Raw genomic sequence first — 144,179 nt, 5'->3', positions numbered from 1 at the left:
CCTGAACCAGGTGAGACAGGTTCAGAGTCTCCTGCACCAGGTGGGACTGATTCAAAGACTCCTGGACCAGGTGGGAAAGGTTCAGAGACTCTTGAAACAAGTCAGACAGGTTCAGACACTCTTGCACTAGGGGGGACAGGTTCAGAGACTCCTGCACCAGATGGGACAGGTTCAGAGACTCCTGTACCAGGTGGGACAGTTTCAGAGACTCCTGCACCAGGTGGGACAGTTTCAGAGACTCCTTCACCGCATGGGACAGGTTTGCATATACCTGCACCAGGTGGGACAGGTTCACAGAGACCTCTACCAGTTGAAGCTGGTTCAGCGACTCCTGTACCAGGTTGAGCAGGTTGAGAGACTCCTGCACCAGCTGGAACAGGTTCAGTGACTCCTGCACCAGGTGGGACAGGTTCAGAGACTCCTGCACAATGTTGAACAGGTTCAGAGACTCCTGCACCAGGTGGGACAGTTTCAGAGACTCCTATACCAGGTGGGACAGGTTCAATGTCTCCTGCACCAGGTGGAACAGGTTCAGAGACTCCTGCAACAAGTCAGACATGTTCAGAGACTCCTGCATCATGTGGGACAGGTTCATAGACTCCTGCACCAGGGGGACAGTTTCAGAGATTCCTGCACCATGTTGAACAGCTTCAGAGTCACCTGCAGCAGGTGACACAGGTTCGGAGTCTCCTGCACCAGGTGGGTCAGTTTCAGGGACTCCTGCACCAGGTGGGACAGGTTCCGAGTCTCCTGCACCAGGTGGAACAGTTTCAGAGACTCCTGCACCAGGTGGAACAGTTTCAGAGACTCCTGCACCAGTTGGAACAGGTTCAGTGACTCCTACACCAGGTGGAACAGGTTCAGAGACTCCTGCACCCGGTGGGACAGGTTCAGAGTCTCCTGTACCAGGTGGAACAGGATAAGAGACTCCTGCACCAGTTGGAACAGGTTCAGAGACTCTTGCACCAGGTGGGAAATGTTCAGAGACTCCTGAACCAGGTGGGACAGGTTGAGAGACTACTTCACCAGCTGGAACAGGTTCAGAGACTCCTGCACCAGGTGGGACAGGTTCAGAGACTCCTGCACAATGTTGAACAGGTTCAGAGACTCCTGCACCAGGTGGGACAGGTTCAGAGACTCCTGCACCAGGTGGGACAGTTTCAGAGACTCCTATACCAGGTGGGACAGGTTCAATGTCTCCTGCACCAGGTGGAACAGGTTCAGAGACTCCTGCAACAAGTCAGACATGTTCAGAGACTCCTGCATCATGTGGGACAGGTTCATAGACTCCTGCACCAGGGGGACAGTTTCAGAGATTCCTGCACCATGTTGAACAGCTTCAGAGTCACCTGCAGCAGGTGACACAGGTTCGGAGTCTCCTGCACCAGGTGGGTCAGTTTCAGGGACTCCTGCACCAGGTGGGACAGGTTCCGAGTCTCCTGCACCAGGTGGAACAGTTTCAGAGACTCCTGCACCAGGTGGAACAGTTTCAGAGACTCCTGCACCAGTTGGAACAGGTTCAGTGACTCCTACACCAGGTGGAACAGGTTCAGAGACTCCTGCACCCGGTGGGACAGGTTCAGAGTCTCCTGTACCAGGTGGAACAGGATAAGAGACTCCTGCACCAGTTGGAACAGGTTCAGAGACTCTTGCACCAGGTGGGAAATGTTCAGAGACTCCTGAACCAGGTGGGACAGGTTGAGAGACTACTTCACCAGCTGGAACAGGTTCAGAGACTCCTGCACCAGGTGGGACAGGTTCAGAGACTCCTGCACAATGTTGAACAGGTTCAGAGACTCCTGCACCAGGTGGGACTGGTTCAGAGACTCCTGCACCAGGTGGGACAGGTTGAGAGACTCCTGCACCAGCTGGAACAGGTTCCGAGACTCCTGCACCAGGTGGGACAGGTTCAGAGACTCCTGCACAATGTTGAACAGGTTCAGAGACTCCTGCACCAGGTGGGACAGGTTGAGAGACTCCTGCACCAGGTGGGACAGGTTCAGAGACTCCTGCACAATATTGAACAGGTTCAGAGATTCCTGCACCAGGTGGGACAATTTCAGAGTCTCCTGCACCATCTTGAACAGGATCAGAGCCGCCTGCACCAGGTGGAACAGGTTAAGAGACTCCTGCACAATGTCGAACAGGTTCAGAGACTCCTGCACCAGGTGGAACAGGTTCAGAGATTCCTGCACCCGGTGGGACAATTTCAGAGAATCCTGCACCAGGTAGAGCAGGTTCAGAGACTCCTGCACTAGGTGGTACAGGTTCAGAGACGCCTGCACCAGGTGGGACAGGTTCAGAGACTCCTGCACCAGCTGGAACAGGTTTAGAGACTCCTGCACCAGGTGGGACAGGTTCAGAAACTCCTGCACCAGGTGGAACAGTTTCAGAGACTCCTGCACCAGTTGGAACTGGTTCAGAGACTCCTGCACCAGGTGGAACAGGTTCAGAGACTCCTGCACCAGGTGGAACAGGTTCAAAGACTCCTGCACCAGTTGGAACAGGTTCAGAGACTACTGCACCAGGTGGAACAGGTTCAGAGACTCCTGCACCAGGTGGAACAGGTTCAAAGACTCCTGCACCAGGTGGAACAGTTTCAGAGACTCCTGTACCAGGTGGGACAGGTTCAAAGACTCCTGCACCAGGTGGAACAGGTTCAGAGACTCCTGCAACAAGTCAGACATGTTCAGAGACTCCTGCATCATGTGGGACAGGTTCAAACACTCCTGCACCAGGTGGGTCAGTTTCAGAGGCTCCTGCACCAGGTGAGTCAGTTTCCGAGACTCCTGCACCAGGTGGGTCAGTTTCAGAGACTCCTGCACCAGGTGGAACAGTTTCAGAGACTCCTGCACCAGCTGGAACAGTTTCAGAAGCTCCTGCACCAGGTGGAACAGTTTCAGAGACTCCTGCACCAGTTGGAACAGGTTCAGTGACTCCTGCACCAGGTGGAACAGGTTCAGATACTCCTGCACCCGGTGGGACAGGTTCTGAGTCTCCTGTACCAGGTGGAACAGGATCAGAGGCTCCAGCACCAGCTTGAACAGCTTCAGAGACTCCTGCACTAGGTGCGACATGTTCAGAGACGCCTGAACCAGGTGAGACAAGTTCAGAGACTCCTGCACCAGGGGGACAAGGTTCAGAGACTCCTACAACAGGTGGAACAGGTGCAGAGACTCTTGCACCAGGTGGGAAATGTTCAGAGACTCCTGTACAAGATGGGAGACGTTCAGAGATTCATAATGTAGCTGGGAATGGTTCAGAGACTCCTGCACCAGGTGGGTCAGCTTCAGAGACTCCTGCACCAGGTCACACAGGTTCGGAGACTCCTGTACAAGATGGGAGACGTTCAGAGATTCGTAATGCAGGTCGGAAGGGTTCAGAGACACCTGAACCAGGTGGAACAGGGTCAGAGACTCCTGCACCAGTTGGAACAGAGCCAGAGACTCCTGCACCAGGTGGAACAGGTTCAGAGACTCCTGTACCAGATGGAACAGGTTCAGAGACTCCTGCAACATGTCAGACAGGTTCAGAGACTCCTGCACCATGTGGGACAGGTTCAGAGACTCCTGGACCAGGTAGGACAGGTTCAGAGACTCCTGCACCAGATGGAACAGGTTCACAGACTCCTGCACCAGTTTGTACATCTTCAGAGACTCATGCACCAGGTGGGAGATGTTCAGAGAGTTCTGGACCGGTGGGACAGGTTCCGAGTCTCCTGCACCACCTTGAACAGCTTCAGAGACTCCTGCACCAGGTGGAACAGGTTCAAAGACTCCTGCACCAGGTGGAACATTTGCAGAGACTCCTGTACCAGGTGGGACAGGTTCAAAGGCTCTTGCACCAGGTGGGACAGGTTCAGAGTCTCCTGTACCAGGTGTAACAGGGTCAGAGACTCCAGCACCAGCTTGAACAGCTTCAGAGTCACCTTCAGCAGGTGACACAGGTTTGGAGACTCCTGCACCAGGTGGGTCAGTTTCAGAGACTCCTGCACCAGGTGGGTCAGTTTCAGGGACTCCTGCACCAGGTGGGACAGGTTCAGAGACTCCTGCACCAGGTGGAACAGTTTCAGAGACTCCTGCACCAGTTGGAACAGGTTCAGTGACTCCTACACCAGGTGGAACAGGTTCAGAGACTCCTGCACCCGGTGGGACAGGTTCAGAGTCTCCTGTACCAGGTGGAACAGGATAAGAGACTCCAGCACCAGCTTGAACAGCTTCAGAGACTCCTGCCCTAGGTGCGACATGTTCAGAGCCGCCTGAACCAGGTGAGACAGGTTCAGAGACTCCTGCACAAGGGGGACAAGGTTCAGAGACTCCTACAACAGGTGGAACAGGTGCAGAGACTCTTGCACCAGGTGGGAAATGTTCAGAGACTCCTGCACCAATTGGGAGACGTTCAGAGACTCTGGACCAGGTCACACAGGTTCAGAGACTCCTGTACAAGATGGGAGACGTTCGGAGATTCATAATGCAGGTGGGAAAGGTTCAGAGACTCCTGCACCAGGTGGGTCAGCTTCAGAGACTCCTGCACCAGGTCACACAGGTTCAGAGACTCCTGTACAAGATGGGAGACGTTCAGAGATTCATAATGCAGGTCGGAAGGGTTCAGAGACACCTGAACCAGGTGGAACAGGGTCCGAGACTCCTGCACCAGTTGGAACAGAGCCAGAGACTCCTGCACCAGGTGGAACAGGTTCAAAGGCTCCTGCACCAGGTGGAAAAGTTTCAGAGACTCCTGTACCAGGTGGGACAGGTTCAAAGACTCCTGCACCAGTTGGAACAGAGCCAGAGACTCCTGCACCAGGTGGAACAGGTTCAAAGACTCCTGCACCAGGTGGAAAAGTTTCAGAGACTCCTGTACCAGGTGGGACAGGTTCAAAGACTCCTGCACCAGGTGGAACAGGTTCAGAGACTCCTGCAACACGTCAGACAGGTTCAGAGACTCCTGCACCATGTGGGACAGGTTCAGAGACTCCTGCAACACGTCAGACAGGTTCAGAGACTCCTGCACCATGTGGGACAGGTTCACAGACTCCTGCACCAGATTGTACATCTTCAGAGACTCCTGCACCAGGTGGGAGATGTTCAGAGAGTCCTGGACCGGTGGGACAGGTTCCGAGTCTCCTGCACCAGGTGGAACAGGTTCCGAGTCTCCTGCACCAGGTGGAACAGGGTCAGAGTCTCCTGCACCAGGTGGGACAGGTTCAGGGACTCCTGCACCAGGTGGGACAGGTTCAGAGACTCCTGCACCAGGTGGAACATGTTCAGAGACACCTGCACCAGGTGGGACAGGTTCAGAGTCTCCTGTACCAGGTGTAACAGGGTCAGAGACTCCAGCACCAGCTTGAACAGCTTCAGAGTCACCTTCAGCAGGTGACACAGGTTTGGAGACTCCTGCACCAGGTGGGTCAGTTTCAGAGACTCCTGCACCAGGTGGGTCAGTTTCAGGGACTCCTGCACCAGGTGGGACAGGTTCAGAGACACCTGCACCAGGTGGAACAGTTTCAGAGACTCCTTCACCAGTTGGAACAGGTTCAGTGACTCCTACACCAGGTGGAACAGGTTCAGAGACTCCTGCACCCGGTGGGACAGGTTCAGAGTCTCCTCTACCAGGTGGAACAGGATAAGAGACTCCAGCACCAGCTTGAACAGCTTCAGAGACTCCTGCCCTAGGTGCGACATGTTCAGAGCCGCCTGAACCAGGTGAGACAGGTTCAGAGACTCCTGCACCAGGGGGACAAGGTTCAGAGACTCCTACAACAGGTGGAACAGGTGCAGAGACTCTTGCACCAGGTGGGAAATGTTCAGAGACTCCTGCACCAATTGGGAGACGTTCAGAGACTCTGGACCAGGTCACACAGGTTCAGAGACTCCTGTACAAGATGGGAGACGTTCAGAGATTCATAATGCAGGTGGGAAAGGTTCAGAGACTCCTGCACCAGGTGGGTCAGCTTCAGAGACTCCTGCACCAGGTCACACAGGTTCGGAGACTCCTGTACAAGATGGGAGACGTTCAGAGATTCATAATGCAGGTCGGAAGGGTTCAGAGACACCTGGACCAGGTGGAACAGGGTCAGAGACTCCTGCACCAGTTGGAACAGAGCCAGAGACTCCTGCACCAGGTGGAACAGGTTCAAAGGCTCCTGCACCAGGTGGAAAAGTTTCAGAGACTCCTGTACCAGGTGGGACAGGTTCAAAGACTCCTGCACCAGTTGGAACAGAGCCAGAGACTCCTGCACCAGGTGGAACAGGTTCAAAGACTCCTGCACCAGGTGGAAAAGTTTCAGAGACTCCTGTACCAGGTGGGACAGGTTCAAAGACTCCTGCACCAGGTGGAACAGGTTCAGAGACTCCTGCAACACGTCAGACAGGTTCAGAGACTCCTGCACCATGTGGGACAGGTTCACAGACTCCTGCACCAGATTGTACATCTTCAGAGACTCCTGCACCAGGTGGGAGATGTTCAGAGAGTCCTGGACCGGTGGGACAGGTTCAGAGACTCCTGCACCAGATGGAACAGGTTCACAGACTCCTGCACCAGATTGTACATCTTCAGAGACTCCTGCACCAGGTGGGAGATGTTCAGAGAGTCCTGGACCGGTGGGACAGGTTCCGAGTCTCCTGCACCAGGTGGAACAGGTTCCGAGTCTCCTGCACCAGGTGGAACAGGGTCAGAGTCTCCTGCACCAGGTGGGACAGGTTCAGGGACTCCTGCACCAGGTGGGACAGGTTCAGAGACTCCTGCACCAGGTGGAACATGTTCAGAGACACCTGCACCAGGTGGGACAGGTTCAGTGACTTCTGCACCAGTTGGAACAGGTTCAGAGACTCCTGCACCAGGTGGGACAGGTTCAGAGACTCCTGCACTAGGTGCGACAGGTTCAGAGACACCTGAACCAGGTGAGACAGGTTCAGAGTCTCCTGCACCAGGTGGGACTGATTCAAAGACTCCTGGACCAGGTGGGAAAGGTTCAGAGACTCTTGAAACAAGTCAGACAGGTTCAGACACTCTTGCACCAGGAGGGACAGGTTCAGAGACTCCTGCACCAGATGGGACAGGTTCAGACACTCTTGCACCAGGAGGGACAGGTTCAGAGACTCCTTCACCGCATGGGACAGGTTTGCATATACCTGCACCAGGTGGGACAGGTTCACAGAGACCTCTACCAGTTGAAGCTGGTTCAGCGACTCCTGTACCAGGTTGAGCAGGTTGAGAGACTCCTGCACCAGCTGGAACAGGTTCAGTGACTCCTGCACCAGGTGGGACAGGTTCAGAGACTCCTGCACAATGTTGAACAGGTTCAGAGACTCCTGCACCAGGTGGGACAGTTTCAGAGACTCCTATACCAGGTGGGACAGGTTCAAAGACTCCTGCACCAGGTGGAACAGGTTCAGAGACTCCTGCAACAAGTCAGACATGTTCAGAGACTCCTGCATCATGTGGGACAGGTTCATAGACTCCTGCACCAGGGGGACAGTTTCAGAGATTCCTGCACCATGTTGAACAGCTTCAGAGTCACCTGCAGCAGGTGACACAGGTTCGGAGTCTCCTGCACCAGGTGGGTCAGTTTCAGGGACTCCTGCACCAGGTGGGACAGGTTCAGAGACTCCTGTACCAGATGGAACAGGTTCAGAGACTCCTGCAACATGTCAGACAGGTTCAGAGACTCCTGCACCATGTGGGACAGGTTCAGAGACTCATGGACCAGGTAGGACAGGTTCAGAGACTCCTGCACCAGGTGGAACAGGTTCAAAGACTCCTGCACCAGGTGGAACATTTGCAGAGACTCCTGTACCAGGTGGGACAGGTTCAAAGGCTCTTGCACCAGGTGGGACAGGTTCAGAGTCTCCTGTACCAGGTGTAACAGGGTCAGAGACTCCAGCACCAGCTTGAACAGCTTCAGAGCCACCTTCAGCAGGTGACACAGGTTTGGAGACTCCTGCACCAGGTGGGTCAGTTTCAGAGACTCCTGCACCAGGTGGGTCAGTTTCAGGGACTCCTGCACCAGGTGGGACAGGTTCAGAGACTCCTGCACCAGGTGGAACAGTTTCAGAGACTCCTGCACCAGTTGGAACAGGTTCAGTGACTCCTACACCAGGTGGAACAGGTTCAGAGACTCCTGCACCCGGTGGGACAGGTTCAGAGTCTCCTGTACCAGGTGGAACAGGATAAGAGACTCCAGCACCAGCTTGAACAGCTTCAGAGACTCCTGCCCTAGGTGCGACATGTTCAGAGCCGCCTGAACCAGGTGAGACAGTTTCAGAGACTCCTGCACCAGGGGGACAAGGTTCAGAGACTCCTACAACAGGTGGAACAGGTGCAGAGACTCTTGCACCAGGTGGGAAATGTTCAGAGACTCCTGCACCAATTGGGAGACGTTCAGAGACTCTGGACCAGGTCACACAGGTTCAGAGACTCCTGTACAAGATGGGAGACGTTCAGAGATTCATAATGCAGGTGGGAAAGGTTCAGAGACTCCTGCACCAGGTGGGTCAGCTTCAGAGACTCCTGCACCAGGTCACACAGGTTCAGAGACTCCTGTACAAGATGGGAGACGTTCAGAGATTCATAATGCAGGTCGGAAGGGTTCAGAGACACCTGGACCAGGTGGAACCGGGTCAGAGACTCCTGCACCAGTTGGAACAGAGCCAGAGACTCCTGCACCAGGTGGAACAGGTTCAAAGGCTCCTGCACCAGGTGGAAAAGTTTCAGAGACTCCTGTACCAGGTGGGACAGGTTCAAAGACTCCTGCACCAGTTGGAACAGAGCCAGAGACTCCTGCACCAGGTGGAACAGGTTCAAAGACTCCTGCACCAGGTGGAAAAGTTTCAGAGACTCCTGTACCAGGTGGGACAGGTTCAAAGACTCCTGCACCAGGTGGAACAGGTTCAGAGACTCCTGCAACACGTCAGACAGGTTCAGAGACTCCTGCACCATGTGGGACAGGTTCAGAGACTCCTGGACCAGGTAGGACAGGTTCAGAGACTCCTGCACCAGATGGAACAGGTTCACAGACTCCTGCACCAGATTGTACATCTTCAGAGACTCCTGCACCAGGTGGGAGATGTTCAGAGAGTCCTGGACCGGTGGGACAGGTTCCGAGTCTCCTGCACCAGGTGGAACAGGTTCCGAGTCTCCTGCACCAGGTGGAACAGGGTCAGAGTCTCCTGCACCAGGTGGGACAGGTTCAGGGACTCCTGCACCAGGTGGGACAGGTTCAGAGACTCCTGCACCAGGTGGAACATGTTCAGAGACACCTGCACCAGGTGGGACAGGTTCAGTGACTTCTGCACCAGTTGGAACAGGTTCAGAGACTCCTGCACCAGGTGGGACAGGTTCAGAGACTCCTGCACTAGGTGCGACAGGTTCAGAGACACCTGAACCAGGTGAGACAGGTTCAGAGTCTCCTGCACCAGGTGGGACTGATTCAAAGACTCCTGGACCAGGTGGGAAAGGTTCAGAGACTCTTGAAACAAGTCAGACAGGTTCAGACACTCTTGCACCAGGAGGGACAGGTTCAGAGACTCCTGCACCAGATGGGACAGTTTCAGAGACTCCTGTACCAGGTGGGACAGTTTCAGAGACTCCTGCACCAGGTGGGACAGTTTCAGAGACTCCTTCACCGCATGGGACAGGTTTGCATATACCTGCACCAGGTGGGACAGGTTCACAGAGACCTCTACCAGTTGAAGCTGGTTCAGCGACTCCTGTACCAGGTTGAGCAGGTTGAGAGACTCCTGCACCAGCTGGAACAGGTTCAGTGACTCCTGCACCAGGTGGGACAGGTTCAGAGACTCCTGCACAATGTTGAACAGGTTCAGAGACTCCTGCACCAGGTGGGACAGTTTCAGAGACTCCTATACCAGGTGGGACAGGTTCAAAGTCTCCTGCACCAGGTGGAACAGGTTCAGAGACTCCTGCAACAAGTCAGACATGTTCAGAGACTCCTGCATCATGTGGGACAGGTTCATAGACTCCTGCACCAGGGGGACAGTTTCAGAGATTCCTGCACCATGTTGAACAGCTTCAGAGTCACCTGCAGCAGGTGACACAGGTTCGGAGTCTCCTGCACCAGGTGGGTCAGTTTCAGGGACTCCTGCACCAGGTGGGACAGGTTCCGAGTCTCATGCACCAGGTGGAACAGTTTCAGAGACTCCTGCACCAGGTGGAACAGTTTCAGAGACTCCTGCACCAGTTGGAACAGGTTCAGTGACTCCTACACCAGGTGGAACAGGTTCAGAGACTCCTGCACCCGGTGGGACAGGTTCAGAGTCTCCTGTACCAGGTGGAACAGGATAAGAGACTCCAGCACCAGCTTGAACAGCTTCAGAGACTCCTGCACAAGGTGCGACATGTTCAGAGACGCCTGAACCAGGTGAGACAGGTTCAGAGACTCCTGCACCAGGGGGACAAGGTTCGGAGACTCCTACAACAGGTGGAACAGGTGCAGAGACTCTTGCACCAGGTGGGAAATGTTCAGAGACTCCTGCACCAATTGGGAGACGTTCAGAGACTCTGGACCAGGTCACACAGGTTCAGAGACTGCTGTACAAGATGGGAGACGTTCAGAGATTCATAATGCAGGTGGGAAAGGTTCAGAGACTCCTGCACCAGGTGGGTCAGCTTCAGAGACTCCTGCACCAGGTCACACAGGTTCAGAGACTCCTGTACAAGATGGGAGACGTTCAGAGATTCATAATGCAGGTCGGAAGGGTTCAGAGACACCTGAACCAGGTGGAACAGGGTCAGAGACTCCTGCACCAGTTGGAACAGAGCCAGAGACTCCTGCACCAGGTGGAACAGGTTCAAAGACTCCTGCACCAGGTGGAAAAGTTTCAGAGAGTCCTGTACCAGGTGGGACAGGTTCCGAGACTCCTGCACCAGGTGGGACAGGTTCAGAGACTCCTGCAACAAGTCAGACAGGTTCAGAGACTCCTGCACCATGTGGGACAGGTTCAGAGACTCCTGGACCAGGTAGGACAGGTTCAGAGACTCCTGCACCAGATGGAACAGGTTCACAGACCCCTGCACCAGATTGTACATCTTCAGAGACTCCTGCACCAGGTGGGAGATGTTCAGAGAGTCCTGGACCGGTGGGACAGGTTCCGAGTCTCCTGCACCAGGTGGAACCGGTTCCGAGTCTCCTGCACCAGGTGGAACAGCGTCAGAGTCTCCTGCAGCAGGTGGGACTGATTCAAAGACTCCTGGACCATGTGGGAAAGGTTCAGAGACTCTTGAAACAAGTCAGACAGGTTCAGACACTCTTGCACCAGGAGGGACAGGTTCAGAGACTCCTGCACCACATGGGACAGGTTCAGAGACTCCTGTACCAGGTGGGACAGTTTCAGAGACTCCTGCACCAGGTGGGGCAGCTTCAGAGATTCCTGCACGAAGTGGGACAGGTTCAGAGACTCCTGCACCAGGTGGGACAGTTTCAGAGACTCCTTCACCGTTTGGGACAGGTTCACAAATACCTGCACCAGGTGGGACAGGTTCACAGAGACCTCTACCAGTTGACGCTGGTTCAGCGACTCCTGTACCAGATTGGGCAGGTTCAGAGACTCTTGCACCAGGTGGGAAATGTTCAGAGACACCTGAACCAGGTGGGACAGGTTGAGAGACTACTTCACCAGCTGGAACAGGTTCAGAGACTCCTGCACCAGGTGGGACAGGTTCAGAGACTCCTGCACAATGTTGAACAGGTTCAGAGACTCCTGCACCAGGTGGGACTGGTTCAGAGACTCCTGCACCAGGTGGGACAGGTTGGGAGACTCCTGCACCAGCTGGAACAGGTTCCGAGACTCCTGCACCAGGTGGGACAGGTTCAGAGACTCCTGCACAATGTTGAACAGGTTCAGAGACTCCTGCACCAGGTGGGACAGGTTGTGAGACTCCTGCACCAGGTGGGACAGGTTCAGAGACTCCTGCACAATATTGAACAGGTTCAGAGATTCCTGCACCAGGTGGGACAATTTCAGAGACTCCTGCACCATCTTGAACAGGATCAGAGCCGCCTGCACCAGGTGGAACAGGTTAAGAGACTCCTGCACAATGTCGAACAGGTTCAGAGACTACTGCACCAGGTGGAACAGGTTCAGAGATTCCTGCACCCGGTGGGACAATTTCAGAGACTCCTGCACCAGGTAGAGCAGGTTCAGAGACTCCTGCACTAGGTGGTACAGGTTCAGAGACGCCTGCACCAGGTGGGATAGGTTCAGTGACTCCTGCACCAGCTGGAACAGGTTTAGAGACTCCTGCACCAGGTGGGACAGGTTCAGAAACTCCTGCACCAGGTGGAACAGTTTCAGAGACTCCTGCACCAGTTGGAACTGGTTCAGAGACTCCTGCACCAGGTGGAACAGGTTCAGAGACTCCTGCACCAGGTGGAACAGGTTCAAAGACTCCTGCACCAGTTGGAACAGGTTCAGAGACTACTGCACCAGGTGGAACAGGTTCAGAGACTCCTGCACCAGGTGGAACAGGTTCAAAGACTCCTGCACCAGGTGGAACAGTTTCAGAGACTCCTGTACCAGGTGGGACAGGTTCAAAGACTCCTGCACCAGGTGGAACAGGTTCAGAGGCTCCTGCACCAGGTGAGTCAGTTTCCGAGACTCCTGCACCAGGTGGGTCAGTTTCAGAGACTCCTGCACCAGGTGGAACAGTTTCAGAGACTCCTGCACCAGCTGGAACAGTTTCAGAAGCTCCTGCACCAGGTGGAACAGTTTCAGAGACTCCTGCACCAGTTGGAACAGGTTCAGTGACTCCTGCACCAGGTGGAACAGGTTCAGATACTCCTGCACCCGGTGGGACAGGTTCAGAGTCTCCTGTACCAGGTGGAACAGGATCAGAGGCTCCAGCACCAGCTTGAACAGCTTCAGAGACTCCTGCACTAGGTGCGACATGTTCAGAGACGCCTGAACCAGGTGAGACAGGTTCAGAGACTCCTGCACCAGGGGGACAAGGTTCAGAGACTCCTACAACAGGTGGAACAGGTGCAGAGACTCTTGCACCAGGTGGGAAATGTTCAGAGACTCCTGTACAAGATGGGAGACGTTCAGAGATTCATAATGTAGGTGGGAAAGGTTCAGAGACTCCTGCACCAGGTGGGTCAGCTTCAGAGACTCCTGCACCAGGTCACACAGGTTCAGAGACTCCTGTACAAGATGGGAGACGTTCAGAGATTCATAATGCAGGTCGGAAGGGTTCAGAGACACCTGAACCAGGTGGAACAGGGTCTGAGACTCCTGCACCAGTTGGAACAGAGCCAGAGACTCCTGCACCAGGTGGAACAGGTTCAGAGACTCCTGTACCAGATGGAACAGGTTCAGAGACTCCTGCAACATGTCAGACAGGTTCAGAGACTCCTGCACCATGTGGGACAGGTTCAGAGACTCCTGGACCAGGTAGGACAGGTTCAGAGACTCCTGCACCAGATGGAACAGGTTCACAGACTCCTGCACCAGTTTGTACATCTTCAGAGACTCCTGCACCAGGTGGGAGATGTTCAGAGAGTTCTGGACCGGTGGGACAGGTTCCGAGTCTCCTGCACCACCTAGAACAGCTTCAGAGACTCCTGCACCAGGTGGAACAGGTTCAAAGACTCCTGCACCAGGTGGAACATTTGCAGAGACTCCTGTACCAGGTGGGACAGGTTCAAAGGCTCTTGCACCAGGTGGGACAGGTTCAGAGTCTCCTGTACCAGGTGTAACTGGGTCAGAGACTCCAGCACCAGCTTGAACAGCTTCAGAGTCACCTTCAGCAGGTGACACAGGTTTGGAGACTCCTGCACCAGGTGGGTCAGTTTCAGAGACTCCTGCACCAGGTGGGTCAGTTTCAGGGACTCCTGCACCAGGTGGGACAGGTTCAGAGACTCCTGCACCAGGTGGAACAGTTTCAGAGACTCCTGCACCAGTTGGAACAGGTTCAGTGACTCCTACACCAGGTGGAACAGGTTCAGAGACTCCTGCACCCGGTGGGACAGGTTCAGAGTCTCCTGTACCAGGTGGAACAGGATAAGAGACTCCAGCACCAGCTTGAACAGCTTCAGAGACTCCTGCCCTAGGTGCGACATGTTCAGAGCCGCCTGAACCAGGTGAGACAGGTTCAGAGACTCCTGCACCAGGGGGACAAGGTTCAGAGACTCCTACAACAGGTGGAACAGGTGCAGAGACTCTTGCACCAGGTGGGAAATGTTCAGAGACTCCTGCACCAATTGGGAGACGTTCAGAGACTCTGGACCAGGTCACACAGGTTCAGAGACTCCTGTACAAGATGGGAGACGTTCAGAGATTCATAATGCAGGTGGGAAAGGTTCAGAGACTCCTGCACCAGGTGGGTCAGCTTCAGAGACTCCTGCACCAGGTCACACAGGTTCAGAGACTCCTGTACAAGATGGGAGACGTTCAGAGATTCATAATGCAGGTCGGAAGGGTTCAGAGACACCTGAACCAGGTGGAACAGGGTCAGAGACTCCTGCACCAGTTGGAACAGAGCCAGAGACTCCTGCACCAGGTGGAACAGGTTCAAAGGCTCCTGCACCAGGTGGAAAAGTTTCAGAGACTCCTGTACCAGGTGGGACAGGTTCAAAGACTCCTGCACCAGTTGGAACAGAGCCAGAGACTCCTGCACCAGGTGGAACAGGTTCAAAGACTCCTGCACCAGGTGGAAAAGTTTCAGAGACTCCTGTACCAGGTGGGACAGGTTCAAAGACTCCTGCACCAGATGGGACAGGTTCAGAGACTCCTGCAACACGTCAGACAGGTTCAGAGACTCCTGCACCATGTGGGACTGATTCAAAGACTCCTGGACCAGGTGTGACAGTTTCAGAGACTCCTTCACCGCATGGGACAGGTTTGCATATACCTGCACCTGGTGGGACAGGTTCACAGAGACCTCTACCAGTTGAAGCTGGTTCAGCGACTCCTGTACCAGGTTGAGCAGGTTGAGAGACTCCTGCACCAGGTGGGACAGGTTCAGAGACTCCTGCACAATGTTGAACAGGTTCAGAGACTCCTGCACCAGGTGGGACAGTTTCAGAGACTCCTGTACCAGGTGGGACAGGTTCAAAGACTCCTGCACCAGGTGGAACAGGTTCAGAGACTCCTGCAACAAGTCAGACATGTTCAGAGACTCCTGCATCATGTGGGACAGGTTCATAGAGTCCTGCACCAGGGGGACAGTTTCAGAGATTCCTGCACCATGTTGAACAGCTTCAGAGTCACCTGCAGCAGGTGACACAGGTTCGGAGTCTCCTGCACCAGGTGGGTCAGTTTCAGGGGACTCCTGCACCAGGTGGGACAGGTTCAGAGACTCCTGCACCAGGTGGAACATGTTCAGAGACACCTGCACCAGGTGGGACAGGTTCAGTGACTTCTGCACCAGTTGGAACAGGTTCAGAGACTCCTGCACCAGGTGGGACAGGTTCAGAGACTCCTGCACTAGGTGCGACAGGTTCAGAGACACCTGAACCAGGTGAGACAGGTTCAGAGTCTCCTGCACCAGGTGGGACTGATTCAAAGACTCCTGGACCAGGTGGGAAAGGTTCAGAGACTCTTGAAACAAGTCAGACAGGTTCAGACACTCTTGCACCAGGAGGGACAGGTTCAGAGACTCCTGCACCAGATGGGACAGGTTCAGAGACTCCTGTACCGGGTGGGACAGTTTCAGAGACTCCTGCACCAGGTGGGACAGTTTCAGAGACTCCTTCACCGCATGGGACAGGTTTGCATATACCTGCACCAGGTGGGACAGGTTCACAGAGACCTCTACCAGTTGAAGCTGGTTCAGCGACTCCTGTACCAGGTTGGGCAGGTTGAGAGACTCCTGCACCAGGTGGGACAGGTTCAGAGACTCCTGCACCAGGTGGGACAGGTTGAGAGACTCCTGCACCAGGTGGGACAGGTTCAGAGACTCCTGCACCAGGCGGGACAGGTTCAGAGTCTCCTGCACAATGTTGAACAGGTTCAGAGACTCCTGCACCAGGTGGGACAGTTTCAGAGACTCCTGTACCAGGTGGGACAGGTTCAAAGACTCCTGCACCAGGTGGAACAGGTTCAGAGACTCCTGCAACAAGACAGACATGTTCAGAGACTCCTGCATCATGTGGGACAGGTTCATAGACTCCTGCACCAGGTGGGTCAGTTTCAGAGGCTCCTGCACCAGGTGAGTCAGTTTCCGAGACTCCTGCACCAGGTGGGTCAGTTTCAGAGACTCCTGCACCAGCTGGAACAGTTTCAGAGACTCCTGCACCAGCTGGAACAGTTTCAGAAGCTCCTGCACCAGGTGGAACAGTTTCAGAGACTCCTGCACCCGGTGGGACAGGTTCAGAGTCTCCTGTACCAGGTGGAACAGGATTAGAGGCTCCAGCACCAGCTTGAACAGCTTCAGAGACTCCTGCACTAGGTGCGACATGTTCAGAGACGCCTGAACCAGGTGAGACAGGTTCAGAGACTCCTGCACCAGGGGGACAAGGTTCAGAGACTCCTACAACAGGTGGAGCAGGTGCAGAGACTCTTGCACCAGGTGGGAAATGTTCAGAGACTCCTGTACAAGATGGGAGACGTTCAGAGATTCATAATGCAGGTGGGAAAGGTTCAGAGACTCCTGCACCAGGTGGGTCAGCTTCAGAGACTCCTGCACCAGGTCACACAGGTTCAGAGACTCCTGTACAAGATGGGAGACGTTCAGAGATTCATAATGCAGGTCGGAAGGGTTCAGAGACACCTGAACCAGGTGGAACAGGGTCAGAGACTCCTGCACCAGTTGGAACAGAGCCAGAGACTCCTGCACCAGGTGGAACAGGTTCAGAGACTCCTGTACCAGGTGGGACAGGTTCAGAGACTCCTGGACCAGGTAGGACAGGTTCAGAGACTCCTGCACCAGATGGAACAGGTTCACAGACTCCTGCACCAGATTGTACATCTTCAGAGACTCCTGCACCAGGTGGGAGATGTTCAGAGAGTTCTGGACCGGTGGGACAGGTTCCGAGTCTCCTGCACCACCTTGAACAGCTTCAGAGACTCCTGCACCAGGTGGAACAGGTTCAAAGACTCCTGCACCAGGTGGAACATTTGCAGAGACTCCTGTACCAGGTGGGACAGGTTCAAAGGCTCTTGCACCAGGTGGGACAGGTTCAGAGTCTCCTGTACCAGGTGTAACAGGGTCAGAGACTCCAGCACCAGCTTGAACAGCTTCAGAGTCACCTTCAGCAGGTGACACAGGTTTGGAGACTCCTGCACCAGGTGGGTCAGTTTCAGGGACTCCTGCACCAGGTGGGACAGGTTCAGAGACTCCTGCACCAGGTGGAACAGTTTCAGAGACTCCTGCACCAGTTGGAACAGGTTCAGTGACTCCTACACCAGGTGGAACAGGTTCAGAGACTCCTGCACCCGGTGGGACAGGTTCAGAGTCTCCTGTACCAGGTGGAACAGGATAAGAGACTCCAGCACCAGCTTGAACAGCTTCAGAGACTCCTGCCCTAGGTGCGACATGTTCAGAGCCGCCTGAACCAGGTGAGACAGGTTCAGAGACTCCTGCACCAGGGGGACAAGGTTCAGAGACTCCTACAACAGGTGGAACAGGTGCAGAGACTCTTGCACCAGGTGGGAAATGTTCAGAGATTCCTGATGCAGGTGAGACAAGTTCAGAGACTCCTGCCCAAGGTGGGTCAGCTTCACAGTCTCCTGCACCAGGTCACACAGGTTCAGAGACTCCTGCACCCGGTGGGACAGGTTCAGAGTCTCCTGTACCAGGTGGAACAGGATTAGAGGCTCCAGCACCAGCGTGAACAGCTTCAGAGACTCCTGCACTAGGTGCGACATGTTCAGAGACGCCTGAACCAGGTGAGACAGGTTCAGAGACTCCTGCACCAGGGGGACAAGGTTCAGAGACTCCTACAACAGGTGGAACAGGTGCAGAGACTCTTGCACCAGGTGGGAAATGTTCAGAGACTCCTGTACAAGATGGGAGACGTTCAGAGATTCATAATGCAGGTGGGAAAGGTTCAGAGTCTCCTGCACCAGGTGGGTCAGCTTCAGAGACTCCTGCACCAGGTCACACAGGTTCAGAGACTCCTGTACAAGATGGGAGACGTTCCGAGATTCATAATGCAGGTCGGAAGGGTTCAGAGACACCTGAACCAGGTGGAACAGGGTCAGAGACTCCTGCACCAGTTGGAACAGAGCCAGAGACGCCTGCACCAGGTGGAACAGGTTCAGAGACTCCTGTACCAGGTGGGACAGGTTCAGAGACTCCTGCACCAGATGGAACAGGTTCACAGACTCCTGCACCAGATTGTACATCTTCAGAGACTCCTGCACCAGGTGGGAGATGTTCAGAGAGTTCTGGACCGGTGGGACAGGTTCCGAGTCTCCTGCACCACCTTGAACAGCTTCAGAGACTCCTGCACCAGGTGGAACAGGTTCAAAGACTCCTGCACCAGGTGGAACATTTGCAGAGACTCCTGTACCAGGTGGGACAGGTTCAAAGGCTCTTGCACCAGGTGGGACAGGTTCAGAGTCTCCTGTACCAGGTGTAACAGGGTCAGAGACTCCAGCACCAGCTTGAACAGCTTCAGAGTCACCTTCAGCAGGTGACACAGGTTTGGAGACTCCTGCACCAGGTGGGTCAGTTTCAGAGACTCCTGCACCAGGTGGGTCAGTTTCAGGGACTCCTGCACCAGGTGGGACAGGTTCAGAGACTCCTGCACCAGGTGGAACAGTTTCAGTGACTCCTGCACCAGTTGGAACAGGTTCAGTGACTCCTACACCAGGTGGAACAGGTTCAGAGACTCCTGCACCCGGTGGGACAGGTTCAGAGTCTCCTGTACCAGGTGGAACAGGATAAGAGACTCCAGCACCAGCTTGAACAGCTTCAGAGACTCCTGCCCTAGGTGCGACATGTTCAGAGCCGCCTGAACCAGGTGAGACAGGTTCAGAGACTCCTGCACCAGGGGGACAAGGTTCAGAGACTCCTACAACAGGTGGAACAGGTGCAGAGACTCTTGCACCAGGTGGGAAATGTTCAGAGACTCCTGCACCAATTGGGAGACGTTCAGAGACTCTGGACCAGGTCACACAGGTTCAGAGACTCCTGTACAAGATGGGAGACGTTCAGAGATTCATAATGCAGGTGGGAAAGGTTCAGAGACTCCTGCACCAGGTGGGTCAGCTTCAGAGACTCCTGCACCAGGTCACACAGGTTCAGAGACTCCTGTACAAGATGGGAGACGTTCAGAGATTCATAATGCAGGTCGGAAGGGTTCAGAGACACCTGAACCAGGTGGAACAGGGTCAGAGACTCCTGCACCAGTTGGAACAGAGCCAGAGACTCCTGCACCAGGTGGAACAGGTTCAAAGGCTCCTGCACCAGGTGGAAAAGTTTCAGAGACTCCTGTACCAGGTGGGACAGGTTCAAAGACTCCTGCACCAGTTGGAACAGAGCCAGAGACTCCTGCACCAGGTGGAACAGGTTCAAAGACTCCTGCAACACGTCAGACAGGTTCAGAGACTCCTGCACCATGTGGGACAGGTTCAGAGACTCCTGGACCAGGTAGGACAGGTTCAGAGACTCCTGCACCAGATGGAACAGGTTCACAGACTCCTGCACCAGATTGTACATCTTCAGAGACTCCTGCACCAGGTGGGAGATGTTCAGAGAGTCCTGGACCGGTGGGACAGTTTCCGAGTCTCCTGCACCAGGTGGAACAGGTTCCGAGTCTCCTGCACCAGGTGGGACAGGTTCAGGGACTCCTGCACCAGGTGGGACAGGTTCAGAGACTCCTGCACCAGGTGGAACATGTTCAGAGACACCTGCACCAGGTGGGACAGGTTCAGTGACTTCTGCACCAGTTGGAACAGGTTCAGAGACTCCTGCACCAGGTGGGACAGGTTCAGAGACTCCTGCACTAGGTGCGACAGGTTCAGAGACACCTGAACCAGGTGAGACAGGTTCAGAGTCTCCTGCACCAGGTGGGACTGATTCAAAGACTCCTGGACCAGGTGGGAAAGGTTCAGAGACTCTTGAAACAAGTCAGACAGGTTCAGACACTCTTGCACCAGGTGGGACAGGTTCAGAGACTCCTGCACCAGATGGGACAGGTTCAGAGACTCCTGTACCAGGTGGGACAGTTTCAGAGACTCCTGCACCAGGTGGGACAGTTTCAGAGACTCCTTCACCGCATGGGACAGGTTTGCATATACCTGCACCAGGTGGGACAGGTTCACAGAGACCTCTACCAGTTGAAGCTGGTTCAGCGACTCCTGTACCAGGTTGAGCAGGTTGAGAGACTCCTGCACCAGCTGGAACAGGTTCAGTGACTCCTGCACCAGGTGGGACAGGTTCAGAGACTCCTGCACAATGTTGAACAGGTTCAGAGACTCCTGCACCAGGTGGGACAGTTTCAGAGACTCCTGCACCAGTTGGAACAGGTTCAGTGACTCCTACACCAGGTGGAACAGGTTCAGAGATTCCTGCACCCGGTGGGACAGGTTCAGAGTCTCCTGTACCAGGTGGAACAGGATAAGAGACTCCAGCACCAGCTTGAACAGCTTCAGAGACTCCTGCCCTAGGTGCGACGTGTTCAGAGCCGCCTGAACCAGGTGAGACAGGTTCAGAGACTCCTGCACCAGGGGGACAAGGTTCAGAGACTCCTACAACAGGTGGAACAGGTGCAGAGACTCTTGCACCAGGTGGGAAATGTTCAGAGACTCCTGCACCAATTGGGAGACGTTCAGAGACTCTGGACCAGGTCACACAGGTTCAGAGACTCCTGTACAAGATGGGAGCCGTTCAGAGATTCATAATGCAGGTGGGAAAGGTTCAGAGACTCCTGCACCAGGTGGGTCAGCTTCAGAGACTCCTGCACCAGGTCACACAGGTTCAGAGACTCCTGTACAAGATGGGAGACGTTCAGAGATTCATAATGCAGGTCGGAAGGGTTCAGAGACACCTGAACCAGGTGGAACAGGGTCAGAGACTCCTGCACCAGTTGGAACAGAGCCAGAGACTCCTGCACCAGGTCACACAGGTTCAGAGACTCCTGTACAAGATGGGAGACGTTCAGAGATTCATAATGCAGGTCGGAAGGGTTCAGAGACACCTGAACCAGGTGGAACAGGGTCAGAGACTCCTGCACCAGTTGGAACAGAGCCAGAGACTCCTGCACCAGGTGGAACAGGTTCAGAGACTCCTGTACCAGGTGGGACAGGTTCAGAGACTCCTGGACCAGGTAGGACAGGTTCAGAGACTCCTGCACCAGATGGAACAGGTTCACAGACTCCTGCACCAGATTGTACATCTTCAGAGACTCCTGCACCAGGTGGGAGATGTTCAGAGAGTTCTGGACCGGTGGGACAGGTTCCGAGTCTCCTGCACCACCTTGAACAGCTTCAGAGACTCCTGCACCAGGTGGAACAGGTTCAAAGACTCCTGCACCAGGTGGAACATTTGCAGAGACTCCTGTACCAGGTGGGACAGGTTCAAAGGCTCTTGCACCAGGTGGGACAGGTTCAGAGTCTCCTGTACCAGGTGTAACAGGGTCAGAGACTCCAGCACCAGCTTGAACAGCTTCAGAGTCACCTTCAGCAGGTGACACAGGTTTGGAGACTCCTGCACCAGGTGGGTCAGTTTCAGAGACTCCTGCACCAGGTGGGTCAGTTTCAGGGACTCCTGCACCAGGTGGGACAGGTTCAGAGACTCCTGCACCAGGTGGAACAGTTTCAGAGACTCCTGCACCAGTTGGAACAGGTTCAGTGACTCCTACACCAGGTGGAACAGGTTCAGAGACTCCTGCACCCGGTGGGACAGGTTCAGAGTCTCCTGTACCAGGTGGAACAGGATAAGAGACTCCAGCACCAGCTTGAACAGCTTCAGAGACTCCTGCCCTAGGTGCGACATGTTCAGAGCCGCCTGAACCAGGTGAGACAGGTTCAGAGACTCCTGCACCAGGGGGACAAGGTTCAGAGACTCCTACAACAGGTGGAACAGGTGCAGAGACTCTTGCACCAGGTGGGAAATGTTCAGAGATTCCTGATGCAGGTGAGACAAGTTCAGAGACTCCTGCCCAAGGTGGGTCAGCTTCACAGTCTCCTGCACCAGGTCACACAGGTTCAGAGACTCCTGCACCCGGTGGGACAGGTTCAGAGTCTCCTGTACCAGGTGGAACAGGATTAGAGGCTCCAGCACCAGCTTGAACAGCTTCAGAGACTCCTGCACTAGGTGCGACATGTTCAGAGACGCCTGAACCAGGTGAGACAGGTTCAGAGACTCCTGCACCAGGGGGACAAGGTTCAGAGACTCCTACAACAGGTGGAACAGGTGCAGAGACTCTTGCACCAGGTGGGAAATGTTCAGAGACTCCTGTACAAGATGGGAGACGTTCAGAGATTCATAATGCAGGTGGGAAAGGTTCAGAGTCTCCTGCACCAGGTGGGTCAGCTTCAGAGACTCCTGCACCAGGTCACACAGGTTCAGAGACTCCTGTACAAGATGGGAGACGTTCCGAGATTCATAATGCAGGTCGGAAGGGTTCAGAGACACCTGAACCAGGTGGAACAGGGTCAGAGACTCCTGCACCAGTTGGAACAGAGCCAGAGACGCCTGCACCAGGTGGAACAGGTTCAGAGACTCCTGTACCAGGTGGGACAGGTTCAGAGACTCCTGCACCAGATGGAACAGGTTCACAGACTCCTGCACCAGATTGTACATCTTCAGAGACTCCTGCACCAGGTGGGAGATGTTCAGAGAGTTCTGGACCGGTGGGACAGGTTCCGAGTCTCCTGCACCACCTTGAACAGCTTCAGAGACTCCTGCACCAGGTGGAACAGGTTCAAAGACTCCTGCACCAGGTGGAACATTTGCAGAGACTCCTGTACCAGGTGGGACAGGTTCAAAGGCTCTTGCACCAGGTGGGACAGGTTCAGAGTCTCCTGTACCAGGTGTAACAGGGTCAGAGACTCCAGCACCAGCTTGAACAGCTTCAGAGTCACCTTCAGCAGGTGACACAGGTTTGGAGACTCCTGCACCAGGTGGGTCAGTTTCAGAGACTCCTGCACCAGGTGGGTCAGTTTCAGGGACTCCTGCACCAGGTGGGACAGGTTCAGAGACTCCTGCACCAGGTGGAACAGTTTCAGAGACTCCTGCACCAGTTGGAACAGGTTCAGTGACTCCTACACCAGGTGGAACAGGTTCAGAGACTCCTGCACCCGGTGGGACAGGTTCAGAGTCTCCTGTACCAGGTGGAACAGGATAAGAGACTCCAGCACCAGCTTGAACAGCTTCAGAGACTCCTGCCCTAGGTGCGACATGTTCAGAGCCGCCTGAACCAGGTGAGACAGGTTCAGAGACTCCTGCACCAGGGGGACAAGGTTCAGAGACTCCTACAACAGGTGGAACAGGTGCAGAGACTCTTGCACCAGGTGGGAAATGTTCAGAGACTCCTGCACCAATTGGGAGACGTTCAGAGACTCTGGACCAGGTCACACAGGTTCAGAGACTCCTGTACAAGATGGGAGACGTTCAGAGATTCATAATGCAGGTGGGAAAGGTTCAGAGACTCCTGCACCAGGTGGGTCAGCTTCAGAGACTCCTGCACCAGGTCACACAGGTTCAGAGACTCCTGTACAAGATGGGAGACGTTCAGAGATTCATAATGCAGGTCGGAAGGGTTCAGAGACACCTGAACCAGGTGGAACAGGGTCAGAGACTCCTGCACCAGTTGGAACAGAGCCAGAGACTCCTGCACCAGGTGGAACAGGTTCAAAGGCTCCTGCACCAGGTGGAAAAGTTTCAGAGACTCCTGTACCAGGTGGGACAGGTTCAAAGACTCCTGCACCAGTTGGAACAGAGCCAGAGACTCCTGCACCAGGTGGAACAGGTTCAAAGACTCCTGCAACACGTCAGACAGGTTCAGAGACTCCTGCACCATGTGGGACAGGTTCAGAGACTCCTGGACCAGGTAGGACAGGTTCAGAGACTCCTGCACCAGATGGAACAGGTTCACAGACTCCTGCACCAGATTGTACATCTTCAGAGACTCCTGCACCAGGTGGGAGATGTTCAGAGAGTCCTGGACCGGTGGGACAGTTTCCGAGTCTCCTGCACCAGGTGGAACAGGTTCCGAGTCTCCTGCACCAGGTGGGACAGGTTCAGGGACTCCTGCACCAGGTGGGACAGGTTCAGAGACTCCTGCACCAGGTGGAACATGTTCAGAGACACCTGCACCAGGTGGGACAGGTTCAGTGACTTCTGCACCAGTTGGAACAGGTTCAGAGACTCCTGCACCAGGTGGGACAGGTTCAGAGACTCCTGCACTAGGTGCGACAGGTTCAGAGACACCTGAACCAGGTGAGACAGGTTCAGAGTCTCCTGCACCAGGTGGGACTGATTCAAAGACTCCTGGACCAGGTGGGAAAGGTTCAGAGACTCTTGAAACAAGTCAGACAGGTTCAGACACTCTTGCACCAGGAGGGACAGGTTCAGAGACTCCTGCACCAGATGGGACAGGTTCAGAGACTCCTGTACCAGGTGGGACAGTTTCAGAGACTCCTGCACCAGGTGGGACAGTTTCAGAGACTCCTTCACCGCATGGGACAGGTTTGCATATACCTGCACCAGGTGGGACAGGTTCACAGAGACCTCTACCAGTTGAAGCTGGTTCAGCGACTCCTGTACCAGGTTGAGCAGGTTGAGAGACTCCTGCACCAGCTGGAACAGGTTCAGTGACTCCTGCACCAGGTGGGACAGGTTCAGAGACTCCTGCACAATGTTGAACAGGTTCAGAGACTCCTGCACCAGGTGGGACAGTTTCAGAGACTCCTGCACCAGTTGGAACAGGTTCAGTGACTCCTACACCAGGTGGAACAGGTTCAGAGACTCCTGCACCCGGTGGGACAGGTTCAGAGTCTCCTGTACCAGGTGGAACAGGATAAGAGACTCCAGCACCAGCTTGAACAGCTTCAGAGACTCCTGCCCTAGGTGCGACATGTTCAGAGCCGCCTGAACCAGGTGAGACAGGTTCAGAGACTCCTGCACCAGGGGGACAAGGTTCAGAGACTCCTACAACAGGTGGAACAGGTGCAGAGACTCTTGCACCAGGTGGGAAATGTTCAGAGACTCCTGCACCAATTGGGAGACGTTCAGAGACTCTGGACCAGGTCACACAGGTTCAGAGACTCCTGTACAAGATGGGAGCCGTTCAGAGATTCATAATGCAGGTGGGAAAGGTTCAGAGACTCCTGCACCAGGTGGGTCAGCTTCAGAGACTCCTGCACCAGGTCACACAGGTTCAGAGACTCCTGTACAAGATGGGAGACGTTCAGAGATTCATAATGCAGGTCGGAAGGGTTCAGAGACACCTGAACCAGGTGGAACAGGGTCAGAGACTCCTGCACCAGTTGGAACAGAGCCAGAGACTCCTGCACCAGGTGGAACAGGTTCAAAGACTCCTGCACCAGGTGGAAAAGTTTCAGAGACTCCTGTACCAGGTGGGACAGGTTCAAAGACTCCTGCACCAGTTGGAACAGAGCCAGAGACTCCTGCACCAGGTGGAACAGGTTCAAAGACTCCTGCACCAGGTGGAAAAGTTTCAGAGATTCCTGTACCAGGTGGGACAGGTTCAAAGACTCCTGCACCAGGTGGAACAGGTTCAGAGACTCCTGCAACACGTCAGACAGGTTCAGAGACTCCTGCACCATGTGGGACAGGTTCAGAGACTCCTGGACCAGGTAGGACAGGTTCAGAGACTCCTGCACCAGATGGAACAGGTTCACAGACTCCTGCACCAGATTGTACATCTTCAGAGACTCCTGCACCAGGTGGGAGATGTTCAGAGAGTCCTGGACCGGTGGGACAGGTTCCGAGTCTCCTGCACCAGGTGCAACAGGTTCCGAGTCTCCTGCACCAGGTGGAACAGGGTCAGAGTCTCCTGCACCAGGTGGGACAGGTTCAGGGACTCCTGCACCAGGTGGGACAGGTTCAGAGACTCCTGCACCAGGTGGAACATGTTCAGAGACACCTGCACCAGGTGGGACAGGTTCAGTGACTTCTGCACCAGTTGGAACAGGTTCAGAGACTCCTGCACCAGGTGGGACAGGTTCAGAGACTCCTGCACTAGGTGCGACAGGTTCAGAGACACCTGAACCAGGTGAGACAGGTTCAGAGTCTCCTGCACCAGGTGGGACTGATTCAAAGACTCCTGGACCAGGTGGGAAAGGTTCAGAGACTCTTGAAACAAGTCAGACAGGTTCAGACACTCTTGCACCAGGAGGGACAGGTTCAGAGACTCCTGCACCAGATGGGACAGGTTCAGAGACTCCTGTACCAGGTGGGACAGTTTCAGAGACTCCTGCACCAGGTGGGACAGTTTCAGAGACTCCTTCACCGCATGGGACAGGTTTGCATATACCTGCACCAGGTGGGACAGGTTCACAGAGACCTCTACCAGTTGAAGCTGGTTCAGCGACTCCTGTACCAGGTTGAGCAGGTTGAGAGACTCCTGCACCAGCTGGAACAGGTTCAGTGACTCCTGCACCAGGTGGGACAGGTTCAGAGACTCCTGCACAATGTTGAACAGGTTCAGAGACTCCTGCACCAGGTGGGACAGTTTCAGAGACTCCTGTACCAGGTGGGACAGGTTCAAAGACTCCTGCACCAGGTGGAACAGGTTCAGAGACTCCTGCAACAAGTCAGACATGTTCAGAGACTCCTGCATCATGTGGGACAGGTTCATAGACTCCTGCACCAGGGGGACAGTTTCAGAGATTCCTGCACCATGTTGAACAGCTTCAGAGTCACCTGCAGCAGGTGACACAGGTTCGGAGTCTCCTGCACCAGGTGGGTCAGTTTCAGGGACTCCTGCACCAGGTGGGACAGGTTCAGAGACTCCTGCACCAGGTGGAACATGTTCAGAGACACCTGCACCAGGTGGGACAGGTTCAGTGACTTCTGCACCAGTTGGAACAGGTTCAGAGACTCCTGCACCAGGTGGGACAGGTTCAGAGACTCCTGCACTAGGTGCGACAGGTTCAGAGACACCTGAACCAGGTGAGACAGGTTCAGAGTCTCCTGCACCAGGTGGGACTGATTCAAAGACTCCTGGACCAGGTGGGAAAGGTTCAGAGACTCTTGAAACAAGTCAGACAGGTTCAGACACTCTTGCACCAGGAGGGACAGGTTCAGAGACTCCTGCACCAGATGGGACAGGTTCAGAGACTCCTGTACCAGGTGGGACAGTTTCAGAGACTCCTGCACCAGGTGGGACAGTTTCAGAGACTCCTTCACCGCATGGGACAGGTTTGCATATACCTGCACCAGGTGGGACAGGTTCACAGAGACCTCTACCAGTTGAAGCTGGTTCAGCGACTCCTGTACCAGGTTGAGCAGGTTGAGAGACTCCTGCACCAGCTGGAACAGGTTCAGTGACTCCTGCACCAGGTGGGACAGGTTCAGAGACTCCTGCACAATGTTGAACAGGTTCAGAGACTCCTGCACCAGGTGGGACAGTTTCAGAGACTCCTGCACCAGTTGGAACAGGTTCAGTGACTCCTACACCAGGTGGAACAGGTTCAGAGACTCCTGCACCCGGTGGGACAGGTTCAGAGTCTCCTGTACCAGGTGGAACAGGATAAGAGACTCCAGCACCAGCTTGAACAGCTTCAGAGACTCCTGCCCTAGGTGCGACATGTTCAGAGCCGCCTGAACCAGGTGAGACAGGTTCAGAGACTCCTGCACCAGGGGGACAAGGTTCAGAGACTCCTACAACAGGTGGAACAGGTGCAGAGACTCTTGCACCAGGTGGGAAATGTTCAGAGACTCCTGCACCAATTGGGAGACGTTCAGAGACTCTGGACCAGGTCACACAGGTTCAGAGACTCCTGTACAAGATGGGAGCCGTTCAGAGATTCATAATGCAGGTGGGAAAGGTTCAGAGACTCCTGCACCAGGTGGGTCAGCTTCAGAGACTCCTGCACCAGGTCACACAGGTTCAGAGACTCCTGTACAAGATGGGAGACGTTCAGAGATTCATAATGCAGGTCGGAAGGGTTCAGAGACACCTGAACCAGGTGGAACAGGGTCAGAGACTCCTGCACCAGTTGGAACAGAGCCAGAGACTCCTGCACCAGGTGGAACAGGTTCAAAGACTCCTGCACCAGGTGGAAAAGTTTCAGAGACTCCTGTACCAGGTGGGACAGGTTCAAAGACTCCTGCACCAGTTGGAACAGAGCCAGAGACTCCTGCACCAGGTGGAACAGGTTCAAAGACTCCTGCACCAGGTGGAAAAGTTTCAGAGATTCCTGTACCAGGTGGGACAGGTTCAAAGACTCCTGCACCAGGTGGAACAGGTTCAGAGACTCCTGCAACACGTCAGACAGGTTCAGAGACTCCTGCACCATGTGGGACAGGTTCAGAGACTCCTGGACCAGGTAGGACAGGTTCAGAGACTCCTGCACCAGATGGAACAGGTTCACAGACTCCTGCACCAGATAGTACATCTTCAGAGACTCCTGCACCAGGTGGGAGATGTTCAGAGAGTCCTGGACCGGTGGGACAGGTTCCGAGTCTCCTGCACCAGGTGCAACAGGTTCCGAGTCTCCTGCACCAGGTGGAACAGGGTCAGAGTCTCCTGCACCAGGTGGGACAGGTTCAGGGACTCCTGCACCAGGTGGGACAGGTTCAGAGACTCCTGCACCAGGTGGAACATGTTCAGAGACACCTGCACCAGGTGGGACAGGTTCAGTGACTTCTGCACCAGTTGGAACAGGTTCAGAGACTCCTGCACCAGGTGGGACAGGTTCAGAGACTCCTGCACTAGGTGCGACAGGTTCAGAGACACCTGAACCAGGTGAGACAGGTTCAGAGTCTCCTGCACCAGGTGGGACTGATTCAAAGACTCCTGGACCAGGTGGGAAAGGTTCAGAGACTCTTGAAACAAGTCAGACAGGTTCAGACACTCTTGCACCAGGAGGGACAGGTTCAGAGACTCCTGCACCAGATGGGACAGGTTCAGAGACTCCTGTACCAGGTGGGACAGTTTCAGAGACTCCTGCACCAGGTGGGACAGTTTCAGAGACTCCTTCACCGCATGGGACAGGTTTGCATATACCTGCACCAGGTGGGACAGGTTCACAGAGACCTCTACCAGTTGAAGCTGGTTCAGCGACTCCTGTACCAGGTTGAGCAGGTTGAGAGACTCCTGCACCAGCTGGAACAGGTTCAGTGACTCCTGCACCAGGTGGGACAGGTTCAGAGACTCCTGCACAATGTTGAACAGGTTCAGAGACTCCTGCACCAGGTGGGACAGTTTCAGAGACTCCTGTACCAGGTGGGACAGGTTCAAAGACTCCTGCACCAGGTGGAACAGGTTCAGAGACTCCTGCAACAAGTCAGACATGTTCAGAGACTCCTGCATCATGTGGGACAGGTTCATAGACTCCTGCACCAGGGGGACAGTTTCAGAGATTCCTGCACCATGTTGAACAGCTTCAGAGTCACCTGCAGCAGGTGACACAGGTTCGGAGTCTCCTGCACCAGGTGGGTCAGTTTCAGGGATTCCTGCACCAGGTGGGACAGGTTCAGAGACTCCTGCACCAGGTGGAACATGTTCAGAGACACCTGCACCAGGTGGGACAGGTTCAGTGACTTCTGCACCAGTTGGAACAGGTTCAGAGACTCCTGCACCAGGTGGGACAGGTTCAGAGACTCCTGCACTAGGTGCGACAGGTTCAGAGACACCTGAACCAGGTGAGACAGGTTCAGAGTCTCCTGCACCAGGTGGGACTGATTCAAAGACTCCTGGACCAGGTGGGAAAGGTTCAGAGACTCTTGAAACAAGTCAGACAGGTTCAGACACTCTTGCACCAGGAGGGACAGGTTCAGAGACTCCTGCACCAGATGGGACAGGTTCAGAGACTCCTGTACCGGGTGGGACAGTTTCAGAGACTCCTGCACCAGGTGGGACAGTTTCAGAGACTCCTTCACCGCATGGGACAGGTTTGCATATACCTGCACCAGGTGGGACAGGTTCACAGAGACCTCTACCAGTTGAAGCTGGTTCAGCGACTCCTGTACCAGGTTGGGCAGGTTGAGAGACTCGTGCACCAGCTGGAACAAGTTCAGTGACTCCTGCACCAGGTGGGACAGGTTCAGAGACTCCTGCACAATGTTGAACAGGTTCAGAGACTCCTGCACCAGGTGGGACAGGTTCAGAGACTCCTGCACCAGGTGGGACAGGTTGAGAGACTCCTGCACCAGCTGGAACAGGTTCAGAGACGCCTGCACCAGGCGGGACAGGTTCAGAGACTCCTGCACAATGTTGAACAGGTTCAGAGACTCCTGCACCAGGTGGGACAGTTTCAGAGACTCCTGTACCAGGTGGGACAGGTTCAAAGACTCCTGCACCAGGTGGAACAGGTTCAGAGACTCCTGCAACAAGTCAGACATGTTCAGAGACTCCTGCATCATGTGGGACAGGTTCATAGACTCCTGCACCAGGTGGGTCAGTTTCAGAGGCTCCTGCACCAGGTGAGTCAGTTTCCGAGACTCCTGCACCAGGTGGGTCAGTTTCAGAGACTCCTGCACCAGCTGGAACAGTTTCAGAGACTCCTGCACCAGCTGGAACAGTTTCAGAAGCTCCTGCACCAGGTGGAACAGTTTCAGAGACTCCTGCACCAGTTGGAACATGTTCAGTGACTCCTGCACCAGGTGGAACAGGTTCAGAGACTCCTGCACCCGGTGGGACAGGTTCAGAGTCTCCTGTACCAGGTGGAACAGGATTAGAGGCTCCAGCACCAGCTTGAACAGCTTCAGAGACTCCTGCACTAGGTGCGACATGTTCAGAGACGCCTGAACCAGGTGAGACAGGTTCAGAGACTCCTGCACCAGGGGGACAAGGTTCAGAGACTCCTACAACAGGTGGAGCAGGTGCAGAGACTCTTGCACCAGGTGGGAAATGTTCAGAGACTCCTGTACAAGATGGGAGACGTTCAGAGATTCATAATGCAGGTGGGAATGGTTCAGAGACTCCTGCACCAGGTGGGTCAGCTTCAGAGACTCCTGCACCAGGTCACACAGGTTCAGAGACTCCTGTACAAGATGGGAGACGTTCAGAGATTCATAATGCAGGTCGGAAGGGTTCAGAGACACCTGAACCAGGTGGAACAGGGTCAGAGACTCCTGCACCAGTTGGAACAGAGCCAGAGACTCCTGCACCAGGTGGAACAGGTTCAGAGACTCCTGTACCAGGTGGGACAGGTTCAGAGACTCCTGGACCAGGTAGGACAGGTTCAGAGACTCCTGCACCAGATGGAACAGGTTCACAGACTCCTGCACCAGATTGTACATCTTCAGAGACTCCTGCACCAGGTGGGAGATGTTCAGAGAGTTCTGGACCGGTGGGACAGGTTCCGAGTCTCCTGCACCACCTTGAACAGCTTCAGAGACTCCTGCACCAGGTGGAACAGGTTCAAAGACTCCTGCACCAGGTGGAACATTTGCAGAGACTCCTGTACCAGGTGGGACAGGTTCAAAGGCTCTTGCACCAGGTGGGACAGGTTCAGAGTCTCCTGTACCAGGTGTAACAGGGTCAGAGACTCCAGCACCAGCTTGAACAGCTTCAGAGTCACCTTCAGCAGGTGACACAGGTTTGGAGACTCCTGCACCAGGTGGGTCAGTTTCAGAGACTCCTGCACCAGGTGGGTCAGTTTCAGGGACTCCTGCACCAGGTGGGACAGGTTCAGAGACTCCTGCACCAGGTGGAACAGTTTCAGAGACTCCTGCACCAGTTGGAACAGGTTCAGTGACTCCTACACCAGGTGGAACAGGTTCAGAGACTCCTGCACCCGGTGGGACAGGTTCAGAGTCTCCTGTACCAGGTGGAACAGGATAAGAGACTCCAGCACCAGCTTGAACAGCTTCAGAGATTCCTGCCCTAGGTGCGACATGTTCAGAGCCGCCTGAACCAGGTGAGACAGGTTCAGAGACTCCTGCACCAGGGGGACAAGGTTCAGAGACTCCTACAACAGGTGGAACAGGTGCAGAGACTCTTGCACCAGGTGGGAAATGTTCAGAGATTCCTGATGCAGGTGAGACAAGTTCAGAGACTCCTGCCCAAGGTGGGTCAGCTTCACAGTCTCCTGCACCAGGTCACACAGGTTCAGAGACTCCTGCACCCGGTGGGACAGGTTCAGAGTCTCCTGTACCAGGTGGAACAGGATTAGAGGCTCCAGCACCAGCTTGAACAGCTTCAGAGACTCCTGCACTAGGTGCGACATGTTCAGAGACGCCTGAACCAGGTGAGACAGGTTCAGAGACTCCTGCACCAGGGGGACAAGGTTCAGAGACTCCTACAACAGGTGGAACAGGTGCAGAGACTCTTGCACCAGGTGGGAAATGTTCAGAGACTCCTGTACAAGATGGGAGACGTTCAGAGATTCATAATGCAGGTGGGAAAGGTTCAGAGTCTCCTGCACCAGGTGGGTCAGCTTCAGAGACTCCTGCACCAGGTCACACAGGTTCAGAGACTCCTGTACAAGATGGGAGACGTTCCGAGATTCATAATGCAGGTCGGAAGGGTTCAGAGACACCTGAACCAGGTGGAACAGGGTCAGAGACTCCTGCACCAGTTGGAACAGAGCCAGAGACGCCTGCACCAGGTGGAACAGGTTCAGAGACTCCTGTACCAGGTGGGACAGGTTCAGAGACTCCTGCACCAGATGGAACAGGTTCACAGACTCCTGCACCAGATTGTACATCTTCAGAGACTCCTGCACCAGGTGGGAGATGTTCAGAGATTCATAATGCAGGTCGGAAGGGTTCAGAGACACCTGAACCAGGTGGAACAGGGTCAGAGACTCCTGCACCAGTTGGAACAGAGCCAGAGACTCCTGCACCAGGTGGAACAGGTTCAGAGACTCCTGTACCAGGTGGGACAGGTTCAGAGACTCCTGGACCAGGTAGGACAGGTTCAGAGACACCTGCACCAGATGGAACAGGTTCACAGACTCCTGCACCAGATTGTACATCTTCAGAGACTCCTGCACCAGGTGGGAGATGTTCAGAGAGTTCTGGACCGGTGGGACAGGTTCCGAGTCTCCTGCACCACCTTGAACAGCTTCAGAGACTCCTGCACCAGGTGGAACAGGTTCAAAGACTCCTGCACCAGGTGGAACATTTGCAGAGACTCCTGTACCAGGTGGGACAGGTTCAATGGCTCTTGCACCAGGTGGGACAGGTTCAGAGTCTCCTGTACCAGGTGTAACAGGGTCAGAGACTCCAGCACCAGCTTGAACAGCTTCAGAGTCACCTTCAGCAGGTGACACAGGTTTGGAGACTCCTGCACCAGGTGGGTCAGTTTCAGAGACTCCTGCACCAGGTGGGTCAGTTTCAGGGACTCCTGCACCAGGTGGGACAGGTTCAGAGACTCCTGCACCAGGTGGAACAGTTTCAGAGACTCCTGCACCAGTTGGAACAGGTTCAGTGACTCCTACACCAGGTGGAACAGGTTCAGAGACTCCTGCACCCGGTGGGACAGGTTCAGAGTCTCCTGTACCAGGTGGAACAGGATAAGAGACTCCAGCACCAGCTTGAACAGCTTCAGAGACTCCTGCCCTAGGTGCGACATGTTCAGAGCCGCCTGAACCAGGTGAGACAGGTTCAGAGACTCCTGCACCAGGGGGACAAGGTTCAGAGACTCCTACAACAGGTGGAACAGGTGCAGAGACTCTTGCACCAGGTGGGAAATGTTCAGAGATTCCTGATGCAGGTGAGACAAGTTCAGAGTCTCCTGCCCAAGGTGGGTCAGCTTCACAGTCTCCTGCACCAGGTCACACAGGTTCAGAGACTCCTGCACCCGGTGGGACAGGTTCAGAGTCTCCTGTACCAGGTGGAACAGGATTACAGGCTCCAGCACCAGCTTGAACAGCTTCAGAGACTCCTGCACTAGGTGCGACATGTTCAGAGACGCCTGAACCAGGTGAGACAGGTTCAGAGACTCCTGCACCAGGGGGACAAGGTTCAGAGACTCCTACAACAGGTGGAACAGGTGCAGAGACTCTTGCACCAGGTGGGAAATGTTCAGAGACTCCTGTACAAGATGGGAGACGTTCAGAGATTCATAATGCAGGTGGGAAAGGTTCAGAGTCTCCTGCACCAGGTGGGTCAGCTTCAGAGACTCCTGCACCAGGTCACACAGGTTCAGAGACTCCTGTACAAGATGGGAGACGTTCCGAGATTCATAATGCAGGTCGGAAGGGTTCAGAGACACCTGAAGCAGGTGGAACAGGGTCAGAGACTCCTGCACCAGTTGGAACAGAGCCAGAGACGCCTGCACCAGGTGGAACAGGTTCAGAGACTCCTGTACCAGGTGGGACAGGTTCAGAGACTCCTGCACCAGATGGAACAGGTTCACAGACTCCTGCACCAGATTGTACATCTTCAGAGACTCCTGCACCAGGTGGGAGATGTTCAGAGAGTTCTGGACCGGTGGGACAGGTTCCGAGTCTCCTGCACCACCTTGAACAGCTTCAGAGACTCCTGCACCAGGTGGAACAGGTTCAAAGACTCCTGCACCAGGTGGAACATTTGCAGAGACCCCTGTACCAGGTGGGACAGGTTCAAAGGCTCTTGCACCAGGTGGGACAGGTTCAGAGTCTCCTGTACCAGGTGTAACAGGGTCAGAGACTCCAGCACCAGCTTGAACAGCTTCAGAGTCACCTTCAGCAGTTGACACAGGTTTGGAGACTCCTGCACCAGGTGGGTCAGTTTCAGAGACTCCTGCACCAGGTGGGTCAGTTTCAGGGACTCCTGCACCAGGTGGGACAGGTTCAGAGACTCCTGCACCAGGTGGAACAGTTTCAGAGACTCCTGCACCAGTTGGAACAGGTTCAGTGACTCCTACACCAGGTGGAACAGGTTCAGAGACTCCTGCACCCGGTGGGACAGGTTCAGAGTCTCCTGTACCAGGTGGAACAGGATAAGAGACTCCAGCACCAGCTTGAACAGCTTCAGAGACTCCTGCCCTAGGTGCGACATGTTCAGAGCCGCCTGAACCAGGTGAGACAGGTTCAGAGACTCCTGCACCAGGGGGACAAGGTTCAGAGACTCCTACAACAGGTGGAACAGGTGCAGAGACTCTTGCACCAGGTGGGAAATGTTCAGAGACTCCTGCACCAATTGGGAGACGTTCAGAGACTCTGGACCAGGTCACACAGGTTCAGAGACTCCTGTACAAGATGGGAGACGTTCAGAGATTCATAATGCAGGTGGGAAAGGTTCAGAGACTCCTGCACCAGGTGGGTCAGCTTCAGAGACTCCTGCACCAGGTCACACAGGTTCAGAGACTCCTGTACAAGATGGGAGACGTTCAGAGATTCATAATGCAGGTCGGAAGGGTTCAGAGACACCTGAACCAGGTGGAACAGGGTCAGAGACTCCTGCACCAGTTGGAACAGAGCCAGAGACTCCTGCACCAGGTGGAACAGGTTCAAAGGCTCCTGCACCAGGTGGAAAAGTTTCAGAGACTCCTGTACCAGGTGGGACAGGTTCAAAGACTCCTGCACCAGTTGGAACAGAGCCAGAGACTCCTGCACCAGGTGGAACAGGTTCAAAGACTCCTGCAACACGTCAGACAGGTTCAGAGACTCCTGCACCATGTGGGACAGGTTCAGAGACTCCTGGACCAGGTAGGACAGGTTCAGAGACTCCTGCACCAGATGGAACAGGTTCACAGACTCCTGCACCAGATTGTACATCTTCAGAGACTCCTGCACCAGGTGGGAGATGTTCAGAGAGTCCTGGACCGGTGGGACAGGTTCCGAGTCTCCTGCACCAGGTGGAACAGGTTCCGAGTCTCCTGCACCAGGTGGGACAGGTTCAGGGACTCCTGCACCAGGTGGGACAGGTTCAGAGACTCCTGCACCAGGTGGAACATGTTCAGAGACACCTGCACCAGGTGGGACAGGTTCAGTGACTTCTGCACCAGTTGGAACAGGTTCAGAGACTCCTGCACCAGGTTGAGCAGGTTGAGAGACTCCTGCACCAGCTGGAACAGGTTCAGAGACTCCTGTACCAGGTGGGACAGGTTCAAAGACTCCTGCACCAGGTGGAACAGGTTCAGAGACTCCTGCAACACGTCAGACATGTTCAGAGACTCCTGCATCATGTGGGACAGGTTCATAGACTCCTGCACCAGGGGGACAGTTTCAGAGATTCCTGCACCATGTTGAACAGCTTCAGAGTCACCTGCAGCAGGTGACACAGGTTCGGAGTCTCCTGCACCAGGTGGGTCAGTTTCAGGGACTCCTGCACCAGGTAGGACAGGTTCAGAGACTCCTGCACCAGGTGGAACATGTTCAGAGACACCTGCACCAGGTGGGACAGGTTCAGTGACTTCTGCACCAGTTGGAACAGGTTCAGAGACTCCTGCACCAGGTGGGACAGGTTCAGAGACTCCTGCACTAGGTGCGACAGGTTCAGAGACACCTGAACCAGGTGAGACAGGTTCAGAGTCTCCTGCACCAGGTGGGACTGATTCAAAGACTCCTGGACCAGGTGGGAAAGGTTCAGAGACTCTTGAAACAAGTCAGACAGGTTCAGACACTCTTGCACCAGGAGGGACAGGTTCAGAGACTCCTGCACCAGATGGGACAGGTTCAGAGACTCCTGTACCAGGTGGGACAGTTTCAGAGACTCCTGCACCAGGTGGGACAGTTTCAGAGACTCCTTCACCGCATGGGACAGGTTTGCATATACCTGCACCAGGTGGGACAGGTTCACAGAGACCTCTACCAGTTGAAGCTGGTTCAGCGACTCCTGTACCAGGTTGGGCAGGTTGAGAGACTCCTGCACCTGCTGGAACAAGTTCAGTGACTCCTGCACCAGGTGGGACAGGTTCAGAGACTCCTGCACAATGTTGAACAGGTTCAGAGACTCCTGCACCAGGTGGGACAGGTTCAGAGACTCCTGCACCAGGTGGGACAGGTTGAGAGACTCCTGCACCAGCTGGAACAGGTTCAGAGACTCCTGCACCAGGCGGGACAGGTTCAGAGACTCCTGCACAATGTTGAACAGGTTCAGAGATTCCTTCACCAGGTGGAACAGTTTCAGAGACTCCTGTACCAGGTGGGACAGGTTCAAAGACTCCTGCACCAGGTGGAACAGGTTCAGAGACTCCTGCAACAAGTCAGACATGTTCAGAGACTCCTGCATCATGTGGGACAGGTTCAGAGACTCCTGCACCCGGTGGGACAGGTTCAGAGTCTCCTGTACCAGGTGGAACAGGATTAGAGGCTCCAGCACCAGCTTGAACAGCTTCAGAGACTCCTGCACTAGGTGCGACATGTTCAGAGACGCCTGAACCAGGTGAGACAGGTTCAGAGACTCCTGCACCAGGGGGACAAGGTTCAGAGACTCCTACAACAGGTGGAGCAGGTGCAGAGACTCTTGCACCAGGTGGGAAATGTTCAGAGACTCCTGTACAAGATGGGAGACGTTCAGAGATTCATAATGCAGGTGGGAATGGTTCAGAGACTCCTGCACCAGGTGGGTCAGCTTCAGAGACTCCTGCACCAGGTCACACAGGTTCAGAGACTCCTGTACAAGATGGGAGACGTTCAGAGATTCATAATGCAGGTCGGAAGGGTTCAGAGACACCTGAACCAGGTGGAACAGGGTCAGAGACTCCTGCACCAGTTGGAACAGAGCCAGAGACTCCTGCACCAGGTGGAACAGGTTCAGAGACTCCTGTACCAGGTGGGACAGGTTCAGAGACTCCTGGACCAGGTAGGACAGGTTCAGAGACTCCTGCACCAGATGGAACAGGTTCACAGACTCCTGCACCAGATTGTACATCTTCAGAGACTCCTGCACCAGGTGGGAGATGTTCAGAGAGTTCTGGACCGGTGGGACAGGTTCCGAGTCTCCTGCACCACCTTGAACAGCTTCAGAGACTCCTGCACCAGGTGGAACAGGTTCAAAGACTCCTGCACCAGGTGGAACATTTGCAGAGACTCCTGTACCAGGTGGGACAGGTTCAAAGGCTCTTGCACCAGGTGGGACAGGTTCAGAGTCTCCTGTACCAGGTGTAACAGGGTCAGAGACTCCAGCACCAGCTTGAACAGCTTCAGAGTCACCTTCAGCAGGTGACACAGGTTTGGAGACTCCTGCACCAGGTGGGTCAGTTTCAGAGACTCCTGCACCAGGTGGGTCAGTTTCAGGGACTCCTGCACCAGGTGGGACAGGTTCAGAGACTCCTGCACCAGGTGGAACAGTTTCAGAGACTCCTGCACCAGTTGGAACAGGTTCAGTGACTCCTACACCAGGTGGAACAGGTTCAGAGACTCCTGCACCCGGTGGGACAGGTTCAGAGTCTCCTGTACCAGGTGGAACAGGATAAGAGACTCCAGCACCAGCTTGAACAGCTTCAGAGATTCCTGCCCTAGGTGCGACATGTTCAGAGCCGCCTGAACCAGGTGAGACAGGTTCAGAGACTCCTGCACCAGGGGGACAAGGTTCAGAGACTCCTACAACAGGTGGAACAGGTGCAGAGACTCTTGCACCAGGTGGGAAATGTTCAGAGATTCCTGATGCAGGTGAGACAAGTTCAGAGACTCCTGCCCAAGGTGGGTCAGCTTCACAGTCTCCTGCACCAGGTCACACAGGTTCAGAGACTCCTGCACCCGGTGGGACAGGTTCAGAGTCTCCTGTACCAGGTGGAACAGGATTAGAGGCTCCAGCACCAGCTTGAACAGCTTCAGAGACTCCTGCACTAGGTGCGACATGTTCAGAGACGCCTGAACCAGGTGAGACAGGTTCAGAGACTCCTGCACCAGGGGGACAAGGTTCAGAGACTCCTACAACAGGTGGAACAGGTGCAGAGACTCTTGCACCAGGTGGGAAATGTTCAGAGACTCCTGTACAAGATGGGAGACGTTCAGAGATTCATAATGCAGGTGGGAAAGGTTCAGAGTCTCCTGCACCAGGTGGGTCAGCTTCAGAGACTCCTGCACCAGGTCACACAGGTTCAGAGACTCCTGTACAAGATGGGAGACGTTCCGAGATTCATAATGCAGGTCGGAAGGGTTCAGAGACACCTGAAGCAGGTGGAACAGGGTCAGAGACTCCTGCACCAGTTGGAACAGAGCCAGAGACGCCTGCACCAGGTGGAACAGGTTCAGAGACTCCTGTACCAGGTGGGACAGGTTCAGAGACTCCTGCACCAGATGGAACAGGTTCACAGACTCCTGCACCAGATTGTACATCTTCAGAGACTCCTGCACCAGGTGGGAGATGTTCAGAGATTCATAATGCAGGTCGGAAGGGTTCAGAGACACCTGAACCAGGTGGAACAGGGTCAGAGACTCCTGCACCAGTTGGAACAGAGCCAGAGACTCCTGCACCAGGTGGAACAGGTTCAGAGACTCCTGTACCAGGTGGGACAGGTTCAGAGACTCCTGGACCAGGTAGGACAGGTTCAGAGACACCTGCACCAGATGGAACAGGTTCACAGACTCCTGCACCAGATTGTACATCTTCAGAGACTCCTGCACCAGGTGGGAGATGTTCAGAGAGTTCTGGACCGGTGGGACAGGTTCCGAGTCTCCTGCACCACCTTGAACAGCTTCAGAGACTCCTGCACCAGGTGGAACAGGTTCAAAGACTCCTGCACCAGGTGGAACATTTGCAGAGACTCCTGTACCAGGTGGGACAGGTTCAATGGCTCTTGCACCAGGTGGGACAGGTTCAGAGTCTCCTGTACCAGGTGTAACAGGGTCAGAGACTCCAGCACCAGCTTGAACAGCTTCAGAGTCACCTTCAGCAGGTGACACAGGTTTGGAGACTCCTGCACCAGGTGGGTCAGTTTCAGAGACTCCTGCACCAGGTGGGTCAGTTTCAGGGACTCCTGCACCAGGTGGGACAGGTTCAGAGACTCCTGCACCAGGTGGAACAGTTTCAGAGACTCCTGCACCAGTTGGAACAGGTTCAGTGACTCCTACACCAGGTGGAACAGGTTCAGAGACTCCTGCACCCGGTGGGACAGGTTCAGAGTCTCCTGTACCAGGTGGAACAGGATAAGAGACTCCAGCACCAGCTTGAACAGCTTCAGAGACTCCTGCCCTAGGTGCGACATGTTCAGAGCCGCCTGAACCAGGTGAGACAGGTTCAGAGACTCCTGCACCAGGGGGACAAGGTTCAGAGACTCCTACAACAGGTGGAACAGGTGCAGAGACTCTTGCACCAGGTGGGAAATGTTCAGAGATTCCTGATGCAGGTGAGACAAGTTCAGAGTCTCCTGCCCAAGGTGGGTCAGCTTCACAGTCTCCTGCACCAGGTCACACAGGTTCAGAGACTCCTGCACCCGGTGGGACAGGTTCAGAGTCTCCTGTACCAGGTGGAACAGGATTACAGGCTCCAGCACCAGCTTGAACAGCTTCAGAGACTCCTGCACTAGGTGCGACATGTTCAGAGACGCCTGAACCAGGTGAGACAGGTTCAGAGACTCCTGCACCAGGGGGACAAGGTTCAGAGACTCCTACAACAGGTGGAACAGGTGCAGAGACTCTTGCACCAGGTGGGAAATGTTCAGAGACTCCTGTACAAGATGGGAGACGTTCAGAGATTCATAATGCAGGTGGGAAAGGTTCAGAGTCTCCTGCACCAGGTGGGTCAGCTTCAGAGACTCCTGCACCAGGTCACACAGGTTCAGAGACTCCTGTACAAGATGGGAGACGTTCCGAGATTCATAATGCAGGTCGGAAGGGTTCAGAGACACCTGAAGCAGGTGGAACAGGGTCAGAGACTCCTGCACCAGTTGGAACAGAGCCAGAGACGCCTGCACCAGGTGGAACAGGTTCAGAGACTCCTGTACCAGGTGGGACAGGTTCAGAGACTCCTGCACCAGATGGAACAGGTTCACAGACTCCTGCACCAGATTGTACATCTTCAGAGACTCCTGCACCAGGTGGGAGATGTTCAGAGAGTTCTGGACCGGTGGGACAGGTTCCGAGTCTCCTGCACCACCTTGAACAGCTTCAGAGACTCCTGCACCAGGTGGAACAGGTTCAAAGACTCCTGCACCAGGTGGAACATTTGCAGAGACCCCTGTACCAGGTGGGACAGGTTCAAAGGCTCTTGCACCAGGTGGGACAGGTTCAGAGTCTCCTGTACCAGGTGTAACAGGGTCAGAGACTCCAGCACCAGCTTGAACAGCTTCAGAGTCACCTTCAGCAGTTGACACAGGTTTGGAGACTCCTGCACCAGGTGGGTCAGTTTCAGAGACTCCTGCACCAGGTGGGTCAGTTTCAGGGACTCCTGCACCAGGTGGGACAGGTTCAGAGACTCCTGCACCAGGTGGAACAGTTTCAGAGACTCCTGCACCAGTTGGAACAGGTTCAGTGACTCCTACACCAGGTGGAACAGGTTCAGAGACTCCTGCACCCGGTGGGACAGGTTCAGAGTCTCCTGTACCAGGTGGAACAGGATAAGAGACTCCAGCACCAGCTTGAACAGCTTCAGAGACTCCTGCCCTAGGTGCGACATGTTCAGAGCCGCCTGAACCAGGTGAGACAGGTTCAGAGACTCCTGCACCAGGGGGACAAGGTTCAGAGACTCCTACAACAGGTGGAACAGGTGCAGAGACTCTTGCACCAGGTGGGAAATGTTCAGAGACTCCTGCACCAATTGGGAGACGTTCAGAGACTCTGGACCAGGTCACACAGGTTCAGAGACTCCTGTACAAGATGGGAGACGTTCAGAGATTCATAATGCAGGTGGGAAAGGTTCAGAGACTCCTGCACCAGGTGGGTCAGCTTCAGAGACTCCTGCACCAGGTCACACAGGTTCAGAGACTCCTGTACAAGATGGGAGACGTTCAGAGATTCATAATGCAGGTCGGAAGGGTTCAGAGACACCTGAACCAGGTGGAACAGGGTCAGAGACTCCTGCACCAGTTGGAACAGAGCCAGAGACTCCTGCACCAGGTGGAACAGGTTCAAAGGCTCCTGCACCAGGTGGAAAAGTTTCAGAGACTCCTGTACCAGGTGGGACAGGTTCAAAGACTCCTGCACCAGTTGGAACAGAGCCAGAGACTCCTGCACCAGGTGGAACAGGTTCAAAGACTCCTGCAACACGTCAGACAGGTTCAGAGACTCCTGCACCATGTGGGACAGGTTCAGAGACTCCTGGACCAGGTAGGACAGGTTCAGAGACTCCTGCACCAGATGGAACAGGTTCACAGACTCCTGCACCAGATTGTACATCTTCAGAGACTCCTGCACCAGGTGGGAGATGTTCAGAGAGTCCTGGACCGGTGGGACAGGTTCCGAGTCTCCTGCACCAGGTGGAACAGGTTCCGAGTCTCCTGCACCAGGTGGGACAGGTTCAGGGACTCCTGCACCAGGTGGGACAGGTTCAGAGACTCCTGCACCAGGTGGAACATGTTCAGAGACACCTGCACCAGGTGGGACAGGTTCAGTGACTTCTGCACCAGTTGGAACAGGTTCAGAGACTCCTGCACCAGGTTGAGCAGGTTGAGAGACTCCTGCACCAGCTGGAACAGGTTCAGAGACTCCTGTACCAGGTGGGACAGGTTCAAAGACTCCTGCACCAGGTGGAACAGGTTCAGAGACTCCTGCAACACGTCAGACATGTTCAGAGACTCCTGCATCATGTGGGACAGGTTCATAGACTCCTGCACCAGGGGGACAGTTTCAGAGATTCCTGCACCATGTTGAACAGCTTCAGAGTCACCTGCAGCAGGTGACACAGGTTCGGAGTCTCCTGCACCAGGTGGGTCAGTTTCAGGGACTCCTGCACCAGGTAGGACAGGTTCAGAGACTCCTGCACCAGGTGGAACATGTTCAGAGACACCTGCACCAGGTGGGACAGGTTCAGTGACTTCTGCACCAGTTGGAACAGGTTCAGAGACTCCTGCACCAGGTGGGACAGGTTCAGAGACTCCTGCACTAGGTGCGACAGGTTCAGAGACACCTGAACCAGGTGAGACAGGTTCAGAGTCTCCTGCACCAGGTGGGACTGATTCAAAGACTCCTGGACCAGGTGGGAAAGGTTCAGAGACTCTTGAAACAAGTCAGACAGGTTCAGACACTCTTGCACCAGGAGGGACAGGTTCAGAGACTCCTGCACCAGATGGGACAGGTTCAGAGACTCCTGTACCAGGTGGGACAGTTTCAGAGACTCCTGCACCAGGTGGGACAGTTTCAGAGACTCCTTCACCGCATGGGACAGGTTTGCATATACCTGCACCAGGTGGGACAGGTTCACAGAGACCTCTACCAGTTGAAGCTGGTTCAGCGACTCCTGTACCAGGTTGGGCAGGTTGAGAGACTCCTGCACCTGCTGGAACAAGTTCAGTGACTCCTGCACCAGGTGGGACAGGTTCAGAGACTCCTGCACAATGTTGAACAGGTTCAGAGACTCCTGCACCAGGTGGGACAGGTTCAGAGACTCCTGCACCAGGTGGGACAGGTTGAGAGACTCCTGCACCAGCTGGAACAGGTTCAGAGACTCCTGCACCAGGCGGGACAGGTTCAGAGACTCCTGCACAATGTTGAACAGGTTCAGAGATTCCTTCACCAGGTGGAACAGTTTCAGAGACTCCTGTACCAGGTGGGACAGGTTCAAAGACTCCTGCACCAGGTGGAACAGGTTCAGAGACTCCTGCAACAAGTCAGACATGTTCAGAGACTCCTGCATCATGTGGGACAGGTTCATAGACTCCTGCACCAGGTGGGTCAGTTTCAGAGGCTCCTGCACCAGGTGAGTCAGTTTCCGAGACTCCTGCACCAGGTGGGTCAGTTTCAGAGACTCCTGCACCAGCTGGAACAGTTTCAGAGACTCCTGCACCAGCTGGAACAGTTTCAGAAGCTCCTGCACCAGGTGGAACAGTTTCAGAGACTCCTGCACCAGTTGGAACAGGTTCAGTGACTCCTGCACCAGGTGGAACAGGTTCAGAGACTCCTGCACCCGGTGGGACAGGTTCAGAGTCTCCTGTACCAGGTGGAACAGGTTCAGTGACTCCTACACCAGGTGGAACAGGTTCCGAGTCTCCTGCACCAGGTGGGACAGGTTCAGGGACTCCTGCACCAGGTGGGACAGGTTCAGAGACTCCTGCACCAGGTGGAACATGTTCAGAGACACCTGCACCAGGTGGGACAGGTTCAGTGACTTCTGCACCAGTTGGAACAGGTTCAGAGACTCCTGCACCAGGTGGGACAGGTTCAGAGACTCCTGCACTAGGTGCGACAGGTTCAGAGACACCTGAACCAGGTGAGACAGGTTCAGAGTCTCCTGCACCAGGTGGGACTGATTCAAAGACTCCTGGACCAGGTGGGAAAGGTTCAGAGACTCTTGAAACAAGTCAGACAGGTTCAGACACTCTTGCACCAGGAGGGACAGGTTCAGAGACTCCTGCACCAGATGGGACAGGTTCAGAGACTCCTGTACCAGGTGGGACAGTTTCAGAGACTCCTGCACCAGGTGGGACAGTTTCAGAGACTCCTTCACCGCATGGGACAGGTTTGCATATACCTGCACCAGGTGGGACAGGTTCACAGAGACCTCTACCAGTTGAAGCTGGTTCAGCGACTCCTGTACCAGGTTGAGCAGGTTGAGAGACTCCTGCACCAGCTGGAACAGGTTCAGTGACTCCTGCACCAGGTGGGACAGGTTCAGAGACTCCTGCACAATGTTGAACAGGTTCAGAGACTCCTGCACCAGGTGGGACAGTTTCAGAGACTCCTGTACCAGGTGGGACAGGTTCAAAGACTCCTGCACCAGGTGGAACAGGTTCAGAGACTCCTGCAACAAGTCAGACATGTTCAGAGACTCCTGCATCATGTGGGACAGGTTCATAGACTCCTGCACCAGGGGGACAGTTTCAGAGATTCCTGCACCATGTTGAACAGCTTCAGAGTCACCTGCAGCAGGTGACACAGGTTCGGAGTCTCCTGCACCAGGTGGGTCAGTTTCAGGGAATCCTGCACCAGGTGGGACAGGTTCAGAGACTCCTGCACCAGGTGGAACATGTTCAGAGACTCCTGCACCAGGTGGGACAGGTTCAGTGACTTCTGCACCAGTTGGAACAGGTTCAGAGACTCCTGCACCAGGTGGGACAGGTTCAGAGACTCCTGCACCAGATGGGACAGGTTCAGAGACTCCTGTACCAGGTGGGACAGTTTCAGAGACTCCTGCACCAGGTGGGACAGTTTCAGAGACTCCTTCACCGCATGGGACAGGTTTGCATATACCTGCACCAGGTGGGACAGGTTCACAGAGACCTCTACCAGTTGAAGCTGGTTCAGCGACTCCTGTACCAGGTTGGGCAGGTTGAGAGACTCCTGCACCTGCTGGAACAAGTTCAGTGACTCCTGCACCAGGTGGGACAGGTTCAGAGACTCCTGCACAATGTTGAACAGGTTCAGAGACTCCTGCACCAGGTGGGACAGGTTCAGAGACTCCTGCACCAGGTGGGACAGGTTGAGAGACTCCTGCACCAGCTGGAACAGGTTCAGAGACTCCTGCACCAGGCGGGACAGGTTCAGAGACTCCTGCACAATGTTGAACAGGTTCAGAGATTCCTTCACCAGGTGGAACAGTTTCAGAGACTCCTGTACCAGGTGGGACAGGTTCAAAGACTCCTGCACCAGGTGGAACAGGTTCAGAGACTCCTGCAACAAGTCAGACATGTTCAGAGACTCCTGCATCATGTGGGACAGGTTCATAGACTCCTGCACCAGGTGGGTCAGTTTCAGAGGCTCCTGCACCAGGTGAGTCAGTTTCCGAGACTCCTGCACCAGGTGGGTCAGTTTCAGAGACTCCTGCACCAGCTGGAACAGTTTCAGAGACTCCTGCACCAGCTGGAACAGTTTCAGAAGCTCCTGCACCAGGTGGAACAGTTTCAGAGACTCCTGCACCAGTTGGAACAGGTTCAGTGACTCCTGCACCAGGTGGAACAGGTTCAGAGACTCCTGCACCCGGTGGGACAGGTTCAGAGTCTCCTGTACCAGGTGGAACAGGTTCAGTGACTCCTACACCAGGTGGAACAGGTTCCGAGTCTCCTGCACCAGGTGGGACAGGTTCAGGGACTCCTGCACCAGGTGGGACAGGTTCAGAGACTCCTGCACCAGGTGGAACATGTTCAGAGACACCTGCACCAGGTGGGACAGGTTCAGTGACTTCTGCACCAGTTGGAACAGGTTCAGAGACTCCTGCACCAGGTGGGACAGGTTCAGAGACTCCTGCACTAGGTGCGACAGGTTCAGAGACACCTGAACCAGGTGAGACAGGTTCAGAGTCTCCTGCACCAGGTGGGACTGATTCAAAGACTCCTGGACCAGGTGGGAAAGGTTCAGAGACTCTTGAAACAAGTCAGACAGGTTCAGACACTCTTGCACCAGGAGGGACAGGTTCAGAGACTCCTGCACCAGATGGGACAGGTTCAGAGACTCCTGTACCAGGTGGGACAGTTTCAGAGACTCCTGCACCAGGTGGGACAGTTTCAGAGACTCCTTCACCGCATGGGACAGGTTTGCATATACCTGCACCAGGTGGGACAGGTTCACAGAGACCTCTACCAGTTGAAGCTGGTTCAGCGACTCCTGTACCAGGTTGAGCAGGTTGAGAGACTCCTGCACCAGCTGGAACAGGTTCAGTGACTCCTGCACCAGGTGGGACAGGTTCAGAGACTCCTGCACAATGTTGAACAGGTTCAGAGACTCCTGCACCAGGTGGGACAGTTTCAGAGACTCCTGTACCAGGTGGGACAGGTTCAAAGACTCCTGCACCAGGTGGAACAGGTTCAGAGACTCCTGCAACAAGTCAGACATGTTCAGAGACTCCTGCATCATGTGGGACAGGTTCATAGACTCCTGCACCAGGGGGACAGTTTCAGAGATTCCTGCACCATGTTGAACAGCTTCAGAGTCACCTGCAGCAGGTGACACAGGTTCGGAGTCTCCTGCACCAGGTGGGTCAGTTTCAGGGACTCCTGCACCAGGTGGGACAGGTTCAGAGACTCCTGCACCAGGTGGAACATGTTCAGAGACACCTGCACCAGGTGGGACAGGTTCAGTGACTTCTGCACCAGTTGGAACAGGTTCAGAGACTCCTGCACCAGGTGGGACAGGTTCAGAGACTCCTGCACTAGGTGCGACAGGTTCAGAGACACCTGAACCAGGTGAGACAGGTTCAGAGTCTCCTGCACCAGGTGGGACTGATTCAAAGACTCCTGGACCAGGTGGGAAAGGTTCAGAGACTCTTGAAACAAGTCAGACAGGTTCAGACACTCTTGCACCAGGAGGGACAGGTTCAGAGACTCCTGCACCAGATGGGACAGGTTCAGAGACTCCTGTACCAGGTGGGACAGTTTCAGAGACTCCTGCACCAGGTGGGACAGTTTCAGAGACTCCTTCACCGCATGGGACAGGTTTGCATATACCTGCACCAGGTGGGACAGGTTCACAGAGACCTCTACCAGTTGAAGCTGGTTCAGCGACTCCTGTACCAGGTTGGGCAGGTTGAGAGACTCCTGCACCAGCTGGAACACGTTCAGTGACTCCTGCACCAGGTGGGACAGGTTCAGAGACTCCTGCACAATGTTGAACAGGTTCAGAGACTCCTGCACCAGGTGGGACAGGTTCAGAGACTCCTGCACCAGGTGGGACAGGTTGAGAGACTCCTGCACCAGCTGGAACAGGTTCAGAGACTCCTGCACCAGGCGGGACAGGTTCAGAGACTCCTGCACAATGTTGAACAGGTTCAGAGATTCCTGCACCAGGTGGAACAGTTTCAGAGACTCCTGTACCAGGTGGGACAGGTTCAAAGACTCCTGCACCAGGTGGAACAGGTTCAGAGACTCCTGCAACAAGTCAGACATGTTCAGAGACTCCTGCATCATGTGGGACAGGTTCATAGACTCCTGCACCAGGTGGGTCCGTTTCAGAGGCTCCTGCACCAGGTGAGTCAGTTTCCGAGACTCCTGCACCAGGTGGGTCAGTTTCAGAGACTCCTGCACCAGCTGGAACAGTTTCAGAGACTCCTGCACCAGCTGGAACAGTTTCAGAAGCTCCTGCACCAGGTGGAACAGTTTCAGAGACTCCTGCACCAGTTGGAACAGGTTCAGTGACTCCTGCACCAGGTGGAACAGGTTCAGAGACTCCTGCACCCGGTGGGACAGGTTCAGAGTCTCCTGTACCAGGTGGAACAGGTTCAGTGACTCCTACACCAGGTGGAACAGGTTCAGAGACTCCTGCACCCGGTGGGACAGGTTCAGAGTCTCCTGTACCAGGTGGAACAGGATAAGAGACTCCAGCACCAGCTTGAACAGCTTCAGAGACTCCTGCCCTAGGTGCGACATGTTCAGAGCCGCCTGAACCAGGTGAGACAGGTTCAGAGACTCCTGCACCAGGGGGACAAGGTTCAGAGACTCCTACAACAGGTGGAACAGGTGCAGAGACTCTTGCACCAGGTGGGAAATGTTCAGAGACTCCTGCACCAATTGGGAGACGTTCAGAGACTCTGGACCAGGTCACACAGGTTCAGAGACTCCTGTACAAGATGGGAGACGTTCAGAGATTCATAATGCAGATGGGAAAGGTTCAGAGACTCCTGCACCAGGTGGGTCAGCTTCAGAGACTCCTGCACCAGGTCACACAGGTTCAGAGACTCCTGTACAAGATGGGAGACGTTCAGAGATTCATAATGCAGGTCGGATGGGTTCAGAGACACCTGAACCAGGTGGAACAGGGTCAGAGACTCCTGCACCAGTTGGAACAGAGCCAGAGACTCCTGCACCAGGTGGAACAGGTTCAAAGGCTCCTGCACCAGGTGGAAAAGTTTCAGAGACTCCTGTACCAGGTGGGACAGGTTCAAAGACTCCTGCACCAGTTGGAACAGAGCCAGAGACTCCTGCACCAGGTGGAACAGGTTCAAAGACTCCTGCAACACGTCAGACAGGTTCAGAGACTCCTGCACCATGTGGGACAGGTTCAGAGACTCCTGGACCAGGTAGGACAGGTTCAGAGACTCCTGCACCAGATGGAACAGGTTCACAGACTCCTGCACCAGATTGTACATCTTCAGAGACTCCTGCACCAGGTTGGAGATGTTCAGAGAGTCCTGGACCGGTGGGACAGGTTCCGAGTCTCCTGCACCAGGTGGAACAGGTTCCGAGTCTCCTGCACCAGGTGGGACAGGTTCAGGGACTCCTGCACCAGGTGGGACAGGTTCAGAGACTCCTGCACCAGGTGGAACATGTTCAGAGACACCTGCACCAGGTGGGACAGGTTCAGTGACTTCTGCACCAGTTGGAACAGGTTCAGAGACTCCTGCACCAGGTGGGACAGGTTCAGAGACTCCTGCACTAGGTGCGACAGGTTCAGAGACACCTGAACCAGGTGAGACAGGTTCAGAGTCTCCTGCACCAGGTGGGACTGATTCAAAGACTCCTGGACCAGGTGGGAAAGGTTCAGAGACTCTTGAAACAAGTCAGACAGGTTCAGACACTCTTGCACCAGGAGGGACAGTTTCAGAGACTCCTGCACCAGATGGGACAGGTTCAGAGACTCCTGTACCAGGTGGGACAGTTTCAGAGACTCCTGCACCAGGTGGGACAGTTTCAGAGACTCCTTCACCGCATGGGACAGGTTTGCATATACCTGCACCAGGTGGGACAGGTTCACAGAGACCTCTACCAGTTGAAGCTGGGTCAGCGACTCCTGTACCAGGTTGAGCAGGTTGAGAGACTCCTGCACCAGCTGGAACAGGTTCAGTGACTCCTGCACCACGTGGGACAGGTTCAGAGACTCCTGCACAATGTTGAACAGGTTCAGAGACTCCTGCACCAGGTGGGACATGTTCAGAGACGCCTGAACCAGGTGAGACAGGTTCAGAGACTCCTGCACCAGGGGGACAAGGTTCAGAGACTCCTACAACAGGTGGAACAGGTGCAGAGACTCTTGCACCAGGTGGGAAATGTTCAGAGACTCCTGTACAAGACGGGAGACGTTCAGAGATTCATAATGCAGGTGGGAAAGTTTCAGAGACTCCTGCACCAGGTGGGTCAGCTTCAGAGACTCCTGCACCAGGTCACACAGGTTCAGAGACTCCTGTACAAGATGGGAGACGTTCAGAGATTCATAATGCAGGTCGGAAGGGTTCAGAGACACCTGAACCAGGTGGAACAGGGTCAGAGACTCCTGCACCAGTTGGAACAGAGCCAGAGACTCCTGCACCAGGTGGAACAGGTTCAGAGACTCCTGTACCAGGTGGGACAGGTTCAGAGACTCCTGGACCAGGTAGGACAGGTTCAGAGACTCCTGCACCAGATGGAACAGGTTCACAGACTCCTGCACCAGATTGTACATCTTCAGAGACTCCTGCACCAGGTGGGAGATGTTCAGAGAGTTCTGGACCGGTGGGACAGGTTCCGAGTCTCCTGCACCACCTTGAACAGCTTCAGAGACTCCTGCACCAGGTTGAACAGGTTCAAAGACTCCTGCACCAGGTGGAACATTTGCAGAGACTGCTGTACCAGGTGGGACAGGTTCAAAGGCTCTTGCACCAGGTGGGACAGGTTCAGAATCTCCTGTACCAGGTGTAACAGGGTCAGAGACTCCAGCACCAGCTTGAACAGCTTCAGAGTCACCATCAGCAGGTGACACAGGTTTAGAGACTCCTGCACCAGGTGGGTCAGTTTCAGAGACTCCCGCAACAGGTGGGTCAGTTTCAGGTACTCCTGCACCAGGTGGGACAGTTTCAGAGACTGCTGCACCAGGTGGAACATGTTCAGAGACACCTGCACCAGGTGGGACAGGTTCAGTGACTTCTGCACCAGTTGGAACAGGTTCATAGACTCCTGCACCAGGTGGGACAGGTTCAGAGACTCCTGCACCAGGTGCGACAGGTTCAGAGACTCCTGCACCCGGGGGACAAAGTTCAGAGACTCCTGCACCAGCTGGAACAGTTTCAGAGACTCCTGCACCAGCTGGAACAGTTTCAGAAGCTCCTGCACCAGGTGGAACAGTTTCAGAGACTCCTGCACCAGTTGGAACAGGTTCAGTGACTCCTGCACCAGGTGGAACAGGTTCAAAGACTCCTGCACCCGGTGGGACAGGTTCAGAGTCTCCTGTACCAGGTGGAACAGGATCAGAGGCTCCAGCACCAGCTTGAACAGCTTCAGAGACTCCTGCACTAGGTGCGACATGTTCAGAGACGCCTGAACCAGGTGAGACAGGTTCAGAGACTCCTGCACCAGGGGGACAAGGTTCAGAGACTCCTACAACAGGTGGAACAGGTGCAGAGACTCTTGCACCAGGTGGGAAATGTTCAGAGACTCCTGTACAAGATGGGAGACGTTCAGAGATTCATAATGCAGGTGGGAACGGTTCAGAGACTCCTGCACCAGGTGGGTCGGCTTCAGAGACTCCTGCACCAGGTCACACAGGTTCAGAGACTCCTGTACAAGATGGGAGATGTTCAGAGATTCATAATGCAGGTCCGAAGGGTTCAGAGACACCTGAACCAGGTGGAACAGGGTCAGAGACTCCTGCACCAGTTGGAACAGAGCCAGAGACTCCTGCACCAGGTGGAACAGGTTCAGAGACTCCTGTACCAGGTGGAACAGGTTCAGAAACTCCTGCAACACGTCAGACAGGTTCAGAGACTCCTGCACCATGTGGGACAGGTTCAGAGACTCCTGGACCAGGTAGGACAGGTTCAGAGACTCCTGCACCAGATGGAACAGGTTCACAGACTCCTGCACCAGATTGTACATCTTCAGAGACTCCTGCACCAGGTGGGAGATGTTCAGAGAGTTCTGGACCGGTGGGACAGGTTCCGAGTCTCCTGCACCACCTTGAACAGCTTCAGAGACTCCTGCACCAGGTGGAACAGGTTCAAAGACTCCTGCACCAGGTGGAACATTTGCAGAGACTCCTGTACCAGGTGGGACAGGTTCAAAGGCTCTTGCACCAGGTGGGACAGGTTCAGAGTCTCCTGAACCAGGTGTAACAGGGTCAGAGACTCCAGCACCAGCTTGAACAGCTTCAGAGTCACCTTCAGCAGGTGACACAGGTTTGGAGACTCCTGCACCAGGTGGGTCAGTTTCAGGGACTCCTGGACCAGGTGGGAAAGGTTCAGAGACTCTTGAAACAAGTCAGACAGGTTCAGACACTCTTGCACCAGGAGGGACAGGTTCAGAGACTCCTGCACCAGATGGGACTGGTTCAGAGACTCCTGTACCAGGTGGGACAGTTTCAGAGACTCCTGCACCAGGTGGGACAGTTTCAGAGACTCCTTCACCGCATGGGACAGGTTTGCATATACCTGCACCAGGTGGGACAGGTTCACAGAGACCTCTACCAGTTGAAGCTGGTTCAGCGACTCCTGTACCAGGTTGGGCAGGTTGAGAGACTCCTGCACCAGCTGGAACAAGTTCAGTGACTCCTGCACCAGGTGGGACAGGTTCAGAGACTCCTGCACAATGTTGAACAGGTTCAGAGACTCCTGCACCAGGTGGGACAGGTTCAGAGACTCCTGCACCAGGTGGGACAGGTTGAGAGACTCCTGCACCAGCTGGAACAGGTTCAGAGACTCCTGCACCAGGCGGGACAGGTTCAGAGACTCCTGCACAATGTTGAACAGGTTCAGAGATTCCTGCACCAGGTGGAACAGTTTCAGAGACTCCTGTACCAGGTGGGACAGGTTCAAAGACTCCTGCACCAGGTGGAACAGGTTCAGAGACTCCTGCAACAAGTCAGACATGTTCAGAGACTCCTGCATCATGTGGGACAGGTTCATAGACTCCTGCACCAGGTGGGTCAGTTTCAGAGGCTCCTGCACCAGGTGAGTCAGTTTCCGAGACTCCTGCACCAGGTGGGTCAGTTTCAGAGACTCCTGCACCAGCTGGAACAGTTTCAGAGACTCCTGCACCAGCTGGAACAGTTTCAGAAGCTCCTGCACCAGGTGGAACAGTTTCAGAGACTCCTGCACCAGTTGGAACAGGTTCAGAGACTCCTGCACCCGGTGGGACAGGTTCAGAGTCTCCTGTACCAGGTGGAACAGGGTTAGAGGCTCCAGCACCAGCTTGAACAGCTTCAGAGACTCCTGCACTAGGTGCGACATGTTCAGAGACGCCTGAACCAGGTGAGACAGGTTCAGAGACTCCTGCACCAGGGGGACAAGGTTCAGAGACTCCTACAACAGGTGGAACAGGTGCAGAGACTCTTGCACCAGGTGGGAAATGTTCAGAGACTCCTGTACAAGATGGGAGACGTTCAGAGATTCATAATGCAGGTGGGAAAGGTTCAGAGACTCCTGCACCAGGTGGGTCAGCTTCAGAGACTCCTGCACCAGGTCACACAGGTTCAGAGACTCCTGTACAAGATGGGAGACGTTCAGAGATTCATAATGCAGGTCGGAAGGGTTCAGAGACACCTGAACCAGGTGGAACAGGGTCAGAGACTCCTGCACCAGTTGGAACAGAGCCAGAGACTCCTGCACCAGGTGGAACAGGTTCAGAGACTCCTGTACCAGGTGGGACAGGTTCAGAGACTCCTGGACCAGGTAGGACAGGTTCAGAGACTCCTGCACCAGATGGAACAGGTTCACAGACTCCTGCACCAGATTGTACATCTTCAGAGACTCCTGCACCAGGTGGGAGATGTTCAGAGAGTTCTGGACCGGTGGGACAGGTTCCGAGTCTCCTGCACCACCTTGAACAGCTTCAGAGACTCCTGCACCAGGTGGAACAGGTTCAAAGACTCCTGCACCAGGTGGAACATTTGCAGAGACTCCTGTACCAGGTGGGACAGGTTCAAAGGCTCTTGCACCAGGTGGGACAGGTTCAGAATCTCCTGTACCAGGTGTAACAGGGTCAGAGACTCCAGCACCAGCTTGAACAGCTTCAGAGTCACCTTCAGCAGGTGACACAGGTTTGGAGACTCCTGCACCAGGTGGGTCAGTTTCAGAGACTCCTGCACCAGGTGGGTCAGTTTCAGGGACTCCTGCACCAGGTTGGACAGTTTCAGAGACTCCTGCACCAGGTGGAACATGTTCAGAGACACCTGCACCAGGTGGGACAGGTTCAGTGACTTCTGCACCAGTTGGAACAGGTTCATAGACTCCTGCACCAGGTGGGACAGGTTCAGAGACTCCTGCACTAGGTGCGACAGGTTCAGAGACTCCTGCACCAGGGGGACAAAGTTCAGAGACTCCTACAACAGGTGGAACAGGTGCAGATACTCTTGCACCAGGAGGGAAATGTTCAGAGACTGCTGCACCAATTGGGAGATGTTCCGAGACGCCTGGACCATGTGGGACAGGTTCAGAGATTCCTGATGCAGGTGGGAAAGGTTCAGAGACTCCTGCACCAGGTGGGTCAGTTTCAGGGACTCCTGCACCAGGTGGGACAGGTTCAGAGACTCCTGCACCAGGTGGGACAGGTTCAGTGACTTCTGCACCAGTTGGAACAGGTTCAGAGACTCCTGCACCAGGTGGGACAGGTTCAGAGACTCCTGCACTAGGTGCGACAGGTTCAGAGACACCTGAACCAGGTGAGACAGGTTCAGAGTCTCCTGCACCAGGTGGGACTGATTCAAAGACTCCTGGACCAGGTGGGAAAGGTTCAGAGACTCTTGAAACAGGTCAGACAGGTTCAGACACTCTTGCACCAGGAGGGACAGGTTCAGAGACTCCTGCACCAGATGGGACAGGTTCAGAGACTCCTGTACCAGGTGGGACAGGTTCAGAGACTCCTGCACCAGATGGAACAGGTTCACAGACTCCTGCACCAGATTGTACATCTTCAGAGACTCCTGCACCAGGTGGGAGATATTCAGAGAGTTCTGGACCGGTGGGACAGGTTCCGAGTCTCCTGCACCACCTTGAACAGCTTCAGAGAATCCTGCACCAGGTGGAACAGGTTCAAAGACTCCTGCACCAGGTGGAACATTTGCAGAGACTCCTGTACCAGGTGGGACAGGTTCAGAGTCTCCTGTACCAGGTGTAACAGGGTCAGAGACTCCAGCACCCGCTTGAACAGCTTCAGAGTCACCTTCAGCAGGTGACAGAGGTTTGGAGACTCCTGCACCAGGTGGGTCAGTTTCAGGGACTCCTGCACCAGGTGGGACAGGTTCAGAGACTCCTGCACCAGGTGGAACATGTTCAGAGACACCTGCAGCAGGTGGGACAGGTTCAGTGACTTCTGCACCAGTTGGAACAGGTTCAGAGACTCCTGCACCAGGTGGGACAGGTTCAGAGACTCCTGCACTAGGTGCGACAGGTTCAGAGACACCTGAACCAGGTGAGACAGGTTCAGAGTCTCCTGCACCAGGTGGGACTGATTCAAAGACTCCTGGAACAGGTGGGAAAGGTTCAGAGACTCTTGAAACAAGTCAGGCAGGTTCAGACACTCTTGCACCAGGAGGGACAGGTTCAGAGACTCCTGCACCAGATGGGACAGGTTCAGAGACTCCTGTACCAGGTGGGACAGGTTCAGAGACTCCTGCACCAGATGGAACAGGTTCACAGACTCCTGCACCAGATTGTACATCTTCAGAGACTCCTGCACCAGGTGGGAGATGTTCAGAGAGTTCTGGACCGGTGGGACAGGTTCCGAGTCTCCTGCACCACCTTGAACAGCTTCAGAGAATCCTGCACCAGGTGGAACAGGTTCAAAGACTCCTGCACCAGGTGGAACATTTGCAGAGACTCCTGTACCAGGTGGGACAGGTTCAAAGGCTCTTGCACCAGGTGGGACAGGTTCAGAATCTCCTGTACCAGGTGTAACAGGGTCAGAGACTCCAGCACCAGCTTGAACAGCTTCAGAGTCACCTTCAGCAGGTGACACAGGTTTGGAGACTCCTGCACCAGGTGGGTCAGTTTCAGAGACTCCTGCACCAGGTGGGTCAGTTTCAGGGACTCCTGCACCAGGTTGGACAGTTTCAGAGACTCCTGCACCAGGTGGAACATGTTCAGAGACACCTGCACCAGGTGGGACAGGTTCAGTGACTTCTGCACCAGTTGGAACAGGTTCATAGACTCCTGCACCAGGTGGGACAGGTTCAGAGACTCCTGCACTAGGTGCGACAGGTTCAGAGACTCCTGCACCAGGGGGACAAAGTTCAGAGACTCCTACAACAGGTGGAACAGGTGCAGATACTCTTGCACCAGGAGGGAAATGTTCAGAGACTGCTGCACCAATTGGGAGATGTTCCGAGACGCCTGGACCATGTGGGACAGGTTCAGAGATTCCTGATGCAGGTGGGAAAGGTTCAGAGACTCCTGCACCAGGTGGGTCAGTTTCAGGGACTCCTGCACCAGGTGGGACAGGTTCAGAGACTCCTGCACCAGGTGGGACAGGTTCAGTGACTTCTGCACCAGTTGGAACAGGTTCAGAGACTCCTGCACCAGGTGGGACAGGTTCAGAGACTCCTGCACTAGGTGCGACAGGTTCAGAGACACCTGAACCAGGTGAGACAGGTTGAGAGACTCCTGCACCAGCTGGAACAAGTTCAGTGACTCCTGCACCAGGTGGGACAGGTTCAGAGACTCCTGCACAATGTTGAACAGGTTCAGAGACTCCTGCACCAGGTGGGACAGGTTCAGAGACTCCTGCACCAGGTGGGACAGGTTGAGAGACTCCTGCACCAGCTGGAACAGGTTCAGAGACTCCTGCACCAGGCGGGACAGGTTCAGAGACTCCTGCACAATGTTGAACAGGTTCAGAGATTCCTGCACCAGGTGGAACAGTTTCAGAGACTCCTGTACCAGGTGGGACAGGTTCAAAGACTCCTGCACCAGGTGGAACAGGTTCAGAGACTCCTGCAACAAGTCAGACATGTTCAGAGACTCCTGCATCATGTGGGACAGGTTCATAGACTCCTGCACCAGGTGGGTCAGTTTCAGAGGCTCCTGCACCAGGTGAGTCAGTTTCCGAGACTCCTGCACCAGGTGGGTCAGTTTCAGAGACTCCTGCACCAGCTGGAACAGTTTCAGAGACTCCTGCACCAGCTAGAACAGTTTCAGAAGCTCCTGCACCAGGTGGAACAGTTTCAGAGACTCCTGCACCAGTTGGAACAGGTTCAGAGACTCCTGCACCCGGTGGGACAGGTTCAGAGTCTCCTGTACCAGGTGGAACAGGATTAGAGGCTCCAGCACCAGCTTGAACAGCTTCAGAGACTCCTGCACTAGGTGCGACATGTTCAGAGACGCCTGAACCAGGTGAGACAGGTTCAGAGACTCCTGCACCAGGGGGACAAGGTTCAGAGACTCCTACAACAGGTGGAACAGGTGCAGAGACTCTTGCACCAGGTGGGAAATGTTCAGAGACTCCTGTACAAGATGGGAGACGTTCAGAGATTCATAATGCAGGTGGGAAAGGTTCAGAGACTCCTGCACCAGGTGGGTCAGCTTCAGAGACTCCTGCACCAGGTCACACAGGTTCAGAGACTCCTGTACAAGATGGGAGACGTTCAGAGATTCATAATGCAGGTCGGAAGGGTTCAGAGACACCTGAACCAGGTGGAACAGGGTCAGAGACTCCTGCACCAGTTGGAACAGAGCCAGAGACTCCTGCACCAGGTGGAACAGGTTCAGAGACTCCTGTACCAGGTGGGACAGGTTCAGAGACTCCTGGACCAGGTAGGACAGGTTCAGAGACTCCTGCACCAGATGGAACAGGTTCACAGACTCCTGCACCAGATTGTACATCTTCAGAGACTCCTGCACCAGGTGGGAGATGTTCAGAGAGTTCTGGACCGGTGGGACAGGTTCCGAGTCTCCTGCACCACCTTGAACAGCTTCAGAGACTCCTGCACCAGGTGGAACAGGTTCAAAGACTCCTGCACCAGGTGGAACATTTGCAGAGACTCCTGTACCAGGTGGGACAGGTTCAAAGGCTCTTGCACCAGGTGGGACAGGTTCAGAATCTCCTGTACCAGGTGTAACAGGGTCAGAGACTCCAGCACCAGCTTGAACAGCTTCAGAGTCACCTTCAGCAGGTGACACAGGTTTGGAGACTCCTGCACCAGGTGGGTCAGTTTCAGAGACTCCTGCACCAGGTGGGTCAGTTTCAGGGACTCCTGCACCAGGTTGGACAGTTTCAGAGACTCCTGCACCAGGTGGAACATGTTCAGAGACACCTGCACCAGGTGGGACAGGTTCAGTGACTTCTGCACCAGTTGGAACAGGTTCATAGACTCCTGCACCAGGTGGGACAGGTTCAGAGACTCCTGCACTAGGTGCGACAGGTTCAGAGACTCCTGCACCAGGGGGACAAAGTTCAGAGACTCCTACAACAGGTGGAACAGGTGCAGATACTCTTGCACCAGGAGGGAAATGTTCAGAGACTGCTGCACCAATTGGGAGATGTTCCGAGACGCCTGGACCATGTGGGACAGGTTCAGAGATTCCTGATGCAGGTGGGAAAGGTTCAGAGACTCCTGCACCAGGTGGGTCAGTTTCAGGGACTCCTGCACCAGGTGGGACAGGTTCAGAGACTCCTGCACCAGGTGGGACAGGTTCAGTGACTTCTGCACCAGTTGGAACAGGTTCAGAGACTCCTGCACCAGGTGGGACAGGTTCAGAGACTCCTGCACTAGGTGCGACAGGTTCAGAGACACCTGAACCAGGTGAGACAGGTTCAGAGTCTCCTGCACCAGGTGGGACTGATTCAAAGACTCCTGGACCAGGTGGGAAAGGTTCAGAGACTCTTGAAACAGGTCAGACAGGTTCAGACACTCTTGCACCAGGAGGGACAGGTTCAGAGACTCCTGCACCAGATGGGACAGGTTCAGAGACTCCTGTACCAGGTGGGACAGGTTCAGAGACTCCTGCACCAGATGGAACAGGTTCACAGACTCCTGCACCAGATTGTACATCTTCAGAGACTCCTGCACCAGGTGGGAGATATTCAGAGAGTTCTGGACCGGTGGGACAGGTTCCGAGTCTCCTGCACCACCTTGAACAGCTTCAGAGAATCCTGCACCAGGTGGAACAGGTTCAAAGACTCCTGCACCAGGTGGAACATTTGCAGAGACTCCTGTACCAGGTGGGACAGGTTCAGAGTCTCCTGTACCAGGTGTAACAGGGTCAGAGACTCCAGCACCCGCTTGAACAGCTTCAGAGTCACCTTCAGCAGGTGACAGAGGTTTGGAGACTCCTGCACCAGGTGGGTCAGTTTCAGGGACTCCTGCACCAGGTGGGACAGGTTCAGAGACTCCTGCACCAGGTGGAACATGTTCAGAGACACCTGCAGCAGGTGGGACAGGTTCAGTGACTTCTGCACCAGTTGGAACAGGTTCAGAGACTCCTGCACCAGGTGGGACAGGTTCAGAGACTCCTGCACTAGGTGCGACAGGTTCAGAGACACCTGAACCAGGTGAGACAGGTTCAGAGTCTCCTGCACCAGGTGGGACTGATTCAAAGACTCCTGGAACAGGTGGGAAAGGTTCAGAGACTCTTGAAACAAGTCAGGCAGGTTCAGACACTCTTGCACCAGGAGGGACAGGTTCAGAGACTCCTGCACCAGATGGGACAGGTTCAGAGACTCCTGTACCAGGTGGGACAGGTTCAGAGACTCCTGCACCAGATGGAACAGGTTCACAGACTCCTGCACCAGATTGTACATCTTCAGAGACTCCTGCACCAGGTGGGAGATGTTCAGAGAGTTCTGGACCGGTGGGACAGGTTCCGAGTCTCCTGCACCACCTTGAACAGCTTCAGAGAATCCTGCACCAGGTGGAACAGGTTCAAAGACTCCTGCACCAGGTGGAACATTTGCAGAGACTCCTGTACCAGGTGGGACAGGTTCAAAGGCTCTTGCACCAGGTGGGACAGGTTCAGAATCTCCTGTACCAGGTGTAACAGGGTCAGAGACTCCAGCACCAGCTTGAACAGCTTCAGAGTCACCTTCAGCAGGTGACACAGGTTTGGAGACTCCTGCACCAGGTGGGTCAGTTTCAGAGACTCCTGCACCAGGTGGGTCAGTTTCAGGGACTCCTGCACCAGGTTGGACAGTTTCAGAGACTCCTGCACCAGGTGGAACATGTTCAGAGACACCTGCACCAGGTGGGACAGGTTCAGTGACTTCTGCACCAGTTGGAACAGGTTCATAGACTCCTGCACCAGGTGGGACAGGTTCAGAGACTCCTGCACTAGGTGCGACAGGTTCAGAGACTCCTGCACCAGGAGGACAAAGTTCAGAGACTCCTACAACAGGTGGAACAGGTGCAGATACTCTTGCACCAGGAGGGAAATGTTCAGAGACTGCTGCACCAATTGGGAGATGTTCCGAGACGCCTGGACCATGTGGGACAGGTTCAGAGATTCCTGATGCAGGTGGGAAAGGTTCAGAGACTCCTGCACCAGGTGGGTCAGTTTCAGGGACTCCTGCACCAGGTGGGACAGGTTCAGAGACTCCTGCACCAGGTGGGACAGGTTCAGTGACTTCTGCACCAGTTGGAACAGGTTCAGAGACTCCTGCACCAGGTGGGACAGGTTCAGAGACTCCTGCACTAGGTGCGACAGGTTCAGAGACACCTGAACCAGGTGAGACAGGTTCAGAGTCTCCTGCACCAGGTGGGACTGATTCAAAGACTCCTGGACCAGGTGGGAAAGGTTCAGAGACTCTTGAAACAGGTCAGACAGGTTCAGACACTCTTGCACCAGGAGGGACAGGTTCAGAGACTCCTGCACCAGATGGGACAGGTTCAGAGACTCCTGTACCAGGTGGGACAGGTTCAGAGACTCCTGCACCAGATGGAACAGGTTCACAGACTCCTGCACCAGATTGTACATCTTCAGAGACTCCTGCACCAGGTGGGAGATATTCAGAGAGTTCTGGACCGGTGGGACAGGTTCCGAGTCTCCTGCACCACCTTGAACAGCTTCAGAGAATCCTGCACCAGGTGGAACAGGTTCAAAGACTCCTGCACCAGGTGGAACATTTGCAGAGACTCCTGTACCAGGTGGGACAGGTTCAGAGTCTCCTGTACCAGGTGTAACAGGGTCAGAGACTCCAGCACCCGCTTGAACAGCTTCAGAGTCACCTTCAGCAGGTGACAGAGGTTTGGAGACTCCTGCACCAGGTGGGTCAGTTTCAGGGACTCCTGCACCAGGTGGGACAGGTTCAGAGACTCCTGCACCAGGTGGAACATGTTCAGAGACACCTGCAGCAGGTGGGACAGGTTCAGTGACTTCTGCACCAGTTGGAACAGGTTCAGAGACTCCTGCACCAGGTGGGACAGGTTCAGAGACTCCTGCACTAGGTGCGACAGGTTCAGAGACACCTGAACCAGGTGAGACAGGTTCAGAGTCTCCTGCACCAGGTGGGACTGATTCAAAGACTCCTGGAACAGGTGGGAAAGGTTCAGAGACTCTTGAAACAAGTCAGGCAGGTTCAGACACTCTTGCACCAGGAGGGACAGGTTCAGAGACTCCTGCACCAGATGGGACAGGTTCAGAGACTCCTGTACCAGGTGGGACAGGTTCAGAGACTCCTGCACCAGATGGAACAGGTTCACAGACTCCTGCACCAGATTGTACATCTTCAGAGACTCCTGCACCAGGTGGGAGATGTTCAGAGAGTTCTGGACCGGTGGGACAGGTTCCGAGTCTCCTGCACCACCTTGAACAGCTTCAGAGAATCCTGCACCAGGTGGAACAGGTTCAAAGACTCCTGCACCAGGTGGAACATTTGCAGAGACTCCTGTACCAGGTGGGACAGGTTCAAAGGCTCTTGCACCAGGTGGGACAGGTTCAGAGTCTCCTGTACCAGGTGTAACAGGGTCAGTGACTCCAGCACCAGCTTGAACAGCTTCAGAGTCACCTTCAGCAGGTGACACAGGTTTGGAGACTCCTGCACCAGGTGGGTCAGATTCAGGGACTCCTGGACCAGGTGGGAAAGGTTCAGAGACTCTTGAAACAAGTCAGACAGGTTCAGACACTCTTGCACCAGGAGGGACAGGTTCAGAGACTCCTGCACCAGATGGGACAGGTTCAGAGACTCCTGTACCAGGTGGGACAGTTTCAGAGACTCCTGCACCAGGTGGGACAGTTTCAGAGACTCCTTCACCGCATGGGACAGGTTTGCATATACCTGCACCAGGTGGGACAGGTTCACAGAGACCTCTACCAGTTGAAGCTGGTTCAGCGACTCCTGTACCAGGTTGGGCAGGTTGAGAGACTCCTGCACCAGCTGGAACAAGTTCAGTGACTCCTGCACCAGGTGGGACAGGTTCAGAGACTCCTGCACAATGTTGAACAGGTTCAGAGACTCCTGCACCAGGTGGGACAGGTTCAGAGACTCCTGCACCAGGTGGGACAGGTTGAGAGACTCCTGCACCAGCTGGAACAGGTTCAGAGACTCCTGCACCAGGCGGGACAGGTTCAGAGACTCCTGCACAATGTTGAACAGGTTCAGAGATTCCTGCACCAGGTGGAACAGTTTCAGAGACTCCTGTACCAGGTGGGACAGGTTCAAAGACTCCTGCACCAGGTGGAACAGGTTCAGAGACTCCTGCAACAAGTCAGACATGTTCAGAGACTCCTGCATCATGTGGGACAGGTTCATAGACTCCTGCATCAGGTGGGTCAGTTTCAGAGGCTCCTGCACCAGGTGAGTCAGTTTCCGAGACTCCTGCACCAGGTGGGTCAGTTTCCGAGACTCCTGCACCAGGTGGGTCAGTTTCAGAGACTCCTGCACCAGCTGGAACAGTTACAGAGACTCCTGCACCAGCTGGAACAGTTTCAGAAGCTCCTGCACCAGGTGGAACAGTTTCAGAGACTCCTGCACCAGTTGGAACAGGTTCAGTGACTCCTGCACCAGGTGGAACAGGTTCAGAGACTCCTGCACCCGGTGGGACAGGTTCAGAGTCTCCTGTACCAGGTGGAACAGGATTAGAGGCTCCAGCACCAGCTTGAACAGCTTCAGAGACTCCTGCACTAGGTGCGACATGTTCAGAGACGCCTGAACCAGGTGAGACAGGTTCAGAGACTCCTGCACCAGGGGGACAAGGTTCAGAGACTCCTACAACAGGTGGAACAGGTGCAGAGACTCTTGCACCAGGTGGGAAATGTTCAGAGACTCCTGTACAAGATGGGAGACGTTCAGAGATTCATAATGCAGGTGGGAAAGGTTCAGAGACTCCTGCACCAGGTGGGTCAGCTTCAGAGACTCCTGCACCAGGTCACACAGGTTCAGAGACTCCTGTACAAGATGGGAGACGTTCAGAGATTCATAATGCAGGTCGGAAGGGTTCAAAGACACCTGAACCAGGTGGAACAGGGTCAGAGACTCCTGCACCAGGTGGAACAGGTTCAGAGACTCCTGTACCAGGTGGGACAGGTTCAGAGACTCCTGCACCAGATGGAACAGGTTCACAGACTCCTGCACCAGATTGTACATCTTCAGAGACTCCTGCACCAGGTGGGAGATGTTCAGAGAGTTCTGGACCGGTGGGACAGGTTCCGAGTCTCCTGCACCACCTTGAACAGCTTCAGAGACTCCTGCACCAGGTGGAACAGGTTCAAAGACTCCTGCACCAGGTGGAACATTTGCAGAGACTCCTGTACCAGGTGGGACAGGTTCAAAGGCTCTTGCACCAGGTGGGACAGGTTCAGAATCTCCTGTACCAGGTGTAACAGGGTCAGAGACTCCAGCACCAGCTTGAACAGCTTCAGAGTCACCTTCAGCAGGTGACACAGGTTTGGAGACTCCTGCACCAGGTGGGTCAGTTTCAGAGACTCCTGCACCAGGTGGGTCAGTTTCAGGGACTCCTGCACCAGGTGGAACAGTTTCAGAGACTCCTGCACCAGTTGGAACAGGTTCAGTGACTCCTGGACCAGGTGGAACAGGTTCAGAGACTCCTGCACCCGGTGGGACAGGTTCAGAGTCTCCTGTACCAGGTGGAACAGGATTAGAGGCTCCAGCACCAGCTTGAACAGCTTCAGAGACTCCTGCACTAGGTGCGACATGTTCAGAGACGCCTGAACCAGGTGAGACAGGTTCAGAGACTCCTGCACCAGGGGGACAAGGTTCAGAGACTCCTACAACAGGTGGAACAGGTGCAGAGACTCTTGCACCAGGTGGGAAATGTTCAGAGACTCCTGTACAAGATGGGAGACGTTCAGAGATTCATAATGCAGGTGGGAAAGGTTCAGAGACTCCTGCACCAGGTGGGTCAGCTTCAGAGACTCCTGCACCAGGTCACACAGGTTCAGAGACTCCTGTACAAGATGGGAGACGTTCAGAGATTCATAATGCAGGTCGGAAGGGTTCAGAGACACCTGAACCAGGTGGAACAGGGTCAGAGACTCCTGCACCAGGTGGAACAGGTTCAGAGACTCCTGTACCAGGTGGGACAGGTTCAGAGACTCCTGCACCAGATGGAACAGGTTCACAGACTCCTGCACCAGATTGTACATCTTCAGAGACTCCTGCACCAGGTGGGAGATGTTCAGAGAGTTCTGGACCGGTGGGACAGGTTCCGAGTCTCCTGCACCACCTTGAACAGCTTCAGAGACTCCTGCACCAGGTGGAACAGGTTCAAAGACTCCTGTACCAGGTGGGACAGGTTCAAAGGCTCTTGCACCAGGTGGGACAGGTTCAGAATCACCTGTACCAGGTGTAACAGGGTCAGAGACTCCAGCACCAGCTTGAACAGCTTCAGAGTCACCTTCAGCAGGTGACACAGGTTTGGAGACTCCTGCACCAGGTGGGTCAGTTTCAGAGACTCCTGCACCAGGTGGGTCAGTTTCAGGGACTCCTGCACCAGGTGGGACAGTTTCAGAGACTCCTGCACCAGGTGGAACATGTTCAGAGACACCTGCACCAGGTGGGACAGGTTCAGTGACTTCTGCACCAGTTGGAACAGGTTCATAGACTCCTCCACCAGGTGGGACAGGTTCAGAGACTCCTGCACTAGGTGCGACAGGTTCAGAGACTCCTGCACCAGGGGGACAAAGTTCAGAGACTCCTACAACAGGTGGAACAGGTGCAGATACTCTTGCACCAGGAGGGAAATGTTCAGAGACTGCTGCACCAATTGGGAGATGTTCCGAGACGCCTGGACCATGTGGGACAGGTTCAGAGATTCCTGATGCAGGTGGGAAAGGTTCAGAGACTCCTGCACCAGGTGGGTCAGTTTCAGGGACTCCTGCACCAGGTGGGACAGGTTCAGAGACTCCTGCACCAGGTGGAACATGTTCAGAGACACCTGCACCAGGTGGGACAGGTTCAGTGACTTCTGCACCAGTTGGAACAGGTTCAGAGACTCCTGCACCAGGTGGGACAGGTTCAGAGACTCCTGCACCAGATTGTACATCTTCAGAGACTCCTGCACCAGGTGGGAGATGTCCAGAGAGTTCTGGACCGGTGGGACAGGTTCCGAGTCTCCTGCACCACCTTGAACAGCTTCAGAGACTCCTGCACCAGGTGGAACAGGTTCAAAGACTCCTGCACCAGGTGGAACATTTGCAGAGACTCCTGTACCAGGTGGGACAGGTTCAAAGGCTCTTGCACCAGGTGGGACAGGTTCAGAATCTCCTGTACCAGGTGTAACAGGGTCAGAGACTCCAGCACCAGCTTGAACAGCTTCAGAGTCACCTTCAGCAGGTGACACAGGTTTGGAGACTCCTGCACCAGGTGGGTCAGTTTCAGAGACTCCTGCACCAGGTGGGTCAGTTTCAGGGACTCCTGCACCAGGTGGGACAGTTTCAGAGACTCCTGCACCAGGTGGAACATGTTCAGAGACACCTGCACCAGGTGGGACAGGTTCAGTGACTTCTGCACCAGTTGGAACAGGTTCATAGACTCCTGCACCAGGTGGGACAGGTTCAGAGACTCCTGCACTAGGTGCGACAGGTTCAGAGACTCCTGCACCAGGGGGACAAAGTTCAGAGACTCCTACAACAGGTGGAACAGGTGCAGATACTCTTGCACCAGGAGGGAAATGTTCAGAGACTGCTGCACCAATTGGGAGATGTTCCGAGACGCCTGGACCATGTGGGACAGGTTCAGAGATTCCTGATGCAGGTGGGAAAGGTTCAGAGACTCCTGCACCAGGTGGGTCAGTTTCAGGGACTCCTGCACCAGGTGGGACAGGTTCAGAGACTCCTGCACCAGGTGGGACAGGTTCAGTGACTTCTGCACAAGTTGGAACAGGTTCAGAGACTCCTGCACCAGGTGGGACAGGTTCAGAGACTCCTGCACTAGGTGCGACAGGTTCAGAGACACCTGAACCAGGTGAGACAGGTTCAGAGTCTCCTGCACCAGGTGGGACTGATTCAAAGACTCCTGGACCAGGTGGGAAAGGTTCAGAGACTCTTGAAACAGGTCAGACAGGTTCAGACACTCTTGCACCAGGAGGGACAGGTTCAGAGACTCCTGCACCAGATGGGACAGGTTCAGAGACTCCTGTACCAGGTGGGACAGGTTCAGAGACTCCTGCACCAGATGGAACAGGTTCACAGACTCCTGCACCAGATTGTACATCTTCAGAGACTCCTGCACCAGGTGGGAGATGTTCAGAGAGTTCTGGACCGGTGGGACAGGTTCCGAGTCTCCTGCACCACCTTGAACAGCTTCAGAGAATCCTGCACCAGGTGGAACAGGTTCAAAGACTCCTGCACCAGGTGGAACATTTGCAGAGACTCCTGTACCAGGTGGGACAGGTTCAGAGTCTCCTGTACCAGGTGTAACAGGGTCAGAGACTCCAGCACCCGCTTGAACAGCTTCAGAGTCACCTTCAGCAGGTGACACAGGTTTGGAGACTCCTGCACCAGGTGGGTCAGTTTCAGGGACTCCTGCACCAGGTGGGACAGGTTCAGAGACTCCTGCACCAGGTGGAACATGTTCAGAGACACCTGCAGCAGGTGGGACAGGTTCAGTGACTTCTGCACCAGTTGGAACAGGTTCAGAGACTCCTGCACCAGGTGGGACAGGTTCAGAGACTCCTGCACTAGGTGCGACAGGTTCAGAGACACCTGAACCAGGTGAGACAGGTTCAGAGTCTCCTGCACCAGGTGGGACTGATTCAAAGACTCCTGGAACAGGTGGGAAAGGTTCAGAGACTCTTGAAACAAGTCAGACAGGTTCAGACACTCTTGCACCAGGAGGGACAGGTTCAGAGACTCCTGCACCAGATGGGACAGGTTCAGAGACTCCTGTACCAGGTGGGACAGGTTCAGAGACTCCTGCACCAGATGGAACAAGTTCACAGACTCCTGCACCAGATTGTACATCTTCAGAGACTCCTGCACCAGGTGGGAGATGTTCAGAGAGTTCTGGACCGGTGGGACAGGTTCCGAGTCTCCTGCACCACCTTGAACAGCTTCAGAGAATTCTGCAGCAGGTGGAACAGGTTCAAAGACTCCTGCACCAGGTGGAACATTTGCAGAGACTCCTGTACCAGGTGGGACAGGTTCAAAGGCTCTTGCACCAGGTGGGACAGGTTCAGAGTCTCCTGTACCAGGTGTAACAGGGTCAGAGACTCCAGCACCAGCTGGAACAGCTTCAGAGTCACCTTCAGCAGGTGACACAGGTTTGGAGACTCCTGCACCAGGTGGGTCAGTTTCAGGGACTCCTGGACCAGGTGGGAAAGGTTCAGAGACTCTTGAAACAAGTCAGACAGGTTCAGACACTCTTGCACCAGGAGGGACAGGTTCAGAGACTCCTGCACCAGATGGGACAGGTTCAGAGACTCCTGTACCAGGTGGGACAGTTTCAGAGACTCCTGCACCAGGTGGGACAGTTTCAGAGACTCCTTCACCGCATGGGACAGGTTTGCATATACCTGCACCAGGTGGGACAGGTTCACAGAGACCTCTACCAGTTGAAGCTGGTTCAGCGACTCCTGTACCAGGTTGGGCAGGTTGAGAGACTCCTGCACCAGCTGGAACAAGTTCAGTGACTCCTGCACCAGGTGGGACAGGTTCAGAGACTCCTGCACCAGATGGAACAGGTTCACAGACTCCTGCACCAGATTGTACATCTTCAGAGACTCCTGCACCAGGTGGGAGATGTTCAGAGAGTTCTGGACCGGTGGGACAGGTTCCGAGTCTCCTGCACCACCTTGAACAGCTTCAGAGACTCCTGCACCAGGTGGAACAGGTTCAAAGACTCCTGCACCAGGTGGAACATTTGCAGAGACTCCTGTACCAGGTGGGACAGGTTCAAAGGCTCTTGCACCAGGTGGGACAGGTTCAGAATCTCCTGTACCAGGTGTAACAGGGTCAGAGACTCCAGCACCAGCTTGAACAGCTTCAGAGTCACCTTCAGCAGGTGACACAGGTTTAGAGACTCCTGCACCAGGTGGGTCAGTTTCAGAGACTCCCGCAACAGGTGGGTCAGTTTCAGGGACTCCTGCACCAGGTGGGAGAGTTTCAGAGACTGCTGCACCAGGTGGAACATGTTCAGAGACACCTGCACCAGGTGGGACAGGTTCAGTGACTTCTGCACCAGTTGGAACAGGTTCATAGACTCCTGCACCAGGTGGGACAGGTTCAGAGACTCCTGCACCAGGTGCGACAGGTTCAGAGACTCCTGCACCAGGGGGACAAAGTTCAGAGACTCCTGCACCAGCTGGAACAGTTTCAGAGACTCCTGCACCAGCTGGAACAGTTTCAGAAGCTCCTGCACCAGGTGGAACAGTTTCAGAGACTCCTGCACCAGTTGGAACAGGTTCAGTGACTCCTGCACCAGGTGGAACAGGTTCAAAGACTCCTGCACCCGGTGGGACAGGTTCAGAGTCTCCTGTACCAGGTGGAACAGGATCAGAGGCTCCAGCACCAGCTTGAACAGCTTCAGAGACTCCTGCACTAGGTGCGACATGTTCAGAGACGCCTGAACCAGGTGAGACAGGTTCAGAGACTCCTGCACCAGGGGGACAAGGTTCAGAGACTCCTACAACAGGTGGAACAGGTGCAGAGACTCTTGCACCAGGTGGGAAATGTTCAGAGACTCCTGTACAAGATGGGAGACGTTCAGAGATTCATAATGCAGGTGGGAACGGTTCAGAGACTCCTGCACCAGGTGGGTCGGCTTCAGAGACTCCTGCACCAGGTCACACAGGTTCAGAGACTCCTGTACAAGATGGGAGACGTTCAGAGATTCATAATGCAGGTCCGAAGGGTTCAGAGACACCTGAACCAGGTGGAACAGGGTCAGAGACTCCTGCACCAGTTGGAACAGAGCCAGAGACTCCTGCACCAGGTGGAAAAGGTTCAGAGACTCCTGTACCAGGTGGAACAGGTTCAGAGACTCCTGCAACACGTCAGACAGGTTCAGAGACTCCTGCACCATGTGGGACAGGTTCAGAGACTCCTGGACCAGGTAGGACAGGTTCAGAGACTCCTGCACCAGATGGAACAGGTTCACAGACTCCTGCACCAGATTGTACATCTTCAGAGACTCCTGCACCAGGTGGGAGATGTTCAGAGAGTTCTGGACCGGTGGGACAGGTTCCGAGTCTCCTGCACCACCTTGAACAGCTTCAGAGACTCCTGCACCAGGTGGAACAGGTTCAAAGACTCCTGCACCAGGTGGAACATTTGCAGAGACTCCTGTACCAGGTGGGACAGGTTCAAAGGCTCTTGCACCAGGTGGGACAGGTTCAGAGTCTCCTGTACCAGGTGTAACAGGGTCAGAGACTCCAGCACCAGCTTGAACAGCTTCAGAGTCACCTTCAGCAGGTGACACAGGTTTGGAGACTCCTGCACCAGGTGGGTCAGTTTCAGGGACTCCTGGACCAGGTGGGAAAGGTTCAGAGACTCTTGAAACAAGTCAGACAGGTTCAGACACTCTTGCACCAGGAGGGACAGGTTCAGAGACTCCTGCACCAGATGGGACTGGTTCAGAGACTCCTGTACCAGGTGGGACAGTTTCAGAGACTCCTGCACCAGGTGGGACAGTTTCAGAGACTCCTTCACCGCATGGGACAGGTTTGCATATACCTGCACCAGGTGGGACAGGTTCACAGAGACCTCTACCAGTTGAAGCTGGTTCAGCGACTCCTGTACCAGGTTGGGCAGGTTGAGAGACTCCTGCACCAGCTGGAACAAGTTCAGTGACTCCTGCACCAGGTGGGACAGGTTCAGAGACTCCTGCACAATGTTGAACAGGTTCAGAGACTCCTGCACCAGGTGGGACAGGTTCAGAGACTCCTGCACCAGGTGGGACAGGTTGAGAGACTCCTGCACCAGCTGGAACAGGTTCAGAGACTCCTGCACCAGGCGGGACAGGTTCAGAGACTCCTGCACAATGTTGAACAGGTTCAGAGATTCCTGCACCAGGTGGAACAGTTTCAGAGACTCCTGTACCAGGTGGGACAGGTTCAAAGACTCCTGCACCAGGTGGAACAGGTTCGGAGACTCCTGCAACAAGTCAGACATGTTCAGAGACTCCTGCATCATGTGGGACAGGTTCATAGACTCCTGCACCAGGTGGGTCAGTTTCAGAGGCTCCTGCACCAGGTGAGTCAGTTTCCGAGACTCCTGCACCAGGTGGGTCAGTTTCAGAGACTCCTGCACCAGCTGGAACAGTTTCAGAGACTCCTGCACCAGCTGGAACAGTTTCAGAAGCTCCTGCACCAGGTGGAACAGTTTCAGAGACTCCTGCACCAGTTGGAACAGGTTCAGTGACTCCTGCACCAGGTGGAACAGGTTCAGAGACTCCTGCACCCGGTGGGACAGGTTCAGAGTCTCCTGTACCAGGTGTAACAGGGTCAGAGACTCCAGCACCCGCTTGAACAGCTTCAGAGTCACCTTCAGCAGGTGACACAGGTTTGGAGACTCCTGCACCAGGTGGGTCAGTTTCAGGGACTCCTGCACCAGGTGGGACAGGTTCAGAGACTCCTGCACCAGGTGGAACATGTTCAGAGACACCTGCAGCAGGTGGGACAGGTTCAGTGACTTCTGCACCAGTTGGAACAGGTTCAGAGACTCCTGCACCAGGTGGGACAGGTTCAGAGACTCCTGCACTAGGTGCGACAGGTTCAGAGACACCTGAACCAGGTGAGACAGGTTCAGAGTCTCCTGCACCAGGTGGGACTGATTCAAAGACTCCTGGAACAGGTGGGAAAGGTTCAGAGACTCTTGAAACAAGTCAGACAGGTTCAGACACTCTTGCACCAGGAGGGACAGGTTCAGAGACTCCTGCACCAGATGGGACAGGTTCAGAGACTCCTGTACCAGGTGGGACAGGTTCAGAGACTCCTGCACCAGATGGAACAAGTTCACAGACTCCTGCACCAGATTGTACATCTTCAGAGACTCCTGCACCAGGTGGGAGATGTTCAGAGAGTTCTGGACCGGTGGGACAGGTTCCGAGTCTCCTGCACCACCTTGAACAGCTTCAGAGAATCCTGCAGCAGGTGGAACAGGTTCAAAGACTCCTGCACCAGGTGGAACATTTGCAGAGACTCCTGTACCAGGTGGGACAGGTTCAAAGGCTCTTGCACCAGGTGGGACAGGTTCAGAGTCTCCTGTACCAGGTGTAACAGGGTCAGAGACTCCAGCACCAGCTGGAACAGCTTCAGAGTCACCTTCAGCAGGTGACACAGGTTTGGAGACTCCTGCACCAGGTGGGTCAGTTTCAGGGACTCCTGGACCAGGTGGGAAAGGTTCAGAGACTCTTGAAACAAGTCAGACAGGTTCAGACACTCTTGCACCAGGAGGGACAGGTTCAGAGACTCCTGCACCAGATGGGACTGGTTCAGAGACTCCTGTACCAGGTGGGACAGTTTCAGAGACTCCTGCACCAGGTGGGACAGTTTCAGAGACTCCTTCACCGCATGGGACAGGTTTGCATATACCTGCACCAGGTGGGACAGGTTCACAGAGACCTCTACCAGTTGAAGCTGGTTCAGCGACTCCTGTACCAGGTTGGGCAGGTTGAGAGACTCCTGCACCAGCTGGAACAAGTTCAGTGACTCCTGCACCAGGTGGGACAGGTTCAGAGACTCCTGCACCAGATGGAACAGGTTCACAGACTCCTGCACCAGATTGTACATCTTCAGAGACTCCTGCACCAGGTGGGAGATGTTCAGAGAGTTCTGGACCGGTGGGACAGGTTCCGAGTCTCCTGCACCACCTTGAACAGCTTCAGAGATTCCTGCACCAGGTGGAACAGGTTCAAAGACTCCTGCACCAGGTGGAACATTTGCAGAGACTCCTGTACCAGGTGGGACAGGTTCAAAGGCTCTTGCACCAGGTGGGACAGGTTCAGAATCTCCTGTACCAGGTGTAACAGGGTCAGAGACTCCAGCACCAGCTTGAACAGCTTCAGAGTCACCTTCAGCAGGTGACACAGGTTTAGAGACTCCTGCACCAGGTGGGTCAGTTTCAGAGACTCCCGCAACAGGTGGGTCAGTTTCAGGGACTCCTGCACCAGGTGGGAGAGTTTCAGAGACTGCTGCACCAGGTGGAACATGTTCAGAGACACCTGCACCAGGTGGGACAGGTTCAGTGACTTCTGCACCAGTTGGAACAGGTTCATAGACTCCTGCACCAGGTGGGACAGGTTCAGAGACTCCTGCACTAGGTGCGACAGGTTCAGAGACTCCTGCACCAGGGGGACAAAGTTCAGAGACTCCTGCACCAGCTGGAACAGTTTCAGAGACTCCTGCACCAGCTGGAACAGTTTCAGAAGCTCCTGCACCAGGTGGAACAGTTTCAGAGACTCCTGCACCAGTTGGAACAGGTTCAGTGACTCCTGCACCAGGTGGAACAGGTTCAAAGACTCCTGCACCCGGTGGGACAGGTTCAGAGTCTCCTGTACCAGGTGGAACAGGATCAGAGGCTCCAGCACCAGCTTGAACAGCTTCAGAGACTCCTGCACTAGGTGCGACATGTTCAGAGACGCCTGAACCAGGTGAGACAGGTTCAGAGACTCCTGCACCAGGGGGACAAGGTTCAGAGACTCCTACAACAGGTGGAACAGGTGCAGAGACTCTTGCACCAGGTGGGAAATGTTCAGAGACTCCTGTACAAGATGGGAGACGTTCAGAGATTCATAATGCAGGTGGGAACGGTTCAGAGACTCCTGCACCAGGTGGGTCGGCTTCAGAGACTCCTGCACCAGGTCACACAGGTTCAGAGACTCCTGTACAAGATGGGAGACGTTCAGAGATTCATAATGCAGGTCCGAAGGGTTCAGAGACACCTGAACCAGGTGGAACAGGGTCAGAGACTCCTGCACCAGTTGGAACAGAGCCAGAGACTCCTGCACCAGGTGGAACAGGTTCAGAGACTCCTGTACCAGGTGGAACAGGTTCAGAGACTCCTGCAACACGTCAGACAGGTTCAGAGACTCCTGCACCATGTGGGACAGGTTCAGAGACTCCTGGACCAGGTAGGACAGGTTCAGAGACTCCTGCACCAGATGGAACAGGTTCACAGACTCCTGCACCAGATTGTACATCTTCAGAGACTCCTGCACCAGGTGGGAGATGTTCAGAGAGTTCTGGACCGGTGGGACAGGTTCCGAGTCTCCTGCACCACCTTGAACAGCTTCAGAGACTCCTGCACCAGGTGGAACAGGTTCAAAGACTCCTGCACCAGGTGGAACATTTGCAGAGACTCCTGTACCAGGTGGGACAGGTTCAAAGGCTCTTGCACCAGGTGGGACAGGTTCAGAGTCTCCTGTACCAGGTGTAACAGGGTCAGAGACTCCAGCACCAGCTTGAACAGCTTCAGAGTCACCTTCAGCAGGTGACACAGGTTTGGAGACTCCTGCACCAGGTGGGTCAGTTTCAGGGACTCCTGGACCAGGTGGGAAAGGTTCAGAGACTCTTGCACCAGGAGGGACAGGTTCAGAGACTCCTGCACCAGATGGGACTGGTTCAGAGACTCCTGTACCAGGTGGGACAGTTTCAGAGACTCCTGCACCAGGTGGGACAGTTTCAGAGACTCCTTCACCGCATGGGACAGGTTTGCATATACCTGCACCAGGTGGGACAGGTTCACAGAGACCTCTACCAGTTGAAGCTGGTTCAGCGACTCCTGTACCAGGTTGGGCAGGTTGAGAGACTCCTGCACCAGCTGGAACAAGTTCAGTGACTCCTGCACCAGGTGGGACAGGTTCAGAGACTCCTGCACAATGTTGAACAGGTTCAGAGACTCCTGCACCAGGTGGGACAGGTTCAGAGACTCCTGCACCAGGTGGGACAGGTTGAGAGACTCCTGCACCAGCTGGAACAGGTTCAGAGACTCCTGCACCAGGCGGGACAGGTTCAGAGACTCCTGCACAATGTTGAACAGGTTCAGAGATTCCTGCACCAGGTGGAACAGTTTCAGAGACTCCTGTACCAGGTGGGACAGGTTCAAAGACTCCTGCACCAGGTGGAACAGGTTCAGAGACTCCTGCAACAAGTCAGACATGTTCAGAGACTCCTGCATCATGTGGGACAGGTTCATAGACTCCTGCACCAGGTGGGTCAGTTTCAGAGGCTCCTGCACCAGGTGAGTCAGTTTCCGAGACTCCTGCACCAGGTGGGTCAGTTTCAGAGACTCCTGCACCAGCTGGAACAGTTTCAGAGACTCCTGCACCAGCTGGAACAGTTTCAGAAGCTCCTGCACCAGGTGGAACAGTTTCAGAGACTCCTGCACCAGTTGGAACAGGTTCAGTGACTCCTGCACCAGGTGGAACAGGTTCAGAGACTCCTGCACCCGGTGGGACAGGTTCAGAGTCTCCTGTACCAGGTGGAACAGGATTAGAGGCTCCAGCACCAGCTTGAACAGCTTCAGAGACTCCTGCACTAGGTGCGACATGTTCAGAGACGCCTGAACCAGGTGAGACAGGTTCAGAGACTCCTGCACCAGGGGGACAAGGTTCAGAGACTCCTACAACAGGTGGAACAGGTGCAGAGACTCTTGCACCAGGTGGGAAATGTTCAGAGACTCCTGTACAAGACGGGAGACGTTCAGAGATTCATAATGCAGGTGGGAAAGGTTCAGAGACTCCTGCACCAGGTGGGTCAGCTTCAGAGACTCCTGCACCAGGTCACACAGGTTCAGAGACTCCTGTACAAGATGGGAGACGTTCAGAGATTCATAATGCAGGTCGGAAGGGTTCAGAGACACCTGAACCAGGTGGAACAGGGTCAGAGACTCCTGCACCAGTTGGAACAGAGCCAGAGACTCCTGCACCAGGTGGAACAGGTTCAGAGACTCCTGCACCAGGTGGAACATGTTCAGAGACACCTGCACCAGGTGGGACAGGTTCAGTGACTTCTGCACCAGTTGGAACAGGTTCATAGACTCCTGCACCAGGTGGGACAGGTTCAGAGACTCCTGCACTAGGTGCGACAGGTTCAGAGACTCCTGCACCAGGGGGACAAAGTTCAGAGACTCCTACAACAGGTGGAACAGGTGCAGATACTCTTGCACCAGGAGGGAAATGTTCAGAGACTGCTGCACCAATTGGGAGATGTTCCGAGACGCCTGGACCATGTGGGACAGGTTCAGAGATTCCTGATGCAGGTGGGAAAGGTTCAGAGACTCCTGCACCAGGTGGGTCAGTTTCAGGGACTCCTGCACCAGGTGGGACAGGTTCAGAGACTCCTGCACCAGGTGGGACAGGTTCAGTGACTTCTGCACAAGTTGGAACAGGTTCAGAGACTCCTGCACCAGGTGGGACAGGTTCAGAGACTCCTGCACTAGGTGCGACAGGTTCAGAGACACCTGAACCAGGTGAGACAGGTTCAGAGTCTCCTGCACCAGGTGGGACTGATTCAAAGACTCCTGGACCAGGTGGGAAAGGTTCAGAGACTCTTGAAACAGGTCAGACAGGTTCAGACACTCTTGCACCAGGAGGGACAGGTTCAGAGACTCCTGCACCAGATGGGACAGGTTCAGAGACTCCTGTACCAGGTGGGACAGGTTCAGAGACTCCTGCACCAGATGGAACAGGTTCACAGACTCCTGCACCAGATTGTACATCTTCAGAGACTCCTGCACCAGGTGGGAGATGTTCAGAGAGTTCTGGACCGGTGGGACAGGTTCCGAGTCTCCTGCACCACCTTGAACAGCTTCAGAGAATCCTGCACCAGGTGGAACAGGTTCAAAGACTCCTGCACCAGGTGGAACATTTGCAGAGACTCCTGTACCAGGTGGGACAGGTTCAGAGTCTCCTGTACCAGGTGTAACAGGGTCAGAGACTCCAGCACCCGCTTGAACAGCTTCAGAGTCACCTTCAGCAGGTGACACAGGTTTGGAGACTCCTGCACCAGGTGGGTCAGTTTCAGGGACTCCTGCACCAGGTGGGACAGGTTCAGAGACTCCTGCACCAGGTGGAACATGTTCAGAGACACCTGCAGCAGGTGGGACAGGTTCAGTGACTTCTGCACCAGTTGGAACAGGTTCAGAGACTCCTGCACCAGGTGGGACAGGTTCAGAGACTCCTGCACTAGGTGCGACAGGTTCAGAGACACCTGAACCAGGTGAGACAGGTTCAGAGTCTCCTGCACCAGGTGGGACTGATTCAAAGACTCCTGGAACAGGTGGGAAAGGTTCAGAGACTCTTGAAACAAGTCAGACAGGTTCAGACACTCTTGCACCAGGAGGGACAGGTTCAGAGACTCCTGCACCAGCTGGGACAGGTTCAGAGACTCCTGTACCAGGTGGGACAGGTTCAGAGACTCCTGCACCAGATGGAACAAGTTCACAGACTCCTGCACCAGATTGTACATCTTCAGAGACTCCTGCACCAGGTGGGAGATGTTCAGAGAGTTCTGGACCGGTGGGACAGGTTCCGAGTCTCCTGCACCACCTTGAACAGCTTCAGAGAATCCTGCACCAGGTGGAACAGGTTCAAAGACTCCTGCACCAGGTGGAACATTTGCAGAGACTCCTGTACCAGGTGGGACAGGTTCAAAGGCTCTTGCACCAGGTGGGACAGGTTCAGAGTCTCCTGTACCAGGTGTAACAGGGTCAGAGACTCCAGCACCAGCTTGAACAGCTTCAGAGTCACCTTCAGCAGGTGACACAGGTTTGGAGACTCCTGCACCAGGTGGGTCAGTTTCAGGGACTCCTGGACCAGGTGGGAAAGGTTCAGAGACTCTTGAAACAAGTCAGACAGGTTCAGACACTCTTGCACCAGGAGGGACAGTTTCAGAGACTCCTGCACCAGATGGGACAGGTTCAGAGACTCCTGTACCAGGTGGGACAGTTTCAGAGACTCCTGCACCAGGTGGAACAGTTTCAGAGACTCCTGTACCAGGTGGGACAGGTTCAAAGACTCCTGCACCAGGTGGAACAGGTTCAGAGACTCCTGCAACAAGTCAGACATGTTCAGAGACTCCTGCATCATGTGGGACAGGTTCATAGACTCCTGCACCAGGTGGGTCAGTTTCAGAGGCTCCTGCACCAGGTGAGTCAGTTTCCGAGACTCCTGCACCAGGTGGGTCAGTTTCAGAGACTCCTGCACCAGCTGGAACAGTTTCAGAGACTCCTGCACCAGCTGGAACAGTTTCAGAAGCTCCTGCACCAGGTGGAACAGTTTCAGAGACTCCTGCACCAGTTGGAACAGGTTCAGTGACTCCTGCACCAGGTGGAACAGGTTCAGAGACTCCTGCACCCGGTGGGACAGGTTCAGAGTCTCCTGTACCAGGTGGAACAGGATTAGAGGCTCCAGCACCAGCTTGAACAGCTTCAGAGACTCCTGCACTAGGTGCGACATGTTCAGAGACGCCTGAACCAGGTGAGACATGTTCAGAGACGCCTGAACCAGGTGAGACAGGTTCAGAGACTCCTGCACCAGGGGGACAAGGTTCAGAGACTCCTACAACAGGTGGAACAGGTGCAGAGACTCTTGCACCAGGTGGGAAATGTTCAGAGACTCCTGTACAAGATGGGAGACGTTCAGAGAAACCTGAACCAGGTGGAACAGGGTCAGAGACTCCTGCACCAGTTGGAACAGAGCCAGAGACTCCTGCACCAGGTGGAACAGGTTCAGAGACTCCTGTACCAGGTGGGACAGGTTCAGAGACTCCTGGACCAGGTAGGACAGGTTCAGAGACTCCTGCACCAGATGGAACAGGTTCACAGACTCCTGCACCAGATTGTACATCTTCAGAGACTCCTGCACCAGGTGGGAGATGTTCAGAGAGTTCTGGACCGGTGGGACAGGTTCCGAGTCTCCTGCACCACCTTGAACAGCTTCAGAGACTCCTGCACCAGGTGGAACAGGTTCAAAGACTCCTGCACCAGGTGGAACATTTGCAGAGACTCCTGTACCAGGTGGGACAGGTTCAAAGGCTCTTGCACCAGGTGGGACAGGTTCAGAATCTCCTGTACCAGGTGTAACAGGGTCAGAGACTCCAGCACCAGCTTGAACAGCTTCAGAGTCACCTTCAGCAGGTGACACAGGTTTGGAGACTCCTGCACCAGGTGGGTCAGTTTCAGAGACTCCTGCACCAGGTGGGTCAGTTTCAGGGACTCCTGCACCAGGTGGGACAGTTTCAGAGACTCCTGCACCAGGTGGAACATGTTCAGAGACACCTGCACCAGGTGGGACAGGTTCAGTGACTTCTGCACCAGTTGGAACAGGTTCATAGACTCCTGCACCAGGTGGGACAGGTTCAGAGACTCCTGCACTAGGTGCGACAGGTTCAGAGACTCCTGCACCAGGGGGACAAAGTTCAGAGACTCCTACAACAGGTGGAACAGGTGCAGATACTCTTGCACCAGGAGGGAAATGTTCAGAGACTGCTGCACCAATTGGGAGATGTTCCGAGACGCCTGGACCATGTGGGACAGGTTCAGAGATTCCTGATGCAGGTGGGAAAGGTTCAGAGACTCCTGCACCAGGTGGGTCAGTTTCAGGGACTCCTGCACCAGGTGGGACAGGTTCAGAGACTCCTGCACCAGGTGGGACAGGTTCAGTGACTTCTGCACAAGTTGGAACAGGTTCAGAGACTCCTGCACCAGGTGGGACAGGTTCAGAGACTCCTGCACTAGGTGCGACAGGTTCAGAGACACCTGAACCAGGTGAGACAGGTTCAGAGTCTCCTGCACCAGGTGGGACTGATTCAAAGACTCCTGGACCAGGTGGGAAAGGTTCAGAGACTCTTGAAACAGGTCAGACAGGTTCAGACACTCTTGCACCAGGAGGGACAGGTTCAGAGACTCCTGCACCAGATGGGACAGGTTCAGAGACTCCTGTACCAGGTGGGACAGGTTCAGAGACTCCTGCACCAGATGGAACAGGTTCACAGACTCCTGCACCAGATTGTACATCTTCAGAGACTCCTGCACCAGGTGGGAGATGTTCAGAGAGTTCTGGACCGGTGGGACAGGTTCCGAGTCTCCTGCACCACCTTGAACAGCTTCAGAGAATCCTGCACCAGGTGGAACAGTTTCAGAGACTCCTGCACCAGTTGGAACAGGTTCAGTGACTCCTGCACCAGGTGGAACAGGTTCAGAGACTCCTGCACCCGGTGGGACAGGTTCAGAGTCTCCTGTACCAGGTGTAACAGGGTCAGAGACTCCAGCACCCGCTTGAACAGCTTCAGAGTCACCTTCAGCAGGTGACACAGGTTTGGAGACTCCTGCACCAGGTGGGTCAGTTTCAGGGACTCCTGCACCAGGTGGGACAGGTTCAGAGACTCCTGCACCAGGTGGAACATGTTCAGAGACACCTGCAGCAGGTGGGACAGGTTCAGTGACTTCTGCACCAGTTGGAACAGGTTCAGAGACTCCTGCACCAGATGGGACAGGTTCAGAGACTCCTGCACTAGGTGCGACAGGTTCAGAGACACCTGAACCAGGTGAGACAGGTTCAGAGTCTCCTGCACCAGGTGGGACTGATTCAAAGACTCCTGGAACAGGTGGGAAAGGTTCAGAGACTCTTGAAACAAGTCAGACAGGTTCAGACACTCTTGCACCAGGAGGGACAGGTTCAGAGACTCCTGCACCAGATGGGACAGGTTCAGAGACTCCTGTACCAGGTGGGACAGGTTCAGAGACTCCTGCACCAGATGGAACAAGTTCACAGACTCCTGCACCAGATTGTACATCTTCAGAGACTCCTGCACCAGGTGGGAGATGTTCAGAGAGTTCTGGACCGGTGGGACAGGTTCCGAGTCTCCTGCACCACCTTGAACAGCTTCAGAGAATCCTGCAGCAGGTGGAACAGGTTCAAAGACTCCTGCACCAGGTGGAACATTTGCAGAGACTCCTGTACCAGGTGGGACAGGTTCAAAGGCTCTTGCACCAGGTGGGACAGGTTCAGAGTCTCCTGTACAAGGTGTAACAGGGTCAGAGACTCCAGCACCAGCTGGAACAGCTTCAGAGTCACCTTCAGCAGGTGACACAGGTTTGGAGACTCCTGCACCAGGTGGGTCAGTTTCAGGGACTCCTGGACCAGGTGGGAAAGGTTCAGAGACTCTTGAAACAAGTCAGACAGGTTCAGACACTCTTGCACCAGGAGGGACAGGTTCAGAGACTCCTGCACCAGATGGGACAGGTTCAGAGACTCCTGTACCAGGTGGGACAGTTTCAGAGACTCCTGCACCAGGTGGGACAGTTTCAGAGACTCCTTCACCGCATGGGACAGGTTTGCATATACCTGCACCAGGTGGGACAGGTTCACAGAGACCTCTACCAGTTGAAGCTGGTTCAGCGACTCCTGTACCAGGTTGGGCAGGTTGAGAGACTCCTGCACCAGCTGGAACAAGTTCAGTGACTCCTGCACCAGGTGGGACAGGTTCAGAGACTCCTGCACCAGATGGAACAGGTTCACAGACTCCTGCACCAGATTGTACATCTTCAGAGACTCCTGCACCAGGTGGGAGATGTTCAGAGAGTTCTGGACCGGTGGGACAGGTTCCGAGTCTCCTGCACCACCTTGAACAGCTTCAGAGATTCCTGCACCAGGTGGAACAGGTTCAAAGACTCCTGCACCAGGTGGAACATTTGCAGAGACTCCTGTACCAGGTGGGACAGGTTCAAAGGCTCTTGCACCAGGTGGGACAGGTTCAGAATCTCCTGTACCAGGTGTAACAGGGTCAGAGACTCCAGCACCAGCTTGAACAGCTTCAGAGTCACCTTCAGCAGGTGACACAGGTTTAGAGACTCCTGCACCAGGTGGGTCAGTTTCAGAGACTCCCGCAACAGGTGGGTCAGTTTCAGGGACTCCTGCACCAGGTGGGAGAGTTTCAGAGACTGCTGCACCAGGTGGAACATGTTCAGAGACACCTGCACCAGGTGGGACAGGTTCAGTGACTTCTGCACCAGTTGGAACAGGTTCATAGACTCCTGCACCAGGTGGGACAGGTTCAGAGACTCCTGCACTAGGTGCGACAGGTTCAGAGACTCCTGCACCAGGGGGACAAAGTTCAGAGACTCCTGCACCAGCTGGAACAGTTTCAGAGACTCCTGCACCAGCTGGAACAGTTTCAGAAGCTCCTGCACCAGGTGGAACAGTTTCAGAGACTCCTGCACCAGTTGGAACAGGTTCAGTGACTCCTGCACCAGGTGGAACAGGTTCAAAGACTCCTGCACCCGGTGGGACAGGTTCAGAGTCTCCTGTACCAGGTGGAACAGGATCAGAGGCTCCAGCACCAGCTTGAACAGCTTCAGAGACTCCTGCACTAGGTGCGACATGTTCAGAGACGCCTGAACCAGGTGAGACAGGTTCAGAGACTCCTGCACCAGGGGGACAAGGTTCAGAGACTCCTACAACAGGTGGAACAGGTGCAGAGACTCTTGCACCAGGTGGGAAATGTTCAGAGACTCCTGTACAAGATGGGAGACGTTCAGAGATTCATAATGCAGGTGGGAACGGTTCAGAGACTCCTGCACCAGGTGGGTCGGCTTCAGAGACTCCTGCACCAGGTCACACAGGTTCAGAGATTCCTGTACAAGATGGGAGACGTTCAGAGATTCATAATGCAGGTCCGAAGGGTTCAGAGACACCTGAACCAGGTGGAACAGGGTCAGAGACTCCTGCACCAGTTGGAACAGAGCCAGAGACTCCTGCACCAGGTGGAACAGGTTCAGAGACTCCTGTACCAGGTGGAACAGGTTCAGAGACTCCTGCAACACGTCAGACAGGTTCAGAGACTCCTGCACCATGTGGGACAGGTTCAGAGACTCCTGGACCAGGTAGGACAGGTTCAGAGACTCCTGCACCAGATGGAACAGGTTCACAGACTCCTGCACCAGATTGTACATCTTCAGAGACTCCTGCACCAGGTGGGAGATGTTCAGAGAGTTCTGGACCGGTGGGACAGGTTCCGAGTCTCCTGCACCACCTTGAACAGCTTCAGAGACTCCTGCACCAGGTGGAACAGGTTCAAAGACTCCTGCACCAGGTGGAACATTTGCAGAGACTCCTGTACCAGGTGGGACAGGTTCAAAGGCTCTTGCACCAGGTGGGACAGGTTCAGAGTCTCCTGTACCAGGTGTAACAGGGTCAGAGACTCCAGCACCAGCTTGAACAGCTTCAGAGTCACCTTCAGCAGGTGACACAGGTTTGGAGACTCCTGCACCAGGTGGGTCAGTTTCAGGGACTCCTGGACCAGGTGGGAAAGGTTCAGAGACTCTTGAAACAAGTCAGACAGGTTCAGACACTCTTGCACCAGGAGGGACAGGTTCAGAGACTCCTGCACCAGATGGGACTGGTTCAGAGACTCCTGTACCAGGTGGGACAGTTTCAGAGACTCCTGCACCAGGTGGGACAGTTTCAGAGACTCCTTCACCGCATGGGACAGGTTTGCATATACCTGCACCAGGTGGGACAGGTTCACAGAGACCTCTACCAGTTGAAGCTGGTTCAGCGACTCCTGTACCAGGTTGGGCAGGTTGAGAGACTCCTGCACCAGCTGGAACAAGTTCAGAGACTCCTGCACCAGGTGGGACAGGTTCAGAGACTCCTGCACAATGTTGAACAGGTTCAGAGACTCCTGCACCAGGTGGGACAGGTTCAGAGACTCCTGCACCAGGTGGGACAGGTTGAGAGACTCCTGCACCAGCTGGAACAGGTTCAGAGACTCCTGCACCAGGCGGGACAGGTTCAGAGACTCCTGCACAATGTTGAACAGGTTCAGAGATTCCTGCACCAGGTGGAACAGTTTCAGAGACTCCTGTACCAGGTGGGACAGGTTCAAAGACTCCTGCACCAGGTGGAACAGGTTCAGAGACTCCTGCAACAAGTCAGACATGTTCAGAGACTCCTGCATCATGTGGGACAGGTTCATAGACTCCTGCACCAGGTGGGTCAGTTTCAGAGGCTCCTGCACCAGGTGAGTCAGTTTCCGAGACTCCTGCACCAGGTGGGTCAGTTTCAGAGACTCCTGCACCAGCTGGAACAGTTTCAGAGACTCCTGCACCAGCTGGAACAGTTTCAGAAGCTCCTGCACCAGGTGGAACAGTTTCAGAGACTCCTGCACCAGTTGGAACAGGTTCAGTGACTCCTGCACCAGGTGGAACAGGTTCAGAGACTCCTGCACCCGGTGGGACAGGTTCAGAGTCTCCTGTACCAGGTGGAACAGGATTAGAGGCTCCAGCACCAGCTTGAACAGCTTCAGAGACTCCTGCACTAGGTGCGACATGTTCAGAGACGCCTGAACCAGGTGAGACAGGTTCAGAGACTCCTGCACCAGGGGGACAAGGTTCAGAGACTCCTACAACAGGTGGAACAGGTGCAGAGACTCTTGCACCAGGTGGGAAATGTTCAGAGACTCCTGTACAAGACGGGAGACGTTCAGAGATTCATAATGCAGGTGGGAAAGGTTCAGAGACTCCTGCACCAGGTGGGTCAGCTTCAGAGACTCCTGCACCAGGTCACACAGGTTCAGAGACTCCTGTACAAGATGGGAGACGTTCAGAGATTCATAATGCAGGTCGGAAGGGTTCAGAGACACCTGAACCAGGTGGAACAGGGTCAGAGACTCCTGCACCAGTTGGAACAGAGCCAGAGACTCCTGCACCAGGTGGAACAGGTTCAGAGACTCCTGTACCAGGTGGGACAGGTTCAGAGACTCCTGGACCAGGTAGGACAGGTTCAGAGACTCCTGCACCAGATGGAACAGGTTCACAGACTCCTGCACCAGATTGTACATCTTCAGAGACTCCTGCACCAGGTGGGAGATGTTCAGAGAGTTCTGGACCGGTGGGACAGGTTCCGAGTCTCCTGCACCACCTTGAACAGGTTCAGAGACTCCTGCACCAGGTGGAACAGGTTCAAAGACTCCTGCACCAGGTGGAACATTTGCAGAGACTCCTGTACCAGGTGGGACAGGTTCAAAGGCTCTTGCACCAGGTGGGACAGGTTCAGAATCTCCTGTACCAGGTGTAACAGGGTCAGAGACTCCAGCACCAGCTTGAACAGCTTCAGAGTCACCTTCAGCAGGTGACACAGGTTTAGAGACTCCTGCACCAGGTGGGTCAGTTTCAGAGACTCCCGCAACAGGTGGGTCAGTTTCAGGGACTCCTGCACCAGGTGGGACAGTTTCAGAGACTGCTGCACCAGGTGGAACATGTTCAGAGACACCTGCACCAGGTGGGACAGGTTCAGTGACTTCTGCACCAGTTGGAACAGGTTCATAGACTCCTGCACCAGGTGGGACAGGTTCAGAGACTCCTGCACCAGGTGCGACAGGTTCAGAGACTCCTGCACCAGGGGGACAAAGTTCAGAGACTCCTGCACCAGCTGGAACAGTTTCAGAGACTCCTGCACCAGGTGGAACAGGTTCAGAGACTCCTGTACCAGGTGGGACAGGTTCAGAGACTCCTGGACCAGGTAGGACAGGTTCAGAGACTCCTGCACCAGATGGAACAGGTTCACAGACTCCTGCACCAGATTGTACATCTTCAGAGACTCCTGCACCAGGTGGGAGATGTTCAGAGAGTTCTGGACCGGTGGGACAGGTTCCGAGTCTCCTGCACCACCTTGAACAGGTTCAGAGACTCCTGCACCAGGTGGAACAGGTTCAAAGACTCCTGCACCAGGTGGAACATTTGCAGAGACTCCTGTACCAGGTGGGACAGGTTCAAAGGCTCTTGCACCAGGTGGGACAGGTTCAGAATCTCCTGTACCAGGTGTAACAGGGTCAGAGACTCCAGCACCAGCTTGAACAGCTTCAGAGTCACCTTCAGCAGGTGACACAGGTTTAGAGACTCCTGCACCAGGTGGGTCAGTTTCAGAGACTCCCGCAACAGGTGGGTCAGTTTCAGGGACTCCTGCACCAGGTGGGACAGTTTCAGAGACTGCTGCACCAGGTGGAACATGTTCAGAGACACCTGCACCAGGTGGGACAGGTTCAGTGACTTCTGCACCAGTTGGAACAGGTTCATAGACTCCTGCACCAGGTGGGACAGGTTCAGAGACTCCTGCACCAGGTGCGACAGGTTCAGAGACTCCTGCACCAGGGGGACAAAGTTCAGAGACTCCTGCACCAGCTGGAACAGTTTCAGAGACTCCTGCACCAGCTGGAACAGTTTCAGAAGCTCCTGCACCAGGTGGAACAGTTTCAGAGACTCCTGCACCAGTTGGAACAGGTTCAGTGACTCCTGCACCAGGTGGAACAGGTTCAAAGACTCCTGCACCCGGTGGGACAGGTTCAGAGTCTCCTGTACCAGGTGGAACAGGATCAGAGGCTCCAGCACCAGCTTGAACAGCTTCAGAGACTCCTGCACTAGGTGCGACATGTTCAGAGACGCCTGAACCAGGTGAGACAGGTTCAGAGACTCCTGCACCAGGGGGACAAGGTTCAGAGACTCCTACAACAGGTGGAACAGGTGCAGAGACTCTTGCACCAGGTGGGAAATGTTCAGAGACTCCTGTACAAGATGGGAGACGTTCAGAGATTCATAATGCAGGTGGGAACGGTTCAGAGACTCCTGCACCAGGTGGGTCGGCTTCAGAGACTCCTGCACCAGGTCACACAGGTTCAGAGACTCCTGTACAAGATGGGAGACGTTCAGAGATTCATAATGCAGGTCCGAAGGGTTCAGAGACACCTGAACCAGGTGGAACAGGGTCAGAGACTCCTGCACCAGTTGGAACAGAGCCAGAGACTCCTGCACCAGGTGGAACAGGTTCAGAGACTCCTGTACCAGGTGGAACAGGTTCAGAGACTCCTGCAACACGTCAGACAGGTTCAGAGACTCCTGCACCATGTGGGACAGGTTCAGAGACTCCTGGACCAGGTAGGACAGGTTCAGAGACTCCTGCACCAGATGGAACAGGTTCACAGACTCCTGCACCAGATTGTACATCTTCAGAGACTCCTGCACCAGGTGGGAGATGTTCAGAGAGTTCTGGACCGGTGGGACAGGTTCCGAGTCTCCTGCACCACCTTGAACAGCTTCAGAGACTCCTGCACCAGGTGGAACAGGTTCAAAGACTCCTGCACCAGGTGGAACATTTGCAGAGACTCCTGTACCAGGTGGGACAGGTTCAAAGGCTCTTGCACCAGGTGGGACAGGTTCAGAGTCTCCTGTACCAGGTGTAACAGGGTCAGAGACTCCAGCACCAGCTTGAACAGCTTCAGAGTCACCTTCAGCAGGTGACACAGGTTTGGAGACTCCTGCACCAGGTGGGTCAGTTTCAGGGACTCCTGGACCAGGTGGGAAAGGTTCAGAGACTCTTGAAACAAGTCAGACAGGTTCAGACACTCTTGCACCAGGTGGGACAGGTTCAGAGACTCCTGCACCAGATGGGACTGGTTCAGAGACTCCTGTACCAGGTGGGACAGCTTCAGAGACTCCTGCACCAGGTGGGACAGTTTCAGAGACTCCTTCACCGCATGGGACAGGTTTGCATATACCTGCACCAGGTGGGACAGGTTCACAGAGACCTCTACCAGTTGAAGCTGGTTCAGCGACTCCTGTACCAGGTTGGGCAGGTTGAGAGACTCCTGCACCAGCTGGAACAAGTTCAGTGACTCCTGCACCAGGTGGGACAGGTTCAGAGACTCCTGCACAATGTTGAACAGGTTCAGAGACTCCTGCACCAGGTGGGACAGGTTCAGAGACTCCTGCACCAGGTGGGACAGGTTGAGAGACTCCTGCACCAGCTGGAACAGGTTCAGAGACTCCTGCACCAGGCGGGACAGGTTCAGAGACTCCTGCACAATGTTGAACAGGTTCAGAGATTCCTGCACCAGGTGGAACAGTTTCAGAGACTCCTGTACCAGGTGGGACGGGTTCAAAGACTCCTGCACCAGGTGGAACAGGTTCAGAGACTCCTGCAACAAGTCAGACATGTTCAGAGACTCCTGCATCATGTGGGACAGGTTCATAGACTCCTGCACCAGGTGGGTCAGTTTCAGAGGCTCCTGCACCAGGTGAGTCAGTTTCCGAGACTCCTGCACCAGGTGGGTCAGTTTCAGAGACTCCTGCACCAGCTGGAACAGTTTCAGAGACTCCTGCACCAGCTGGAACAGTTGCAGAAACTCCTGCACAAGGTGGAACAGTTTCAGAGACTCCTGCACCAGTTGGAACAGGTTCAGTGACTCCTGCACCAGGTGGAACAGGTTCAGAGACTCCTGCACCCGGTGGGACAGGTTCAGAGTCTCCTGTACCAGGTGGAACAGGATTAGAGGCTCCAGCACCAGCTTGAACAGCTTCAGAGACTCCTGCACTAGGTGCGACATGTTCAGAGACGCCTGAACCAGGTGAGACAGGTTCAGAGACTCCTGCACCAGGGGGACAAGGTTCAGAGACTCCTACAACAGGTGGAACAGGTGCAGAGACTCTTGCACCAGGTGGGAAATGTTCAGAGACTCCTGTACAAGATGGGAGACGTTCAGAGACACCTGAACCAGGTGGAACAGGGTCAGAGACTCCTGCACCAGGTGGAACAGGTTCAGAGACTCCTGTACCAGGTGGGACAGGTTCAGAGACTCCTGGACCAGGTAGGACAGGTTCAGAGACTCCTGCACCAGATGGAACAGGTTCACAGACTCCTGCACCAGATTGTACATCTTCAGAGACTCCTGCACCAGGTGGGAGATGTTCAGAGAGTTCTGGACCGGTGGGACAGGTTCCGAGTCTCCTGCACCACCTTGAACAGCTTCAGAGACTCCTGCACCAGGTGGAACAGGTTCAAAGACTCCTGCACCAGGTGGAACATTTGCAGAGACTCCTGTACCAGGTGGGACAGGTTCAAAGGCTCTTGCACCAGGTGGGACAGGTTCAGAATCTCCTGTACCAGGTGTAACAGGGTCAGAGACTCCAGCACCAGCTTGAACAGCTTCAGAGTCACCTTCAGCAGGTGACACAGGTTTGGAGACTCCTGCACCAGGTGGGTCAGTTTCAGAGACTCCTGCACCAGGTGGGTCAGTTTCAGGGACTCCTGCACCAGGTGGGACAGTTTCAGAGACTCCTGCACCAGGTGGAACATGTTCAGAGACACCTGCACCAGGTGGGACAGGTTCAGTGACTTCTGCACCAGTTGGAACAGGTTCATAGACTCCTGCACCAGGTGGGACAGGTTCAGAGACTCCTGCACTAGGTGCGACAGGTTCAGAGACTCCTGCACCAGGGGGACAAAGTTCAGAGACTCCTACAACAGGTGGAACAGGTGCAGATACTCTTGCACCAGGAGGGAAATGTTCAGAGACTGCTGCACCAATTGGGAGATGTTCCGAGACGCCTGGACCATGTGGGACAGGTTCAGAGATTCCTGATGCAGGTGGGAAAGGTTCAGAGACTCCTGCACCAGGTGGGTCAGTTTCAGGGACTCCTGCACCAGGTGGGACAGGTTCAGAGACTCCTGCACCAGGTGGGACAGGTTCAGTGACTTCTGCACAAGTTGGAACAGGTTCAGAGACTCCTGCACCAGGTGGGACAGGTTCAGAGACTCCTGCACTAGGTGCGACAGGTTCAGAGACACCTGAACCAGGTGAGACAGGTTCAGAGTCTCCTGCACCAGGTGGGACTGATTCAAAGACTCCTGGACCAGGTGGGAAAGGTTCAGAGACTCTTGAAACAGGTCAGACAGGTTCAGACACTCTTGCACCAGGAGGGACAGGTTCAGAGACTCCTGCACCAGATGGGACAGGTTCAGAGACTCCTGTACCAGGTGGGACAGGTTCAGAGACTCCTGCACCAGATGGAACAGGTTCACAGACTCCTGCACCAGATTGTACATCTTCAGAGACTCCTGCACCAGGTGGGAGATGTTCAGAGAGTTCTGGACCGGTGGGACAGGTTCCGAGTCTCCTGCACCACCTTGAACAGCTTCAGAGAATCCTGCACCAGGTGGAACAGGTTCAAAGACTCCTGCACCAGGTGGAACATTTGCAGAGACTCCTGTACCAGGTGGGACAGGTTCAGAGTCTCCTGTACCAGGTGTAACAGGGTCAGAGACTCCAGCACCCGCTTGAACAGCTTCAGAGTCACCTTCAGCAGGTGACACAGGTTTGGAGACTCCTGCACCAGGTGGGTCAGTTTCAGGGACTCCTGCACCAGGTGGGACAGGTTCAGAGACTCCTGCACCAGGTGGAACATGTTCAGAGACACCTGCAGCAGGTGGGACAGGTTCAGTGACTTCTGCACCAGTTGGAACAGGTTCAGAGACTCCTGCACCAGGTGGGACAGGTTCAGAGACTCCTGCACTAGGTGCGACAGGTTCAGAGACACCTGAACCAGGTGAGACAGGTTCAGAGTCTCCTGCACCAGGTGGGACTGATTCAAAGACTCCTGGAACAGGTGGGAAAGGTTCAGAGACTCTTGAAACAAGTCAGACAGGTTCAGACACTCTTGCACCAGGAGGGACAGGTTCAGAGACTCCTGCACCAGATGGGACAGGTTCAGAGACTCCTGTACCAGGTGGGACAGGTTCAGAGACTCCTGCACCAGATGGAACAAGTTCACAGACTCCTGCACCAGATTGTACATCTTCAGAGACTCCTGCACCAGGTGGGAGATGTTCAGAGAGTTCTGGACCGGTGGGACAGGTTCCGAGTCTCCTGCACCACCTTGAACAGCTTCAGAGAATCCTGCACCAGGTGGAACAGGTTCAAAGACTCCTGCACCAGGTGGAACATTTGCAGAGACTCCTGTACCAGGTGGGACAGGTTCAAAGGCTCTTGCACCAGGTGGGACAGGTTCAGAGTCTCCTGTACCAGGTGTAACAGGGTCAGAGACTCCAGCACCAGCTTGAACAGCTTCAGAGTCACCTTCAGCAGGTGACACAGGTTTGGAGACTCCTGCACCAGGTGGGTCAGTTTCAGGGACTCCTGGACCAGGTGGGAAAGGTTCAGAGACTCTTGAAACAAGTCAGACAGGTTCAGACACTCTTGCACCAGGAGGGACAGGTTCAGAGACTCCTGCACCAGATGGGACAGGTTCAGAGACTCCTGTACCAGGTGGGACAGTTTCAGAGACTCCTGCACCAGGTGGAACAGTTTCAGAGACTCCTGTACCAGGTGGGACAGGTTCAAAGACTCCTGCACCAGGTGGAACAGGTTCAGAGACTCCTGCAACAAGTCAGACATGTTCAGAGACTCCTGCATCATGTGGGACAGGTTCATAGACTCCTGCACCAGGTGGGTCAGTTTCAGAGGCTCCTGCACCAGGTGAGTCAGTTTCCGAGACTCCTGCACCAGGTGGGTCAGTTTCAGAGACTCCTGCACCAGCTGGAACAGTTTCAGAGACTCCTGCACCAGCTGGAACAGTTTCAGAAGCTCCTGCACCAGGTGGAACAGTTTCAGAGACTCCTGCACCAGTTGGAACAGGTTCAGTGACTCCTGCACCAGGTGGAACAGGTTCAGAGACTCCTGCACCCGGTGGGACAGGTTCAGAGTCTCCTGTACCAGGTGGAACAGGATTAGAGGCTCCAGCACCAGCTTGAACAGCTTCAGAGACTCCTGCACTAGGTGCGACATGTTCAGAGACGCCTGAACCAGGTGAGACAGGTTCAGAGACTCCTGCACCAGGGGGACAAGGTTCAGAGACTCCTACAACAGGTGGAACAGGTGCAGAGACTCTTGCACCAGGTGGGAAATGTTCAGAGACTCCTGTACAAGATGGGAGACGTTCAGAGACACCTGAACCAGGTGGAACAGGGTCAGAGACTCCTGCACCAGTTGGAACAGAGCCAGAGACTCCTGCACCAGGTGGAACAGGTTCAGAGACTCCTGTACCAGGTGGGACAGGTTCAGAGACTCCTGGACCAGGTAGGACAGGTTCAGAGACTCCTGCACCAGATGGAACAGGTTCACAGACTCCTGCACCAGATTGTACATCTTCAGAGACTCCTGCACAAGGTGGGAGATGTTCAGAGAGTTCTGGACCGGTGGGACAGGTTCCGAGTCTCCTGCACCACCTTGAACAGCTTCAGAGACTCCTGCACCAGGTGGAACAGGTTCAAAGACTCCTGCACCAGGTGGAACATTTGCAGAGACTCCTGTACCAGGTGGGACAGGTTCAAAGGCTCTTGCACCAGGTGGGACAGGTTCAGAATCTCCTGTACCAGGTGTAACAGGGTCAGAGACTCCAGCACCAGCTTGAACAGCTTCAGAGTCACCTTCAGCAGGTGACACAGGTTTGGAGACTCCTGCACCAGGTGGGTCAGTTTCAGAGACTCCTGCACCAGGTGGGTCAGTTTCAGGGACTCCTGCACCAGGTGGGACAGTTTCAGAGACTCCTGCACCAGGTGGAACATGTTCAGAGACACCTGCACCAGGTGGGACAGGTTCAGTGACTTCTGCACCAGTTGGAACAGGTTCATAGACTCCTGCACCAGGTGGGACAGGTTCAGAGACTCCTGCACTAGGTGCGACAGGTTCAGAGACTCCTGCACCAGGGGGACAAAGTTCAGAGACTCCTACAACAGGTGGAACAGGTGCAGATACTCTTGCACCAGGAGGGAAATGTTCAGAGACTGCTGCACCAATTGGGAGATGTTCCGAGACGCCTGGACCATGTGGGACAGGTTCAGAGATTCCTGATGCAGGTGGGAAAGGTTCAGAGACTCCTGCACCAGGTGGGTCAGTTTCAGGGACTCCTGCACCAGGTGGGACAGGTTCAGAGACTCCTGCACCAGGTGGGACAGGTTCAGTGACTTCTGCACAAGTTGGAACAGGTTCAGAGACTCCTGCACCAGGTGGGACAGGTTCAGAGACTCCTGCACTAGGTGCGACAGGTTCAGAGACACCTGAACCAGGTGAGACAGGTTCAGAGTCTCCTGCACCAGGTGGGACTGATTCAAAGACTCCTGGACCAGGTGGGAAAGGTTCAGAGACTCTTGAAACAGGTCAGACAGGTTCAGACACTCTTGCACCAGGAGGGACAGGTTCAGAGACTCCTGCACCAGATGGGACAGGTTCAGAGACTCCTGTACCAGGTGGGACAGGTTCAGAGACTCCTGCACCAGATGGAACAGGTTCACAGACTCCTGCACCAGATTGTACATCTTCAGAGACTCCTGCACCAGGTGGGAGATGTTCAGAGAGTTCTGGACCGGTGGGACAGGTTCCGAGTCTCCTGCACCACCTTGAACAGCTTCAGAGAATCCTGCACCAGGTGGAACAGGTTCAAAGACTCCTGCACCAGGTGGAACATTTGCAGAGACTCCTGTACCAGGTGGGACAGGTTCAGAGTCTCCTGTACCAGGTGTAACAGGGTCAGAGACTCCAGCACCCGCTTGAACAGCTTCAGAGTCACCTTCAGCAGGTGACACAGGTTTGGAGACTCCTGCACCAGGTGGGTCAGTTTCAGGGACTCCTGCACCAGGTGGGACAGGTTCAGAGACTCCTGCACCAGGTGGAACATGTTCAGAGACACCTGCAGCAGGTGGGACAGGTTCAGTGACTTCTGCACCAGTTGGAACAGGTTCAGAGACTCCTGCACCAGGTGGGACAGGTTCAGAGACTCCTGCACTAGGTGCGACAGGTTCAGAGACACCTGAACCAGGTGAGACAGGTTCAGAGTCTCCTGCACCAGGTGGGACTGATTCAAAGACTCCTGGAACAGGTGGGAAAGGTTCAGAGACTCTTGAAACAAGTCAGACAGGTTCAGACACTCTTGCACCAGGAGGGACAGGTTCAGAGACTCCTGCACCAGATGGGACAGGTTCAGAGACTCCTGTACCAGGTGGGACAGGTTCAGAGACTCCTGCACCAGATGGAACAGGTTCACAGACTCCTGCACCAGATTGTACATCTTCAGAGACTCCTGCACCAGGTGGGAGATGTTCAGAGAGTTCTGGACCGGTGGGACAGGTTCCGAGTCTCCTGCACCACCTTGAACAGCTTCAGAGAATCCTGCACCAGGTGGAACAGGTTCAAAGACTCCTGCACCAGGTGGAACATTTGCAGAGACTCCTGTACCAGGTGGGACAGGTTCAAAGGCTCTTGCACCAGGTGGGACAGGTTCAGAGTCTCCTGTACCAGGTGTAACAGGGTCAGAGACTCCAGCACCAGCTTGAACAGCTTCAGAGTCACCTTCAGCAGGTGACACAGGTTTGGAGACTCCTGCACCAGGTGGGTCAGTTTCAGGGACTCCTGGACCAGGTGGGAAAGGTTCAGAGACTCTTGAAACAAGTCAGACAGGTTCAGACACTCTTGCACCAGGAGGGACAGGTTCAGAGACTCCTGCACCAGATGGGACAGGTTCAGAGACTCCTGTACCAGGTGGGACAGTTTCAGAGACTCCTGCACCAGGTGGGACAGTTTCAGAGACTCCTTCACCGCATGGGACAGGTTTGCATATACCTGCACCAGGTGGGACAGGTTCACAGAGACCTCTACCAGTTGAAGCTGGTTCAGCGACTCCTGTACCAGGTTGGGCAGGTTGAGAGACTCCTGCACCAGCTGGAACAAGTTCAGTGACTCCTGCACCAGGTGGGACAGGTTCAGAGACTCCTGCACAATGTTGAACAGGTTCAGAGACTCCTGCACCAGGTGGGACAGGTTCAGAGACTCCTGCACCAGGTGGGACAGGTTGAGAGACTCCTGCACCAGCTGGAACAGGTTCAGAGACTCCTGCACCAGGCGGGACAGGTTCAGAGTCTCCTGCACAATGTTGAACAGGTTCAGAGATTCCTGCACCAGGTGGAACAGTTTCAGAGACTCCTGTACCAGGTGGGACAGGTTCAAAGACTCCTGCACCAGGTGGAACAGGTTCAGAGACTCCTGCAACAAGTCAGACATGTTCAGAGACTCCTGCATCATGTGGGACAGGTTCATAGACTCCTGCACCAGGTGGGTCAGTTTCAGAGGCTCCTGCACCAGGTGAGTCAGTTTCCGAGACTCCTGCACCAGGTGGGTCAGTTTCAGAGACTCCTGCACCAGCTGGAACAGTTTCAGAGACTCCTGCACCAGCTGGAACAGTTTCAGAAGCTCCTGCACCAGGTGGAACAGTTTCAGAGACTCCTGCACCAGTTGGAACAGGTTCAGTGACTCCTGCACCAGGTGGAACAGGTTCAGAGACTCCTGCACCCGGTGGGACAGGTTCAGAGTCTCCTGTACCAGGTGGAACAGGATTAGAGGCTCCAGCACCAGCTTGAACAGCTTCAGAGACTCCTGCACTAGGTGCGACATGTTCAGAGACGCCTGAACCAGGTGAGACAGGTTCAGAGACTCCTGCACCAGGGGGACAAGGTTCAGAGACTCCTACAACAGGTGGAACAGGTGCAGAGACTCTTGCACCAGGTGGGAAATGTTCAGAGACTCCTGTACAAGATGGGAGACGTTCAGAGATTCATAATGCAGGTGGGAAAGGTTCAGAGACTCCTGCACCAGGTGGGTCAGCTTCAGAGACTCCTGCACCAGGTCACACAGGTTCAGAGACTCCTGTACAAGATGGGAGACGTTCAGAGATTCATAATGCAGGTCGGAAGGGTTCAGAGACACCTGAACCAGGTGGAACAGGGTCAGAGACTCCTGCACCAGGTGGAACAGGTTCAGAGACTCCTGTACCAGGTGGGACAGGTTCAGAGACTCCTGGACCAGGTAGGACAGGTTCAGAGACTCCTGCACCAGATGGAACAGGTTCACAGACTCCTGCACCAGATTGTACATCTTCAGAGACTCCTGCACCAGGTGGGAGATGTTCAGAGAGTTCTGGACCGGTGGGACAGGTTCCGAGTCTCCTGCACCACCTTGAACAGCTTCAGAGACTCCTGCACCAGGTGGAACAGGTTCAAAGACTCCTGCACCAGGTGGAACATTTGCAGAGACTCCTGTACCAGGTGGGACAGGTTCAAAGGCTCTTGCACCAGGTGGGACAGGTTCAGAATCTCCTGTACCAGGTGTAACAGGGTCAGAGACTCCAGCACCAGCTTGAACAGCTTCAGAGTCACCTTCAGCAGGTGACACAGGTTTGGAGACTCCTGCACCAGGTGGGTCAGTTTCAGAGACTCCTGCACCAGGTGGGTCAGTTTCAGGGACTCCTGCACCAGGTGGGACAGTTTCAGAGACTCCTGCACCAGCTGGAACATGTTCAGAGACACCTGCACCAGGTGGGACAGGTTCAGTGACTTCTGCACCAGTTGGAACAGGTTCATAGACTCCTGCACCAGGTGGGACAGGTTCAGAGACTCCTGCACTAGGTGCGACAGGTTCAGAGACTCCTGCACCAGGGGGACAAAGTTCAGAGACTCCTACAACAGGTGGAACAGGTGCAGATACTCTTGCACCAGGAGGGAAATGTTCAGAGACTGCTGCACCAATTGGGAGATGTTCCGAGACGCCTGGACCATGTGGGACAGGTTCAGAGATTCCTGATGCAGGTGGGAAAGGTTCAGAGACTCCTGCACCAGGTGGGTCAGTTTCAGGGACTCCTGCACCAGGTGGGACAGGTTCAGAGACTCCTGCACCAGGTGGAACATGTTCAGAGACACCTGCACCAGGTGGGACAGGTTCAGTGACTTCTGCACCAGTTGGAACAGGTTCAGAGACTCCTGCACCAGGTGGGACAGGTTCAGAGACTCCTGCACCAGATTGTACATCTTCAGAGACTCCTGCACCAGGTGGGAGATGTTCAGAGAGTTCTGGACCGGTGGGACAGGTTCCGAGTCTCCTGCACCACCTTGAACAGCTTCAGAGACTCCTGCACCAGGTGGAACATTTGCAGAGACTCCTGTACCAGGTGGGACAGGTTCAAAGGCTCTTGCACCAGGTGGGAAAGGTTCAGAATCTCCTGTACCAGGTGTAACAGGGTCAGAGACTCCAGCACCAGCTTGAACAGCTTCAGAGTCACCTTCAGCAGGTGACACAGGTTTGGAGACTCCTGCACCAGGTGGGTCAGTTTCAGAGACTCCTGCACCAGGTGGGTCAGTTTCAGGGACTCCTGCACCAGGTGGGACAGTTTCAGAGACTCCTGCACCAGGTGGAACATGTTCAGAGACACCTGCACCAGGTGGGACAGGTTCAGTGACTTCTGCACCAGTTGGAACAGGTTCATAGACTCCTGCACCAGGTGGGACAGGTTCAGAGACTCCTGCACTAGGTGCGACAGGTTCAGAGACTCCTGCACCAGGGGGACAAAGTTCAGAGACTCCTACAACAGGTGGAACAGGTGCAGATACTCCTGCACCAGGAGGGAAATGTTCAGAGACTGCTGCACCAATTGGGAGATGTTCCGAGACGCCTGGACCATGTGGGACAGGTTCAGAGATTCCTGATGCAGGTGGGAAAGGTTCAGAGACTCCTGCACCAGGTGGGTCAGTTTCAGGGACTCCTGCACCAGGTGGGACAGGTTCAGAGACTCCTGCACCAGGTGGGACAGGTTCAGTGACTTCTGCACCAGTTGGAACAGGTTCAGAGACTCCTGCACCAGGTGGGACAGGTTCAGAGACTCCTGCACTAGGTGCGACAGGTTCAGAGACACCTGAACCAGGTGAGACAGGTTCAGAGTCTCCTGCACCAGGTGGGACTGATTCAAAGACTCCTGGACCAGGTGGGAAAGGTTCAGAGACTCTTGAAACAGGTCAGACAGGTTCAGACACTCTTGCACCAGGAGGGACAGGTTCAGAGACTCCTGCACCAGATGGGACAGGTTCAGAGACTCCTGTACCAGGTGGGACAGGTTCAGAGACTCCTGCACCAGATGGAACAGGTTCACAGACTCCTGCACCAGATTGTACATCTTCAGAGACTCCTGCACCAGGTGGGAGATGTTCAGAGAGTTCTGGACCGGTGGGACAGGTTCCGAGTCTCCTGCACCACCTTGAACAGCTTCAGAGAATCCTGCACCAGGTGGAACAGGTTCAAAGACTCCTGCACCAGGTGGAACATTTGCAGAGACTCCTGTACCAGGTGGGACAGGTTCAAAGACTCCTGCACCAGGTGGAACATTTGCAGAGACTCCTGTACCAGGTGGGACAGGTTCAGAGTCTCCTGTACCAGGTGTAACAGGGTCAGAGACTCCAGCACCCGCTTGAACAGCTTCAGAGTCACCTTCAGCAGGTGACACAGGTTTGGAGACTCCTGCACCAGGTGGGTCAGTTTCAGGGACTCCTGCACCAGGTGGGACAGGTTCAGAGACTCCTGCACCAGGTGGAACATGTTCAGAGACACCTGCAGCAGGTGGGACAGGTTCAGTGACTTCTGCACCAGTTGGAACAGGTTCAGAGACTCCTGCACCAGGTGGGACAGGTTCAGAGACTCCTGCACTAGGTGCGACAGGTTCAGAGACACCTGAACCAGGTGAGACAGGTTCAGAGTCTCCTGCACCAGGTGGGACTGATTCAAAGACTCCTGGAACAGGTGGGAAAGGTTCAGAGACTCTTGAAACAAGTCAGACAGGTTCAGACACTCTTGCACCAGGAGGGACAGGTTCAGAGACTCCTGCACCAGATGGGACAGGTTCAGAGACTCCTGCACCAGATTGTACATCTTCAGAGACTCCTGCACCAGGTGGGAGATGTTCAGAGAGTTCTGGACCGGTGGGACAGGTTCCGAGTCTCCTGCACCACCTTGAACAGCTTCAGAGAATCCTGCACCAGGTGGAACAGGTTCAAAGACTCCTGCACCAGGTGGAACATTTGCAGAGACTCCTGTACCAGGTGGGACAGGTTCAAAGGCTCTTGCACCAGGTGGGACAGGTTCAGAGTCTCCTGTACCAGGTGTAACAGGGTCAGAGACTCCAGCACCAGCTTGAACAGCTTCAGAGTCACCTTCAGCAGGTGACACAGGTTTGGAGACTCCTGCACCAGGTGGGTCAGTTTCAGGGACTCCTGGACCAGGTGGGAAAGGTTCAGAGACTCTTGAAACAAGTCAGACAGGTTCAGACACTCTTGCACCAGGGGGGACAGGTTCAGAGACTCCTGCACCAGATGGGACAGGTTCAGAGACTCCTGTACCAGGTGGGACAGTTTCAGAGACTCCTGCACCAGGTGGAACAGTTTCAGAGACTCCTGTACCAGGTGGGACAGGTTCAAAGACTCCTGCACCAGGTGGAACAGGTTCAGAGACTCCTGCAACAAGTCAGACATGTTCAGAGACTCCTGCATCATGTGGGACAGGTTCATAGACTCCTGCACCAGGTGGGTCAGTTTCAGAGGCTCCTGCACCAGGTGAGTCAGTTTCCGAGACTCCTGCACCAGGTGGGTCAGTTTCAGAGACTCCTGCACCAGCTGGAACAGTTTCAGAGACTCCTGCACCAGCTGGAACAGTTTCAGAAGCTCCTGCACCAGGTGGAACAGTTTCAGAGACTCCTGCACCAGTTGGAACAGGTTCAGTGACTCCTGCACCAGGTGGAACAGGTTCAGAGACTCCTGCACCCGGTGGGACAGGTTCAGAGTCTTCTGTACCAGGTGGAACAGGATTAGAGGCTCCAGCACCAGCTTGAACAGCTTCAGAGACTCCTGCACTAGGTGCGACATGTTCAGAGACGCCTGAACCAGGTGAGACAGGTTCAGAGACTCCTGCACCAGGGGGACAAGGTTCAGAGACTCCTACAACAGGTGGAACAGGTGCAGAGACTCTTGCACCAGGTGGGAAATGTTCAGAGACTCCTGTACAAGATGGGAGACGTTCAGAGACACCTGAACCAGGTGGAACAGGGTCAGAGACTCCTGCACCAGTTGGAACAGAGCCAGAGACTCCTGCACCAGGTGGAACAGGTTCAGAGACTCCTGTACCAGGTGGGACAGGTTCAGAGACTCCTGGACCAGGTAGGACAGGTTCAGAGACTCCTGCACCAGATGGAACAGGTTCACAGACTCCTGCACCAGATTGTACATCTTCAGAGACTCCTGCACCAGGTGGGAGATGTTCAGAGAGTTCTGGACCGGTGGGACAGGTTCCGAGTCTCCTGCACCACCTTGAACAGCTTCAGAGACTCCTGCACCAGGTGGAACAGGTTCAAAGACTCCTGCACCAGGTGGAACATTTGCAGAGACTCCTGTACCAGGTGGGACAGGTTCAAAGGCTCTTGCACCAGGTGGGACAGGTTCAGAATCTCCTGTACCAGGTGTAACAGGGTCAGAGACTCCAGCACCAGCTTGAACAGCTTCAGAGTCACCTTCAGCAGGTGACACAGGTTTGGAGACTCCTGCACCAGGTGGGTCAGTTTCAGAGACTCCTGCACCAGGTGGGTCAGTTTCAGGGACTCCTGCACCAGGTGGGACAGTTTCAGAGACTCCTGCACCAGGTGGAACATGTTCAGAGACACCTGCACCAGGTGGGACAGGTTCAGTGACTTCTGCACCAGTTGGAACAGGTTCATAGACTCCTGCACCAGGTGGGACAGGTTCAGAGACTCCTGCACTAGGTGCGACAGGTTCAGAGACTCCTGCACCAGGGGGACAAAGTTCAGAGACTCCTACAACAGGTGGAACAGGTGCAGATACTCTTGCACCAGGAGGGAAATGTTCAGAGACTGCTGCACCAATTGGGAGATGTTCCGAGACGCCTGGACCATGTGGGACAGGTTCAGAGATTCCTGATGCAGGTGGGAAAGGTTCAGAGACTCCTGCACCAGGTGGGTCAGTTTCAGGGACTCCTGCACCAGGTGGGACAGGTTCAGAGACTCCTGCACCAGGTGGGACAGGTTCAGTGACTTCTGCACAAGTTGGAACAGGTTCAGAGACTCCTGCACCAGGTGGGACAGGTTCAGAGACTCCGGCACTAGGTGCGACAGGTTCAGAGACACCTGAACCAGGTGAGACAGGTTCAGAGTCTCCTGCACCAGGTGGGAATGATTCAAAGACTCCTGGACCAGGTGGGAAAGGTTCAGACACTCTTGCACCAGGAGGGACAGGTTCAGAGACTCCTGCACCAGATGGGACAGGTTCAGAGACTCCTGTACCAGGTGGGACAGGTTCAGAGACTCCTGCACCAGATGGAACAGGTTCACAGACTCCTGCACCAGATTGTACATCTTCAGAGACTCCTGCACCAGGTGGGAGATGTTCAGAGAGTTCTGGACCGGTGGGACAGGTTCCGAGTCTCCTGCACCACCTTGAACAGCTTCAGAGAATCCTGCACCAGGTGGAACAGGTTCAAAGACTCCTGCACCAGGTGGAACATTTGCAGAGACTCCTGTACCAGGTGGGACAGGTTCAGAGTCTCCTGTACCAGGTGTAACAGGGTCAGAGACTCCAGCACCCGCTTGAACAGCTTCAGAGTCACCTTCAGCAGGTGACACAGGTTTGGAGACTCCTGCACCAGGTGGGTCAGTTTCAGGGACTCCTGCACCAGGTGGGACAGGTTCAGAGACTCCTGCACCAGGTGGAACATGTTCAGAGACACCTGCAGCAGGTGGGACAGGTTCAGTGACTTCTGCACCAGTTGGAACAGGTTCAGAGACTCCTGCACCAGGTGGGACAGGTTCAGAGACTCCTGCACTAGGTGCGACAGGTTCAGAGACACCTGAACCAGGTGAGACAGGTTCAGAGTCTCCTGCACCAGGTGGGACTGATTCAAAGACTCCTGGAACAGGTGGGAAAGGTTCAGAGACTCTTGAAACAAGTCAGACAGGTTCAGACACTCTTGCACCAGGAGGGACAGGTTCAGAGACTCCTGCACCAGATGGGACAGGTTCAGAGACTCCTGTACCAGGTGGGACAGGTTCAGAGACTCCTGCACCAGATGGAACAGGTTCACAGACTCCTGCACCAGATTGTACATCTTCAGAGACTCCTGCACCAGGTGGGAGATGTTCAGAGAGTTCTGGACCGGTGGGACAGGTTCCGAGTCTCCTGCACCACCTTGAACAGCTTCAGAGAATCCTGCACCAGGTGGAACAGGTTCAAAGACTCCTGCACCAGGTGGAACATTTGCAGAGACTCCTGTACCAGGTGGGACAGGTTCAGAGACTCCTGCACTAGGTGCGACAGGTTCAGAGACACCTGAACCAGGTGAGACAGGTTCAGAGTCTCCTGCACCAGGTGGGACTGATTCAAAGACTCCTGGAACAGGTGGGAAAGGTTCAGAGACTCTTGAAACAAGTCAGACAGGTTCAGACACTCTTGCACCAGGAGGGACAGGTTCAGAGACTCCTGCACCAGATGGGACAGGTTCAGAGACTCCTGCACCAGATTGTACATCTTCAGAGACTCCTGCACCAGGTGGGAGATGTTCAGAGAGTTCTGGACCGGTGGGACAGGTTCCGAGTCTCCTGCACCACCTTGAACAGCTTCAGAGAATCCTGCACCAGGTGGAACAGGTTCAAAGACTCCTGCACCAGGTGGAACATTTGCAGAGACTCCTGTACCAGGTGGGACAGGTTCAAAGGCTCTTGCACCAGGTGGGACAGGTTCAGAGTCTCCTGTACCAGGTGTAACAGGGTCAGAGACTCCAGCACCAGCTTGAACAGCTTCAGAGTCACCTTCAGCAGGTGACACAGGTTTGGAGAATCCTGCACCAGGTGGGTCAGTTTCAGGGACTCCTGGACCAGGTGGGAAAGGTTCAGAGACTCTTGAAACAAGTCAGACAGGTTCAGACACTCTTGCACCAGGAGGGACAGGTTCAGAGACTCCTGCACCAGATGGGACAGGTTCAGAGACTCCTGTACCAGGTGGGACAGTTTCAGAGACTCCTGCACCAGGTGGAACAGTTTCAGAGACTCCTGTACCAGGTGGGACAGGTTCAAAGACTCCTGCACCAGGTGGAACAGGTTCAGAGACTCCTGCAACAAGTCAGACATGTTCAGAGACTCCTGCATCATGTGGGACAGGTTCATAGACTCCTGCACCAGGTGGGTCAGTTTCAGAGGCTCCTGCACCAGGTGAGTCAGTTTCCGAGACTCCTGCACCAGGTGGGTCAGTTTCAGAGACTCCTGCACCAGCTGGAACAGTTTCAGAGACTCCTGCACCAGCTGGAACAGTTTCAGAAGCTCCTGCACCAGGTGGAACAGTTTCAGAGACTCCTGCACCAGTTGGAACAGGTTCAGTGACTCCTGCACCAGGTGGAACAGGTTCAGAGACTCCTGCACCCGGTGGGACAGGTTCAGAGTCTTCTGTACCAGGTGGAACAGGATTAGAGGCTCCAGCACCAGCTTGAACAGCTTCAGAGACTCCTGCACTAGGTGCGACATGTTCAGAGACGCCTGAACCAGGTGAGACAGGTTCAGAGACTCCTGCACCAGGGGGACAAGGTTCAGAGACTCCTACAACAGGTGGAACAGGTGCAGAGACTCTTGCACCAGGTGGGAAATGTTCAGAGACTCCTGTACAAGATGGGAGACGTTCAGAGACACCTGAACCAGGTGGAACAGGGTCAGAGACTCCTGCACCAGTTGGAACAGAGCCAGAGACTCCTGCACCAGGTGGAACAGGTTCAGAGACTCCTGTACCAGGTGGGACAGGTTCAGAGACTCCTGGACCAGGTAGGACAGGTTCAGAGACTCCTGCACCAGATGGAACAGGTTCACAGACTCCTGCACCAGATTGTACATCTTCAGAGACTCCTGCACCAGGTGGGAGATGTTCAGAGAGTTCTGGACCGGTGGGACAGGTTCCGAGTCTCCTGCACCACCTTGAACAGCTTCAGAGACTCCTGCACCAGGTGGAACAGGTTCAAAGACTCCTGCACCAGGTGGAACATTTGCAGAGACTCCTGTACCAGGTGGGACAGGTTCAAAGGCTCTTGCACCAGGTGGGACAGGTTCAGAATCTCCTGTACCAGGTGTAACAGGGTCAGAGACTCCAGCACCAGCTTGAACAGCTTCAGAGTCACCTTCAGCAGGTGACACAGGTTTGGAGACTCCTGCACCAGGTGGGTCAGTTTCAGAGACTCCTGCACCAGGTGGGTCAGTTTCAGGGACTCCTGCACCAGGTGGGACAGTTTCAGAGACTCCTGCACCAGGTGGAACATGTTCAGAGACACCTGCACCAGGTGGGACAGGTTCAGTGACTTCTGCACCAGTTGGAACAGGTTCATAGACTCCTGCACCAGGTGGGACAGGTTCAGAGACTCCTGCACTAGGTGCGACAGGTTCAGAGACTCCTGCACCAGGGGGACAAAGTTCAGAGACTCCTACAACAGGTGGAACAGGTGCAGATACTCTTGCACCAGGAGGGAAATGTTCAGAGACTGCTGCACCAATTGGGAGATGTTCCGAGACGCCTGGACCATGTGGGACAGGTTCAGAGATTCCTGATGCAGGTGGGAAAGGTTCAGAGACTCCTGCACCAGGTGGGTCAGTTTCAGGGACTCCTGCACCAGGTGGGACAGGTTCAGAGACTCCTGCACCAGGTGGGACAGGTTCAGTGACTTCTGCACAAGTTGGAACAGGTTCAGAGACTCCTGCACCAGGTGGGACAGGTTCAGAGACTCCGGCACTAGGTGCGACAGGTTCAGAGACACCTGAACCAGGTGAGACAGGTTCAGAGTCTCCTGCACCAGGTGGGAATGATTCAAAGACTCCTGGACCAGGTGGGAAAGGTTCAGACACTCTTGCACCAGGAGGGACAGGTTCAGAGACTCCTGCACCAGATGGGACAGGTTCAGAGACTCCTGTACCAGGTGGGACAGGTTCAGAGACTCCTGCACCAGATGGAACAGGTTCACAGACTCCTGCACCAGATTGTACATCTTCAGAGACTCCTGCACCAGGTGGGAGATGTTCAGAGAGTTCTGGACCGGTGGGACAGGTTCCGAGTCTCCTGCACCACCTTGAACAGCTTCAGAGAATCCTGCACCAGGTGGAACAGGTTCAAAGACTCCTGCACCAGGTGGAACATTTGCAGAGACTCCTGTACCAGGTGGGACAGGTTCAGAGTCTCCTGTACCAGGTGTAACAGGGTCAGAGACTCCAGCACCCGCTTGAACAGCTTCAGAGTCACCTTCAGCAGGTGACACAGGTTTGGAGACTCCTGCACCAGGTGGGTCAGTTTCAGGGACTCCTGCACCAGGTGGGACAGGTTCAGAGACTCCTGCACCAGGTGGAACATGTTCAGAGACACCTGCAGCAGGTGGGACAGGTTCAGTGACTTCTGCACCAGTTGGAACAGGTTCAGAGACTCCTGCACCAGGTGGGACAGGTTCAGAGACTCCTGCACTAGGTGCGACAGGTTCAGAGACACCTGAACCAGGTGAGACAGGTTCAGAGTCTCCTGCACCAGGTGGGACTGATTCAAAGACTCCTGGAACAGGTGGGAAAGGTTCAGAGACTCTTGAAACAAGTCAGACAGGTTCAGACACTCTTGCACCAGGAGGGACAGGTTCAGAGACTCCTGCACCAGATGGGACAGGTTCAGAGACTCCTGTACCAGGTGGGACAGGTTCAGAGACTCCTGCACCAGATGGAACAGGTTCACAGACTCCTGCACCAGATTGTACATCTTCAGAGACTCCTGCACCAGGTGGGAGATGTTCAGAGAGTTCTGGACCGGTGGGACAGGTTCCGAGTCTCCTGCACCACCTTGAACAGCTTCAGAGAATCCTGCACCAGGTGGAACAGGTTCAAAGACTCCTGCACCAGGTGGAACATTTGCAGAGACTCCTGTACCAGGTGGGACAGGTTCAAAGGCTCTTGCACCAGGTGGGACAGGTTCAGAGTCTCCTGTACCAGGTGTAACAGGGTCAGAGACTCCAGCACCAGCTTGAACAGCTTCAGAGTCACCTTCAGCAGGTGACACAGGTTTGGAGACTCCTGCACCAGGTGGGTCAGTTTCAGGGACTCCTGGACCAGGTGGGAAAGGTTCAGAGACTCTTGAAACAAGTCAGACAGGTTCAGACACTCTTGCACCAGGAGGGACAGGTTCAGAGACTCCTGCACCAGATGGGACAGGTTCAGAGACTCCTGTACCAGGTGGGACAGTTTCAGAGACTCCTGCACCAGGTGGGACAGTTTCAGAGACTCCTTCACCGCATGGGACAGGTTTGCATATACCTGCACCAGGTGGGACAGGTTCACAGAGACCTCTACCAGTTGAAGCTGGTTCAGCGACTCCTGTACCAGGTTGGGCAGGTTGAGAGACTCCTGCACCAGCTGGAACAAGTTCAGTGACTCCTGCACCAGGTGGGACAGGTTCAGAGACTCCTGCACAATGTTGAACAGGTTCAGAGACTCCTGCACCAGGTGGGACAGGTTCAGAGACTCCTGCACCAGGTGGGACAGGTTGAGAGACTCCTGCACCAGCTGGAACAGGTTCAGAGACTCCTGCACCAGGCGGGACAGGTTCAGAGACTCCTGCACAATGTTGAACAGGTTCAGAGATTCCTGCACCAGGTGGAACAGTTTCAGAGACTCCTGTACCAGGTGGGACAGGTTCAAAGACTCCTGCACCAGGTGGAACAGGTTCAGAGACTCCTGCATCATGTGGGACAGGTTCATAGACTCCTGCACCAGGTGGGTCAGTTTCAGAGGCTCCTGCACCAGGTGAGTCAGTTTCCGAGACTCCTGCACCAGGTGGGTCAGTTTCAGAGACTCCTGCACCAGCTGGAACAGTTTCAGAGACTCCTGCACCAGCTGGAACAGTTTCAGAAGCTCCTGCACCAGGTGGAACAGTTTCAGAGACTCCTGCACCAGTTGGAACAGGTTCAGTGACTCCTGCACCAGGTGGAACAGGTTCAGAGACTCCTGCACCCGGTGGGACAGGTTCAGAGTCTCCTGTACCAGGTGGAACAGGATTAGAGGCTCCAGCACCAGCTTGAACAGCTTCAGAGACTCCTGCACTAGGTGCGACATGTTCAGAGACGCCTGAACCAGGTGAGACAGGTTCAGAGACTCCTGCACCAGGGGGACAAGGTTCAGAGACTCCTACAACAGGTGGAACAGGTGCAGAGACTCTTGCACCAGGTGGGAAATGTTCAGAGACTCCTGTACAAGATGGGAGACGTTCAGAGATTCATAATGCAGGTGGGAAAGGTTCAGAGACTCCTGCACCAGGTGGGTCAGCTTCAGAGACTCCTGCACCAGGTCACACAGGTTCAGAGACTCCTGTACAAGATGGGAGACGTTCAGAGATTCATAATGCAGGTCGGAAGGGTTCAGAGACACCTGAACCAGGTGGAACAGGGTCAGAGACTCCTGCACCAGGTGGAACAGGTTCAGAGACTCCTGTACCAGGTGGGACAGGTTCAGAGACTCCTGGACCAGGTAGGACAGGTTCAGAGACTCCTGCACCAGATGGAACAGGTTCACAGACTCCTGCACCAGATTGTACATCTTCAGAGACTCCTGCACCAGGTGGGAGATGTTCAGAGAGTTCTGGACCGGTGGGACAGGTTCCGAGTCTCCTGCACCACCTTGAACAGCTTCAGAGACTCCTGCACCAGGTGGAACAGGTTCAAAGACTCCTGCACCAGGTGGAACATTTGCAGAGACTCCTGTACCAGGTGGGACAGGTTCAAAGGCTCTTGCACCAGGTGGGACAGGTTCAGAATCTCCTGTACCAGGTGTAACAGGGTCAGAGACTCCAGCACCAGCTTGAACAGCTTCAGAGTCACCTTCAGCAGGTGACACAGGTTTGGAGACTCCTGCACCAGGTGGGTCAGTTTCAGAGACTCCTGCACCAGGTGGGTCAGTTTCAGGGACTCCTGCACCAGGTGGGACAGTTTCAGAGACTCCTGCACCAGGTGGAACATGTTCAGAGACACCTGCACCAGGTGGGACAGGTTCAGTGACTTCTGCACCAGTTGGAACAGGTTCATAGACTCCTGCACCAGGTGGGACAGGTTCAGAGACTCCTGCACTAGGTGCGACAGGTTCAGAGACTCCTGCACCAGGGGGACAAAGTTCAGAGACTCCTACAACAGGTGGAACAGGTGCAGATACTCTTGCACCAGGAGGGAAATGTTCAGAGACTGCTGCACCAATTGGGAGATGTTCCGAGACGCCTGGACCATGTGGGACAGGTTCAGAGATTCCTGATGCAGGTGGGAAAGGTTCAGAGACTCCTGCACCAGGTGGGTCAGTTTCAGGGACTCCTGCACCAGGTGGGACAGGTTCAGAGACTCCTGCACCAGGTGGAACATGTTCAGAGACACCTGCACCAGGTGGGACAGGTTCAGTGAATTCTGCACCAGTTGGAACAGGTTCAGAGACTCCTGCACCAGGTGGGACAGGTTCAGAGACTCCTGCACCAGATTGTACATCTTCAGAGACTCCTGCACCAGGTGGGAGATGTTCAGAGAGTTCTGGACCGGTGGGACAGGTTCCGAGTCTCCTGCACCACCTTGAACAGCTTCAGAGACTCCTGCACCAGGTGGAATAGGTTCAAAGACTCCTGCACCAGGTGGAACATTTGCAGAGACTCCTGTACCAGGTGGGACAGGTTCAAAGGCTCTTGCACCAGGTGGGAAAGGTTCAGAATCTCCTGTACCAGGTGTAACAGGGTCAGAGACTCCAGCACCAGCTTGAACAGCTTCAGAGTCACCTTCAGCAGGTGACACAGGTTTGGAGACTCCTGCACCAGGTGGGTCAGTTTCAGAGACTCCTGCACCAGGTGGGTCAGTTTCAGGGACTCCTGCACCAGGTGGGACAGTTTCAGAGACTCCTGCACCAGGTGGAACATGTTCAGAGACACCTGCACCAGGTGGGACAGGTTCAGTGACTTCTGCACCAGTTGGAACAGGTTCATAGACTCCTGCACCAGGTGGGACAGGTTCAGAGACTCCTGCACTAGGTGCGACAGGTTCAGAGACTCCTGCACCAGGGGGACAAAGTTCAGAGACTCCTACAACAGGTGGAACAGGTGCAGATACTCCTGCACCAGGAGGGAAATGTTCAGAGACTGCTGCACCAATTGGGAGATGTTCCGAGACGCCTGGACCATGTGGGACAGGTTCAGAGATTCCTGATGCAGGTGGGAAAGGTTCAGAGACTCCTGCACCAGGTGGGTCAGTTTCAGGGACTCCTGCACCAGGTGGGACAGGTTCAGAGACTCCTGCACCAGGTGGGACAGGTTCAGTGACTTCTGCACCAGTTGGAACAGGTTCAGAGACTCCTGCACCAGGTGGGACAGGTTCAGAGACTCCTGCACTAGGTGCGACAGGTTCAGAGACACCTGAACCAGGTGAGACAGGTTCAGAGTCTCCTGCACCAGGTGGGACTGATTCAAAGACTCCTGGACCAGGTGGGAAAGGTTCAGAGACTCTTGAAACAGGTCAGACAGGTTCAGACACTCTTGCACCAGGAGGGACAGGTTCAGAGACTCCTGCACCAGATGGGACAGGTTCAGAGACTCCTGTACCAGGTGGGACAGGTTCAGAGACTCCTGCACCAGATGGAACAGGTTCACAGACTCCTGCACCAGATTGTACATCTTCAGAGACTCCTGCACCAGGTGGGAGATGTTCAGAGAGTTCTGGACCGGTGGGACAGGTTCCGAGTCTCCTGCACCACCTTGAACAGCTTCAGAGAATCCTGCACCAGGTGGAACAGGTTCAAAGACTCCTGCACCAGGTGGAACATTTGCAGAGACTCCTGTACCAGGTGGGACAGGTTCAGAGTCTCCTGTACCAGGTGTAACAGGGTCAGAGACTCCAGCACCCGCTTGAACAGCTTCAGAGTCACCTTCAGCAGGTGACACAGGTTTTGAGACTCCTGCACCAGGTGGGTCAGTTTCAGGGACTCCTGCACGAGGTGGGACAGGTTCAGAGACTCCTGCACCAGGTGGAACAAGTTCAAAGACTCCTGCACCAGGTGGAACAGGTTCAGAGACTCCTGCACCAGATTGTACATCTTCAGAGACTCCTGCAACAGGCGGGACAGGTTCAGAGACTCCTGCACCAGGTGGGACAGGTTCAGAGACTCCTGCACCAGGTGGGACAGGTTCAGTGACTTCTGCACAAGTTGGAACAGGTTCAGAGACTCCTGCACCAGGTGGGACAGGTTCAGAGACTCCGGCACTAGGTGCGACAGGTTCAGAGACACCTGAACCAGGTGAGACAGGTTCAGAGTCTCCTGCACCAGGTGGGAATGATTCAAAGACTCCTGGACCAGGTGGGAAAGGTTCAGACACTCTTGCACCAGGAGGGACAGGTTCAGAGACTCCTGCACCAGATGGGACAGGTTCAGAGACTCCTGTACCAGGTGGGACAGGTTCAGAGACTCCTGCACCAGATGGAACAGGTTCACAGACTCCTGCACCAGATTGTACATCTTCAGAGACTCCTGCACCAGGTGGGAGATGTTCAGAGAGTTCTGGACCGGTGGGACAGGTTCCGAGTCTCCTGCACCACCTTGAACAGCTTCAGAGAATCCTGCACCAGGTGGAACAGGTTCAAAGACTCCTGCACCAGGTGGAACATTTGCAGAGACTCCTGTACCAGGTGGGACAGGTTCAGAGTCTCCTGTACCAGGTGTAACAGGGTCAGAGACTCCAGCACCCGCTTGAACAGCTTCAGAGTCACCTTCAGCAGGTGACACAGGTTTGGAGACTCCTGCACCAGGTGGGTCAGTTTCAGGGACTCCTGCACCAGGTGGGACAGGTTCAGAGACTCCTGCACCAGGTGGAACATGTTCAGAGACACCTGCAGCAGGTGGGACAGGTTCAGTGACTTCTGCACCAGTTGGAACAGGTTCAGAGACTCCTGCACCAGGTGGGACAGGTTCAGAGACTCCTGCACTAGGTGCGACAGGTTCAGAGACACCTGAACCAGGTGAGACAGGTTCAGAGTCTCCTGCACCAGGTGGGACTGATTCAAAGACTCCTGGAACAGGTGGGAAAGGTTCAGAGACTCTTGAAACAAGTCAGACAGGTTCAGACACTCTTGCACCAGGAGGGACAGGTTCAGAGACTCCTGCACCAGATGGGACAGGTTCAGAGACTCCTGTACCAGGTGGGACAGGTTCAGAGACTCCTGCACCAGATGGAACAGGTTCACAGACTCCTGCACCAGATTGTACATCTTCAGAGACTCCTGCACCAGGTGGGAGATGTTCAGAGAGTTCTGGACCGGTGGGACAGGTTCCGAGTCTCCTGCACCACCTTGAACAGCTTCAGAGAATCCTGCACCAGGTGGAACAGGTTCAAAGACTCCTGCACCAGGTGGAACATTTGCAGAGACTCCTGTACCAGGTGGGACAGGTTCAAAGGCTCTTGCACCAGGTGGGACAGGTTCAGAGTCTCCTGTACCAGGTGTAACAGGGTCAGAGACTCCAGCACCAGCTTGAACAGCTTCAGAGTCACCTTCAGCAGGTGACACAGGTTTGGAGACTCCTGCACCAGGTGGGTCAGTTTCAGGGACTCCTGGACCAGGTGGGAAAGGTTCAGAGACTCTTGAAACAAGTCAGACAGGTTCAGACACTCTTGCACCAGGAGGGACAGGTTCAGAGACTCCTGCACCAGATGGGACAGGTTCAGAGACTCCTGTACCAGGTGGGACAGTTTCAGAGACTCCTGCACCAGGTGGGACAGTTTCAGAGACTCCTTCACCGCATGGGACAGGTTTGCATATACCTGCACCAGGTGGGACAGGTTCACAGAGACCTCTACCAGTTGAAGCTGGTTCAGCGTCTCCTGTACCAGGTTGGGCAGGTTGAGAGACTCCTGCACCAGCTGGAACAAGTTCAGTGACTCCTGCACCAGGTGGGACAGGTTCAGAGACTCCTGCACAATGTTGAACAGGTTCAGAGACTCCTGCACCAGGTGGGACAGGTTCAGAGACTCCTGCACCAGGTGGGACAGGTTGAGAGACTCCTGCACCAGCTGGAACAGGTTCAGAGACTCCTGCACCAGGCGGGACAGGTTCAGAGACTCCTGCACAATGTTGAACAGGTTCAGAGATTCCTGCACCAGGTGGAACAGTTTCAGAGACTCCTGTACCAGGTGGGACAGGTTCAAAGACTCCTGCACCAGGTGGAACAGGTTCAGAGACTCCTGCAACAAGTCAGACATGTTCAGAGACTCCTGCATCATGTGGGACAGGTTCATAGACTCCTGCACCAGGTGGGTCAGTTTCAGAGGCTCCTGCACCAGGTGAGTCAGTTTCCGAGACTCCTGCACCAGGTGGGTCAGTTTCAGAGACTCCTGCACCAGCTGGAACAGTTTCAGAGACTCCTGCACCAGCTGGAACAGTTTCAGAAGCTCCTGCACCAGGTGGAACAGTTTCAGAGACTCCTGCACCAGTTGGAACAGGTTCAGTGACTCCTGCACCAGGTGGAACAGGTTCAGAGACTCCTGCACCCGGTGGGACAGGTTCAGAGTCTCCTGTACCAGGTGGAACAGGATTAGAGGCTCCAGCACCAGCTTGAACAGCTTCAGAGACTCCTGCACTAGGTGCGACATGTTCAGAGACGCCTGAACCAGGTGAGACAGGTTCAGAGACTCCTGCACCAGGGGGACAAGGTTCAGAGACTCCTACAACAGGTGGAACAGGTGCAGAGACTCTTGCACCAGGTGGGAAATGTTCAGAGACTCCTGTACAAGATGGGAGACGTTCAGAGATTCATAATGCAGGTGGGAAAGGTTCAGAGACTCCTGCACCAGGTGGGTCAGCTTCAGAGACTCCTGCACCAGGTCACACAGGTTCAGAGACTCCTGTACAAGATGGGAGACGTTCAGAGATTCATAATGCAGGTCGGAAGGGTTCAGAGACACCTGAACCAGGTGGAACAGGGTCAGAGACTCCTGCACCAGGTGGAACAGGTTCAGAGACTCCTGTACCAGGTGGGACAGGTTCAGAGACTCCTGGACCAGGTAGGACAGGTTCAGAGACTCCTGCACCAGATGGAACAGGTTCACAGACTCCTGCACCAGATTGTACATCTTCAGAGACTCCTGCACCAGGTGGGAGATGTTCAGAGAGTTCTGGACCGGTGGGACAGGTTCCGAGTCTCCTGCACCACCTTGAACAGCTTCAGAGACTCCTGCACCAGGTGGAACAGGTTCAAAGACTCCTGCACCAGGTGGAACATTTGCAGAGACTCCTGTACCAGGTGGGACAGGTTCAAAGGCTCTTGCACCAGGTGGGACAGGTTCAGAATCTCCTGTACCAGGTGTAACAGGGTCAGAGACTCCAGCACCAGCTTGAACAGCTTCAGAGTCACCTTCAGCAGGTGACACAGGTTTGGAGACTCCTGCACCAGGTGGGTCAGTTTCAGAGACTCCTGCACCAGGTGGGTCAGTTTCAGGGACTCCTGCACCAGGTGGGACAGTTTCAGAGACTCCTGCACCAGGTGGAACATGTTCAGAGACACCTGCACCAGGTGGGACAGGTTCAGTGACTTCTGCACCAGTTGGAACAGGTTCATAGACTCCTGCACCAGGTGGGACAGGTTCAGAGACTCCTGCACTAGGTGCGACAGGTTCAGAGACTCCTGCACCAGGGGGACAAAGTTCAGAGACTCCTACAACAGGTGGAACAGGTGCAGATACTCTTGCACCAGGAGGGAAATGTTCAGAGACTGCTGCACCAATTGGGAGATGTTCCGAGACGCCTGGACCATGTGGGACAGGTTCAGAGATTCCTGATGCAGGTGGGAAAGGTTCAGAGACTCCTGCACCAGGTGGGTCAGTTTCAGGGACTCCTGCACCAGGTGGGACAGGTTCAGAGACTCCTGCACCAGGTGGAACATGTTCAGAGACACCTGCACCAGGTGGGACAGGTTCAGTGAATTCTGCACCAGTTGGAACAGGTTCAGAGACTCCTGCACCAGGTGGGACAGGTTCAGAGACTCCTGCACCAGATTGTACATCTTCAGAGACTCCTGCACCAGGTGGGAGATGTTCAGAGAGTTCTGGACCGGTGGGACAGGTTCCGAGTCTCCTGCACCACCTTGAACAGCTTCAGAGACTCCTGCACCAGGTGGAATAGGTTCAAAGACTCCTGCACCAGGTGGAACATTTGCAGAGACTCCTGTACCAGGTGGGACAGGTTCAAAGGCTCTTGCACCAGGTGGGAAAGGTTCAGAATCTCCTGTACCAGGTGTAACAGGGTCAGAGACTCCAGCACCAGCTTGAACAGCTTCAGAGTCACCTTCAGCAGGTGACACAGGTTTGGAGACTCCTGCACCAGGTGGGTCAGTTTCAGAGACTCCTGCACCAGGTGGGTCAGTTTCAGGGACTCCTGCACCAGGTGGGACAGTTTCAGAGACTCCTGCACCAGGTGGAACATGTTCAGAGACACCTGCACCAGGTGGGACAGGTTCAGTGACTTCTGCACCAGTTGGAACAGGTTCATAGACTCCTGCACCAGGTGGGACAGGTTCAGAGACTCCTGCACTAGGTGCGACAGGTTCAGAGACTCCTGCACCAGGGGGACAAAGTTCAGAGACTCCTACAACAGGTGGAACAGGTGCAGATACTCCTGCACCAGGAGGGAAATGTTCAGAGACTGCTGCACCAATTGGGAGATGTTCCGAGACGCCTGGACCATGTGGGACAGGTTCAGAGATTCCTGATGCAGGTGGGAAAGGTTCAGAGACTCCTGCACCAGGTGGGTCAGTTTCAGGGACTCCTGCACCAGGTGGGACAGGTTCAGAGACTCCTGCACCAGGTGGGACAGGTTCAGTGACTTCTGCACCAGTTGGAACAGGTTCAGAGACTCCTGCACCAGGTGGGACAGGTTCAGAGACTCCTGCACTAGGTGCGACAGGTTCAGAGACACCTGAACCAGGTGAGACAGGTTCAGAGTCTCCTGCACCAGGTGGGACTGATTCAAAGACTCCTGGACCAGGTGGGAAAGGTTCAGAGACTCTTGAAACAGGTCAGACAGGTTCAGACACTCTTGCACCAGGAGGGACAGTTTCAGAGACTCCTGCACCAGATGGGACAGGTTCAGAGACTCCTGTACCAGGTGGGACAGGTTCAGAGACTCCTGCACCAGATGGAACAGGTTCACAGACTCCTGCACCAGATTGTACATCTTCAGAGACTCCTGCACCAGGTGGGAGATGTTCAGAGAGTTCTGGACCGGTGGGACAGGTTCCGAGTCTCCTGCACCACCTTGAACAGCTTCAGAGAATCCTGCACCAGGTGGAACAGGTTCAAAGACTCCTGCACCAGGTGGAACATTTGCAGAGACTCCTGTACCAGGTGGGACAGGTTCAGAGTCTCCTGTACCAGGTGTAACAGGGTCAGAGACTCCAGCACCCGCTTGAACAGCTTCAGAGTCACCTTCAGCAGGTGACACAGGTTTGGAGACTCCTGCACCAGGTGGGTCAGTTTCAGGGACTCCTGCACCAGGTGGGACAGGTTCAGAGACTCCTGCACCAGGTGGAACATGTTCAGAGACACCTGCAGCAGGTGGGACAGGTTCAGTGACTTCTGCACCAGTTGGAACAGGTTCAGAGACTCCTGCACCAGGTGGGACAGGTTCAGAGACTCCTGCACTAGGTGCGACAGGTTCAGAGACACCTGAACCAGGTGAGACAGGTTCAGAGTCTCCTGCACCAGGTGGGACTGATTCAAAGACTCCTGGAACAGGTGGGAAAGGTTCAGAGACTCTTGAAACAAGTCAGACAGGTTCAGACACTCTTGCACCAGGAGGGACAGGTTCAGAGACTCCTGCACCAGATGGGACAGGTTCAGAGACTCCTGTACCAGGTGGGACAGGTTCAGAGACTCCTGCACCAAATGGAACAGGTTCACAGACTCCTGCACCAGATTGTACATCTTCAGAGACTCCTGCACCAGGTGGGAGATGTTCAGAGAGTTCTGGACCGGTGGGACAGGTTCCGAGTCTCCTGCACCACCTTGAACAGCTTCAGAGAATCCTGCACCAGGTGGAACAGGTTCAAAGACTCCTGCACCAGGTGGAACATTTGCAGAGACTCCTGTACCAGGTGGGACAGGTTCAAAGGCTCTTGCACCAGGTGGGACAGGTTCAGAGTCTCCTGTACCAGGTGTAACAGGGTCAGAGACTCCAGCACCAGCTTGAACAGCTTCAGAGTCACCTTCAGCAGGTGACACAGGTTTGGAGACTCCTGCACCAGGTGGGTCAGTTTCAGGGACTCCTGCACCAGGTGGGAAAGGTTCAGAGACTCTTGAAACAAGTCAGACAGGTTCAGACACTCTTGCACCAGGAGGGACAGGTTCAGAGACTCCTGCACCAGATGGGACAGGTTCAGAGACTTCTGTACCAGGTGGGACAGTTTCAGAGACTCCTGCACCAGGTGGGACAGTTTCAGAGACTCCTTCACCGCATGGGACAGGTTTGCATATACCTGCACCAGGTGGGACAGGTTCACAGAGGCCTCTACCAGTTGAAGCTGGTTCAGCGACTCCTGTACCAGGTTGGGCAGGTTGAGAGACTCCTGCACCAGCTGGAACAAGTTCAGTGACTCCTGCACCAGGTGGGACAGGTTCAGAGACTCCTGCACAATGTTGAACAGGTTCAGAGACTCCTGCACCAGGTGGGACAGGTTCAGAGACTCCTGCACCAGGTGGGACAGGTTGAGAGACTCCTGCACCAGCTGGAACAGGTTCAGAGACTCCTGCACCAGGCGGGACAGGTTCAGAGACTCCTGCACAATGTTGAACAGGTTCAGAGATTCCTGCACCAGGTGGAACAGTTTCAGAGACTCCTGTACCAGGTGGGACAGGTTCAAAGACTCCTGCACCAGGTGGAACAGGTTCAGAGACTCCTGCAACAAGTCAAACATGTTCAGAGACTCCTGCATCATGTGGGACAGGTTCATAGACTCCTGCACCAGGTGGGTCAGTTTCAGAGGCTCCTGCACCAGGTGAGTCAGTTTCCGAGACTCCTGCACCAGGTGGGTCAGTTTCCGAGACTCCTGCACCAGGTGGGTCAGTTTCAGAGACTCCTGCACCAGCTGGAACAGTTTCAGAGACTCCTGCACCAGCTGGAACAGTTTCAGAAGCTCCTGCACCAGGTGGAACAGTTTCAGAGACTCCTGCACCAGTTGGAACAGGTTCAGTGACTCCTGCACCAGGTGGAACAGGTTCAGAGACTCCTGCACCCGGTGGGACAGGTTCAGAGTCTCCTGTACCAGGTGGAACAGGATTAGAGGCTCCAGCACCAGCTTGAACAGCTTCAGAGACTCCTGCACTAGGTGCGACATGTTCAGAGACGCCTGAACCAGGTGAGACAGGTTCAGAGACTCCTGCACCAGGGGGACAAGGTTCATAGACTCCTGCACCAGGGGGACAGTTTCAGAGATTCCTGCACCATGTTGAACAGCTTCAGAGTCACCTGCAGCAGGTGACACAGGTTCGGAGTCTCCTGCACCAGGTGGGTCAGTTTCAGAGACTCCTGCACCAGGTGGGTCAGTTCCAGACATTCCTGCACGAAGTGGGACAGGTTCAGAGACTCCTGCACCAGGTGGGACAGTTTCAGAGACTCCTTCACCGCATGGGACAGGTTCGCAAATACCTGCACCAGGTGGGACAGGTTCACAGAGACCTCTACCAGTTGAAGCTGGTTCAGCGACTCCTGTACCAGGTTGGGCAGGTTCAGAGACTCTTGCACCAGGTGGGAAATGTTCAGAGACTCCTGAACCAGGTGGGACAGGTTGAGAGACTCCTGCACCAGCTGGAACAGGTTCAGAGACTCCTGCACCAGGTGGGACAGGTTCAGAGACTCCTGCACAATGATGAACAGGTTCAGAGACTCCTGCACCAGGTGGGACAGGTTGAGAGACTCCTGCACCAGGTGGGACAGGTTCAGAGACTCCTGCACAATGTTCAATATGTTCAGATATTCCTGCACCAGGTGGGACAATTTCAGAGACTCCTGCACCTGCTGGAACAGGATCAGAGACGCCTCCACCAGGTGGAACAGGTTAAGAGACTCCTGCACAATGTCGAACAGGTTCAGAGTCTCCTGCACCATGTGGGACAGGCTCAGGGGCCTCCTGGACCAGGTAGGACAGGTTCAGAGACTCCTGGACTAGGTGGGACAGGTTCAGTGACTCTTGCACCAGTTGGGACAGGTTCAGAGACTCCTGCACCAGGTGGGCCAGGTTCAGCGACTCCTGGACCAGGTGCGACAGTTTCAGAGACTCCTGCACCAGGTGGGTCAGTTTCAGAGACTCCTGTACCAGGTGGAACAGTTTCAGAGACTCCTGCACCAGGTGGAACAGTTTCAGAAACTCCTGCACCAGGTGGTTCAGTTTCAGACGCTCCTGCACCAGGTGGGTCAGTTTCAGATTCTCCTGCACGAAGTGGAACAGTTTCAGAGACTCCTGCACTAGGTGGAACAGTTTCAGAGACTCCTGCAACAGGTGGAACAGTTTCCGAGACTCCTGCACCAGCTGGAACAGGTTCAGAGACTCTTGCACCAGTTGGAACAGGTTCAGGGTCTCCTGTACCACGTGGAACAGGATCAGAGACTCCAGCACCAGCTTGAACAGCTTCAGAGACACCTGCACTAGGTGCGACAGATTCAGATACACCTGCACAAGGTGGGACATGTTCAGAGACTCCTGTACAAGATGGGAGATGTTCAAAGATTCCAAATGCAGGTGGGAAAGGTTCAGAGACACCTGACCCAGGTGAGACAGGTTCAGAGACTCCTGCACCAGAGGGACAAGGTTCAGAGACTCCTGCAACAGGTGGAACAGGTGCAGAGACTCTTGCACCAGGTGGGAAATGTTCAGAGATTCCTGATGCAGGTGAGACAGGTTCAGAGACTCCTGCACCATGTGGGACAGGCTCAGGGGCCTCCTGGACCAGGTAGGACAGGTTCAGAGACTCCTGGACTAGGTGGGACAGGTTCAGTGACTCTTGCACCAGTTGGGACAGGTTCAGAGACTCCTGCACCAGGTGGGCCAGGTTCAGCGACTCCTGGACCAGGTGCGACAGTTTCAGAGACTCCTGCACCAGGTGGGTCAGTTTCAGAGACTCCTGTACCAGGTGGAACAGTTTCAGAGACTCCTGCACCAGGTGGAACAGTTTCAGAAACTCCTGCACCAGGTGGGTCAGTTTCAGACGCTCCTGCACCAGGTGGGTCAGTTTCAGATTCTCCTGCACGAAGTGGAACAGGTTCAGAGACTCCTGCACCAGGTGGAACAGTTTCAGAGACTCCTGCAACAGGTGGAACAGTTTCCGAGACTCCTGCACCAGGTGGAACAGGTTCAGAGACTCTTGCACCAGTTGGAACAGGTTCAGGGTCTCCTGTACCACGTGGAACAGGATCAGAGACTCCAGCACCAGCTTGAACAGCTTCAGAGACACCTGCACTAGGTGCGACAGGTTCAGATACACCTGCACAAGGTGGGACATGTTCAGAGACTCCTGTACAAGATGGGAGATGTTCAAAGATTCCTAATGCAGGTGGGAAAGGTTCAGAGACACCTGACCCAGGTGAGACAGGTTCAGAGACTCCTGCACCAGAGGGACAAGGTTCAGAGACTCCTGCAACAGGTGGAACAGGTGCAGAGACTCTTGCACCAGGTGGGAAATGTTCAGAGATTCCTGATGCAGGTGAGACAGGTTCAGAGACTCCTGCCCCAGGTGGGTCAGCTTCAGAGTCTCCTGCACCAGGTCACACAGGTTCAGAGACTCCTGCACAAGATGGGAGAAGTTCGGAGATTCTTAATGCAGATGGGAAAGGTTCAGAGACACCTGAACCAGGTGAGACTGGTTCAGAGACTCCAGCACTAGGTGGTACAGGTTCAGAGACGCCTGCACCAGGTGGGATAGGTTCAGTGACTCCTGCACCAGCTGGAACAGGTTCAGAGACTCCTGCACCAGGTGGAACAGGTTCAGAGACTCCTGCAACAAGTCAGACAGGTTCAGAGACTCCTGCACCATGTGGGACAGGTTCAGAGACTCCTGGACCAGGTAGGGCAGGGTCAGAGACTCCTGGACTAGATGGGACAGGTTCAGTGACTCTTGCACCAGTTGGGACAGGTTCAGAGACTCCTGCACCAGGTGGGCCAGGTTGAGCGACTCCTGGACCAGGTGCGACAGTTTCAGAGACTCCTGCACCAGGTGGGTCAGTTTCAGAGACTCCTGTACCAGGTGGAACAGTTTCAGAGACTCCTGCACCAGGTGGAACAGTTTCAGAAACTCCTGCACCAGGTGGAACAGTTTCAGAGACTCCTGCACCAGTTGGAACTGGTTCAGAGACTCCTGCACCAGGTGGAACAGGTTCAGAGTCTCCTGCACCAGTTGGAACAGGTTCAGAGACTACTGCACCAGGTGGAACGGTTTCAGAGACTCCTGAACCAGGTGGGACAGGTTCAAAGACTCCTGCACCAGGTGGAACAGGTTCAGAGACTCCTGCAACAAGTCAGACAGGTTCAGAGACACCTGAACCAGGTGAGACAGGTTCAGAGTCTCCTGCACCAGGTGGGACTGATTCAAAGACTCCTGGACCAGGTGGGAAAGGTTCAGAGACTCTTGAAACAAGTCAGACAGGTTCAGACACTCTTGCACCAGGAGGGACAGGTTCAGAGACTCCTGCACCAGATGGGACAGGTTCAGAGACTCCTGTACCAGGTGGGACAGTTTCAGAGACTCCTGCACCAGGTGGGACAGTTTCAGAGACTCCTTCACCGCATGGGACAGGTTTGCATATACCTGCACCAGGTGGGACAGGTTCACAGAGACCTCTACCAGTTGAAGCTGGTTCAGCGACTCCTGTACCAGGTTGGGCAGGTTGAGAGACTCCTGCACCAGCTGGAACAAGTTCAGTGACTCCTGCACCAGGTGGGACAGGTTCAGAGACTCCTGCACAATGTTGAACAGGTTCAGAGACTCCTGCACCAGGTGGGACAGGTTCAGAGACTCCTGCACCAGGTGGGACAGGTTGAGAGACTCCTGCACCAGCTGGAACAGGTTCAGAGACTCCTGCACCAGGCGGGACAGGTTCAGAGACTCCTGCACAATGTTGAACAGGTTCAGAGATTCCTGCACCAGGTGGAACAGTTTCAGAGACTCCTGTACCAGGTGGGACAGGTTCAAAGACTCCTGCACCAGGTGGAACAGGTTCAGAGACTCCTGCAACAAGTCAGACATGTTCAGAGACTCCTGCATCATGTGGGACAGGTTCATAGACTCCTGCACCAGGTGGGTCAGTTTCAGAGGCTCCTGCACCAGGTGAGTCAGTTTCCGAGACTCCTGCACCAGGTGGGTCAGTTTCAGAGACTCCTGCACCAGGCGGAACAGTTTCAGAGACTCCTGCACCAGCTGGAACAGTTTCAGAAGCTCCTGCACCAGGTGGAACAGTTTCAGAGACTCCTGCACCAGTTGGAACAGGTTCAGTGACTCCTGCACCAGGTGGAACAGGTTCAGAGACTCCTGCACCCGGTGGGACAGGTTCAGAGTCTCCTGTACCAGGTGGAACAGGATTAGAGGCTCCAGCACCAGCTTGAACAGCTTCCGAGACTCCTGCACTAGGTGCGACATGTTCAGAGACGCCTGAACCAGGTGAGACAGGTTCAGAGACTCCTGCACCAGGGGGACAAGGTTCAGAGACTCCTACAACAGGTGGAACAGGTGCAGAGACTCTTGCACCAGGTGGGAAATGTTCAGAGACTCCTGTACAAGATGGGAGACGTTCAGAGATTCATAATGCAGGTGGGAAAGGTTCAGAGACTCCTGCACCAGGTGGGTCAGCTTCAGAGACTCCTGCACCAGGTCACACAGGTTCAGAGACTCCTGTACAAGATGGGAGACGTTCAGAGATTCATAATGCAGGTCGGAAGGGTTCAGAGACACCTGAACCAGGTGGAACAGGGTCAGAGACTCCTGCACCAGTTGGAACAGAGCCAGAGACTCCTGCACCAGGTGGAACAGGTTCAGAGACTCCTGTACCAGGTGGGACAGGTTCAGAGACTCCTGGACCAGGTAGGACAGGTTCAGAGACTCCTGCACCAGATGGAACAGGTTCACAGACTCCTGCACCAGATTGTACAGCTTCAGAGACTCCTGCACCAGGTGGGAGATGTTCAGAGAGTTCTGGACCGGTGGGACAGGTTCCGAGTCTCCTGCACCACCTTGAACAGCTTCAGAGACTCCTGCACCAGGTGGAACAGGTTCAAAGACTCCTGCACCAGGTGGAACATTTGCAGAGACTCCTGTACCAGGTGGGACAGGTTCAAAGGCTCTTGCACCAGGTGGGACAGGTTCAGAATCTCCTGTACCAGGTGTAACAGGGTCAGAGACTCCAGCACCAGCTTGAACAGCTTCAGAGTCACCTTCAGCAGGTGACACAGGTTTGGAGACTCCTGCACCAGGTGGGTCAGTTTCAGAGACTCCTGCACCAGGTGGGTCAGTTTCAGGGACTCCTGCACCAGGTGGGACAGTTTCAGAGACTCCTGCACCAGGTGGAACATGTTCAGAGACACCTGCACCAGGTGGGACAGGTTCAGTGACTTCTGCACCAGTTGGAACAGGTTCATAGACTCCTGCACCAGGTGGGACAGGTTCAGAGACTCCTGCACTAGGTGCGACAGGTTCAGAGACTCCTGCACCAGGGGGACAAAGTTCAGAGACTCCTACAACAGGTGGAACAGGTGCAGATACTCTTGCACCAGGAGGGAAATGTTCAGAGACTGCTGCACCAATTGGGAGATGTTCCGAGACGCCTGGACCATGTGGGACAGGTTCAGAGATTCCTGATGCAGGTGGGAAAGGTTCAGAGACTCCTGCACCAGGTGGGTCAGTTTCAGGGACTCCTGCACCAGGTGGGACAGGTTCAGAGACTCCTGCACCAGGTGGAACATGTTCAGAGACACCTGCACCAGGTGGGACAGGTTCAGTGACTTCTGCACCAGTTGGAACAGGTTCAGAGACTCCTGCACCAGGTGGGACAGGTTCAGAGACTCCTGCACTAGGTGCGACAGGTTCAGAGACACCTGAACCAGGTGAGACAGGTTCAGAGTCTCCTGCACCAGGTGGGACTGATTCAAAGACTCCTGGACCAGGTGGGAAAGGTTCAGAGACTCTTGAAACAAGTCAGACAGGTTCAGACACTCTTGCACCAGGTGGGACAGGTTCAGAGACTCCTGCACCAGATGGGACAGGTTCAGAGACTCCTGTACCAGGTGGGACAGGTTCAGAGACTCCTGCACCAGATGGAACAGGTTCACAGACTCCTGCACCAGATTGTACATCTTCAGAGACTCCTGCACCAGGTGGGAGATGTTCAGAGAGTTCTGGACCGGTGGGACAGGTTCCGAGTCTCCTGCACCACCCTGAACAGCTTCAGAGAATCCTGCACCAGGTGGAACAGGTTCAAAGACTCCTGCACCAGGTGGAACATTTGCAGAGACTCCTGTACCAGGTGGGACCGGTTCAGAGTCTCCTGTACCAGGTGTAACAGGGTCAGAGACTCCAGCACCCGCTTGAACAGATTCAGAGTCACCTTCAGCAGGTGACACAGGTTTGGAGACTCCTGCACCAGGTGGGTCAGTTTCAGGGACTCCTGCACCAGGTGGGACAGGTTCAGAGACTCCTGCACCAGGTGGAACATGTTCAGAGACACCTGCAGCAGGTGGGACAGGTTCAGTGACTTCTGCACCAGTTGGAACAGGTTCAGAGACTCCTGCACCAGGTGGGACAGGTTCAGAGACTCCTGCACTAGGTGCGACAGGTTCAGAGACACCTGAACCAGGTGAGACAGGTTCAGAGTCTCCTGCACCAGGTGGGACTGATTCAAAGACTCCTGGAACAGGTGGGAAAGGTTCAGAGACTCTTGAAACAAGTCAGACAGGTTCAGACACTCTTGCACCAGGAGGGACAGGTTCAGAGACTCCTGCACCAGATGGGACAGGTTCAGAGACTCCTGTACCAGGTGGGACAGTTTCAGAGACTCCTGCACCAGGTGGGACAGTTTCAGAGACTCCTTCACCTCATGGGACAGGTTTGCATATACCTGCACCAGGTGGGACAGGTTCACAGAGACCTCTACCAGTTGAAGCTGGTTCAGCGACTCCTGTACCAGGTTGAGCAGGTTGAGAGACTCCTGCACCAGCTGGAACAGGTTCAGTGACTCCTGCACCAGGTGGGACAGAGCCAGAGACTCCTGCACCAGGTGGAACAGGTTCAGAGACTCCTGTACCAGGTGGGACAGGTTCAGAGACTCCTGGACCAGGTAGGACAGGTTCAGAGACTCCTGCACCAGATGGAACAGGTTCACAGACTCCTGCACCAGATTGTACAGCTTCAGAGACTCCTGCACCAGGTGGGAGATGTTCAGAGAGTTCTGGACCGGTGGGACAGGTTCCGAGTCTCCTGCACCACCTTGAACAGCTTCAGAGACTCCTGCACCAGGTGGAACAGGTTCAAAGACTCCTGCACCAGGTGGAACATTTGCAGAGACTCCTGTACCAGGTGGGACAGGTTCAAAGGCTCTTGCACCAGGTGGGACAGGTTCAGAATCTCCTGTACCAGGTGTAACAGGGTCAGAGACTCCAGCACCAGCTTGAACAGCTTCAGAGTCACCTTCAGCAGGTGACACAGGTTTGGAGACTCCTGCACCAGGTGGGTCAGTTTCAGAGACTCCTGCACCAGGTGGGTCAGTTTCAGGGACTCCTGCACCAGGTGGGACAGTTTCAGAGACTCCTGCACCAGGTGGAACATGTTCAGAGACACCTGCACCAGGTGGGACAGGTTCAGTGACTTCTGCACCAGTTGGAACAGGTTCATAGACTCCTGCACCAGGTGGGACAGGTTCAGAGACTCCTGCACTAGGTGCGACAGGTTCAGAGACTCCTGCACCAGGGGGACAAAGTTCAGAGACTCCTACAACAGGTGGAACAGGTGCAGATACTCTTGCACCAGGAGGGAAATGTTCAGAGACTGCTGCACCAATTGGGAGATGTTCCGAGACGCCTGGACCATGTGGGACAGGTTCAGAGATTCCTGATGCAGGTGGGAAAGGTTCAGAGACTCCTGCACCAGGTGGGTCAGTTTCAGGGACGCCTGCACCAGGTGGGACAGGTTCAGAGACTCCTGCACCAGGTGGAACATGTTCAGAGACACCTACACCAGGTGGGACAGGTTCAGTGACTTCTGCACCAGTTGGAACAGGTTCAGAGACTCCTGCACCAGGTGGGACAGGTTCAGAGACTCCTGCACTAGGTGCGACAGGTTCAGAGACACCTGAACCAGGTGAGACAGGTTCAGAGTCTCCTACACCAGGTGGGACTGATTCAAAGACTCCTGGACCAGGTGGGAAAGGTTCAGAGACTCTTGAAACAAGTCAGACAGGTTCAGACACTCTTGCACCAGGTGGGACAGGTTCAGAGACTCCTGCACCAGATGGGACAGGTTCAGAGACTCCTGTACCAGGTGGGACAGGTTCAGAGACTCCTGCACCAGATGGAACAGGTTCACAGACTCCTGCACCAGATTGTACATCTTCAGAGACTCCTGCACCAGGTGGGAGATGTTCAGAGAGTTCTGGACCGGTGGGACAGGTTCCGAGTCTCCTGCACCACCCTGAACAGCTTCAGAGAATCCTGCACCAGGTGGAACAGGTTCAAAGACTCCTGCACCAGGTGGAACATTTGCAGAGACTCCTGTACCAGGTGGGACCGGTTCAGAGTCTCCTGTACCAGGTGTAACAGGGTCAGAGACTCCAGCACCCGCTTGAACAGCTTCAGAGTCACCTTCAGCAGGTGACACAGGTTTGGAGACTCCTGCACCAGGTGGGTCAGTTTCAGGGACTCCTGCACCAGGTGGGACAGGTTCAGAGACTCCTGCACCAGGTGGAACATGTTCAGAGACACCTGCAGCAGGTGGGACAGGTTCAGTGACTTCTGCAACAGTTGGAACAGGTTCAGAGACTCCTGCACCAGGTGGGACAGGTTCAGAGACTCCTGCACTAGGTGCGACAGGTTCAGAGACACCTGAACCAGGTGGGAAAGGTTCAGAGACTCTTGAAACAAGTCAGACAGGTTCAGACACTCTTGCACCAGGAGGGACAGGTTCAGAGACTCCTGCACCAGATGGGACAGGTTCAGAGACTCCTGTACCAGGTGGGACAGTTTCAGAGACTCCTGCACCAGGTGGGACAGTTTCAGAGACTCCTTCACCTCATGGGACAGGTTTGCATATACCTGCACCAGGTGGGACAGGTTCACAGAGACCTCTACCAGTTGAAGCTGGTTCAGCGACTCCTGTACCAGGTTGAGCAGGTTGAGAGACTCCTGCACCAGCTGGAACAGGTTCAGTGACTCCTGCACCAGGTGGGACAGGTTCAGAGACTCCTACACCCGGTGGGACAGGTTGAGAGACTCCTGCACCAGCTGGAACAGGTTCAGAGACTCCTGCACCAGGCGGGACAGGTTCAGAGACTCCTGCACAATGTTGAACAGGTTCAGAGATTCCTGCACCAGGTGGAACAGTTTCAGAGACTCCTGTACCAGGTGGAACAGGTTCAGAGACTCCTGCAACAAGTCAGACATGTTCAGAGACTCCTGCATCATGTGGGACAGGTTCATAGACTCCTGCACCAGGGGGACAGTTTCAGAGATTCCTGCACCATGTTGAACAGCTTCAGAGTCACCTGCAGCAGGTGACACAGGTTCGGAGTCTCCTGCACCAGGTGGGTCAGTTTCAGAGACTCCTGCACCAGGTGGGTCAGTTCCAGACATTCCTGCACGACGTGGGACAGGTTCAGAGACTCCTGCACCAGGTGGGACAGTTTCAGAGACTCCTTCACCGCATGGGACAGGTTCGCAAATACCTGCACCAGGTGGGACAGGTTCACAGAGACCTCTACCAGTTGAAGCTGGTTCAGCGACTCCTGTACCAGGTTGGGCAGGTTCAGAGACACTTGCACCAGGTGGGAAATGTTCAGAGACTCCTGAACCAGGTGGGACAGGTTGAGAGACTCCTGCACCAGCTGGAACAGGTTCAGAGACTCCTGCACCAGGTGGGACAGGTTCAGAGACTCCTGCACAATGATGAACAGGTTCAGAGACGCCTGCACCAGGTGGGACAGGTTGAGAGACTCCTGCACCAGGTGGGACAGGTTCAGAGACTCCTGCACAATGTTCAACATGTTCAGATATTCCTGCACCAGGTGGGACAATTTCAGAGACTCCTGCACCAGCTGGAACAGGATCAGAGACGCCTGCACCAGGTGGAACAGGTTAAGAGACTCCTGCACAATGTCGAACAGGTTCAGAGTCTCCTGCACCATGTGGGACAGGCTCAGGGGCCTCCTGGACCAGGTAGGACAGGTTCAGAGACTCCTGGACTAGGTGGGACAGGTTCAGTGACTCTTGCACCAGTTGGGACAGGTTCAGAGACTCCTGCACCAGGTGGGCCAGGTTGAGCGACTCTTGGACCAGGTGCGACAGTTTCAGAGACTCCTGCACCAGGTGGGTCAGTTTCAGAGACTCCTGTACCAGGTGGAACAGTTTCAGAGACTCCTGCACCAGGTGGAACAGTTTCAGAAACTCCTGCACCAGGTGGGTTAGTTTCAGACGCTCCTGCACCAGGTGGGTCAGTTTCAGATTCTCCTGCACGAAGTGGAACAGGTTCAGAGACTCCTGCACCAGGTGGAACAGTTTCAGAGACTCCTGCAACAGGTGGAACAGTTTCCGAGACTCCTGCACCAGGTGGAACAGGTTCAGAGACTCTTGCACCAGTTGGAACAGGTTCAGGGTCTCCTGTACCACGTGGAACAGGATCAGAGACTCCAGCACCAGCTTGAACAGCTTCAGAGACACCTGCACTAGGTGCGACATGTTCAGATACACCTGCACAAGGTGGGACATGTTCAGAGACTCCTGTACAAGATGGGAGATGTTCAAAGATTCCTAATGCAGGTGGGAAAGGTTCAGAGACAGCTGACCCAGGTGAGACAGGTTCAGAGACTCCTGCACCAGAGGGACAAGGTTCAGAGACTCCTGCAACAGGTGGAACAGGTGCAGAGACTCTTGCACCAGGTGGGAAATGTTCAGAGATTCCTGATGCAGGTGAGACAGGTTCAGAGACTCCTGCCCCAGGTGGGTCAGCTTCAGAGTCTCCTGCACCAGGTCACACAGGTTCAGAGACTCCTGCACAAGATGGGAGAAGTTCGGAGATTCTTAATGCAGATGGGAAAGGTTCAGAGACACCTGAACCAGGTGAGACTGGTTCAGAGACTCCAGCACTAGGTGGTACAGGTTCAGAGACGCCTGCACCAGGTGGGATAGGTTCAGTGACTCCTGCACCAGCTGGAACAGGTTCAGAGACTCCTGCACCAGGTGGAACAGGTTCAGAGACTCCTGCAACAAGTCAGACAGGTTCAGAGACTCCTGCACCATGTGGGACAGGTTCAGAGACTCCTGGACCAGGTAGGGCAGGGTCAGAGACTCCTGGACTAGATGGGACAGGTTCAGTGACTCTTGCACCAGTTGGGACAGGTTCAGAGACTCCTGCACCAGGTGGGCCAGGTTGAGCGACTCCTGGACCAGGTGCGACAGTTTCAGAGACTCCTGCACCAGGTGGGTCAGTTTCAGAGACTCCTGTACCAGGTGGAACAGTTTCAGAGACTCCTGCACCAGGTGGAACAGTTTCAGAAACTCCTGCACCAGGTGGAACAGTTTCAGAGACTCCTGCACCAGTTGGAACTGGTTCAGAGACTCCTGCACCAGGTGGAACAGGTTCAGAGTCTCCTGCACCAGGTGGAACAGTTTCAAAGACTCCTGCACCAGTTGGAACAGGTTCAGAGACTACTGCACCAGGTGGAACAGTTTCAGAGACTCCTGAACCAGGTGGGACAGGTTCAAAGACTCCTGCACCAGGTGGAACAGGTTCAGAGACTCCTGCAACAAGTCAGACAGGTTCAGAGACTCCTGCACCATGTGGGACAGGTCCAGAGACTCCTGGACCAGGTAGGGCAGGGTCAGAGACACCTGGACTAGATGGGACAGGTTCAGTGACTCTTGCACCAGTTGGGACAGGTTCAGAGACTCCTGTACCAGGTGGGACAGGTTCAGAGACTCCTGCACCAGATGGGACAGGTTCAGAGACTCCTGTACCAGGTGGGACAGGTTCAGAGACTCCTGCACCAGATGGAACAGGTTCACAGACTCCTGCACCAGATTGTACATCTTCAGAGACTCCTGCACCAGGTGGGAGATGTTCAGAGAGTTCTGGACCGGTGGGACAGGTTCCGAGTCTCCTGCACCACCCTGAACAGCTTCAGAGAATCCTACACCAGGTGGAACAGGTTCAAAGACTCCTGCACCAGGTGGAACATTTGCAGAGACTCCTGTACCAGGTGGGACCGGTTCAGAGTCTCCTGTACCAGGTGTAACAGGGTCAGAGACTCCAGCACCCGCTTGAACAGCTTCAGAGTCACCTTCAGCAGGTGACACAGGTTTGGAGACTCCTGCACCAGGTGGGTCAGTTTCAGGGACTCCTGCACCAGGTGGGACAGGTTCAGAGACTCCTGCACCAGGTGGAACATGTTCAGAGACACCTGCAGCAGGTGGGACAGGTTCAGTGACTTCTGCACCAGTTGGAACAGGTTCAGAGACTCCTGCACCAGGTGGGACAGGTTCAGAGACTCCTGCACTAGGTGCGACAGGTTCAGAGACACCTGAACCAGGTGAGACAGGTTCAGAGTCTCCTGCACCAGGTGGGACTGATTCAAAGACTCCTGGAACAGGTGGGAAAGGTTCAGAGACTCTTGAAACAAGTCAGACAGGTTCAGACACTCTTGCACCAGGAGGGACAGGTTCAGAGACTCCTGCACCAGATGGGACAGGTTCAGAGACTCCTGTACCAGGTGGGACAGTTTCAGAGACTCCTGCACCAGGTGGGACAGTTTCAGAGACTCCTTCACCTCATGGGACAGGTTTGCATATACCTGCACCAGGTGGGACAGGTTCACAGAGACCTCTACCAGTTGAAGCTGGTTCAGCGACTCCTGTACCAGGTTGAGCAGGTTGAGAGACTCCTGCACCAGCTGGAACAGGTTCAGTGACTCCTGCACCAGGTGGGACAGGTTCAGAGACTCCTACACCCGGTGGGACAGGTTGAGAGACTCCTGCACCAGCTGGAACAGGTTCAGAGACTCCTGCACCAGGCGGGACAGGTTCAGAGACTCCTGCACAATGTTGAACAGGTTCAGAGATTCCTGCAACAAGTCAGACATGTTCAGAGACTCCTGCATCATGTGGGACAGGTTCATAGACTCCTGCACCAGGGGGACAGTTTCAGAGATTCCTGCACCATGTTGAACAGCTTCAGAGTCACCTGCAGCAGGTGACACAGGTTCGGAGTCTCCTGCACCAGGTGGGTCAGTTTCAGAGACTCCTGCACCAGGTGGGTCAGTTCCAGACATTCCTGCACGACGTGGGACAGGTTCAGAGACTCCTGCACCAGGTGGGACAGTTTCAGAGACTCCTTCACCGCATGGGACAGGTTCGCAAATACCTGCACCAGGTGGGACAGGTTCACAGAGACCTCTACCAGTTGAAGCTGGTTCAGCGACTCCTGTACCAGGTTGGGCAGGTTCAGAGACACTTGCACCAGGTGGGAAATGTTCAGAGACTCCTGAACCAGGTGGGACAGGTTGAGAGACTCCTGCACCAGCTGGAACAGGTTCAGAGACTCCTGCACCAGGTGGGACAGGTTCAGAGACTCCTGCACAATGATGAACAGGTTCAGAGACGCCTGCACCAGGTGGGACAGGTTGAGAGACTCCTGCACCAGGTGGGACAGGTTCAGAGACTCCTGCACAATGTTCAACATGTTCAGATATTCCTGCACCAGGTGGGACAATTTCAGAGACTCCTGCACCAGCTGGAACAGGATCAGAGACGCCTGCACCAGGTGGAACAGGTTAAGAGACTCCTGCACAATGTCGAACAGGTTCAGAGTCTCCTGCACCATGTGGGACAGGCTCAGGGGCCTCCTGGACCAGGTAGGACAGGTTCAGAGACTCCTGGACTAGGTGGGACAGGTTCAGTGACTCTTGCACCAGTTGGGACAGGTTCAGAGACTCCTGCACCAGGTGGGCCAGGTTGAGCGACTCTTGGACCAGGTGCGACAGTTTCAGAGACTCCTGCACCAGGTGGGTCAGTTTCAGAGACTCCTGTACCAGGTGGAACAGTTTCAGAGACTCCTGCACCAGGTGGAACAGTTTCAGAAACTCCTGCACCAGGTGGGTTAGTTTCAGACGCTCCTGCACCAGGTGGGTCAGTTTCAGATTCTCCTGCACGAAGTGGAACAGGTTCAGAGACTCCTGCACCAGGTGGAACAGTTTCAGAGACTCCTGCAACAGGTGGAACAGTTTCCGAGACTCCTGCACCAGGTGGAACAGGTTCAGAGACTCTTGCACCAGTTGGAACAGGTTCAGGGTCTCCTGTACCACGTGGAACAGGATCAGAGACTCCAGCACCAGCTTGAACAGCTTCAGAGACACCTGCACTAGGTGCGACATGTTCAGATACACCTGCACAAGGTGGGACATGTTCAGAGACTCCTGTACAAGATGGGAGATGTTCAAAGATTCCTAATGCAGGTGGGAAAGGTTCAGAGACAGCTGACCCAGGTGAGACAGGTTCAGAGACTCCTGCACCAGAGGGACAAGGTTCAGAGACTCCTGCAACAGGTGGAACAGGTGCAGAGACTCTTGCACCAGGTGGGAAATGTTCAGAGATTCCTGATGCAGGTGAGACAGGTTCAGAGACTCCTGCCCCAGGTGGGTCAGCTTCAGAGTCTCCTGCACCAGGTCACACAGGTTCAGAGACTCCTGCACAAGATGGGAGAAGTTCGGAGATTCTTAATGCAGATGGGAAAGGTTCAGAGACACCTGAACCAGGTGAGACTGGTTCAGAGACTCCAGCACTAGGTGGTACAGGTTCAGAGACGCCTGCACCAGGTGGGATAGGTTCAGTGACTCCTGCACCAGCTGGAACAGGTTCAGAGACTCCTGCACCAGGTGGAACAGGTTCAGAGACTCCTGCAACAAGTCAGACAGGTTCAGAGACTCCTGCACCATGTGGGACAGGTTCAGAGACTCCTGGACCAGGTAGGGCAGCGTCAGAGACTCCTGGACTAGATGGGACAGGTTCAGTGACTCTTGCACCAGTTGGGACAGGTTCAGAGACTCCTGCACCAGGTGGGCCAGGTTGAGCGACTCCTGGACCAGGTGCGACAGTTTCAGAGACTCCTGCACCAGGTGGGTCAGTTTCAGAGACTCCTGTACCAGGTGGAACAGTTTCAGAGACTCCTGCACCAGGTGGAACAGTTTCAGAAACTCCTGCACCAGGTGGAACAGTTTCAGAGACTCCTGCACCAGTTGGAACTGGTTCAGAGACTCCTGCACCAGGTGGAACAGGTTCAGAGTCTCCTGCACCAGGTGGAACAGTTTCAAAGACTCCTGCACCAGTTGGAACAGGTTCAGAGACTACTGCACCAGGTGGAACAGTTTCAGAGACTCCTGAACCAGGTGGGACAGGTTCAAAGACTCCTGCACCAGGTGGAACAGGTTCAGAGACTCCTGCAACAAGTCAGACAGGTTCAGAGACTCCTGCACCATGTGGGACAGGTCCAGAGACTCCTGGACCAGGTAGGGCAGGGTCAGAGACTCCTGGACTAGATGGGACAGGTTCAGTGACTCTTGCACCAGTTGGGACAGGTTCAGAGACTCCTGCACCAGGTGGGCCAGGTTGAGCGACTCCTGGACCAGGTGCGACAGTTTCAGAGACTCCTGCACCAGGGGGGTCAGATTCAGAGACTCCTGTACCAGGTGGAACAGGATCAGAGACTCCAGGACCAGCTTGAACAGCTTCAGAGACACCTGCACTAGGTGCGACAGGTTCAGATACACCTGCACAAGGTGGGACATGTTCAGAGACTCCTGTACAAGATGGGAGATGTTCAAAGATTCCTAATGCAGGTGGGAAATGTTCAGAGACACCTGACCCAGGTGAGACAGGTTCAGAGACTCCTGCACCAGAGGGACAAGGTTCAGAGACTCCTGCAACAGGTGGAACAGGTGCAGAGACTCTTGCACCAGGTGGGAAATGTTCAGAGATTCCTGATGCAGGTGAGACAGGTTCAGAGACTCCTGCCCCAGGTGGGTCAGCTTCAGAGTCTCCTGCACCAGGTCACACAGGTTCAGAGACTCCTGCACAAGATGGGAGAAGTTCGGAGATTCTTAATGCAGATGGGAAAGGTTCAGAGACACCTGAACCAGGTGAGACTGGTTCAGAGACTCCAGCACTAGGTGGTACAGGTTCAGAGACGCCTGCACCAGGTGGGATAGGTTCAGTGACTCCTGCACCAGCTGGAACAGGTTCAGAGACTCCTGCACCAGGTGGAACAGGTTCAGAGACTCCTGCAACAGGTCAGACAGGTTCAGAGACTCCTGCACCATGTGGGACAGGTTCAGAGACTCCTGGACCAGGTAGGGCAGGGTCAGAGACTCCTGGACTAGATGGGACAGGTTCAGTGACTCTTGCACCAGTTGGGACAGGTTCAGAGACTCCTGCACCAGGTGGGCCAGGTTGAGCGACTCCTGGACCAGGTGCGACAGTTTCAGAGACTCCTGCACCAGGTGGGTCAGTTTCAGAGACTCCTGTACCAGGTGGAACAGTTTCAGAGACTCCTGCACCAGGTGGAACAGTTTCAGAAACTCCTGCACCAGGTGGAACAGGTTCAGAGTCTCCTGCACCAGGTGGAACAGGTTCAAAGACTCCTGCACCAGTTGGAACAGGTTCAGAGACTACTGCACCAGGTGGAACAGTTTCAGAGACTCCTGAACCAGGTGGGACAGGTTCAAAGACTCCTGCACCAGGTGGAACAGGTTCAGAGACTCCTGCAACAAGTCAGACAGGTTCAGAGACTCCTGCACCATGTGGGACAGGTCCAGAGACTCCTGGACCAGGTAGGGCAGGGTCAGAGACTCCTGGACTAGATGGGACAGGTTCAGTGACTCTTGCACCAGTTGGGACAGGTTCAGAGACTCCTGCACCAGGTGGGCCAGGTTGAGCGACTCCTGGACCAGGTGCGACAGTTTCAGAGACTCCTGCACCAGGTGGGTCAGTTTCAGAGACTCCTGTACCAGGTGGAACAGTTTCAGAGACTCCTGCACCAGGTGGAACAGTTTCAGAAACTCCTGCACCAGGTGGAACAGTTTCAGAGACTCCTGCACCAGTTGGAACTGGTTCAGAGACTCCTGCACCAGGTGGAACAGGTTCAGAGTCTCCTGCACCAGGTGGAACAGGTTCAAAGACTCCTGCACCAGTTGGAACAGGTTCAGAGACTACTGCACCAGGTGGAACAGTTTCAGAGACTCCTGAACCAGGTGGGACAGATTCAAAGACTCCTGCACCAGGTGGAACAGGTTCAGAGACTCCTGCAACAGGTCAGACAGGTTCAGAGACTCCTGCACCATGTGGGACAGGTCCAGAGACTCCTGGACCAGGTAGGGCAGGGTCAGAGACTCCTGGACTAGATGGGACAGGTTCAGTGACTCTTGCACCAGTTGGGACAGGTTCAGAGACTCCTGCACCAGGTGGGCCAGGTTGAGCGACTCCTGGACCAGGTGCGACAGTTTCAGAGACTCCTGCACCAGGTGGGTCAGTTTCAGAGACTCCTGTACCAGGTGGAACAGTTTCAGAGACTCCTGCACCAGGTGGAACAGTTTCAGAAACTCCTGCACCAGGTGGAACAGTTTCAGAGACTCCTGCACCAGTTGGAACTGGTTCAGAGACTCCTGCACCAGGTGGAACAGGTTCAGAGTCTCCTGCACCAGGTGGATCAGGTTCAAAGACTCCTGCACCAGTTGGAACATGTTCAGAGACACCTGCAGCAGGTGGGACAGGTTCAGTGACTTCTGCACCAGTTGGAACTGGTTCAGAGACTCCTGCACCAGGTGGAACAGGTTCAGAGTCTCCTGCACCAGGTGGAACAGGTTCAAAGACTCCTGCACCAGTTGGAACAGGTTCAGAGACTACTGCACCAGGTGGAACAGTTTCAGAGACTCCTGAACCAGGTGGGACAGATTCAAAGACTCCTGCACCAGGTGGAACAGGTTCAGAGACTCCTGCAACAGGTCAGACAGGTTCAGAGACTCCTGCACCATGTGGGACAGGTCCAGAGACTCCTGGACCAGGTAGGGCAGGGTCAGAGACTCCTGGACTAGATGGGACAGGTTCAGTGACTCTTGCACCAGTTGGGACAGGTTCAGAGACTCCTGCACCAGGTGGGCCAGGTTGAGCGACTCCTGGACCAGGTGCGACAGTTTCAGAGACTCCTGCACCAGGTGGGTCAGTTTCAGAGACTCCTGTACCAGGTGGAACAGTTTCAGAGACTCCTGCACCAGGTGGAACAGTTTCAGAAACTCCTGCACCAGGTGGAACAGTTTCAGAGACTCCTGCACCAGTTGGAACTGGTTCAGAGACTCCTGCACCAGGTGGAACAGGTTCAGAGTCTCCTGCACCAGGTGGATCAGGTTCAAAGACTCCTGCACCAGTTGGAACATGTTCAGAGACACCTGCAGCAGGTGGGACAGGTTCAGTGACTTCTGCACCAGTTGGAACAGGTTCAGAGACTCCTGCACCAGGTGGGACAGGTTCAGAGACTCCTGCACTAGGTGCGACAGGTTCAGAGACACCTGAACCAGGTGAGACAGGTTCAGAGTCTCCTGCACCAGGTGGGACTGATTCAAAGACTCCTGGAACAGGTGGGAAAGGTTCAGAGACTCTTGAAACAAGTCAGACAGGTTCAGACACTCTTGCACCAGGAGGGACAGGTTCAGAGACTCCTGCACCAGATGGGACAGGTTCAGAGACTCCTGTACCAGGTGGGACAGTTTCAGAGACTCCTGCACCAGGTGGGACAGTTTCAGAGACTCCTTCACCTCATGGGACAGGTTTGCATATACCTGCACCAGGTGGGACAGGTTCACAGAGACCTCTACCAGTTGAAGCTGGTTCAGCGACTCCTGTACCAGGTTGAGCAGGTTGAGAGACTCCTGCACCAGCTGGAACAGGTTCAGTGACTCCTGCACCAGGTGGGACAGGTTCAGAGACTCCTACACCCGGTGGGACAGGTTGAGAGACTCCTGCACCAGCTGGAACAGGTTCAGAGACTCCTGCACCAGGCGGGACAGGTTCAGAGACTCCTGCACAATGTTGAACAGGTTCAGAGATTCCTGCAACAAGTCAGACATGTTCAGAGACTCCTGCATCATGTGGGACAGGTTCATAGACTCCTGCACCAGGGGGACAGTTTCAGAGATTCCTGCACCATGTTGAACAGCTTCAGAGTCACCTGCAGCAGGTGACACAGGTTCGGAGTCTCCTGCACCAGGTGGGTCAGTTTCAGAGACTCCTGCACCAGGTGGGTCAGTTCCAGACATTCCTGCACGACGTGGGACAGGTTCAGAGACTCCTGCACCAGGTGGGACAGTTTCAGAGACTCCTTCACCGCATGGGACAGGTTCGCAAATACCTGCACCAGGTGGGACAGGTTCACAGAGACCTCTACCAGTTGAAGCTGGTTCAGCGACTCCTGTACCAGGTTGGGCAGGTTCAGAGACACTTGCACCAGGTGGGAAATGTTCAGAGACTCCTGAACCAGGTGGGACAGGTTGAGAGACTCCTGCACCAGCTGGAACAGGTTCAGAGACTCCTGCACCAGGTGGGACAGGTTCAGAGACTCCTGCACAATGATGAACAGGTTCAGAGACGCCTGCACCAGGTGGGACAGGTTGAGAGACTCCTGCACCAGGTGGGACAGGTTCAGAGACTCCTGCACAATGTTCAACATGTTCAGATATTCCTGCACCAGGTGGGACAATTTCAGAGACTCCTGCACCAGCTGGAACAGGATCAGAGACGCCTGCACCAGGTGGAACAGGTTAAGAGACTCCTGCACAATGTCGAACAGGTTCAGAGTCTCCTGCACCATGTGGGACAGGCTCAGGGGCCTCCTGGACCAGGTAGGACAGGTTCAGAGACTCCTGGACTAGGTGGGACAGGTTCAGTGACTCTTGCACCAGTTGGGACAGGTTCAGAGACTCCTGCACCAGGTGGGCCAGGTTGAGCGACTCTTGGACCAGGTGCGACAGTTTCAGAGACTCCTGCACCAGGTGGGTCAGTTTCAGAGACTCCTGTACCAGGTGGAACAGTTTCAGAGACTCCTGCACCAGGTGGAACAGTTTCAGAAACTCCTGCACCAGGTGGGTTAGTTTCAGACGCTCCTGCACCAGGTGGGTCAGTTTCAGATTCTCCTGCACGAAGTGGAACAGGTTCAGAGACTCCTGCACCAGGTGGAACAGTTTCAGAGACTCCTGCAACAGGTGGAACAGTTTCCGAGACTCCTGCACCAGGTGGAACAGGTTCAGAGACTCTTGCACCAGTTGGAACAGGTTCAGGGTCTCCTGTACCACGTGGAACAGGATCAGAGACTCCAGCACCAGCTTGAACAGCTTCAGAGACACCTGCACTAGGTGCGACATGTTCAGATACACCTGCACAAGGTGGGACATGTTCAGAGACTCCTGTACAAGATGGGAGATGTTCAAAGATTCCTAATGCAGGTGGGAAAGGTTCAGAGACAGCTGACCCAGGTGAGACAGGTTCAGAGACTCCTGCACCAGAGGGACAAGGTTCAGAGACTCCTGCAACAGGTGGAACAGGTGCAGAGACTCTTGCACCAGGTGGGAAATGTTCAGAGATTCCTGATGCAGGTGAGACAGGTTCAGAGACTCCTGCCCCAGGTGGGTCAGCTTCAGAGTCTCCTGCACCAGGTCACACAGGTTCAGAGACTCCTGCACAAGATGGGAGAAGTTCGGAGATTCTTAATGCAGATGGGAAAGGTTCAGAGACACCTGAACCAGGTGAGACTGGTTCAGAGACTCCAGCACTAGGTGGTACAGGTTCAGAGACGCCTGCACCAGGTGGGATAGGTTCAGTGACTCCTGCACCAGCTGGAACAGGTTCAGAGACTCCTGCACCAGGTGGAACAGGTTCAGAGACTCCTGCAACAAGTCAGACAGGTTCAGAGACTCCTGCACCATGTGGGACAGGTTCAGAGACTCCTGGACCAGGTAGGGCAGCGTCAGAGACTCCTGGACTAGATGGGACAGGTTCAGTGACTCTTGCACCAGTTGGGACAGGTTCAGAGACTCCTGCACCAGGTGGGCCAGGTTGAGCGACTCCTGGACCAGGTGCGACAGTTTCAGAGACTCCTGCACCAGGTGGGTCAGTTTCAGAGACTCCTGTACCAGGTGGAACAGTTTCAGAGACTCCTGCACCAGGTGGAACAGTTTCAGAAACTCCTGCACCAGGTGGAACAGTTTCAGAGACTCCTGCACCAGTTGGAACTGGTTCAGAGACTCCTGCACCAGGTGGAACAGGTTCAGAGTCTCCTGCACCAGGTGGAACAGTTTCAAAGACTCCTGCACCAGTTGGAACAGGTTCAGAGACTACTGCACCAGGTGGAACAGTTTCAGAGACTCCTGAACCAGGTGGGACAGGTTCAAAGACTCCTGCACCAGGTGGAACAGGTTCAGAGACTCCTGCAACAGGTCAGACAGGTTCAGAGACTCCTGCACCATGTGGGACAGGTCCAGAGACTCCTGGACCAGGTAGGGCAGGGTCAGAGACACCTGGACTAGATGGGACAGGTTCAGTGACTCTTGCACCAGTTGGGACAGGTTCAGAGACTCCTGCACCAGGTGGGCCAGGTTGAGCGACTCCTGGACCAGGTGCGACAGTTTCAGAGACTCCTGCACCAGGGGGGTCAGATTCAGAGACTCCTGTACCAGGTGGAACAGGATCAGAGACTCCAGCACCAGCTTGAACAGCTTCAGAGACACCTGCACTAGGTGCGACAGGTTCAGATACACCTGCACAAGGTGGGACATGTTCAGAGACTCCTGTACAAGATGGGAGATGTTCAAAGATTCCTAATGCAGGTGGGAAATGTTCAGAGACACCTGACCCAGGTGAGACAGGTTCAGAGACTCCTGCACCAGAGGGACAAGGTTCAGAGACTCCTGCAACAGGTGGAACAGGTGCAGAGACTCTTGCACCAGGTGGGAAATGTTCAGAGATTCCTGATGCAGGTGAGACAGGTTCAGAGACTCCTGCCCCAGGTGGGTCAGCTTCAGAGTCTCCTGCACCAGGTCACACAGGTTCAGAGACTCCTGCACAAGATGGGAGAAGTTCGGAGATTCTTAATGCAGATGGGAAAGGTTCAGAGACACCTGAACCAGGTGAGACTGGTTCAGAGACTCCAGCACTAGGTGGTACAGGTTCAGAGACGCCTGCACCAGGTGGGATAGGTTCAGTGACTCCTGCACCAGCTGGAACAGGTTCAGAGACTCCTGCACCAGGTGGAACAGGTTCAGAGACTCCTGCAACAGGTCAGACAGGTTCAGAGACTCCTGCACCATGTGGGACAGGTTCAGAGACTCCTGGACCAGGTAGGGCAGGGTCAGAGACTCCTGGACTAGATGGGACAGGTTCAGTGACTCTTGCACCAGTTGGGACAGGTTCAGAGACTCCTGCACCAGGTGGGCCAGGTTGAGCGACTCCTGGACCAGGTGCGACAGTTTCAGAGACTCCTGCACCAGGTGGGTCAGTTTCAGAGACTCCTGTACCAGGTGGAACAGTTTCAGAGACTCCTGCACCAGGTGGAACAGTTTCAGAAACTCCTGCACCAGGTGGAACAGGTTCAGAGTCTCCTGCACCAGGTGGAACAGGTTCAAAGACTCCTGCACCAGTTGGAACAGGTTCAGAGACTACTGCACCAGGTGGAACAGTTTCAGAGACTCCTGAACCAGGTGGGACAGGTTCAAAGACTCCTGCACCAGGTGGAACAGGTTCAGAGACTCCTGCAACAAGTCAGACAGGTTCAGAGACTCCTGCACCATGTGGGACAGGTCCAGAGACTCCTGGACCAGGTAGGGCAGGGTCAGAGACTCCTGGACTAGATGGGACAGGTTCAGTGACTCTTGCACCAGTTGGGACAGGTTCAGAGACTCCTGCACCAGGTGGGCCAGGTTGAGCGACTCCTGGACCAGGTGCGACAGTTTCAGAGACTCCTGCACCAGGTGGGTCAGTTTCAGAGACTCCTGTACCAGGTGGAACAGTTTCAGAGACTCCTGCACCAGGTGGAACAGTTTCAGAAACTCCTGCACCAGGTGGAACAGTTTCAGAGACTCCTGCACCAGTTGGAACTGGTTCAGAGACTCCTGCACCAGGTGGAACAGGTTCAGAGTCTCCTGCACCAGGTGGAACAGGTTCAAAGACTCCTGCACCAGTTGGAACAGGTTCAGAGACTACTGCACCAGGTGGAACAGTTTCAGAGACTCCTGAACCAGGTGGGACAGATTCAAAGACTCCTGCACCAGGTGGAACAGGTTCAGAGACTCCTGCAACAGGTCAGACAGGTTCAGAGACTCCTGCACCATGTGGGACAGGTCCAGAGACTCCTGGACCAGGTAGGGCAGGGTCAGAGACTCCTGGACTAGATGGGACAGGTTCAGTGACTCTTGCACCAGTTGGGACAGGTTCAGAGACTCCTGCACCAGGTGGGCCAGGTTGAGCGACTCCTGGACCAGGTGCGACAGTTTCAGAGACTCCTGCACCAGGTGGGTCAGTTTCAGAGACTCCTGTACCAGGTGGAACAGTTTCAGAGACTCCTGCACCAGGTGGAACAGTTTCAGAAACTCCTGCACCAGGTGGAACAGTTTCAGAGACTCCTGCACCAGTTGGAACTGGTTCAGAGACTCCTGCACCAGGTGGAACAGGTTCAGAGTCTCCTGCACCAGGTGGATCAGGTTCAAAGACTCCTGCACCAGTTGGAACAGGTTCAGAGACTACTGCCCCAGGTGGAACAGGTTCAGAGACTCCTGCACCAGGTGGAACATGTTCAAAGACTCCTGCACCAGGTGGAACAGTTTCAGAGACTCCTGTACCAGGTGGGACAGCTTCAAAGACTCCTGCACCAGGTGGAACAGGTTCAGAGACTCCTGCAACAAGTCAGACACGTTCAGAGACTCCTGCATCATGTGGGACAGGTTCAGAGACTCCTGCACCAGGTGGGTCAGTTTCAGAGGCTCCTGCACCAGGTGAGTCAGTTTCAGAGACTCCTGCACCAGGTGGGTCAGTTTCAGAGACTCCTGCACCAGGTGGAACAGTTTCAGAGACTCCTGCACCAGCTGGAACAGTTTCAGAAGCTCCTGCACCAGGTGGAACAGTTTCAGATACTCCTGCACCAGTTGGAACAGGTTCAGTGACTCCTGCACCAGGTGGAACAGGTTCAGAGACTCCTTCACCCGGTGGGACAGGTTCAGAGACTCCTGCACCAATTGGGAGACGTTCAGAGATTCATAGTGCAGGTGGGAAAGGTTCAGAGACTCCTGCACCAGGTGGGTCAGATTCAGAGACTCCTGCACCAGGTCACACAGGTTCAGAGACTCCTGTACAAAATGGGAGACGTTCAGAGATTCATAATGCAGGTCGGAAGGGTTCAGAGACACCTGAACCAGGTGGAACAGGGTCAGAGACTCCTGCACCAGTTGGAACAGAGCCAGAGACTCCTGCACCAGGTGGAACAGGTTCAAAGACTCCTGCACCAGGTGGAACAGATTCAGAGACTCCTGTACCAGGAGGGACAGGTTCAAAGACTCCTGCACCAGGTGGAACAGGTTCAGAGACTCCTGCAACAAGTCAGACAGGTTCAGAGACTCCTGCACCATGTGGGACAGGTTCAGAGACTCCTGGATCAGGTAGGACAGGTTCAGAGACTCCTGCACCAGATGGAACAGGTTCACAGACTCCTGCACCAGATTGTACATCTTCAGAGACTCCTGCACCAGGTGGGAGATGTTCAGAGAGTCCTGGACCGGTGGGACAGGTTCCGAGTCTCCTGCACCAGGTGGAACAGGGTCAGTGTCTCCTGCACCAGGTGGGTCAGTTTCAGGGACTCCTGCACCAGGTGGGACAGGTTCAGATACTCCTGCACCAGGTGGAACATGTTCATAGACACCTGCACCAGGTGGGACAGGTTCAGTGACTCCTGCACCAGTTGGAACAGGTTCAGAGACTCCTGCACCATGTGGGACAGGTTCAGAGATTTCTGCACCAGGTGGGACAGGTTTAGAGACTCCTGGACCAGGTGGGAAAGGTTCAGAGACTCTTGAAACAAGTCAGACAGGTTCAGACACTCTTGCACCAGGAGGGACAGGTTCAGAGACTCCTGCACCAGATGGGACAGGTTCAGAGACTCCTGTACCAGGTGGGACAGTTTCAGAGACTCCTGCACCAGGTGGGACAGTTTCAGAGACTCCTTCACCGCATGGGACAGGTTTGCATATACCTGCACCAGGTGGGACAGGTTCACAGAGACCTCTACCAGTTGAAGCTGGTTCAGCGACTCCTGTACCAGGTTGGGCAGGTTGAGAGACTCCTGCACCAGGTGGGACAGATTCAGAGACTCCTGCACAATATTGAACAGGTTCAGAGACTCCTGCACCAGGTGGGACAGGTTCAGAGACTCCTGCACCAGGTGGGACAGGTTCAGAGACTCCTGCACCAGCTGGAACAGGTTCAGAGACTCCTGCACCAGGTGGGACAGGTTCAGAGACTCCTGCACAATGTGGAACAGGTTCAGAGACTCCTGCACCAGGTGGGACAGGTTGAGAGACTCCTGCACCAGGTGGGACAGGTTCAGAGACTCCTGCACAATGTTGAACAGGTTCAGAGATTCCTGCACCAGGTGGGACAATTTCAGAGACTCCTGCACCAGCTGGAACAGGATCAGCGACGCCTGCACCAGGTGGAACAGGTTAAGAGACTCCTGCACAATGTCGAACAGGTTCAGAGACTCCTGCACCAGGTGGAACAGGTTCAGAGACTCCTGCACCAGGTGGGACAATTTCAGAGACTCCTGCACCAGGTGGAGCAGGTTCAGAGACTCCTGCACTAGGTGGTACAGGTTCAGAGACGCCTGCAACAGGTGGGATAGGTTCAGTGACTCCTGCACCAGCTGGAACAGGTTTAGAGACTCCTGCACCAGGTGGAACAGGTTCAGAAACTCCTGCACCAGGTGGAACAGTTTCAGAGACTCCTGCACCAGTTGGAACTGGTTCAGAGACTCCTGCACCAGGTGGAACAGGTTCAGAGACTCCTGCACCAGGTGGAACAGGTTCAAAGACTCCTGCACCAGTTGGAACAGGTTCAGAGACTACTGCACCAGGTGGAACAGGTTCAGAGACTCCTGCACCAGGTGGAACAGGTTCAAAGACTCCTGCACCAGGTGGAACAGTTTCAGAGACTCCTGTACCAGGTGGGACAGGTTCAAAGACTCCTGCACCAGGTGGAACAGGTTCAGAGACTCCTGCAACAAGTCAGACAGGTTCAGAGACTCCTGCACCATGTGGGACAGGTTCAGAGACTCCTGGACCAGGTAGGGCAGGGTCAGAGACTCCTGGACTAGATGGGACAGGTTCAGTGACTCTTGCACCAGTTGGGACAGGTTCAGAGACTCCTGCACCAGGTGGGCCAGGTTGAGCAACTCCTGGACCAGGTGCGACAGTTTCAGAGACTCCTGCACCAGGTGGGTCAGTTTCAGAGACTCCTGTACCAGGTGGAACAGTTTCAGAGACTCCTGCACCAGGTGGAACAGTTTCAGAAACTCCTGCACCAGGTGGAACTGTTTCAGAGACACCTGCACCAGTTGGAACTGGTTCAGAGACTCCTGCACCAGGTGGAACAGGTTCAGAGTCTCCTGCACCAGGTGGAACAGGTTCAAAGACTCCTGCACCAGTTGGAACAGGTTCAGAGACTACTGCCCCAGGTGGAACAGGTTCAGAGACTCCTGCACCAGGTGGAACATGTTCAAAGACTCCTGCACCAGGTGGAACAGTTTCAGAGACTCCTGTACCAGGTGGGACAGGTTCAAAGACTCCTGCACCAGGTGGAACAGGTTCAGAGACTCCTGCAACAAGTCAGACACGTTCAGAGACTCCTGCATCATGTGGGACAGGTTCAGAGACTCCTGCACCAGGTGGGTCAGTTTCAGAGGCTCCTGCACCAGGTGAGTCAGTTTCAGAGACTCCTGCACCAGGTGGGTCAGTTTCAGAGACTCCTGCACCAGGTGGAACAGTTTCAGAGACTCCTGCACCAGCTGGAACAGTTTCAGAAGCTCCTGCACCAGGTGGAACAGTTTCAGAGACTCCTGCACCAGTTGGAACAGGTTCAGTGACTCCTGCACCAGGTGGGTCAGATTCAGAGACTCCTGCACCAGGTCACAGAGGTTCAGAGACTCCTGTACAAAATGGGAGACGTTCAGAGATTCATAATGCAGGTCGGAAGGGTTCAGAGACACCTAAACCAGGTGGAACAGGGTCAGAGACTCCTGCACCAGTTGGAACAGAGCCAGAGACTCCTGCACCAGGTGGAACAGGTTCAAAGACTCCTGCACCAGGTGGAACAGATTCAGAGACTCCTGTACCAGGAGGGACAGGTTCAAAGACTCCTGCACCAGGTGGAACAGGTTCAGAGACTCCTGCAACAAGTCAGACAGGTTCAGAGACTCCTGCACCATGTGGGACAGGTTCAGAGACTCCTGGATCAGGTAGGACAGGTTCAGAGACTCCTGCACCAGATGGAACAGGTTCACAGACTCCTGCACCAGATTGTACATCTTCAGAGACTCCTGCACCAGGTGGGAGATGTTCAGAGAGTCCTGGACCGGTGGGACAGGTTCCGAGTCTCCTGCACCAGGTGGAACAGGGTCAGAGTCTCCTGCACCAGGTGGGTCAGTTTCAGGGACTCCTGCACCAGGTGGGACAGGTCCAGAGACTCCTGGACCAGGTAGGGCAGGGTCAGAGACACCTGGACTAGATGGGACAGGTTCAGTGACTCTTGCACCAGTTGGGACAGGTTCAGAGACTCCTGCACCAGGTGGGCCAGGTTGAGCGACTCCTGGACCAGGTGCGACAGTTTCAGAGACTCCTGCACCAGGGGGGTCAGATTCAGAGACTCCTGTACCAGGTGGAACA

Source organism: Hemitrygon akajei, chromosome 22 (genome assembly GCF_048418815.1).
Source record: "Hemitrygon akajei chromosome 22, sHemAka1.3, whole genome shotgun sequence".
Lineage (NCBI taxonomy): Eukaryota > Metazoa > Chordata > Chondrichthyes > Myliobatiformes > Dasyatidae > Hemitrygon > Hemitrygon akajei.
The sequence above is the reverse complement of the archived record's forward strand: the minus strand, read 5'-3'. Positions refer to the sequence as shown.